This window comes from Scyliorhinus torazame, chromosome 21 (assembly GCF_047496885.1).
Source record: "Scyliorhinus torazame isolate Kashiwa2021f chromosome 21, sScyTor2.1, whole genome shotgun sequence".
NCBI lineage: Eukaryota > Metazoa > Chordata > Chondrichthyes > Carcharhiniformes > Scyliorhinidae > Scyliorhinus > Scyliorhinus torazame.
In genome coordinates, this window is record NC_092727.1 from 981,904 (window position 1) to 1,100,131 (window position 118,228).

The 118,228-nt window shown below is 54.1% G+C and overlaps 2 protein-coding genes across 6 annotated transcripts in view; both read right to left on the minus strand.

Moving 5' to 3' along the window:
• Positions 1–329: 329 nt before the first annotated feature.
• On the minus strand, positions 330–49,914 carry LOC140398086 (myelin protein zero-like protein 3). Of its 2 annotated transcripts, XM_072486301.1 has the most exons (6): positions 49,779–49,908; positions 27,071–27,228; positions 15,249–15,459; positions 13,636–13,789; positions 5,772–5,829; positions 330–549 (listed from the first exon to the last, which is right to left on the minus strand). In XM_072486301.1, exons 1-6 carry the CDS (start codon positions 49,837–49,839, stop codon positions 487–489), a joined length of 705 nt encoding a protein of 234 aa, XP_072342402.1. In that variant the 5' UTR covers positions 49,840–49,908; the 3' UTR covers positions 330–486. The 2 variants fall into 2 exon arrangements, with proteins under 2 accessions (XP_072342402.1, XP_072342404.1); XM_072486303.1 differs by lacking the exon at positions 27,071–27,228 and having other exon boundaries at positions 49,779–49,914.
• Positions 49,915–82,941: 33,027 nt separating this feature from the next.
• Positions 82,942–118,228, minus strand: part of LOC140398087 (myelin protein zero-like protein 2) — a 48,887-nt gene continuing 13,600 nt past the window's right edge. The window contains exons 2-6 of one of the 4 annotated variants that reach the window (XM_072486304.1): positions 112,060–112,226; positions 106,739–106,949; positions 97,385–97,550; positions 87,371–87,527; positions 82,942–83,024 (exon numbers count right to left, since the gene is read on the minus strand). In XM_072486304.1, coding sequence (XP_072342405.1) covers positions 83,013–83,024; positions 87,371–87,527; positions 97,385–97,550; positions 106,739–106,949; positions 112,060–112,226 — 713 coding nt within the window. In that variant the 3' untranslated portion in view covers positions 82,942–83,012. Of the gene's footprint in view, positions 83,025–87,370; positions 87,528–94,669; positions 94,760–97,384; positions 97,551–106,738; positions 106,950–112,059; positions 112,227–118,228 lie in introns of those variants that run through there. The other 3 variants (XM_072486305.1, XM_072486306.1, XM_072486307.1) reach the window with 3 other exon arrangements.

The following is a 118,228-nucleotide window of genomic DNA, read 5'->3' on the forward strand; positions in this document are numbered from 1 at the left end:
AATTGTGAACAATATAAATCCCTGCCCCACCCCTCCATCCCCACCCTCCCACTCCCCCTCCCCACCCTCCCACTCCCCCTCCCCACCCTCCCACTCCCCACCCTCCCACTCCCCACCCTCCCACTCGCCACCCTCCCACTCGCCACCCTCCCACTCGCCACCCTCCCACTCGCCACCCTCCCACTCGCCACCCTCCCACTCGCCACCCTCCCACTCCCCCTCCACACGCTCCCACTCCCCACCCTCCCACTCCCCCTCCCCACCCTCCCACTCCCACTCCCCACCCTCCCACTCCCACTCCCCACCCTCCCACTCCCACTCCCCACCCTCCCACTCCCCATCCCCACAATGTTTGTCAACAGTAGCAGGGATTGAGGTCTTGTCCTTCCACCATCTACACAGATTCAAACACCTCAGTGAGCAGTCCCAGATTCATCTGTCGGGCTGCATTTTGGTCAGGATACAGCGGACAACAAGCACCGCAGACTATGCGATCGATTCAGATGCAGGATAGAACCGGTGGAAATCTTCATCTTCCTCATCAGAATCCTGGAGAGAAGGAAGCAGGATCCATCTTATTACATGAAACAGATCAAACACTCCCAGGACAGGTACAGCACGGGGTTAGATACAGAGTAAAGTTCCCTCTACACTGTCCCCATCAAACATTCCCAGGACAGGTACAGCACGGGGTTAGATACAGAGTAAAGCTCCCTCTACACTGTCCCCATCAAACACTCCCAGGACAGGTACAGCACAGGGTTAGACACAGAGTAAAGCTCCCTCTATACTGTCCCCATCAAACACTCCCAGGACAGGGACAGCACAGGGTTAGATACAGAGTAAAGTTCCCTCTACTCTGTTCCCATCAAACACTCCCAGGACAGGTACAGCACGGGGTTAGATACAGAGTAAAGTTCCCTCTACACTGTCCCCATCAAACACTCCCAGGACAGGGACAGCACAGGGTTAGATACAGAGTAAAGTTCCCTCTACACTGTCCCCATCAAACACTCCCAGGACAGGTACAGCACGGGGTTAGATACAGAGTAAAGTTCCCTCTACACTGTTCCCATCAAACACTCCCAGGACAGGGACAGCACGGGGTTAGATACAGAGTAAAGCTCCCTCTACACTGTCCCCATCAAACACTCCCAGGACAGGTACAGCACGGGGTTAGATACAGAGTAAAGCTCCCCCTACACTGTCCCCATCAAACACTCCCAGGACAGGTACAGCACGGGGTTGGATACAGAGTAAAGCTCCCTCTACACTGTCCCCATCAAACACTCCCAGGACAGGTACAGCACGGGGTTAGATACAGAGTAAGGTTCCCACTACACTGTCCCCATCAAACACACCCAGGACAGGTACAGCACAGGGTTAGATACAGAGTAAAGCTCCCTCTACACTGTCCCCATCAAACACTCCCAGCACAAGTACAGCACAGGGTTAGATACAGAGTAAAGCTCCCCTACACTGTCCCCATCAAACACTCGCAGGACAGGTACAACACGGGCTTAGATACAGAGTAAAGCTCCCTCTACACTCTCCCCATTAACAATCCCAGGACAGGTACAGCACAGGGTTAGATACAGAGTAAAGCTCCCTCTACACTGTCCCCATCAAACACTCCCAGGACAGGTACAGCATAGGGCTAGATACAGAGTAAAGCTCCCTCTACACTGTCCCCATCAAACACTCCCAGGACAGGTACAGCATAGGGCTAGATACAGAGTAAAGCTCCCTCTACACTGTCCCCATCAAACACTCCCAGGACAGGAACAGCACGGGGTTAGATACAGAGTAAAGCTCCCTCTACACTGTCCCCATCAAACACTCCCAGGACAGGTACAGCACAGGGTTAGATACAGAGTAAAGCTCCCTCTACACTGTCCCCATCAAACACTCCCAGGACAGGTACAGCACGGGGTTAGATACAGAGTAAAGCTCCCTCTACACTGTCCCCATCAAACACTCCCAGGACAGGTACAGCACGGGGTTAGATACAGAGTAAAGCTCCCTCTACACTGTCCCCATCAAACACTCCCAGGACAGGTACAGCAGAGGGTTAGATACAGAGTAAAGCTCCCTCTACACTGTCCCCATCAAACACTGCCAGGACAGGTACTGAGTGACATTAGATACATTTTTGTGGAAGAGTTTCCTGTTAAATACAGAGTTCCAAAGACTCAACCTTGTGAGAGAAAAAAAATTCTCCTAATTTCTGTCTTAAATGGACTCCCTCTCCACATCCACCCTCAGGGTCGTAAACGTTTTGCTCAAGTCACCTCTCACTCTTCTAAACTCTGGTGGATACAAACCAGCTTTCTTTATCAGACAACCCGCCCATTCTGGGTATTTGTCTAGTCAACCTTCTCTGAACTGCTTCCAATGCATTTAATCTTTTCTCAAACAAGGAGCCAATTCTGTAAACAATACTCCAGATGTGGTCTCACTAACACCTGTACAACTGAAGCATAACCTCCTTCCTTTTGTAATCAATGCCCTCACAATAAACACTAACATTCTCTGATCTTTCCGAAATACTTGCTGTACCTTTACATCAGCCTTTTGTGATCCATGCACTTGGACTCCCAGATCCCTCTGCAGGGCAGAGCTCTGCAATCTCTCACCATTTAGACAATAAACTTCTGGGCGGCACGATGGCACAGTGGTTAGCACTGCTGCCTCACGGCACCGAGGTCCCAGGTTCGATCCCGGCCCCGGGTCGCTGTCTGTGTGGAGTTTGCACATTCTCCCCGTGTTTGCGTCTCACCCCCACAACCCAAAGATGTGCAGGGTAGGTGGATTGGCCGCGCTAAATTGCCCCTTAATTGAAAAAAAAGAATTGGACACTCTAAATATTTTAAAAAATAGATAATAAACTTATTTTTTATTCTTCCGGCCAAATTGGACAATTTCACATTTTCCCACATTTTACTCCATTTGTCAGATTTTTGCCCCCTCATTTAAACCAATCCATGTCCCTTTGCCGTCTCCTTACGTACTCTTTTTTAAATTCTTTCTGGTATGGGTATCACAGGCTCGGCCAGCATTTGTTGCCCATCCCTAGGGCATGGATACCAGCACTGATCCCGGTGGGACACCATTCTCACTTTCCTGTTAGCTAACCTATCTTCAATCCTTGCCAATATGTTACCTTCTATACCGTGAACTTTACTTTTCTGCAATAAGTTTGATGTGGCAGCTTGTCAAATGCCTTCTGGGAATCGAAGTCCATTGCATCCACTGGTACCCCTTTATCCACAGCACATGTGACTCCTTCAAAGAACTCCAATCAATTGATTCAATGTGATTTCCTTTTCACAAAACCATGCTGATTCTGTCTGATCACACTGAATTTTTCTGTGTCTACAATGTCTTTAATAATTGCTTCTAACAATAGATTTTAATGAAATGGAGAGTGACTGTGATACACAGGGATCTGGCTGTCCTGTGCATGAGTCAGAAAACGTTAGCATACAGATAATTATGAAGGCAAATGGAATGTGAGTGTTTATTGAAAGGAGGATGGGGTATAAAAGTCGGGATGTTTTGCTCCCACTGTGGCGATATTGGTGAGGCCATGGACCATGGTGTACAGCTTTGCTCTCCTTATTGAAGGAAGGATATATTTGCTCTGCCAGCAGTTTGGAGAATGTTCATGAGGCTGATTCCTGGGATGAGGGGGTTGTCTTCTGAGGAAGGGTTGGGCAGATTGGGCCTTTACTTGTGGAGTTTTAAAAAATGAGATGTGATCTTATTGAAGGGGAAATGCTGAGGAAATCAGAAGCACAAAGGGACTTGGGAGTCCTTGTTCACGGTTCTCTTAAGGTTAACGTGCAGGTTCAGTCGGCAGTTAAGAAGGCAAATGCAATGTTAGCATTCATGTTGAGAGGGCTAGAATACAAGACCAGGGATGTACTTCTGAGGCTGCATAAGGCTCTGGTCAGACCCCATTTGGAGTATTGTGAGCAGTTTCGGGCCCCGTATCTAAGGAAGGATGTGCTGGCCTTGGAAAGGGTCCAGAGGAGGTTCACAAGAATGATCCCTGGAATGAAGAGCTTGTCGTATGAGGAACGGGTGAGGACTCTGGGTCTGTACTCGTTGGAATTTAGAAGGATGAGGGGGGATCTTATTGAAACTTACAGGATACTGCGAGGCCTGGATAGAGTGGACGTGGAGAGGATGTTTCCACTTGTAGGAGAAACTAGAAGCAGAGGACACCATCTCAGACTAAAGGGACGATCCTTTAAAACAGAGATGAGGAGGAATTTCTTCAGCCAGAGGGCGGTGAATCTGTGGAACTCTTTGCCGCAGAACGCTGTGGAGGCCAAATCACTGAGTGTCTTTAAGACAGAGATGGATAGGTTCCTGATTAATAAGGGGATCAGGGGTTATGGGGAGAAGGCAGGAGAATGGGGATGAGAAAATATCAGCCATGATTGAATGGCGGAGCAGACTCGATGGGCCGAGTGGCCTAATTCTACTCCTATGTCTTCGGTCTTATGAAACAAGATTCTGAGCGGGGCTTTAAAAGTGTAAATGCTGAGAGGGTGTTTCACCTTGTCGGGGAATTTAGAACTAAGGAGCAAAGTTTAAAAATAAAGGGTATCCTATTTAAGCCAGAGATGAAAAGGAAGTGTTTGGCATTCTGTACCTCAGAGAGCAGTGGAGGCTGGGTTAGGAAGATGTGAACAGGTGCAGGCCATTCAGCCCATCGAGCCTGCTCCGCCATTCAATACGATCATGGCTGATGGGACATTTCAATAGCTTTTACACCCACTCTCCCCAGAACCCTTTGCGTTATTGTCAGACAGATTTTTGATCGACAAGGAAGCTGAGATTTATGAAGTACAGACAGGAAAGTGGAGTTAAGGGGCGGGATTCTCCGACCCCCCGCCGGGTCAGACAATCGCCGGGGGCAGCGTGAATCCCGCCCCTGCCGGCCACCGAATTCTCCGGCACCGGAGATTCGGCGGGGGCAGGAATCGCGCCGCGCCGGTCGGCGGGCCCCCCCCCGCCGATTCTCCGGCCCGCGATGGGCCGAAGTCCCGCTGCTGTAATGCCGGTCCCGCCGGCGTGAATTAAACCACCTCCCTTACCGGCGGGACCAGGCGGCGCGAGCGGGCTCCGGGGTCCTGGGGGGGGTGCCCCCACGGTGGCCTGGCCTGCGATCGGGGCCCACCGATCCGCGGGTGGGCCTGTGCCATGGGGGCACTCTTTTCCCTTCCGCCTCGGCCAAAGTTTTCACCATGGCCGACGGGTAAGAGACACCCCCCCCCCCCCCCCCGCGCATGCACGGGGATGATGGCAGCAGCCGCTGACGCTCCCTTCCGCCGGTCGGCGGAGTCCCTTCGGCCCCGGCTGTCATGGCGCCAATGGCCTTTCCCAATAGCCGACGGGATGGCAACCACTCCGGCGATGGCCTAGCTCCTAAAGGTGAGGGCTTGGCCCCTAAAGGTGCGGAGAAATCGCACTCCATCCCGCCGGGACCCCCTGCCCCGCCGGGTAGGGGAAAATCCCGCCCAAGGCCACAGTCAGATCAGCGATGATCCTATTGAATGGTGTTGCAAGCTCGAGGGCTGAATGCTCACATAGTTTTTATGATCCAGGCTGCTGAGGTTGTGAATGATCTTTCCTGCCCCAAGAGTCAAACTTCTGCTCCATTGCGCCACCCCCCTCACCCCCCCCTCCCACCACACCCCACCACACCCCCCCGGAGGAGGGGTTGTCATCAAGCCAATCCAACGCTGTGAGATTCTCACCTGGAACCATGGAGCACACGGCAGACAAATCCGGTTCCTGGGACCTCCCTCATCAGCCCTGTTCAAGGAAACAGCTCAAGTTATTGTTTGGCGCAGGAGGCAAATGGCGCAATTCAATTCTCCAGACGAACAAATTATTTATTAGAGAATAATTTTGGATCATCCAAAAATCAAACTTGCCAAACACCACCTGGTGTAGCCCAGGATCGTCTAACGCATTCTTTCAGATCAGCAAGTGAGGGGGACGGGGTGATCCGCAGGGTGGGGAACGGGCAGCGGGAGTCAGTGGGGGTGGGGTGGGGGGGGGAGTCAGTGGGGGAGGGGAGAGTCAGTGGGGAGGGGGGAGAGTCAGTGGGGGGGGGAGAGTCAGTGGGGAGGGGGGAGAGTCAGTGGGGGGGGGGAGAGTCAGTGGGGGGGGGGGAGTCAGTGGGGGGGGGGAAGAGTCAGTGGGGGGGGGAATGAGAGTCAGTGGGGGGTGGTGAGAGTCAGTGGGGGGGGTGAGAGTCAGTGGGGGGGTGAGAGTCAGTGGGGGGGGGGTGAGAGTCAGTGGGGGGGAAGAGTCAGTGGGGGGGGAAAGTCAGTGGGGGGGAAAGTCAGTGGGGGGGGGGAGAGTCAGTGGGGGGGGGATGAGAGTCAGTGGGGGGGGAAAGTCAGTGGGGGGGGAGAGTCAGTGGGGGGGGTGAGAGTCAGTGGGGGGGGTGAGAGTCAGTGGGGGGGGGTGAGAGTCAGTGGGGGGGGGTGAGAGTCAGTGGGGGGGGTGAGAGTCAGTGGGGGGGGTGAGAGTCAGTGGGGGGGGGTGAGAGTCAGTGGGGGGGGTGAGAGTCAGTGGGGGGGGTGAGAGTCAGTGGTGGGGGGTGAGAGTCAGTGGGGGGGGGAAGAGTCAGTGGGGGGGGGGCGAGAGTCAGTGGGGAGCCGAGAGTCAGTGGGGGGGGGGGAAGAGTCAGTGGGAGGTGAGAGTCAGTGGGGGGGGTGAGAGGCAGTGGGGGGAAGAGTCAGTGGGGGGCGAGAGTCAGTGGGGGGGGAAGAGTCAGTGGGGGGGAGTCAGTGGGGGGGGTGAGTCAGTGGGGGGGGGTGAGTCAGTGGGGGGGGTGAGTCAGTGTGGGGGTGAGAGGCAGTGGGGGGGGAGGCAGTGGGGGGGGTGGGAGTCAGTGGTGGGGCGAGAGTCAGTGGGGGGGAGAGTCAGTGGGGGGGGGAGAGTCAGTGGGGGGGGGCGAGAGTCAGTGGGGGGAAGAGTCAGTGGGGGGAAGAGTCAGTGGGGGGGAGAGTCAGTGGGGGGGGGAGAGTCAGTGGGGGGGTGAGAGTCAGTGGGGGGGGTGAGAGTCAGTGGGGGGGGGGTGAGAGTCAGTGGGGGGAAGAGTCAGTGGGGGGGGAAAGTCAGTGGGGGGGAAAGTCAGTGGGGGGGGGGAGAGTCAGTGGGGGGGGGATGAGAGTCAGTGGGGGGGGAAAGTCAGTGGGGGGGGAGAGTCAGTGGGGGGGGTGAGAGTCAGTGGGGGGGGTGAGAGTCAGTGGGGGGGGGTGAGAGTCAGTGGGGGGGGGTGAGAGTCAGTGGGGGGGGTGAGAGTCAGTGGGGGGGGGTGAGAGTCAGTGGGGGGGGGTGAGAGTCAGTGGGGGGGGGTGAGAGTCAGTGGGGGGGGTGAGAGTCAGTGGGGGGGGTGAGAGTCAGTGGGGGGGGGTGAGAGTCAGTGGGGGGGGGAAGAGTCAGTGGGGGGGGGGCGAGAGTCAGTGGGGAGCCGAGAGTCAGTGGGGGGGGGGAAGAGTCAGTGGGAGGTGAGAGTCAGTGGGGGGGGTGAGAGGCAGTGGGGGGAAGAGTCAGTGGGGGGCGAGAGTCAGTGGGGGGGGAAGAGTCAGTGGGGGGGAGTCAGTGGGGGGGGTGAGTCAGTGGGGGGGGGTGAGTCAGTGGGGGGGGTGAGTCAGTGTGGGGGTGAGAGGCAGTGGGGGGGGAGGCAGTGGGGGGGGTGGGAGTCAGTGGTGGGGCGAGAGTCAGTGGGGGGGAGAGTCAGTGGGGGGGGAGAGTCAGTGGGGGGGGGCGAGAGTCAGTGGGGGGAAGAGTCAGTGGGGGGAAGAGTCAGTGGGGGGGGAGAGTCAGTGGGGGGGGGAGAGTCAGTGGGGGGGGAAGAGTCAGTGGGGGGGGAAGAGTCAGTGGGGGGGGAGAGTCAGTGGGGGGGGGAGAGTCTGGGGGGGGAAGAGTCAGTGGGGGGGGAAGAGTCAGTGGGGGGAGAGAGTCAGTGGGGGGAGAGAGTCAGTGGGGGGGGGAGAGTCAGTGGGGGGGGAGAGTCAGTGGGGGGGGGAGAGTCAGTGGGGGGGAGAGTCAGTGGGGGGGAGAGTCAGTGGGGGGGAGAGTCAGTGGGGGGGAGAGTCAGTGGGGGGGGAGAGTCAGTGGGGGGGGAGAGTCAGTGGGGGGGGGAGAGTCAGTGGGGGGGAGAGTCAGTGGGGGGGGGGAGAGTCAGTGGGGGGGGGAGAGTCAGTGGGGGGGAGAGTCAGTGGGGGGGAGAGTCAGTGGGGGGGGGAGAGTCAGTGGGGGGGGAGAGTCAGTGGGGGGGGAGAGTCAGTGGGGGGGGGGAGAGTCAGTGGGGGGGAGAGTCAGTGGGGGGGGGGAGAGTCAGTGGGGGGGGAGAGTCAGTGGGGGGGGAGAGTCAGTGGGGGGGGAGACTCAGTGGGGGGGAGAGTCAGTGGGGGGGAGAGTCAGGGGGGGAGAGTCAGTGGGGGGGGAGAGTCAGTGGGGGGGGAGAGTCAGTGGGGGGGGAGAGTCAGTGGGGGGGTGAGAGTCAGTGGGGGGAGAGTCAGTGGGGGGGGAGAGTCAGTGGGGGGAAGAGTTAGTGGGGGGGGAGAGTCAGTGGGGGGGGGAGAGTCAGTGGGGGTGAGAGTCAGTGGGGGGGGTGAGAGTCAGTGGGGGGGAAAGAGTCAGTGGGGGTGAGAGTCAGTGGGGGGGTGAGAGTCAGTGGGGGGGTGAGAGTCAGTGGGGGGGGACAGTCAGTGAGTCAGTGGGGGGGGAAGAGTCAGTGGGGGGGGGGAAAGAGTCAGTGGGGGGGGGAGAGTCAGTGGGGGGGGGAGAGCCAGTGGGGGGGGGGGAGAGCCAGTGGGGGGGGGGAGAGCCAGTGGGGGGGGGGGAGAGCCAGTGGGGGGGGGGGGAGAGCCAGTGGGGGGGGGGAGAGCCAGTGGGGGGGGAAGAGTCAGTGGGGGGGAGAGTCAGTGGGGGGGTGAGAGGCAGTGGGGGGTGAGAGGCAGTGGGAGGGAGGCAGTGGGGGGGTGGGAGTCAGTGGGGGGGCGAGAGTCAGTGGTGGGGCGAGAGTCAGTGGGGGGGGGAAGAGTCAGTGGGGGGAAGAGTCAGTGGGGGGGGGGAGAGTCAGTGGGGGGGAAGAGTCAGTGGGGGGGGAGAGTCAGTGGGGGGAGTCAGTGGGGGGGGAGAGTCAGTGGGGGGGGGCGAGAGGCAGTGGGGGGAAGAGTCAGTGGGGGGGGGCGAGAGGCAGTGGGGGGAAGAGTCAGTGGGTGGGGGGGAGAGTCAGTGGGGGGAGAGTCAGTGGGGGGGGAGAGTCAGTGGGGGGGAGAGTCAGTGGGGGGGGGGAGAGTCAGTGGGGGGGGGGGAGAGTCAGTGGGGGGGGGAGTCAGTGGTGGGGAGAGTCAGTGGGGGGGGAAGAGGCAGTGGGGGGGGAAGAGTCAGTGGGGGGGGAAGAGTCAGTGGGGGGGGAAGAGTCAGTGGGGGGGGAGAGTCAGTGGGGGGGGAGAGTCAGTGGGGGGGGGAGAGTCAGTGGGGGGGGGAGAGAGTCAGTGGGGGGGGGAGAGTCAGTGGGGGGGGGAGAGTCAGTGGGGGGGGAGAGTCAGTGGGGGGGGAGAGTCAGTGGGGGGGGTGAGAGTCAGTGGGGGGAGAGTCAGTGGGGGGGGAGAGTCAGTGGGGGGGAGAGTCAGTGGGGGGGAGAGTCAGTGGGGGGGGAGAGTCAGTGGGGGGGAGAGTCAGTGGGTGGGGAGAGTCAGTGGGGGGGAGAGTCAGTGGGGGGGTGAGAGTCAGTGGGGGGGGGAAGAGTCAGTGGGGGGGAGAGTCAGTGGGGGGTGAGAGTCAGTGGGGGGGGAAGAGTCAGTGGGGGTGAGAGTCAGTGGGGGGGTGAGAGTCAGTGGGGGGGGGTGAGAGTCAGTGGGGGGGGTGAGAGTCAGTGGGGGGGTGAGAGTCAGTGGGGGGGGTGAGAGTCAGTGGGGGGGTGAGAGTCAGTGGGGGGGAGAGTCAGTGAGTCAGTGGGGGGGAAGAGTCAGGGGGGGGATGAGAGTCAGTGGGGGGGGAAGAGTCAGTGGGGGGGTGAGAGTCAGTGGGGGGGTGAGAGTCAGTGGGGGGGGGAGAGTCAGTGAGTCAGTGGGGGGGGAAGAGTCGGGGGGGGATGAGAGTCAGTGGGGGGGGAAGAGTCAGTGGGGGGGAAAAGAGTCAGTGGGGGGGGGGGAGAGTCAGTGGGGGGGGAGAGCCAGTGGGGGGGGGGAGAGCCAGTGGGGGGGGAAAGAGTCAGTGGGGGGGGAAAGAGTCAGTGGGGGGGGGAGTCAATGGGGGGGGAGCCAGTGGGGGGGTGGGAGTCAGTGGGGGGGGGGGTCAGTGGGGGGGGAGTCAGTGGGGGGGGGGGAGTCAGTGGGGGGGTGGGAGTCAGTGGGGGGGGGGGAGTCAGTGGGGGGGGAGTCAGTGGGGGGGGGGAAGTCAGTGGGGGGGAGTCAGTGGGGGGGAGTCAGTGGGGGGGTGGGAGTCAGTGGGGGGGGGGGAGTCAGTGGGGGGGGGGAGTCAGTGGGGGGGGGTCAGTGGGGGGGGGAGGGATACAGAGAATCTTTCACTCAGTTACTTGTGATTTGAAGGCTGGATAGGACGATGGAGGCAAATTCAATAATTACTTTCAAATGTGGTGAAAATGAATCAGTTACAGACCCAGAGAGAGAGTGGGGGCTGGGTTAGGGGCAGGGGGTGGGGCGAGACGGATTAGATTGCTCTGTCAGCAATGGGCTGTTCGGCCTCCTTCTCCGATGAATGGTTCTGTGATTCTACGCGATATTCATTCCTCAATTAGCAATTCTGTAGATTTTGTTTTCCTGCTGTTGTGGGATCTTCCTCTGTTCTCAGTATTCAATGTTGGGCCACTGTAAAGTATTTAATTGGACACTAACAATTGGGGGCCCCCACTGACAGCTGTGACGTCTGCTGGCTGACGGGCACAGCGTTGGAAGAGGGAGGGTTCTGTCCTTTGTCCCAGGCCAGGAAGAAGGCCCTGAATAACCAGAGGCCACAGAGCCGCTCGTCTCCCCACAACACGGTATCTCTCTGCAGCAAACGTGTTAGAAACTGTGCCATGTCAGAGCGGGGCTCCTGGGTTACACCGGGTAGTGTTCAACACAGAACTGCCACCAGAATTGACCATGGGAAATGGGGTGATGAAGTATATCAATGAAGCAAAAAAAAATTAATTTACATGAAGAACATTTGAGATATTTTAAGGGCCAATCCAGAGCTCGGATATTCTATAATCACAACACCCCATTCTCGACTTCACCGAGCTGGAGTCTGGAAGAACTGAACCCACCCCTGGTGAACCAGCCCCTGGTGAACCCACCCTGGTGAACCCGCCCCTGGTGAACCCGCCCCTGGTGAACCCGTCCCTGGTGAGCCCGCCCCTGGTGAGCCCGTCCCTGGTGAGCCCGTCCCTGGTGAACCCGTCCCTGGTGAACCCGTCCCTGGTGAACCCATCCCTGCTGAAACCACCCCTGGTGAACAGGTCCCTGGTGAACGCGTCCCTGGTGAACACGCCCCTGGTGAACACGCCCCTGGTGAACACGCCCCTGGTGAACACGCCCCTGGTGAACACGCCCCTGGTGAACACGTCCCTGGTGAACGCGTCGCTGGTGAACGCGTCCCTGGTGAACGCGCCCCTGGTGAACACGCCCCTGGTGAACACGCCCCTGGTGAACTCGCCCCTGGTGAACTCGCCCCTGGTGAACACGTCCCCGGTGAACCCGTCCCTGGTGAACATGTCCCGGTGAGCCCGCCCCTGGTGAACACGTCCCTGGTGAACCCGCCCCTGGTGAACCCGCCCCTGGTGAACCCGCCCCTGGTGAACCCGTCCCTGGTGAACCCGTCCCTGGTGAGCACGCCCCTGGTGAGCACGCCCCTGGTGAACATGTCCCTGGTGAACCTGCTCCTTGTGAACATGTCCCTGGTGAACATGTCCCTGGTGAACACGTCCCTGGTGAACACGTCCCTGTGAACACGTCCCTGGTGACCACGTCTCTGGTGAACCCGCCCTTGGTGAACTCGTCCCTGGCGAACCCGTCCCTGGTGAACCCGTCCCTGGTGAACCAGATCCTGGTGAACCCGTCCCTGGTGAACACGTCCCTGGTGAACCCGTCCCTGGTGAACCCGTCCCTGGTGAACAAGCCCCTGGTGAGCATGCCCCTGGTGAGCACGCCCCTGGTGAGCACGCCCCTGGTGAACAGGCCCCTGGTGAACACGCCCCTGGTGAACACGTCCCTGGTGAACACACCCCTGGTGAACACGTCCCTGGTGAATACGTCCCTGGTGAACTCGTCCCTGGTGGACCTGATCCTGGTGAACCCATCCCTGGTGAACATGTCCCTGGTGAACACGTCCCTGGTGAACCTGCCCCTGGTGAACCTGCCCCTTGTGAACATGTCCCTGGTGAACACGTCCCTGGTGAACACGTCCCTGGTGAACCTGATCCTGGTGAACCCATCCCTGGTGAACATGTCCCTGGTGAACACGTCCCTGGTGAACCTGCCCCTGGTGAACACGTCCCTGGTGAACACGTCCCTGGTGAACACGTCCCTAGTGAACACGTCCCTAGTGAACACGTCCCTGGTGAACACGTCCCTGGTGAACACGTCCCTGGTGAACACGTCCCTGGTGAACACGTCCCTGGTGAATACGTCCCTGGTGAACTCGTCCCTGGTGGACCTGATCCTGGTGAACCCATCCCTGGTGAACATGTCCCTGGTGAACACGTCCCTGGTGAACCTGCCCCTGGTGAACCTGCCCCTTGTGAACATGTCCCTGGTGAACACGTCCCTGGTGAACACGTCCCTGGTGAACCTGATCCTGGTGAACCCATCCCTGGTGAACATGTCCCTGGTGAACACGTCCCTGGTGAACCTGCCCCTGGTGAACCTGCCCCTTGTGAACACGTCCCTGGTGAACACGTCCCTAGTGAACACGTCCCTGGTGAACACGTCCCTGGTGAACACGTCCCTGGTGAACACGTCCATGGTGTACACCGTCCCTGATGAACACGTCCCTGATGAACACGTCCCTGGTGAACACGTCCCTGGTGAACCTGCCCCTGGTGAACCTGCCCCTGGTGAACACGTCCCTGGTGAACACGTCCCTGGTGAACACGTCCCTGGTGAACACGTCCCTGGTGAACACGTCCCTGGTGAACACGTCCCTGGTGAATACGTCCCTGGTGAACCTGCCCCTGGTGAACCTGCCCCTGATGAACACGTCCCTGGTGAACACGTCCCTGGTGAACACGTCCCTGGTGAACACGTCCCTGGTGTACACCGTCCCTGATGAACACGTCCCTGATGAACACGTCCCTGGTGAATACGTCCCTGGTGAACCTGCCCCTGGTGAACCTGCCCCTGATGAACACGTCCCTGGTGAACCCGTCCCTGATGAACACGTCCCTGGTGAACACGTCCCTGGTGAACACGTCCCTGATGAACACGTCCCTGGTGAACACATCCCTGATGAACACGTCCCTGATGAACACGTCCCTGGTGAACACGTCCCTGGTGAACACGTCCCTGGTGAACCTACCCCTGGTGAACCCGTCCCTGGTGAACACGTCCCTGGTGAACACGTCCCTGGTGAACACGTCCATGGTGAACCTACCCCTCCACTGCCTCTATCGATGTGTTTTTGGAGCTCGATGTGAATACAGCAAATGTTTTTTCCATCCACAGCAGGAGCACAGTGACCACCAGCAGAGACGGAGCAATTACCAGAATCGTCAACACCATAACCACACTCAGGCGGAATGGGAGTTCTGTGAAAAGCGAGAAAAACGAGTGAGAAATTGCATAAAAGTATAGAAACCGCCTGACCAGACTCTGCTGTTATTTAAATTCCACATCAACCTCCTCCAACTCTATTATCCGACTCTAGTCTTTCTGCCAATCTTACTCCCCTCCCTGGTGGTTTCTTTAGTTTTCATCTGAGTGACTTGCCTGAACCACTCAAAGACTCAATGAGAAAAGGAACCTTTCCTTCTTCTCCCGTGGATTTTTTAGTAACTATCTCGTACGGGCAGCACGGTAGCTGCCACTATCACTATCACGAGGGCAGCACGGTAGCATTGTGGATAGCACAATTGCTTCACAGCTCCAGGGTCCCAGGTTCGATTCCGGCTTGGGTCACTGTCTGTGCGGAGTCTGCACATCCTCCCTGTGTGTGCGTGGGTTTCCTCCGGGTGCTCCGGTTTTCTCCCACTGTCCAAAGATGTGCAGGTTAGGTGGATTGGCCGTGATAAATTGCCCTTAGTGTCCAAAATTGCCCTTAGTGTTGGGTGGAGGTTACTGGGTTATGGGGATAGGGTGGTGGTGTGGACCTTGTGTAGGGTGCTCTTTCCAAGAGCTGGTGCAGACTCGATGGGCTGAATGGCCTCCTTCTGCACTGTAAATTCTATGATTGATGTCCCGAGGAGATGGACAGACTGATTCGCTGCCTGGGGGATGCAGGCCAAGACCAGGGCCTCGAGGTTGCACTGCCCGGCCCAGAGTGTTACTGCCTGATTACACTCGATTAACCCTGTCATGTCAAGAAGCTCACGGGTATCAAAACTCGCAGTCTTCATCCCGAAAGAATCAACTCCAGGGACTCAACTGGAGAGAAGTGGAGAAAGGAAGTAAAAGAGCAAAGGGCAGGAATCGAGACAGCTCCACTTTGTGGCTGTGTCTCGGACCCAAAATGTTAACTCGGTTCCTCTCCTGCGAGATGCTGGCTGACCTGCTGAGATTCCCCCAGTCTCCGCTCTTATTCAATTCTATTTATTTATTTATTTTATTTTAATTTTTATTAAAATAATTTTATTCACTCTCTTTTTTAAAAATAAATTTGAGTACCCAATTATTTTTTCCAATTAAGGGGCAATTTAGCGTGGCCAATCCCCCTACCCTGCACATCTTTGTGTTGTGGGGGCGAAACCCACGCAGACACGGGGAGAATGTGCAAACTCCACACAGACAGTGGCCCAGAGCCAGGATTCGAACCCGGGTCCTCAGCGCCGTAGGCAGCTGTGCTAACCACTGTGCTGCCGTGCTGCCCTATCAATTTTAATTATAACCCTAAGCTCATTGAACAGAGAAAGGTTGAAATTCATCCTCAAAATTGGGACATTATGGAGCACGAATGTTCTGACAATCGGACGCACACGCAGTGTATTGAATGACAGCCCAGGTGTGAGGCGCCCAATGGTCTACTCCTGCAGCTCTTTCTTTTGTTCTGACCTCTCTCGGTGACGGTGAGGGCAGTGCTTGGCATTTCACTGCTCACATCTGGCGGGTTGTGCACCGCACAACTAAACGTCCCGTTGTCACTCTGTGTCACATTCTTCAGGATAATGGCCGCATTGCCTTTCTCAAGCTCCCCATTCCACACGACCCGATCCTTGAAGGGGCCACTGAGGGCTGGAAATACCATGGACTGATAGTGAAGAACCTAGATTGGGAAAGAGATGGAGGACAAACTGGTTCAATTCAAAGTTTATTTCATTCCAGCCAGAGGAATGATTTGTACAAAACCCACCCCACACTGGGTGATGCCACACCTTGTTGACTTTCTCCTAGTGGTCCCTATCTGGCACTAACCATGGGTAATACTGTTGGCACTCTCTCTGTTTGTCAGTATTAATGTTGCTCATGATGCACCTTCTGCAGTATCTTTAGAGATTGAGGTTGGAAGCTAAATCAGCTGGGAAATGAACAGAGGTTGCCCACAGCGCCAACTACTGTTTGTTTTTGATTTTTTTCCAATTAAGGGGCAATTTAGCGTGGCCAATCCACCCACCCAGCACATCTTTGGGTTGTGGGGTAAGACCCACACAGACACAGGGAGAATGTGCAAACTCCACACGGACAGTGACCCGGGGTCGGGATCGAACCCGGGACCTCAGCGCCGTGAGGCAGCAGTGCTAACCACTACGTCACCCCTGCATCGTCCCTTAATTGGAAAAAAAGTAATTGGGTACTCTAAATTATTTTTGAAAGAATTGGGACGACACAGAGTTTGTCAAGAAAACGATGGGTGAAATCCCGGACGTGGGCACTCACTGACTGGTCGTGGGGGGTGTACAGGACCTGACGTTAGACAGATACAATCCCAGGACAGGTAACGTGTCAGGCATGGCACAGAATTACTAGCCTTTATGGAGCAGATGCTGGGGGGACCTGTGGAGGTTCCACCACCCGGGCCTAAGGCTTCCTCACAGATACTTTTTTGTCCTAGGGAAGCCGTTGCTTCCAGGAGTAACAAAGATGGAGTATCCGCGATTGTAACCTCCGACCACAGGAGGCACTACATAAATGTGAGGTTGGAGAAGGGACGGATGCAGGCTGGATGCAGCTCCCCTCGCCAATAAGGAATTCAACAATAAAATATCCCAAACCATCAACGATTTGGTAACCTGCAACCAGAATGGGGAAGTCTCACCTTCCACGTTCTGGAGGCACTGAAGGCGGTGATTGGAGGGTGGGGGGGAATCGTGACTTATAGGGCCCTTAGAGACAGGAAGGAGAGGGAAACAGAGCAGCGGCAGATAATAATCATTATTAGTGTCACAAGTAGGCTTACAGTAACACTGCAACATTAACACCGCAATGACGTTACTGTGAAAATCCCCTAGTTGCCACATTCCGGCGCCTGTTCGGGTACACAGAGGGAGAATTTGGAATGTCCAATTCGCCTAACAGCACGTCTTTGGACTGTGGGAGGAAGCCGGAGCACCCGGAGGAAACCCACGCAGACACGGGGAGGACGTGCAGACTCCGCACAGATAGTGACCCAGCAGGGAATCGAACCTGGGACCCTGGCGCTGTGAAGCATCTGTGCTAACCACTGTACATCGACTCCATACTGGAGGTGGATTGACTGTACTCCACGGCCCGAACTGCGGAACTGCCAGCGGAAAAGGAAAAAGCTGCGGATGGAATTTGACCTGCTCTGCACAAAGTGTGCAGTCCAGCAGCTCCAGCAGGCCCAGCAGGCCCACCAGGCCCACCAGCTCCACCAGCTCCACCAGCCCCACCAGCTCCACCAGGCCCATCAGCTCCAGCAGCTCCACCAGGCCCACCAGCCCCACCAGGCCCATCAGCCCCACCAGGCCCATCAGCCCCACCAGGCCCACCAGGCCCACCAGGCCCACCAGGCCCACCAGGCCCATCAGCTCCAGCAGCTCCACCAGGCCCACCAGCCCCACCAGGCCCACCAGGCCCACCAGCCCCATCAGCTCCAGCAGGCCTTTTACAGACATGAAGACAAAGCCAGCCGCATGCTGGCACACCAGCTAAGGTAGAGATAGCTCAGGTCAGGCACAGTAACGGTAGGATGGTAACCGACCCAAACGAGGTCAATAGGCCTTTATGAACTTTTACCAAAGGGTTTTCACTCTGAACCTCCAGAGAGGGTTCCTCGACAGACTGGACACGCTGGCAGTGGGGGAGGACACAAAACAGGCACTGGAAGCACCACGGGGCTGGGTGAAATTGTGGAGTGCATCAACTCCAGGTGCCCCTCCAGGTCACTAACCATCCTGACTTGGAAATATATCACCGTTCCCTCACTGTCGCTGGGGCAAAACCCCGGAGCTCCCTCCCTAACAGCACAGTGGGTGTACCTCCACCTCAATGTGGGTGGCACAGTGGGTAGCACTGTTGCTTCACAGCTCCAGGGTCCCAGGTTCGATTCCCGGCTTGGGTCACTGTCTGTGCGGAGTCTGCACGTCCTCCCCGTGTGTGCGTGGGTTTCCTCCGGGTGCTCCGGTTTCCTCCCACAGTCCAAAGACGTGCTGTTAGGCGAATTGGACATTCCAAATTCTCCCTCTGTGTACCCGAACAGGCGCCGGAATGTGGCGACTAGGGGATTTTCAGTCACTTCTTACTTGTGACAATAATAAAGATTATTATTATTTTTATTAGATGCTCTGTGCAATTATGCTGCATTGATTCCTACAATTGAGATTACATTCTTGCCTGTAAAATAGGATAGGCGCTATGTTAATGGAAGTCTTTCTTACAGTGAAATATCTGCTGTTTAGAGAGGGTGCAGAAGAGATTTACCAGAATGTTGCCTGGTATGGAGGGCATTAGCCAAGAGGAGAGGTTGAATAATCTAGGTTTGTTCTCACTGGAACAACGGAGGTTGAGGGGAGACCTAATAGAGGTCTACAAAATTATGAGGGGCATAGACAGAGTGGATAGTCAGAGGCTTTTCCCCAGGGTAGAGGGGTCAATTACTAGGGGGCATAGGTTTAAGGTGAGAGGGGCAAGGTTTAGAGTAGATGTACGAGGCAAGTTTTTTACGCAGAGGGTAGTGGGTGCCTGGAACTCGCTACCGGAGGAGGTGGTGGAAGCAGGGACGATAGGGACATTTAAGGGGCATCTTGACAAATACAGTACGAAGTCTTACAACACCAGGTTAAAGTCCAACAGGTTTGTTTCGATGTCACTAGCTTTCGGAGCGCTGCTCCTTCCTCAGGTGAATGAAGAGGTATGTTCCAGAAACATATATATAGACAAATTCAAAGATGCCAGACAATGCTTGGAATGCGAGCATTAGCAGGTGATTAAATCTTTACAGATCCAGAGATGGGGTAACCCCAGGTTAAAGAGGTGTGAATTGTGTCAAGCCAGGACAGTTGGTAGGATTTCGCAGGCCAGATGGTGGGGGATGAATGTAATGCGACATGAATCCCCGGTCCCGGTTGAGGCCGCACTCATGTGTGCGGAACTTGGCTATAAGTTTCTGCTCGGCGATTCTGCGTTGTCGCGGGTCCTGAAGGCCGCCTTGGAGAACGCTTACCCGGAGATCAGAGGCTGAATGCCCTTGACTGCTGAAGTGTTCCCCGACTGGAAGGGAACATTCCTGCCTGGTGATTGTTGCGCGATGTCCGTTCATTCGTTGTCGCAGCGTCTGCATGGTCTCGCCAATGTACCACGCTTCGGGACATCCTTTCCTGCAGCGTATGAGGTAGACAACGTTGGCCGAGTCGCACGAGTATGTACCGCGTACCTGGTGGGTGGTGTTCTCACGTGTAATAGTGGTATCCATGTCGATGATCTGGCACGTCTTGCAGAGATTGCCATGACAGGGTTGTGTGGTGTCGTGGTCACTGTTCTGAAGACTGGGTAGTTTGCTGCAAACAATGGTTCGTTTGAGGTTGCGCGGTTGTTTGAAGGCAAGTAGTGGGGGTGTGGGGATGACCTTGGCAAGATGTTCATCGTCATCAATGACGTGTTGAAGGCTGTGAAGAAGATGACGTAGTTTCTCCGCTCCGGGGAAGTACTGGACAACGAAGGGTATTCTGTCGGTTGTGTCCCATGTTTGTCTTCTGAGGAGGTCGGTCCGGTTTTTCGCTGTGGCGCGTTGGAACTGTCGATCGATGAGTCGAGTGCCATATCCCGTTCGTACGAGGGCATCTTTCAACGTCTGTAGATGTCTGTTACGCTCCTCCTCGTCTGAGCAGATCCTGTGTATACGGAGCGCTTGTCCATAGGGGATGGCTTCTTTAATGTGTTTAGGGTGGAAGCTGGAGAAGTGGAGCATCATGAGGTTATCCGTGGGTTTGCGGTAAAGCGAAGTGCTGAGGTGACCGTCCTTGATGGAGACGAGTGTGTCCAAGAATGCAACTGATTTTGGAGAGTAGTCCATGGTGAGTCTGATGGTTGGATGGAACTTATTAATGTCATTGTGTAGTCGTTTCAGTGATTCTTCGCCGTGGGTCCAAAGGAAAAAAATGTCATCGATGTATCTGGTGTATAACGTCGGTTGAAGGTCCTGTGCGGTGAGTAGGTCCTGTTCAAACTTGTGCATGAAGATGTTGGCGTATTGGGGTGCGAATTTGGTCCCCATGGCTGTTCCGTGCGTCTGGATGAAGAACTTGTTGTCGAAGGTGAAGGCGTTGTGATCCAGAATGAAGCGGATGAGTTGCAGAATTGCGTCTGGAGATTGGCAGTTGTCGGTGTTGAGTGCTGAGGCTGTTGCAGCAATGCCGTCGTCATGGGGGATGCTGGTGTAGAGTGCCGAGACGTCCATTGTGACGAGGAATGTTCCTGGTTCAACTGGTCCATGGGTGCTGAGTTTCTGTAGGAAGTCCGTCGTGTCGTGACAGAAGCTGGGTGTACCTTGTACGATGGGTTTCAAGATGCCCTCGATGTAGCCAGAGAGGTTCTCACACAGGGTCCCATTGCCTGAAACGATAGGGCGGCCTGGTGTGTTGGCCTTGTGTATTTTCGGGAGGCAGTAGAGATCTCCAATGCGGGGAGTACGTGGGATGAGAGCACGTAGGGTGCTCTGAAGATCTGGATCCAAGGTCTTGATCAGTCTGTTAAGTTGGCGGATGTGTTCCTTGATCGGATCTGCGGGTAACTGTCTGTAGTGTTCTTGGTTGTTCAGTTGTCGGTATACTTCTTTGCAGTAGTCCGTTCTGTTCAGTACGACAGTGGCCCCCCCTTTGTCTGCTGGTTTGATGACGATGCTGCGGTTGGTCTTGAGAGCGCGGATGGCATTGCGTTGTGCTTGGGTGACGTTCGGGGCTGTCTTGTGAATGCGACTGATGAATCTGGCATTGACGCGACTCCTGACGGCTTGAGCATACATGTCGAGTCTAAGGCAGCGGCCTTCCGGAGGGGTCCAATTCGACTCTCTCCTCTTCGGTTGCCGCACCGCAGATCTCTCGGTCTGCTGTTCCGGTTCATTGATAGTCTGCTTGGGTTCGCTGTTGGCCTCTTGGGGTCTGTGGAAGAATTCCCGGAGCCTCATTCGCCTGATGAATTCCTCCGTGTCTGCCGCGAGACTGATGGGGTCCATTTTGGTGGTGGTGCAGAAATTGAGCCCTCTGCTGAGGAGTTCGATTTTGTCTGGTTGAAGGGTGGAGTCTGACAAGTTGACAATAGATTTCCCTGTATTGTTTTCTACTGTGACACCGGGGGTGGCTTGGTTGCTGCCGGTGGTGATGCCAAGTTTCTCAAGCTTTCTGTTCTTGGTGTGCATATAGGTGGCATAGTATTGTTGTCTCATCTGTTTGGCGGTGTTCCGCAGCTGGTCTGCTGCGTCCTGAGAGCAAGTTGAGAATATGGCCTCTATCTTGGTTTCCAGGTTGCGTCGTCTGCTGTAGAGCTGGCGGACGAGGTGGTTGAGGAGTGTGAGAGAGGTGCGATGGCAGAGTCTCTCAGCGAAGTCTGTGTCGTAGGTCGACTGGAGTGGGTTTGTGATCTGTAGCCCTTTCGGGATCTTGTCTGCTTTCTTGCATCTTTGTAGAAACTTAATGTCAGTGTCTATATGCGCGATCTTCCTGGAGATCCTCTCCACTTTGAGCCGGCACTTTGCGGTGTCTTTTATACTTTTCTTTGTTCTTTGATTAGCCCAAACTGCAACTGTTTTCCGAATCTAGAACAGCTGCAATACCACATGCTGCCACCCAGTGGCGCACCCACCACACTTTGGGAGGAGACAGTCTGAGACAATCTGTCACCATCCACCTCTGTACCTTCAACTACTTCACTCAATAAGAAATCTTTCTGATTGTCTGAAAGATGGAAGTTGGTCAGGAGCCTGAAGAGATCCTCATGGGGGAGGAGGAGTGGAGATGGAGGAGGGAGGGGGAGGGAGATGGGGAGATGGAGGAGGGAGGGAGGGAGGGAGGGAGGGAGGAGTAGAGATGGGGTAGGAGGGAGGGAGGAGTAGAGGTGGGGTAGGAGGTGTCATAATATCCACTCATGTGTATAATGAGATGCAGACAGGCAGTGATTGACACACAGGATAACCAATGAACACACACGACACAGAACAACCAATCACCAGACAGGACACCACCACTATAAAGCACACAGGGCATTAAGACTCTCCCTCTCTCTACAGGACACAGCTGCTGAGATAGTAAGAGTGCACAAGTCAGTGAGCACTATCACCATGAGGTAAAGAGTTAGTCTGGTCAAGCCAGTAGGAGATTATCAGTTAGATTGATAGAGAGTCAACTCACAGCAGACTATGTACAGCAATCAGGAAGTTCAATAAAACAGTGTTGGACCATCTCCTGTGTCAGAAGCCTGTTTCCAGTTTCACTGCATCCAGTTGCAGTCAACGTTGAACCAACTTACTTAACACATCATGGTACCAGAGGGCTATTAATCCTAATGAACCTACCTCGAGTGCATCTGCAACGCCCAGCGAGCAGCCATCCAGCGGCATGGAAAGGATCCAGCCTCCTTCGCAACTCCGGATCTCCGGCAACCTCGGCGCCAACTGGAAAGTCTTCAAACAGAAGTTCCTCCCGTACATCGAGGCCTCCGACCTCGAGGCAGCATCGGATGCCAGGAAGATGGCGCTGCTCCTGTCGACTGTGGGGAATCACACCATCCACATCTATAACTCACTTACGTTTGCCGATGGCGAAGATAAGACGAAGTTCAAGACAGTTCTGCTGAAATTCGACAGCCGCTGCGGCATTGAGGTGAATGAGAGCTTTGAACGGTGCATCTTCCAACAGAGGCTCCAGGGTAAGGATGAACCTTTTCAGTCCTTCTTGACCCATCTCCGCACCCTAGCGCAGTCCTGTAACTATGACTCGACGACTGATTCCATGATCCGGGATCAGACCATTTTCGGGGTCCAGTCCGACTCCCTGCGGGAGCAGCTCCTCAAAATTAAACAGTTGACCCTCTCCGTCACTATCGGAACCTGCGTTGTCCATGAGCCAGAAATCGCTACTCCCGCATCAGGGCGGCAGAAATTACAAAACTGGCCTCCCACGAGGCAGAAAGGGTTCAGACCATAGTGAAAATGCAAGGCCTGAGCATCGAGGAGAGTGGCCGCTTCGCGCGCTTTTCCCGGGTCCCCACGCAAGCGCGCCACGACCAGGCCGAAGACCCTGAGGCGCATGCGCGAACGTCGGCCGACCGCACTGCGCATGCGCGATGGCGCACAGAACGTGCTGACCTCAGCGTCATGACGCGTCTGAATTGTGGCTCCGCCCATTTAAAGCGGCAATGTCCAGCCAAAGGCAGGCGGTGTCTACAGTGTGGAAAGCCTGGCCACTACGCGGCCTTCTGCAGGTCCGCTCCACCGAACAACAGCCAGCGATCCCAACTGCAGCGCAGACGTGTCCGCTGCGTACAACAAGGCTTGCAGGATTCTGATCCAGACAGCCCAATGAACCCCAATGCTGACTGCCTCGAGTCTCCATATCGGGTGGGCATCATCACCACACGCGAGTTGGTCTCTACCGTGCCTGCCAACCGCCTTTCGATCCTCAGTGTGGATCCTGACGACGAGTGGTGCGCCGTCATCACGGTCAACCAGTCTCGCATCCGATTTAAATTGGACACTGGCGCGTCTGCGAACCTCATATCACAGTCGGACCTCGACAGCATCCGACACCAACCCAGCATTCTTCCACCAGCCTGCCAGCTCCTTGACTACAATGGCAATGCCATAGCCGCCAGTGGGTTGTGTCAGCTGGGTGTCTCTCAATACCCCACTGTGTACACAAACTGTACCCCATACCCCACTGTGGACACACTCTGTACCCCAATACCCCACTGTGTACACACACTGTACTCAATACCCCACTGTGGACACACTCTGTACCCCAATACCCCACTGTGTACACACACTGTACTCCATACCCCACTGTGTACACACTCTGTACCCAATACCCCACTGTGTACACACACTGTACTCAATGCCCCACTGTGTACACACACTGTACTCAATAACCCACTGTGTACACACTCTGTACTCAATACCCCACTGTGTACACACACTGTACTCAATACCCCACTGTGTACACACACTGTACTCAATAACCCACTGTGTACACACACTGTACTCAATGCCCCACTGTGTACACACACTGTACTCAATAACCCACTGTGTACACACACTGTACTCAATGCCCCACTGTGTACACACACTGTACTCAATAACCCACTGTGTACACACTCTGTACTCAATACCCCACTGTGTACACACACTGTACTCAATACTCCACTGTGTACACACACTGTACTCAATACCGCACTGTGTACACATTCTGTACTCAATACCCCACTGTGTACACACACTGTACTCAATACCCCCACTGTGTACACACTCTGTACCCCAATAACCCACTGTGTACACACACTGTACTCAATACCCCACTGTGTACACACACTGTACTCAATACCCCACTGTGTACACACACTGTACTCAATAGCCCACTGTGTACACACACTGTACTCAATACCACACTGTGTACACACTCTGTACTCAATACCCCACTGTGAACACACTCTGTACCCCAATACCCCACTGTGTACACACACTGTACTCAATACCCCACTGTGTACACACTCTGTACCCCAATACCCCACTGTGTACACACACTGTACTCAATACCCCACTGTGTACACACTCTGTACCCCAATACCCCACTGTGTACACACTCTGTACCCCAATACCCCACTGTGTACACACACTGTACTCAATACCCCACTGTGTACACAATCTGTACCCCATACCCCACTGTGGACACACTCTGTACCCCAATACCCCACTGTGTACACAGTGTATGGACACACTCCCCCTTTCCCTGTAGCTCCTTCAGTTTCTAAAATGGTGTCAGTCACTGAGACAAGAAATAAAAAAGGAACCTTGCCCGGACAGGAATCAGTGATGCCGGAATGATGAAGTGTAACTCGAGTTAATAGCTTCCAGTAACCCCATGCCGGACTGGCAACAGGCAGTCAGATTAATGGCAGCCTTTATGGGCTGATCCTTCACAAACATAGCACTATCTTTCAGTCAGGAAGGGGCCCAATACACAAACAAAAAGCTATTAAACAAAATACTAGATAGAATCGATGTGCCTTACCTCACTCACAGAATACAAAACCCCTGCATATGACACAGAGACCGAGTGTCACAATGTCACTCACACCAAAGTTACGTTTTACTTTTGATTCATTCCTGGGATCTCTTGTCGCAGGGTCAGCATTTGTAGCCCTTCCCAAAATGCCCTTTAACTGATGGACAACCGAGTTTCGCACTCCCTCAGTACTGACCCTCTGACAGTGCAGCACTCCCTCAGTACTGACCCTCTGACAGTGCGGCACTCCCTCAGTACTGACCCTCTGATAGTGCAGCACTCCCTCAGTACTGACCCTCTGACAGTGCAGCACTCTCTCAGTACTGACCCTCTGACAGTGCGGCACTCCCTCAGTACTGACCCTCTGACAGTGCAGCACTCCCTCAGTACTGACCCTCTGACAGTGCGGCACTCCCTCAGTACTGACCCTCTGACAGTGCAGCACTCCCTCAGTACTTACCCTCTGATAGTGCGGCACTCCCTCAGTATTGACCCTCTGACAGTGCAGCACTCCCTCAGTACTGACCCTCTGACAGTGCAGCACTCCCTCAGTACTGACCCTCTGACAGAGCAGCACTCCCTCAGTACTGACCCTCTGACAGTGCGGCACTCCCTCAGCACTGATCCTCTGACAGTGCAGCACTCCCTCAGTACTGACCCTCTGACACTGCGACACTCCCTCAGTACTGACCCTCTGACAGTGCGACACTCCCTCAGTACTGACCCTCTGACAGTGCAACACTCCCTCAGTACTGACCCTCTGACAGTGCGGCGCTCCCTCAGTACTGACACTCTGACAGTGCAGCACTCCCTCAGTACTGACCCTCTGACAGTGCAGCACTCCCTCAGTACTGACCCTCTGGCAGTGCGGCACTCCCTCAGTACTGACCCTCTGACAGTGCAGCACTCCCTCAGTACTGACCCTCTGACAGTGCTGCACTCCCTCAGTACTGACCCTCTGACAGTGCGACACTCCCTCAGTACTGACCCTCTGACAGTGCAGCACTCCCTCAGTACTGACCCTCTGACAGTGCAGCACTCCCTCAGTACTGACCCTCTGGCAGTGCGGCACTCCCTCAGTACTGACCCTCTGACAGTGCAGCACTCCCTCAGTACTGACCCTCTGGCAGTGCGGCACTCCCTCAGTACTGACCCTCTGACAGTGCAGCACTCCCTCAGTACTGACCCTCTGACAGTGCAGCACTCCCTCAGTACTGACCCTCTGACAGTGCGGCACTCCCTCAGTACTGACCCTATGACAGTGCAGCACTCCCTCAGTACTAACCCTCTGACAGTGCGGAGCCCCCTCAGTCCTGACGCTCTGACAGTGCCGCACTCCCTCAGTACTGACCCTCTGACCGTGCCGCACTCCCTCAGTACTGACCCTCTGACAGTGCAGCACTCCCTCAGTACTGACCCTCTGACAGTGCAACACTCCCTCAGTACTGACCCTCTGACAGTATAGCACTCCCTCAGTACTGACCGTCTGACAGTGCGGCACTCCCTCAGTACTGACCCTCTGACAGTGCAGCACTCCCTCGGTACTGACCCTCTGACAGTGCGGCTCTCCCTCAGTATTGACCCTCTGACAGTGCGGCACTCCCTCAGTGCTGACCCTCTGACAGTGCGGCACTCCCTCCGTACTGACCTTCTAACAGTGCGGCACTCCCTCAGTACTGACCCACTGACAGTGCAGCACTCCCTCAGTACTGACCCTCTGACAGTGCGGAGCCCCCTCAGTCCTGACCCTTTGACAGTGCAGCACTCCCTCAGTACTGACCCTCTGACAGTGCAGCACTCCCTCAGTACTGACCCTCTGACAGTGCAGCACTCCCTCAATACTGACCCTCTAACAGTGCAGCGCTCCCTCAGTACTGACCCTCTAACAATGCAGCACTCCCTCAGTACTGACCCTCTGACAGTGCAGCACTCCCTCAATACTGACCCTCTAACAGTGCAGCGCTCCCTCAGTACTGACCCTCTAACAGTGCAGCACTCCCTCAGTACTGACCCTCTGACAGTGCGGCACTCCCTCAGTACTGACCCTCTGACAGTGATATCAGATTGTTCTGATGATTCTTACATCGAACTTTGAAACAAAAATCACAGAAATTAGACTCCTTAGGCAATTGCAGAGACTAAACATCAACAAGTCTGCACTCACTGCGTCTATCCACAACTACAGGAAAAAAAAATTCTAAAACTCACAGCATGTTTTAATCCTCCGCCTGATGCTCGGTAAGACCAGTCCACAGTCAGGCGCCTGGTGATGGGCAAAGATGACCTGAAGTTACACCTCAGCTCCACATCCTCACCAATGAAACCTTTCACCTTTGGAGGTAGAGATACTTCAAGAGCAGTACTACCTGTTTAGAGAAGAATGCAGGAGGCAACAGGATAAAGTTGCATTTATACTGTGCCTTTTGTTAACAAAATGATATGTATTTTATTCAAACACACAGCTAACTAGTTTATAGGACTCCTCACAAATACTACCCGGTATTGTAATCACATTGGTAACTAATGCTGAGGAAGACCAGTTTCTGGAGTGCGTTAGGGTTCCAGAACCGGATGTTGAGGAACCAACTGGAGGATAGGCTATTCTAGATCTAGTATCATGTCATGAAAAAGGGCCAATTAATAATCTAGTTGTAAAATAGTCTTCAGGGATGAGTGACCACAATATGATAGAACTTTACATGATGTTTGAAAGTGAGGAAGTTCAATCTGAAACCAGGGTTGTTAAAGTTGAATAAAGGAAATTATGAAGATATGAGGAACAATTGGCTGAGGTGAATTGGGAAAATACATTAAAAGGTGTGACTGAAGGGCAGCAGGGTTGCGCAGTGGGTTAGCCCTGCTGCCTCACGGCGCCAAGGTCCCAGGTTCGATCCCGGCTCTCGGTCACTGTCCGTGTGGAGTTTGCACATTCTCCCCGTGTTTGCATGGGTTTCGCCCCCACAACCCAAAGATGTGCAAGTTAGGTGGATTGAACACACTAAATTGCCCCTTAATTGGAAAAAAATTAATTGGGTACACTAAATGTAAATAAATAAATAAATATAAACAAACAGGTGTGACTGTGGATAGGACAATCTTCAAAGTGCAACATTCACATTGTTTCAGGGTGCAAAACCCCCAAAAAAACAGTCAACTGTGGCTGACAAAGGAATTAAAGCCCCCTACTATACTCCCTATGCACGCATGGCAAAATTTGGCTCCAATTCCATCTACAGGTTTGCTGACGACACAACTGTAGTGAGTTGGATCGCGAACAACGATGAGTCAGAGTACAGGCGGGAGATAGAGAACCTAGTGGAGTGATGCAACGACAACAATCTCTCCCTCAATGTCAGCAAAACTAAAGAGCTGGTAATTGACTTCAGGAAGCAAAGTACTGTGCACACCCCTGTCAGCATCAACGGGGCCGAGGTGGAGATGGTTAGCAGTTTCAAATTCCTAGGGGTGCACATCTCCAAAAATTTGTCCTGGTCCACCCACGTTGATGCTACCACCAAGAAAGCACAACAGCGCCTATACTTCCTCAGGAAACTAAGGAAATTCGGCATGTCCACATTAACCAGTACCAACTTTTACAGATGCACCATAGAAAGCATCCTATCGGGCTGCATCACAGCCTGGTATGGCAACTGCTCGGCCCAGGACCGCAAGAAACTTCAGAGAGTCGTGATCACAGCCCAGTCCATCACACAAACCTGCCTCCCATCCATTGACTCCATCTACACCTCCCGCTGCCTGGGGAAAGCGGGCAGCATAATCAAAGATCCCTCCCACCCGGCTTACTCACTCTTCCAACTTCTTCCATCGGGCAGGAGATACAGAAGTCTCAGAACACGCACAAACAGACTCAAAAACAGCTTCTTCCCCGCTGTTGCCAGATTCCTGAATGACCCTCTTATGGACTGAAGTGATCTCTTCACACATCTTCTCTACTGAGTAGTTCTACACCCGATGCCTGTGTTTATGTATTTACATTGTGTATTTTTGTTTGCCCTATTATGTATTTTCTTTTCATGTACGGAACGATCTGTCTGGACTGTACGCAGAACAATACTTTTCCCTGTACCTCGGTACATGTGACGATAAACAAATCCACCCATCCATCCATCAGCTAGCGCAGCCCCTATCGCCACATGTGGTGTGGTCCTGTCGCTGAAAAGGAACCGAGCCAGTATGGTGTTGAGCGAACCAGTGGTCTGTTTCTTCATACGTTGGACCGCCCACTCTGCCAAGCTCTTAGAAAATGGGCAGTAGGGCCCTGTCCGAATGTGCTTCATCCCATTGGGCTAAGCGAATGCCTGGAATTCTCTGCTGGTGAAGGGGGGCCTGTTGTCAGACACGAGAACCTCCAGTATCCCAAGTGCAAAATGATTGAGTTTTTTTGAAAGTGGCGCTGGAAGACATGGATCCATTTAGAGTGGGCGTCAATCAAGATTTAAAATATTGACCCCATAAATGGCCCGGGGAAGTCCGCATGTACCCAGACCCAAGGCCTGCCTGGCCATTGCCACGGGTTTTAGCGAGGCCGCGTGCGGAGGGTGCTTCTGATTTTCCTGACTGACAGTCACTGTTTCAATGTTGGAACCAAGCCCAGGCCACCAGACGTTGCTCTTTGCAAATATCTTCAGCTTGGAGATTCCTGGGTGACCACTCCGGAGCTCAGTAAGAAGTCTCACAACATCCGGTTAAAGTCCAACAGGTTTATTTGAAACTTCAGATAAACAGTTGGACTTTAACCTGATGGTCTGGGACTTCTTACTGTGCCCACCCCAGTCCAGTGCCAGCATCTCCACATCACTCCGGACAGCGAGTGGGACAGGATGACTCCATCTTCCATGTTGAATTCTTGGTGTTTTGAAGGTAAGGGCTTCAGCTCCTCTGTGGGGTGGCCTTGAATTCCATCTCTTAGGATCACGTGGCGAGGTTTCGATGCGCAGAGTCTTTCTGGGTCCATGGCTGAATCTGCCTGGACACAGGCAGGGTGTCCATAAAATTGAAAGTCACGATGGCCTTGTCTATCCTTGGTTGGGGGGAGCTGGTGGGTAACGGTAGGTGACTCAGGACGGCAGCAGTAGCTATGTGCGTTCCCAGCTGGTGCTCATAGGAGTATTTGTTACCCCGCCTTCTCTACCTTGCCCCCTCGTCTGAGGTGTGGTGATTCTCAGGTTAAGTCACCACCAGTCAGCTCTCTCCCCTCAAAGGGGAAAGCAGCCCCTGGGTCATCGGCATTATGGTGACTTTACTTTTATTCGTAACAAGAGTGCCCAGCACCCAATCCAAGGCGATGGGGGTGGCATCGCCTTGTCATCCTTCAAATGGTCCAACAGGAGTCTGGGATTATTGTAACATTTGGGCCATAGACATAGCGTCTCTCTGCATCTGCCTGGGTTCGTAACTGTTATAATCTGCATGAATCCTAATGGCTGGGAAAAAATGGTTATCCCAAGTCTCTTGGGGAGTACGAGCTGCCCCAATTGGGGGGGGGGGGGGGGGGTGATGACGAGTAGTTGCAGCTGTATAAATAGAGCTGGTCAGTGTGGTACCGGCTAGAGGAGGAAGCAGTGGTGAACTACTGCGGCCGTGTCTACTTCCATTTCCAAGAGTTGACCCTGTGTTTAATTTTGATAGGGGCAAATCTGGGGCTGGTGATGCGGTTCAACTGCATTTCTGTTTGTCCGGTTCGAGCTGGTGGGTTTACATGACCCAGGCCTGAGGCAGCTTTGGCTTTTGCCCAGGGTGGTATGCATTCTGACTGTGCTGGCGACCTTGTCTTGGGGAATCCTTCGCCTGCAGGTACAGCAGTCCCATGCCTTCTTCTCAAAGTCCTCTGGGGAAGCGTGTCTCAGTCCTGGAGGTTTGCTGCCTTGGGCCTATTCCCTTGTGTGCCTTGTCTGAGTGGACAGGGCCGGGAGGTGCTGTCTACAGGGAGTCCAGTTTTCTGATACAGGGGACGTCCAACACGGAGCATGCTGCAGTTCATTGAACCTTGGAGTTCTTGGGCCCATTTTCCAGGAACAGGCCCAGTTCTATGGCTCTTTTAAGATCAAGGGTGGTTTGTGCAAGCAGTTTTCTCTGTGTCGTGGCATTGTTGATCCCACAAACCAGCCAGTCCCATGGTATCTCCGGCAGCGATGTTCCATACTCACAGTACCTGAGACTGGTCAGGAACTCCATTGCAGGCTGTCCAGGGAGTCTTCCCATTGTATTAAGGGCAAACTTCATCTTCTCCAACCTGACAAACTCATCAAAGTTCCCCAACCTTGCCATGGCCCCCGGTGGTGCAGCCGACCTCGAATTTCACAGAATCCGTTGCCGGGCAATCAGAGAGGTGAAGACGACAACATTGGCCCCCTTCCCCTCCTGGACCCCTGCCCCCCCCCCACCCCCCATACCTCCGACACCCCAACAATCGCCACCATAGGGTCTGGTGTCATCCTGACTACCACATTCCCGACAAGCTCTCAAACACCCCCATCCAGAAGCAGACCAATTTCACACCCCCCCAAGACATGTGGGCATGGTTGGCCGGCCCCCTCACACACACATCCGCTACTCCTGGGAAGAACCCACTCCTCCGGGCCGGAGTCACCTTGAACTGGACGATGCTCATCCTTGTGCAGGAGGAGGTTGAGTTTATTTGGTGCATTGCTTCACCCCCAACTTCCCATCTCCAACTCCTCCCCCACTTCCACTTGATCCCTTTCACTAATTAACCACCCATTTATATCCCCAATCCTTCCAACCCCCCCACACGTCCGGGAGAAACAACTTCTCCTGCAGCATGTACTCCTGTGCCCTGGGGGAATTAGGGCAGTTCCTTCCCTGCAAAATCCCACACCTGCCAATAACTAAACTCGCTCCTCCTCGGTAACGCAAACGTCTCCCGCAGCTCCTCCAAACCCACCAACGTGCCCTCCGCAAACCTGACCTGCACTGTCCCTTCCTCCGGCCATTTTCTGTACATCCCATCCGCCCACTACCCTGGCACAAAGCTATGGTTCCCCCAGACCGGGGCCAACACCGAGACATGCCCCATCCGCCCCCTCAGCTGATTCCAGATTTTGATTGATGATTGCACCCACCAGGCGACTAACTTACTTCCCCGGGGAGATGGGGCCGTCACCAGCACCCTCAGGCTCATCCCCTGACATGAGTCCTCCCCCAACCGGATCCAATCCAACCCCCCTCCACCCTCACCCACCACCCCCGCCTCCCACCCTGCATCGTTTTCGGCATTTGCTGCAAATTTGGGAGCGCCCGCCGTCAGTCCCGCCTCCGCCTATGCAGCACAGCCCGACTAACCCTCGGCGTCTGCCCACCCAAACAAACTCCGATATCAGTTTGTCCACTCTCCAGAAAAAGGCCTTCAGGAGGAAGATTGGGAGGGGCTGAAAAACAAAAGGAATCTTGGCAGTACATTAACTTTTGCCACCTGCACCCGCCCTGCCAGAGTCAAGTCCTTCCATGTTTATTGACAGGATCACCTCTGGCATCCGCCCCTCTGAAGAGGTCATCACCACATTTAATACCCCCTGATAACTGGAGAGTCACCTCTCCTTCACAAACCCCATTGGATCCTCGGCAACCATCTCCGGCACACACCCCTCTAACTGACTTGCCAACAGCTTGGCCAAGTCTTTTGCGTCCGTATTCAGCAACGAGATGGGTCTATAACTTGATAGAGCTTTTCAAAGAGGTCACAAAGATGATTGATGCAGGTAGGGCAGTGGATGTTGTCTATATGGACTTCAGTAAGGCCTTTGACAAGGTCCCTCATGGTAGACTGGTACAAAAGGTGAAGTCACACGGGATCAGGGGTGAGCTGGCAAGGTGGATACAGAACTGGCTAGGCCATAGAAGGCAGAGGGTAGCAATGGAGGGATGCTTTTCTAATTGGAGGGCTGTGACCAGTGGTGTTCCACAGGGATCAGTGCTGGGACCTTTGCTGTTTGTAGTATACATAAATGATTTGGAGGAAAATGCAATTGGTCTGATTAGTAAATTTGCAGACGACACAAAGGTTGGTGGAATTGCGGATAGCGATGAGGACTGTCTGAGGATACAGCAGGATTTAGATTGTCTGGAGACTTGGGCGGAGAGATGGCAGATGGAGTTTAATCCGGACAAATGTGAGGTAATGCATTTTGGAAGGTCTAATGCAGGTAGGGAATATACAGTGAATGGTAGAACCCTCAAGAGTTTTGAAAGTTAGAGAGATCTAGGTGTACAGGTCCACAGGTCACTGAAAGGGGCAATACAGGTGGAGAAGGTAGTCAAGAAGGCAGACGGCATGCTTGCCTTCATTGGCCGGGGCATTGAGTATAAGAATTGACAAGTCATGTTGCAGCTGTATAGAATCTTAGTTCGGCCACATTTGGAGTATAGTGTTCAATTCTGGTCGCCACACTACCAGAAGGATGTGGAGGCTTTAGAGAGGGTGCAGAAGAGATTTACCAGAATGTTGCCTGGTATGGAGGGCATTAGCTATGAGGAGCGGTTGAATAAACTCGGTTTGTTCTCACTGGAACGACGGAGGTTGAGGGGAGACCTGATAGAGGTCTACAAAGTTATGAGGGGCATAGACAGAGTGGATAGTCAGAGGCTTTTCCCCAGGGTAGAGGGGTCAATTACTAGGGGGCATAGGTTTAAGGTGCGAGGGGCAAGGTTTAGAGGAGATGTACGAGGCAAGTTTTTTACACAGAGGGTAGTGGGTGCCTGGAACTCGCTACCGGAGGAGGTGGTGGAAGCAGGGACGATAGTGACATTTAAGGGGCATCTTGACAAATATATGAATAGAATGGGAATAGAAGGATACGGACCCAGGAAGTGTAGAAGATTGTAGTTTAGTCGGGCAGTATGGTCGGCACGGGCTTGGAGGGCCGAAGGGCCTGTTCCTGTGCTGTACTTTTCTTTGTTCTTTGTTCTTTATAGAACCCACACTTCATCGTGTCTTTCCCTTTCTGTGGATCAGCGAGATGGATGGCTGAGCCAGAGTAACCAGTAACTACCCCCCTCCACCGCTTTATTCAACATACTCAGAAGATGGGGAGCCACAAACTGCTTATAAAACTACACCGTGTTCCGCTGGCCCCGGATCCTTTCCCGACTCCATCATGCCAATGCACTCCATTACCTCATGTGACCTCACTGGCTCCTCCGATACCCTGCCGCTTCCCCTCCTCCAACTCCGGGAACTCCAACCCATTCAGGAACTGACCCATACCGGCCTCCTCCCCTCCCGGCTCGGCCCATCGATAGAATCAGACAATAATACAGCACCGAACAGGCCCTTCGGCCCATCGATAGAATCACACAATAATACAGCACCGAACAGGCCCTTCGGCCCATCGATAGAATCACACAATAATACAGCACCGAACTGGCCCTTCGGCCCATCGATAGAATCACACAATAATACAGCACCGAACAGGCCCTTCGGCCCATCGATAGAATCAGACAATAATACAGCACCGAACAGGCCCTTCGGCCCATCGATAGAATCACACAATTAGACAGCACCGAACAGGCCCTTCGGCCCATCGATAGAATCACACAATTAGACAGCACCGAGCAGGCCCTTCGGCCCATCCAGTCTGCACCTACGCATGAAAGGCACGTGACCTGCCCTCCCTAATCCCATTTGCCAGCACTTGGCCCACAGCCTTGGAGGCCTCAAACACCGCATTAATTCCCGCTGGTTCCATCATCCCACCCCCCCCCCCCCCCGCCACCCCTCACCTGGGCAATTTCCCTTGACTCTGCCTCTCGCTGCAACTGATGGGCCAGCAGACAACTCGCCTACACCCCATACTCGTATTGCACCCCTCGTGCCTGCCGTGACTGCCCCATCGCCTTTCCAGTCATCAGCCCATCAAACTGCCCCTGCAACTTCTTTCTTTTTACCAGTAACTCCCTGATTGGGGCCCCAGAATACCTCCTGTCCACCTTACTATTTCATCCAGCAAACTTCGCCTCTCCTACCTCTCAGTCCTATCTCTGTGGGCCTGAAACAAAATGGCTTCCCCCCCAAACCACTGCCTTCGGAGCCCAAACTGCGCTAACATTCACTAGCATTGCCTGCTACCATGGCGACTGCCACCTGCAAAGGGCCTCACATCCCCTTTCCTGCTCATCCACCTCCCCCCCCCCTCTGACCACCACCTCCCCTCCTCTCCCCCTGTGTCCCGAACCCATAACATAGAGCTGCCCCATACTGTACACTCTCCCTAACCCCACGCTCCCGCGCAAACACGAGCCTAACCATTAGACCATAAGACATCGGAGCAGAATTAGGCCACTCGGCCCATCGAGTCTGCTCCGCCATTCAATCATGGCTGATATTTTTCTCATCCCCATTCTCCTGCCTTCTCCCCATAACCCCTGATCTTCTTATTAATCAAGAACCTGTCTATCTCTGTCTTAAAGACACTCAATGATTTGGCCTCCACAGCCTTCTGCGGCAAAGAGTTCCACAGATTCACCACCCTCTGGCTGAAGAAATTCCTCCTCATCTCTGTTTTAAAGGATCATCCCTTTAGTCTGAGATGGTGTCCTCTGCTTCTAGTTTCTCCTACAAGTGGAAACATCCTCTCCACATCCACTCTATCCAGGCCTCGCAGTATCCTGTAAGTTTCAATAAGATCCCCCCTCATCCTTCTAAACTCCAATGAGTACAGACCCAGAGTCCTCAACCGTTCCTCATACGACAAGCTCTTCATTCCAGGGATCATTCTTGTGAACCTCCTCTGGACCCTTTCCAAGGCCAGCACATCCTTCCTTAAATACGGGGCCCAAAACCGCTCACAATACTCCAAATGGGGTCTGACCAGAGCCTTATACAGTCTCAAAAGTACATCCCTGGTCTTGTATTCTAGCCCCCTCGACATGAATGCTAACATTGCATTTGCCTTCTTAACTGCCGACTGAACCTGCACGTTAACCTCAAGAGAATCGTGAACAAGGACTCCCAAGTCCCTTTGTGCTCCTGATTTCCTAAGCATTTCCCCATTTAGAAAATAGTCTGTGCCTAAATTCCTCCTTCCAAAGTGCATAACCTCACACTTTTCCACATTGTATTCCATCTGCCACTTCATTGCCCACTCTCCTAGCCTGTCCAAGTCCTTCTGCAGCTCTCTTGCTTCCTCAATACTACCTGTCCCTCTCCACATCTTTGTATCATCTGCAACTTAGCAACAGAGCCTTCAGTTCCTTCTTCCAGATCATTGATATATATTGTAAAAAGTTGTGATCCCAGCACCGACCCCTGAGGCACACCACTTGTCACCGGCTACCATCCTGAAAAAGACCCCTTTATCCCCACTCTCTGCCTTCTGCCAGTCAGCCAATCCTCTATCCATGCCAGGATCTTACCCTGAACACGATGGGCTCTTAACTTATTTAACAGTCTCCTATGCGGCACCTTGTCAAAGGCCTTCTGGAAATCTAAATAAATCATGTCTACTGGTTCTCCTTTGTCTAACTTCCTTGTTGCTTTCTCAAAGAACTCTGACAGATTTGTCAGACATGACCTCCCTTTGACGAAGCCATGCTGACTCAGTCCTATTTTACCATGCACTTCTAAGTACTCCGCAATCTCATCTTTAATAATGGACTCCAAAATCTTACTAATGACCGAAGTCAGACTAACCGGCTGATAATTTCCCATCTTCTGCCTCCCTCCCTTGTTAAACAGCGGTGTTACATTAGCTACTTTCCAGTCCTCTGGGACCCTTCCTGCCTCCAGTGATTCCTGAAAGATCATCACCAATGCCTCCACAATCTCCTCAGCTATCTCTTTTAGACCCTGGGGTGTAGTCCATCTGGTCTAGGTGATCTATCCACCTTCAGACCTTTCAGTTTCCCCAGAATCTTCTCCTTAGTGATGGCGACTCCACTCACCTCTGCCTCCTGAAGGGGCGGCAGGTGGCGCAGTGGATAGCACTGGGACTGCGGCGCTGAGGATTCGGGTTCGAATCCTGTCCTGGGTTACTGTCCGTGTGGAGTTTGCACATTCTCCCCGTGTCTGCGTGGGTTTTACCCCCACAACCCAAAGATGTGCTGGGTAGGTGGATTGGCCATGCTAAATTGCCCCTTAATTGGGAAAAAAAATAATTGGGTACTCTAAATTTATTTTAAAAAACCTCTGTCCCCTGATTCTCCTGGAGCTCTGGCATCCCACTGGTGTCTTCCACTGTGAAGACTGATTCAGTTCCTCTACCATTTCTTTGTTTCCTATTATCACTTCTCCAGCCTCATTTTTCAATTGTCCAATCTCTATTTTTGCCTCTCTCTTACCTTTTATATATTGAAAAAAACTCTTGCTATCTTCCTTCATAGTACTAGCTAATTTACCCTCATATTTCATCTTTGCCCCCTTATTGCTTTTTTGGTGTCTTAAGCTCGCTTTTAAAGGCTTCCCAATCCTCTGGCTTCCCACTAATACTCGCCACTTTGTATGCTTTTTCTTTACCTTTTATGCTGTCCTTGACATCCCTGGTCAGCCTTGGATGCCTTGTCCTCCCCTCAGCATGTTTCCTCCTCCTTGGGACGAATTTCTGTTGTGCTCCCCAATAACCCCCTTTTGTGAGGGCCCCGAAGAATCCAGCACGAGTTTTAAGGATACAAAATAATAAAGTTTATTTACTATAACAATATATAAATAACAGTAGCAGTAACTTCCCTTGCTACCTTCTCCTTCCTCCTGGTTCCTGGACTGGCCAGCTTATTTATAGTAGGAGTTTCTCCGCCCCCCTCATTGGGGAAGTTCATACTCCCATAGGATTGTGGGGTAGTCATTAGTCCCCAGCCAATCGTCAGTAGGCAGGTTATAACATCCCTCCCCCCCAAAGTCCAAGGAATCCACCGTAGGCCCTGGCGAAGGAAGGCGTCGAACTCGTTTGGCCGCAGGCCGGACACCATTTGCACGCGGCGCTGGATCAGGCGGCGTATAACGAGACGGAGACCGGCGCTTCCGTGATGAACGGCACGGTTGTACATCCACGGCCTGTGGACCCGAGGATTCCCCCTCTGATTCATCCTGTGTCTCCATCTCGGAGTCAGAGTCTGCTGCCTCCGTCATGTCAGCGTCTCTGTCCCCATTCGGTCCCGTCATGACCTGCGCAGGCTTGAGTGAGGCACCAGTGGAAGATTTGGAGGACTACCTTCCTTTGTCTCTGGTCTCTGCGGCTGTTGAACTGAGCTCCGGGGGCGGGGAATCTTTTGCGGGGATGATCTTCTGGCCCGGACGTGGTCTACATGTTTTCGCTGGAGACGACCCTGGGCTTGCACCTGGTAAGATATCGGGCCCGTTTGGCGAAAGATTACCCCAGGAACCCATTGGGCACCACCAGCAAAATTCCGCACGAATACTGGGTCACCGGGCGCAAACTGCCGAATCGGACGATGCTGAGACAATCCCGGTCCCTGCCGTTCTTGTGTGCGGCGTACTTTTGCGCCAATGTCCGGGAAGACCATACTAAGGCGGGTGCGAAGTCTCCGGCCCATTAGGAGTTCTGCGGGAGCTACCCCAGTCACTGTATGGGGGGTGGTCCTGTACGTAAACAAAAACCGAGCCAGTCTCGTGTCCATTGATCCGGAAGACTGCTTCTTTAGGCCTCTTTTGAATGTTTGCACTGCACGCTCTGCCAACCCATTTGAAGCCGGGTGGTAAGGGGCAGTGCGGATATGGCGGATGCCGTTCATCTTTGTAAACCTAACAAACTCCTCACTCGTGAATGGAGTGCCATTCTCCGTGACCAGCACCTCGGGGAGGCCATGTGTGCTAAATGATAAACGCATTTTTTCAATTGTTGCGCCGGACGTTGTCCCCTGCATCTTATGCACCTCCAGCCATTTGGACTGGGCGTCGATTAGTAGAACGAACATGGATCCCTGAAAAGGGCCTGCGAAATCTGCATGTAAGCGTGCCCAAGGCCGCCCTGGTCATTCCCAGTGATATAGGGGCGCGGCCGGCGGAAGCTTCTGATGCTCCTGGCAAATGGAGCAGTTTTGGGCCACCTTCTCAATGTCGGTGTCGAGGCCCGGGCCACCAGACATAACTCCGGGCCAACATTTTCATCTTGGTCACGCCCGGATGCCCATTGTGCAAGTCTGATAATATCAGCTCCTGGCCTTTTTCCGGGACAACCACACGCGTCCCCCACAAGAGGATGCCGTCTTCCACGCTGAACTCTGACAGCTTGGAGGAAAATGCCCGTAACTCGCCTGGGAGCTGTCTATGCTGTCCACCATACAGGACTATGTGCCGAACCTTTGACAGGACTGGCTCCGTCTGGGTCCACTCACGGATCTGTGATGCCGTGACAGGCAAGGTGTCCATAAAATTTAGGGTTGCGACCACCTCACCGGTCGTGGGGGTCGACATGGGGCCGGTCGATAAAGGCAATCGGCTCAGTGCGTCGGCATTTGCTATCTGCGTACCTGGTTTGTGCTCCAGAGAATACTCATATGCAGCAAGCAACAAAGCCCAGCGCTGGATCCGTGCAGAAGCAATGGGCGGTATCGGCTTATCCTCTCTGAAGAGTCCCAGCAGGGGCTTATGATCAGTCACGATAGTGAAATGGCGGCCGTACACATACTGGTGGAAGCGTTTCACCGCGAAAACCACTGCCAGGCCCTCCTTCTCAATCTGCGTGTACTTCTTCTCCGCTGCAGTCAATGTGCGGGAGGCGAAAGCTATCGGTCGCTCGGCCCCGTTCTCCATCTTGTGGGACAGGACGGCCCCAATACCATACGGGGATGCATCACATGTGACGAGCAAAGGCTTTCCCGGATCATAGTGGGTTAGTAACCCAGACGACGACAATTGTTGCTTTACCCGCCGGAAAGCGGTTTCTTGCGGCTGACCCCAAACGCAGGTGTGATTTTTCTTTAGCAGAAGGTGTAAGGGGGCCAGCGTAGTTGCCAGATTGGGGAGGAACTTCCCGTAATAGTTTACGAGACCGAGAAAAGAACGAAGATGCGAAGTGTCAGTCGGGGTGGGGGCATGTTGAATCGCACGCACCTTCTCTGCGACGGGGTGCAGACCCTCGCGGTCCACCCGATAACCTAGGTAGACTACTTCTTTTGCCTGGAATACGCACTTTGTGTGACGTAAACGGACTCCAGCCTCCGAAAGGCGTTTAAGGACAGCCTCCAGATTTTCCAAATGCTCTTGCTCCGACGTCCCTGTAATCAACACGTCATCTAGGTAGACAGCCACACGTGGTAAACCTCTCAAAATGCCCTCCATAACACGTTGAAAAATTGCGCAGGCAGAGGATACTCCAAAGGGCAACCGTGTATATTCATACAGGCCCCGGTGTGTGTTAATTGTTACATATGGTCGGGAGGCAGGGTCCAGCTCCAACTGCAGGTAGGCGTGACTCATATCTAATTTTGTGAATGAGAGTCTGCCTGCAAGTTTCGCGTAGAGATCCTCTATGCGAGGCATTGGGTATCGGTCGAGTCGGGAAACTGTATTCACTGTAAGTTTATAGTCGCCACACAAGCGAACTGTGGCATCTGGCTTCATTACTGGCACAATTGGTGCTGCCCAGTCAGCAAAACGGACGGGCCTGATAATACCCAAACTCTCCAAACGAGTGAGCTCCCCTTCTACCTTCTCGAGCAAAGCGTAAGGCACTGGGCGCGCCCGGAAATAGCGCGGTGTGGCTCCTGGTTCAACTTGGATACGGGCTACGGCCCCTTTTATTTTCCCCAGACCAGGCTGGAATACCTCTGGGTATCGTCCTAGCACCTCAGTCAACCCTCCAGAAACTGTTTGGAGAATGTGCTGCCATTGCAACCGCAAATGGCGCAACCAGTCCCGACCCAACAGGCTGGGCCCATGGCCACACACTACGATAAGTGGGAAACGCCCCTCCTGGCGTCCATAGACAACAGGGGTCATTGTAGTTCCTGCAATGTCCAGTGGTTCCCCCATGTAGGTGGCCAACCTGGCCTGTGTATCGGTTAATGTAAGGGTCTGTATACCCTGCTTGATGCGGTCGATTGTCCTCTGGGCGATCACGGAGACCGCTGCGCCAGTATCCAACTCCATCTCCAGCGGGTGGCCATTGACCCGTACTGTCACCTTAATGGGGGCCACACGGGGAGCTGCCACACAATGCAGCTGCAGGCAGTCGTCCTCCGTCTCCACGTCCTCAGGAGTGGTCGCCACAGGTTCATCCACATGGAAGGTACGGCCTCTGGGCTGGTCCCAGTTACGGCCCCTGGGCTGGTCCCAGTTTCGGTCGGAACGACGGCGCCTCTGGCGTCCCCAGGACCGCCGTCCGCGATGGGGTCGGCGCCTACAAGTCTGACACGGACATGGCTCCTCATCCATTGGCTCTGGAGAAGGCTCCCTTCGGGGAGGAATGTCCGATGGCCACTGGCGTCGGTCTGGTCGTTGCCTCGCCCAAGGTACCGCAGGAGTGCGGGGGGACGTTTTTGGGCGGAAAGGGTTTCGCCCCAAGGCATGCACTTCCATTCCCTGTAGCTCCTGTACTCCTCGCTCTGCGCTCTCTCGGGACAAGACTATTTGTATTGCCTGTTGAAAAGTCAATGTTGGCTCCGCTAACAACTTTCTCTGGGTGGCCGCATTGTTAATACCGCAAACCAAACGGTCGCGTAACATTTCTGACAAGGTCTCACCATAGTCACAGTATTCCGCAATCCCGCGTAGCCTGGATAAAAAATCGGCAAGGGATTCTCCAGGGGTCCTCTCAGCGGTATTAAACCGGTAACGCTGGACTATCGTGGACGGGGTTGGGTTAAAGTGTTGCCCCACTATATTCACAAGTTCGTCAAACGTTTTGGTGTCCGGCGCAGCTGGGTACGTAAGGCTCCTAATCACCCCAAACGTACGCGGCCCGCAGGCGGTGAGCAATATGACCACCTGGCGCTCGTTTTCAGTGATATTGTTTGCCCGGAAATAGTAACGCATCCGTTGCGTGTACTGGTTCCAGCTTTCAAGCGCAGCATCAAAAACATCCAAACGTCCGTACAGAGGCATGGTATAATAGAAAACAACTTCCAACCTGTATCCAACAAAAATCCAGGGAGGTGGCTTCAGCAGTGTAGACAGCTATTCACTTTTACCTTCGTCGCCGGTTTTGTAAGGGCCACGAAGAATCCAGCACGAGTTTAAGGATACAAAATAATAACGTTTATTTACTATAACAATATATACATAACAGTAGCAGTAACTTCCCTTGCTACCTTCTCCTTCCTCCTGGTTCCTGAACTGGCCAGCTTATTTATAGTAGGAGTTTCTCCGCCCCCCTCATTGGGGAAGTTCATACTCCCATAGGATTGTGGGATAGTCATTTGTCCCCAGCCAATCGTCAGTAGGCAGGTTATAACACCCCCCAAAACTCTTGCCATTGCTGTTCCACTGTCTTCCCTGCTAGGCTCCTTTTCCAATCAACTCTGGTCAGCTCCTCCCTCATTTCTTAATAATAATAATAAACTTTATTGTCACAAGTGGGCTTACATTAACACTGCAATGAAGTTACTGTGAAAAGCCCCTAGTCGCCATACTCCGGCGCCTGTTCGGGTTCACGGAGGGAGAATTCAGAATGTCCAATTCACCTAACAGCATGTTTTTCGGGACTTGTGGGAGGAAACCGGAGCACCCGGAGGAACACCACACAGACACGGGGAGAACGTGCAGACTCTATATGGAGAGTGATCCAGGGACAGGATTCAAACCACAGCGCGTATGCTGCAGTGCTAACCACTGTGCCACGTGCCACCCGCTACAAAATGTCTTTGTCGTTACCCTTGTTTAATTGTAAAACCGTTACATCTGATTGCAGCTTCTCCCTCTCAAACTGCAGGGTAAATTCTATCATATTGTGGTCACTGCTTCCGAAGGTTTCCTTCACCTTAAGTTCCCTAATCAAGTCTGCCTCAGTACACATCACCAAATCCAGAATTGCCTGTTCCCCAGTAGGCTCTGTCACAAGCTGCTCCAAAAAACCATCTCGTAGACATTCCACAAATTAATTTCCTTCGGTTCCACTACCAACCTAATTTTGCCAGTTCACCTGCATGTTGAAGTCCACATTAACCATTAACTGTACAAAGGGTACAAAACAACAGAAAAGTTAAACAGTTCACAGCTGGCACCGAGGTGCCAACAGGCACAGTGACATTTGCCAGTTACAACCAGGTGCAGCAAACATAACAATCAAATATCCTCAAATGAACGAGAGAACAATAATAATAATCGCTTATTGTCACAAGTAGGCTTCAATAAAGTTACTGTGAAAAGCCCCTAGTCGCCACATTCCGTCACCTGTTCGGGGAGGCCGGTACGGGAATTGAAACCGCGCTGCTGGCCTTGTTCTGCATTACAAACCAGCTGTTTAGCCCAGTGTGCTAAACCAGCCCCTAAGTGAAAATATTTACAACTGGTGCCAAGACCACAATTCAGCCCCTCCCCAACCCTTGACAAAGTCATTCGCCTCCTCCGGTGTCCCAAAATAATATTCCTGGTCCTCAAACGTTACCCAAAGTTTGGCCGGGTACAGACCCCAAAGCGGATCTTGCGCAATACAGCGCCGGCTGGGCCCGCCCGTCTCTTGGTCAGGTCAGCACCAATGTCCTGGTAAATCCAGACTCGATTTCCTTCTCAGCTGCACTCCCGACTCGCCCTGGCGAATCTTTTCCTCCTCCTGAAACATGTGCGTCCCACGATCACCGGCCGCAGCCGCTCCTCCGCTCTCAGCTTCTGCCTCAAGGACCTGTGGGCCCGGCCCATCTCCAGAGCCTTTTCTAGAAACTTCTCCTCTACCAACTTCACGAATAGCCTTGCGACAGCTGTGGCGCTCGTTCCTTCAACTCCCTCCGGCAAGCCCACAATACGCAACTTTTCCTGCCGCAATCCCTTGCGCACAGCATCCTGAAAACATCCCCCAGGATCGCCATCTCCGCGTCCAGCGATACAATTCGCTCGCTCTGGTCGGACACCACCTTCCCAACCTCTTGGATCATCACCCCTTGAGCCTCCAAGCCCTTCTCCACCTGATCCAATGTCCTGCGAAGAGGTGCCTCTCAATCGCCTTCGACCAGTCACCCTGCATCTCCTTACGTTGCTGCCAAAATTCCTTCTTGATGAAACTCAGCAACTGTTCCATTGGCAGCTTCGCCATCGAAGACGACCCTTCCCCCTCCGTCATTTTCTCAGCTTGAGTCCCCTCCAACTCTTGGACCAAGGCTCTCACCATCTTTAACTGGGTCTGATATTGGATTGGATTTGTTTATTGTCACGTGTACTGAGGTACAGTGAAAAGTATTTTTCTGCGAGCAGCTCAACAGATCATTAAGTACATGGGAAGAAAAGAAAATACATAATAGGGGAACACAATATATACACTGTAACTACATCCCACAGACCGGGAGAGAATGAATCACCTTCCTCACAACTTTCCACCAAATCTCCGATAATTGGGTAGAAAGATCCAAACCCAACACCTCCAGGCAGGAGCCACCTTGTGTGCGTCCGATCACACCACGGCCGCCACTAGAAGTCACTCGCTGGAGAATCACGGATAGTTGTGGTGCTTTGTCGCTACGTCCACCAGCTCAGTAAAGGTTTTGGGTCCAGGGCCCCTGGGGAAACTAGGCTCTGAATGGTGCCAAAGTCTGAGCTCCACAGGCAGTCAAGAGGATTACCTTCTGTCGCTGCCGTTTCCCCCTCGATGGCCATAAGACCATAAGACAGAGGAGCACAAGTAAGGCCATTCGGCCCATCGTGTCCACTCCACCATTCAATCATGGCTGATTTCAACTCCATTTACCCGCTCTCTCTCCATAGCCCTTAATTCCTCGAGAAATCAAGAATTTATCAACTTCTGTCTTAAAGACACTCAATGTCCCGGCCTCCACCACCCTCTGTGGCAATGAATTCCACAGACCCACCACTCTCTGGCTGAAGATATTTCTCCTCATCTCTGTTCTAAAGTGACTCCCTTTTATTCTAAGGCTGTGCCCCCGGGTCCTAGTCTCCCCTGCTAATGGAAACAACTTCCCTACGTCCACCCTATCTAAGCCATTCATTATCTTGTAAGTTTCGATTAGATCTCCCCTCAACCTCCTAAACTCCAATGAATATAATCCCAGGATCCTCAGACGTTCATCGTATGTTAGGCCTACCATTCCTGGGATCATCCGTGTGAATCTCCGCTGGACCCGCTCCAGTGCCAGTATGTCCTTCCTGAGGTGTGGGGCCCAAAATTGCTCACAGTATTCTAAATGGGGCCTAACTAATGCTTTATAAAGCTTCAGAAGTACATCCCTGCTTTTATATTCCAAGCCTCTTGAGATAAATGACAACATTGCATTTGCTTTCTTAATTACGGATTCAACCTGCAAGTTTACCTTTAGAGAATCCTGGACTAGGACTCCCAAGCCCCTTTGCACTTCAGCATTATGAATTTTGTCACCGTTTAGAAAATAGTCCATGCCTCTATTATTTTTTCCAAAGTGCAAGACCTCGCACTTGCCCACGTTGAATTCCATCAGCCATTTCTTGGACCACTCTCCTAAACTGTCTAATTCTTTCTGCAGCCTCCCCACCTCCTCCATACCACCTGCCCCTCCACCTATCTTTGTATCAACGGCAAACTTAGCCAGAATGGCCCCAGTGTCGTCATCTAGATCGTTAATATATAAAGAGAACAGCTGTGGCCCAACACTGAACCCTGCGGGACACCACTCGTCTCCGGTTGCCATTCCGAAAAAGAACCTTTTATCCCAACTCTCTGCCTTCTGCCTGACAGCCAATCGTCAATCCATGTTAGTACCTTGCCTCGAATACCATGGGCCCTTATTTTACTCAGCAGTCTCCCGTAAGGCACCTTATCAAAGGCCTTTTGGAAGTCAAGATAGATAACATCCATTGGCTCTCCTTGGTCTAACCTATTTGCTATCTCTTCAAAGAACTCTAACAGGTTTGTCAGGCACGACCTCCCCTTACTAAATCCATGCTGACTTGTCCTAATCCGACTCTGTACTTCCAAGAATTTAGAAATCTCATCCTTAACAATGGATTCTAGAATCTTGCCAACAACCGAGGTTAGGCTAATTGGCCTATAATTTTCCATCTTTTTCCTTGTTCCCTTCTTCAACAGGGGGGCTACAACAGCGATTTTCCAATCCTCTGGGACTTTCCCTGACTCCAGTGACTTTTGAAAGATCATAACTAACGCCTCCACTATTTCTTCAGCTATCTCCTTTAGAACCCTAGGATGTAGCCCATCTGGGCCCGGAGATTTATCAATTTTTAGACCTCTTAGTTTCTCTAGCACTTTCTCCTTTGTGATGGCTACCATATTCAACTCTGCCCCCTGACTCTCCTGTATTGTTGGGATATTACTCATGTCTTCTACTGTGAAGACTGACGCAAAGTACTTATTTAGTTCCTCAGCTATTTCCTTGTCTCCCATCACTAGATTACCAGCGTCATTTTGGAGCGGCCCAATGTCTACTTTTGCCTCCCGTTTGTTTTTAATGTATTTAAAGAAACTTTTACTATCATTCCTAATGTTACTGGCTAGCCTACCTTCATAATTGATCCTCTCTTTCCTTATTTCTCTCTTTGTTATCCTCTGTTTGTTTTTGTAGCCTTCCCAATCTTCTGACTTCCCACTACTCTTTGCCACATTATAGGCTTTCTCTTTTGCTTTGATGCATTCCCTAACTTCCTTTGTCAGCCATGGCTGCCTAATTCCCCCCCTCTGATAACCTTTCTTTTCTTTGGGATGAACCTCTGTACTGTGTCCTCAATTACTCCCAGAAACTCCTGCCATTGCTGCTCTACTGTCTTTCCCACTAGGCTCTGCTCCCAGTCAATTTCCGTCAGTTCCTCCCTCATGCCCCTGTAGTTACCTTTATTTAACTGTAACACCTTTACATCTGATTCTACCTTCTTTCTTTCAAATTGGAGATTGAATTCTACCATATTATGATCACTGCCTCCTAAGTGTTCCCTTACTTTAAGATCTTTAATCAAGTCTGGCTTACATAACACTAAGTCCAGAATGGCCTGTCCCCTCGTGGGCTCCATCACAAGCTGTTCCAAAAAGCCCTCCTGTAAACATTCAATGAATTCCCTTTCCTTAGGTCCACTGGCAGCATTATTTACCCAGTCCACCTGCATATTGAAGTCCCCCATGATCACTGTGACCTTGCCTTTCTGACATGCACTTTCTATTTTGTGATGCATTTTGTGCCCCTGGTCCTGACCACTGTTAGGAGGCCTGTACATAACTCCCATTATGGTTTTTTTGCCTTTGTGGTTCCTCGACTCTACCCACACAGACTCCACATCATCTGACTGTAGAAGCCAAGTATTTCAAATACAACTAGTATAGGTAAAAGATAGCTGTTTAAGCATAAATGTTGAGCCCCAGTTTTAAATACCCATTTATACAGCATAATTCACTTTTACTGAGGTCCGTTGTTCTGGCAAATGCATATTTTCAAAGACAGTGTGACATTAAAACAGCACAGTTGCAAGATAATTTGACACTGTTTTGTGCTAATTGTCAAGGTCAAGGGATTGAATACACAGCAACATGAAGGCACCATTGTTCACAATGCAGATAACAGCTGGGTCAGAAAAGCTGATGTTGCACATTGAAGATGGACGGCTTGCCATCAAATCAAATGTGTTTGAGTCTAACCCAAACCAATTAGGATTATATTGGGGAGTAATTAGACGACTTAAGACAGATATGAAAGTGTATAACTGAAAAGTTTCTCCCGGCCATTTTAGGTTAGGTTTAGTTTTTAGTGTGTTGTCTGTGGTGTATTGTCTTTGGGGGTGTGTTGTGCTGTGTTGTCTTTCTGTTAGTTTAGTGTTTTTTGCCTTTGATTCTAGTCTCCATTTTAGTTTATGTCTTTTGGGGGTTCTGTCAGTCTAACAGTCTGTGTCAGTGATGTTAGTCCACTTTTGACTTTGAGTTTGAGTTTAGCTGAAGATTAGCTTTCTCTCTCTCTTCATGTTTCATTGCCAGACTTTGACCTTTAAAAAGTTACTTTCGAGCTGTCTGCCTAAGCAAAGAAAGATAATGTCTGTAATTCTCTGAAAGCTTCGAATTGTCTACGAATTGCCTTTTAAATGACTTTCAAATTGTAATCAAGCGACTACAAATAAAACAATTCTTTTTGGCACCTGAGGAGTTTATACTGCAAATTTCTGCTGAGTTCCAGTATTCGCAAAGTGCTACTGATAACCGAATAGCAGAGATGATATAAATTCCTTCAACTTTACACAGTCGAATAATACAAGGAATCGAACAACTTAACACAGTCTACAAATAGTACAAATCTTACAACTTGTCGTATTGCGCCAGGACTTGATTCATCAACTAAGCTTCCCCCAAACTTGGCGTAGTTTCACTACCCTATGTCGTTTAGTGCTATTGATTTAATTTCATTCCTAATTAACAAGGCAACCCCGCCCCCTCTGCCCACCTCTCTGTCTTTTCGATAGGTTGTGAATCCCTGGATGTTTAAATGCCAGTCCTGAACCCCCTGCAACCACGTCTCTGTGATGCCTACCACATCATACCTGCCAGTCACAATCTGGGCCACAAGCTCACCTACCTTGTTCCGTACACTGCGCGCATTTAAATATAGCACCTTTAATTCTCTATTGACTGTCCCTTTTTGTTTTCTTAGTGTGGTGGACCTTGGTTTACTGAGCCTTTCCATACACTGTCATATTTTGTGGGATGGGGACTATCGTAACCTCTCCTGAGTTCTGTCTTTTCGTGCTTTTTTGTATTCCTAAGCAGCTACGCTTCCCACTGATTACTTCACCTCTTGGTTCCCTGACTTTCGCACAAAAGAAATGGTGCATTCTTTCGGCACACTGGGGTTAATCCCCCACACCCACAGCAACCTGAGTTTCCCAAATAACAGTATTTTCTGGGTTGCCTTTGTACACTTCTTACCAGAGGTGTTTTCCTTGTCAGCAGGGCTGCCCAGACCACCAGTCTTTCTCCTCGTCGCCAGGAGGCACGAAGATAAAGGTTAATCCAAATTTTATTTTAACTTAAAAGCAAAGCCACAGCTGTGGCCGATATAGGAGTGTTCCAGCCGGCAAGGGTCTGACAGGAACTCCCAGTCCGCGTCTGGGAAGGTACGTAACAGGCTCAGTAATTAGCCCTCGCGGGACAGGCCTCAGCCCATTACTATGGAAACTCAATGAGCCCCACCAAGAGCTCAATGAGTGGGTCCTCATTGTCAGAGAAACCGACAAAATACTGAAAGGAATCGACAGGATAGATGCAGGTTGTCCCTGGTTGAAGAGTTCGAACCAGGCGGCACAACTTCAAATTAAGGAGAATGCTGCTTCGGATGGAGACCAGGAGAAATTTCTTCACAGAGGGATGCGAATGTCTGGAATTCTCCATCCCAGAGGCGGAGGAAGCTCACTCACTGAGTATGGTTAGAGCAGAGACTGACAGATTACTGATCGACAATAATGTAGTTACGGGATGGTACTGAATGGTGGGGTAGGCTGGTGGGCTGAATGGCCTAGTCCTGTTCCTGTGGTTAATATTCTAGAGAGGATTGAGGGTGAAATAAAGATGTAAATGTGACCCCCCCCCCCTCATTGTGTAGCAGTCAGGGGGCTGACTCGTGGCCAGAACATTCCCATTTGTTTGTGGGATCTGACTGTGCACAAACTGACCGCAGGGACGTCAGATTTGCTGCATTGGCTGCAAATGTTCCCGCGAACATGAAGGGCGCCACACAAATGCAGTTCTCTCCCCCTGAGGCCGGAAACGGGATTCCCCAGCCGGGGCCAGTTGTTGTTGTCGGCGGTGCCGGAAATGAAAAAGAAACCGGGAGCGGGAACACCGGGAGCGGGACTCACCTGGAACCAGCAGGAGGTGGAGGACCGGCAACAGCACCGGGACCGGGAGCCTCCCGCCCATTGCCCGACCAACGCACCGACCAGGAAACAGCAGCGACTCAGAGGGAGGAGCCTCATCTGGGAGGAGGGGGAGGGGAGACTCACCTGGGGAGGGAGAGGGGAGACTCATCTGAGGGGGAGGGGGGAGACTCACCTGAGGGGGGGAAAACTCACCTGAGGGGGAGGAGGGGGAGGGATACTCACCTGGGGAGGGGGAGGGGAGGGGGAGGGGAGACTCACCTGGGGAGGGGGAGGGGGAGGGGAGACTCACCTGGTGGAGGGGGAGGGGAGACTCACCTGGTGGAGGGGGAGGGGAGACTCACCTGGAGAGGGGGAGGGAGACTCACCTGGGGAGGGGGAGAAGGACTCACCTGGGGAGGGGAGACTCACCTGGGGAGGGGGAGGGGAGACTCACCTGGGGAGGGGGAGGGGAGACTCACCTGGTGGAGGGGGAGGGGAGACTCACCTGGGAGGAGGGTGTGGGGAGGCTCACCTGAGGGGGAGGGGGGAGACTCACCTGAGGGGGGGAAACTCACCTGAGGGGGGGGGAACTCACCTGAGGGGGAGGAGGGGGAGGGAGACTCACCGGGGGAGGGGGAGGGGAGACTCATCTGGGGAGTGGGAGGGGAGACTCATCTGGGGAGTGGGAGGGGAGACTCATCTGGGGAGGGGGAGGGAGACTCACCTGGAGAGGGGTGGGAGACTCACCTGGGGAGGGGGAGAAGGACTCACCTGGGGAGGGAGGGGGAGGGGAGACTCACCTGGGGAGGGGGAGGGGAGGGGAGACTCACCTGGGAGGAGGGGGAGGGGAGACTCATCTGGGAGGAGGGGAGGGGAGACTCACCTGGGAGGAGGGGGAGGGGAGACTCACCTTGTAGGGAGGGGAGACTCTCCTGGGGGGAGGGAAGACTTTCCTGGGGGGGAGGGGAGAGTCAACTGGACGGAGGGTGATGGGAGACTCACCTGGGGGAGGGGAGACTCACCTGGTAGGGAGAGGAGACTCTCCTGGGGGGGGGGAAGACTCACCTGGGGGGAGGGGAGAGTCAACTGGGGGGAGGGTGAGGGGTGACTCACCTGGGGGAGGGGTGACTCACCTGGGGGAGGGGTGACTCACCTGGGGGAGGGGAGAATCACCTGGGGGGAGGGGAGACTCACCTGGGGGGAGGGGAGACTCACCTGGGGGAGAGGAGACAACTGGGGGAGGGGAGACTCAACTCGGGGGGAGGGGAGACTCAACTGAGGGGGTAGGGGGAGACTCACCTCTGGCGTGGGGGAGACTCACCTGGGGGTGGGGGAGGGGAGACTCACCTGGAGGTAGGGGGAAACACCTGCGGGAGGGGGAGACTCACTTGTGGGAGGGGGAGGGAAGACTCACTGTGGGAGGGGGAGGAGAGACTCACTTGGGGAGGGGAGACTCACCTGGGGAGGGGGGAGGACAGACTCACCTGGGAGGAGGGTGTGGGGAGACTCACCTGAGGGGGTAGAGGGGGAGGGAGACTCACCTGGGAGGAGGGTGTGGGGAGACACACCTGAGGGGGAGGGAGACTCATCTGAGGGGGGATGAGACTCACCTGGGGGGGAGGAGACTCACCTAGGGGGCGATGACACTCACCTGGGGGGGAGGAGACTCACCTGGGGGGAGGAGACTCACCTGGGGGAGGAGGAAACTCACCTGGGAGGGAGGGGAGACTCACCTGGTAGGGAGGGAAGACTCACCTGAGGGGTAGGGGAGGCACACCTGGGAGAGTAGGAGGAGACTCATCTGGGGGGAGTGGGATGGGAGACGCACCTGTGGGGGAGGGGAGAGTCAACTGGGGGAGGGGGATGGGAGACTCACCTGGGGGAGGGGAGCCTCACCTGGGGGGGAGGGGATCTTCACCTGAAGGGGGAGGGGAGACTCACCTGAGGGGGTAACGGGAAACTCACCTGAGGGGGTAAGGGGAGACTCACCTGGGAGGAGGGGGAGGGGAGGCTCACCTGGGGAGTGGGAGGGGAGACTCACCTGGGGAGGGGGAGGGGAGACTCACCTGTGGAGGCGGAGGGAGACTCACCTGGAGAGGGGGAGGGAGACTCACCTGGGGAGGGGGAGAAGGACTCACCTGGGGAGGGGGAGGGAGGGGAGGGGAGACTCACCTGGAGAGGGGGAGGGGAGACTCACCTGGAGGAGGGGGAGGGGAGACTCACCTGGGAGGAGGGTGTGGGGAGGCTCACCTGAGGGGGAGGGGGGAGACTCACCTGAGGGGGGGAAACTCACCTGAGGGGGGAGACTCGCCTGAGGGGGAGGAGGAGGAGGGAGACTCACCTGGGGAGGGGGAGGGGAAACTCATCTGGGGAGGGGAGGGGCGACTCACCTGGGGAGGGGGAGGGAGACTCACCTCGAGAGGGGGAGGGAGACTCACCTGGGGAGGGGGAGAAGGACTCACCTGGGGAGGGAGGGGGAGGGGAGACTCACCTGGAGAGGGGGAGGGAAGGGGAGACTCACCTGGGAGGAGGGGGAGGGGAGACTCACCTGGGAGGAGGGGAGGGGAGACTCACCTGGGAGGAGTGGAAGGGGAGACTGACCTTGTAGGGAGGGGAGACTCTCCTGGGGGGGAGGGAAGACTCACCTGGGGGGGAGGGGAGAGTCAGCTGGGGGAGGGTAATGGAAGACTCACCTGGGGGAGGGGAGACTCACCTGGTAGGGAGGGGAGACTCTCCTGGGGGAGGGGGGAAGACTCACCTGGGGGAGAGGGGAGAGTCAACTGGGGGGAGGGTGAGGGGAGACTCAGCTGTGGGGGAGGAGACTCAGCTGGAGGGGAGAAGACTGACCTGGGGGTAGGAGACTCATCTGGGGTGGAGGAGACTCGCCTAGGGGGAGGAGGAGACTCACCTGGGGGGAGGAGACTCATCTGGGGTGGAGGAGACTCACCTAGGGGGAGGAGACTCACCTGGGGGGAGGAGACTCATCTGGGGTGGAGGAGACTCACCTAGGGGGAGGAGGAGACTCACCTGGGGGGAGGGGAGACTCACCTTGTAGGGAGGGGAGACTCTCCTGGGGGGGGGAGGGAAGACTCACCTGGGGGGGGAGGGGAGACTCAACTGGGGGGAGGGTGATGGGAGACTCACCTGGTAGGCCGGGGAGACTCACCTGGTAGGGAGGGGAGACTCTCCTGGTAGGGAGGGGAGACTCTCCTGGGGGGGGGGGGGAAAGACTCACCTGGGGTGGGAGGGGAGAGTCAACTGGGGGGAGGGGGAGGGGAGACTCACCTGGGGAGGGGTGACTCACCTGGGGGAGGGGAGACTCACCTGGGTGGAGGGGAGACTCACCTGGGGGAGGGGAAGAGGGGAGACTCACCTGGGGGGAGAGGAGACAACTGGGGGAGGGGAGACTCAACTCGGGGTAGGGGAGACTCACCTGTGGCGTGGGGAGACTCATCTGAGGGTGGGGGAGGGGAGACTCACCTGGGGGTAGGGGGAAACTCACCTGCGGGAGGGGGAGACTCACCTGGGGAGGGGGCGGGGAGACTCACTTGTGGGAGGGGGAGGGAAGACTCACTGTGGGAGGGGGAAGGGGAGACTCACTTGGGGAGGGGAGTCTCACCTGGGGGAGGGGGAGGGGAGACTCACTTGGGGAGGGGAGACTCACCTGGGGGAGGAGGGAGGACAGACTCACCTGGGAGGAGGGTGTGGGGAGACTCACCTGAAGGGGAGGAGGGGGAGGGAGACTCACCTGGGAGGAGGGTGTGGGGAGACACACCTGAGGGGGAGGGAGACTCATCTGAGGGGGGGAGGAGACTCACCTGGGGGGGGAGGAGACTCACCTAGGGGGCGATGAGACTCACCTGGGGGGGAGGAGACTCACCTGGGGGGAGGAGACTCACCTGGGGAGGAGGAAACTCACCTGGGGGGGAGGGGAGACTCACCTGGTAGGGAGGGAAGACTCACCTGAGGGGTAGGGGAGGCACACCTGGGAGAGTAGGAGGAGACTCATCTGGGGGGAGTGGGATGGGAGACTCACCTGGGGGGGAGGGGAGAGTCAACTGGGGGAGGGGGATGGGAGACTCACCTGGGGAGGGGAACCTCACCTGGGGGGGAGGGGAGACTCTCCTGGGGGAGTGGGAAGGCTCACCTGGGGGGGCGGGGAGAGTCAACTGGGGGGAGGGGAGGGGTGACTCACCTGGGGAGGGGTGACTCATCTGGGGGAGGGGAGACTCACCTGGGGGAGGGGAGACTCACCTGGGGGGAGAGGAGACTCAACTGGGGGGAGAGGAGACTCAACTGGGGGGAGAGGAGACTCAACTGGGGGGAGGGGAGACTCAACTCTGGGGGAGGGGAGACTCAACTCTGGGGGAGGGGAGACTCAACTGAGGGGGTAGGGGGAGACTCACCTGTGGCATGGGGGAGACTCACCTGGGGGTGGGGGAGGGGAGACTCACCTGGGGGTAGGGGGAAACTTACTTGTGGGAGGGGGAGGGGAGACTCACTTGTGGGAGGGGGAGGGAAGACTCACTTGTGGGAGGGGGAGGGGAGACTCACTGTGGGAGGGGGAGGGGAGACTCACCAGGGGGAGGGGAGACTCACTTGGGGAGGGGAGACTCACCTGGGGAGGGGAGACTCACCTGGGGAGGGTGGAGGACAGACTCACCTGGGAGGAGGGTGTGGGGAGACTTACCTGAGGGGGAGGAGGGGGAGGGTGACTCACCTGGGAGGAGGGTGTCGGGAGACACACCTGAGGGGGAGGGAGACTCATCTGAGGGGGGAGGAGATCACCTGGGGGGGGGGGAATCACCTAGGGGAGGGGGAAACTCACCTAGGGGAGGGGGAAACTCACCTGGGGGGAGGGGAGACTCCCCTGGTAGGGAGGGTAGACTCACCTGAGGGGTAAGGGAGGCACACCTGGGAGAGTAGGAGGAAACTCATCTGGGGGGAGTGGGATGGGAGACTCACCTCGGGGGAGGGGAGAGTCAACTGGGGGAGGGGGATGGGAGACTCACCTGGGGGAAGGGAACCTCACCTGGGGGGGAGGTGAGCCTCACCTGAGGGTGGAGGGGAGACTCACCTGAGGGGGTAGGGGGAAACTCACCTGAGGGGGTAAGGGGAGACTCACCTGGGAGGAGGGGGAGGGGAGGCTCACCTGGGAGGAGGGTCTGGGGAGACTCCTCACCTGTGGGGGGAGGAGACTCAGCTGGGGGGGAGGAGACTCAGCTGGGGGGGAGAAGACTCACCTGGGGGGGAGGAGACTCACCTGGGGGGGAGGAGACTCACCTGGGGTGGAGGTGACTCACCTGGGGTGGAGGTGACTCACCTGGGGGGAGGAGGCTCACCTAGGGGGAGGAGGAGACTCACCTGGGGGGGAGGGGAGACTCACCTTGTAGGGAGGGGAGACTCTCCTGGGGGGGAGGGAAGACTCACCTGGGGGGGAGGGGAGACTCAACTGGGGGAGGGTGATGGGAGACTCACCTGGTAGGGAGGGGAGACTCACCTGGTAGGGACGGGAGACTCTCCTGGGGGGGGGGGGAAAGACTCACCTGGGGGGAGGGGAGAGTCAACTGGGGGGAGGGGGAGGGGAGACTCACCTGGGGGAGGGGAGTCTCACCTGGGGGGAGGGGCGACTCACCTGGGGGAGGGGAGACACAACTCGGGGGGAGGGGAGACTCAACTGAGGGGGTAGGGGGAGACTCACCTGTGGCGTGGGGTGACTCACCTGGGGGTAGGGGGAAACTCACCTGCGGGAGGGGGAGACCCAGGTTCGATTCCGGCTTGGGTCACTGTCTGTGCGGAGTCTACACGTCCTCCCCGTGTGTGCGTGGGTTTCCTCCGGGTGCTCCGGTTTCCTCCCACAGTTCAAAGATGTGCAGGGTAGGTGGATTGGCCATGATAAATTGCCCTTAGTGTCCAAAATTGCCCTTGGTGTTGGGTGGAGGTGTTGAGTTTGGGTAGGGTGCTCTTTCCAAGAGCCGGTGCAGACTCGGGGCCGAATGGCCTCCTTCTGCACTGTAAATTCAATGATAATCAATGATTAATCTAGGACAAAGGTTCGGCACAACATTGTGGGCCGAAGGGCCTATTCTGTGCTGTATTTTCTATGTTCTATGTTAACCCAAAGATGTGCAGGGTGGGTGGATTGGCCGCGCTAAATTCCCCTTAATTGGAAAAATGAATTGGGTACTCTAAATTTATTTTTAAAAACGTTGTTGTTTTTATATATTAAAGATTAACTTTCACAATGCGTTTCGACTACCTTTTTGTGGTCAAGTTAACACAGTGAAGGGCAGCACGGTGGTGCAGTGGTTAGCATTGTTGCCTCACTGCGCTGAGGACCCGGGTTCGAGCCCGGCCCTGGGTCACTGTCCATGTGGAGTTTACACATTCTCCCCCTGTCAGTGTGGGTCTCACCCCCACAACCCAAAGTTGTGCAGATTAGGTGGATTGGCCACGCTAAATTGCCCCTTAATTGGAAAAAATGAATTGGGCACTCTAAATTTAACTTTAAAAAAACAGGTCTGGTTACGGTGATAGGGTGGAGGTGTGGGCTTAAGTAGGGTGTTCTTTCCAAGGGCCAGGCCAGACTCGATGTGCTGAATGGCCTCCTTCTGCACTGTAAATTCTATGATCATCATCCAACTCAGTAACATAATCCCGCTTTCCCCCATATCCTTTGATCTCCTTCGCCCTAAGTGCTATATCTAACTGATTCTTGAAACCATACAATGTTTTGGACTCGATTACTTCCTGTAGTGACAAATTCCACAGACTCATCGCTCTCTGGGTGAAGAGATTTCTCTTCTCTGTGCTAAATGGTCTACTCTGTATCCTCCGACTGTGACCCCTGGTTCTGGACACCCCCACCATCGGGAACATACTTCCTGCATCAACCCTGTCCAGTCCTGTTAGACCTTTATAGGTTTCTATGAGATTCCCCCTCATTTTCTGAACTCCAGTGAATACAATCCTAACCGATTCAATCTTCCTCATATGACAGTCCCGCCATCCCAGGAATCAGTCTGGTAAACCTTCGCTGCATTCCCTCTACAGCTAGAGGAGACCTCAGATAAGGAGACCAAAATTGCACACAATATTCCAGATGTGGCCTCACCAAGGCCCTGTGTAATTGCCGCAAGACATCCCTGCTCCTGTACTCGAATCCTCTCGCTACGAAGGGCAGCATACCATTTGCCTTCATTATCGCCTGATGTACCTGCATGCTTACCTTCAGAGACTGGTGTATGAGGACACCCAGGTCCCACTCTCCTCTGGCCATTTAGATAATAGTCTGCCTGGTTTTTGCTACCAAAGTGGATAATAATAATAATCTTCATTATTGTCACAAAGAAAAGTACAGCACAGGAACAGGCCTTTCGGCCCTCCAAGCACCTGCCGACCATGCTGCCCGTCTAAGCTAAAATCTTCTACACTTCCTGGGTCCGTATCCCTCTCTTCCCATCCTATTCATGTATTTGCCAAGATGCCCCTTAAATGTCACTATCGTCCCTGCTTCCACCACCTACTCCGTCAGCGAGTTCCAGGCACCCACTACCCTCTGTGTAAAAACACTTGCCTCGTACATCTCCTCTAAACCTTGCCCCTCGCACCTTAAACCTATGCCCCCTAGTAATTGACCCCCCTACCCTCGGACCCTCTGACTATCCACCCCGTCTATGCCCCTCATAATTTTGTATACCTCTATCAGGTCGCCCCTCAACCTCTGTCGTTCCAGTGAGAACAAACCGAGTTTATTCAACCTCTCCTCATAGCTGATGCCCTCCATACCAGGCAACATTCTGGTAAATCTCTTCTGCACCCTCTCTAAAGCCTCCACATCCTTCTGGTAGTGTGGCGACCAGAATTGAACATTATACTCCAAGTGTGGCCGAACTAAGGTTCTATACAGCTGCAACATGACTTGCCAATTCTTATACTCAATGCCCCGGCCAATGAGGGCAAGCATGCCGTATGCCTTCTCGACCAACTTCTCCACCTGTGTTGCCCCTTTCAGTGACCTGTGGACCTGTACACCTAAATCTCTCTGACTGTCAATACTCTTGAGGGTTCTCCCATTCACTGTCTATTCCCTACCTGTATTAGACCTTCCAAAATGCATTACCTCACATTTGTCCGGATTAAACTCCATCTGCCATCTCTCCGCTCAAGTCTCCAAACGATCTAAATCCTGCTGTATCCTCAGACAGTCCTCATCGCTATCTGCAATTCCACCAACCTTTGTGTCGTCCGCAAACTTACTAATCAGACCAGTTACATTTTCCTCCAGATCATTTATATATACCACAAACAGCAAAGGTCCCAGCACTGATCCCTGCGGAACACCACTAGTCACAGCCCTCCAATTAGAAAAGCAAAGTAGGCTTATATTTTCTTTCTTTTTTAAAATAAATTTAGAGTACCCAAATCATTTTTTCCAATTAAGGGGCAATTTAGTGTGGCCAATCCACCTAGCTTGCAGATTTTTGGGTTGTGGAGGCAAAACCCACGCAAACACTGGGAGAATGTGAAGTAGGCTTAAATTAACACTGCAATGAGGTTACTGTGAAAATCCCCTAGTCGCCACATTGTGGCGCCTGTTCAGGTACACAGAGGGAAAATTCAGAATGTCCAATTCACCTAACAGCACGTCTTTCGGGACTTGTGGGGGGAAACCGGGGCACCCAGAGGAAACCCACGCAGACACAGGGAGAATGTGCAGACTCCGGATGGACAGTGACCCAATCTGGGCACTGTGAAACAGCAGTGCTAACCACTGTGCTACCGGATAACCTCGCATTTATCCAAATTATACTGCATTTGGCATTTGCCCACTCACTCAACCTGTCCAAATCACACTGAAGCATCTCTGCATCCTCCTCACAGCTCACCCTCCACACTCAGCTTTGTGGCATCTATAAATTTGGAAATATTACATTTTGTTTCCTGATCAAAATCATTAATATACATTGTGAGTAGCTGGGGTCCCTGCATCACTCCCTGCTGTAACCCACTAGTCACTGCCTGCCAATTGGAAAAACATCTGTTAATTCCTACTCTTTGATTCCTGTCTGCCAACTAGTTTTCTATCCATCTCAATACACTCCCCCTATCCCCATGCGCTTTAATTTTACACACTAATTTCTTACGTGGAACTTTGTCAAAAGCCTCCTGAAAGTCCAAATGCACCACATCCACTGGCTCCCCCTCATCAACTCGGTACTAGTTACATCCTCGAAGAATTCCAATAGATTTCTCCAGCATGATTTCCCTTCATAAACCCATGCTGACTCTGTCCGATCCCACCACTGCTTTCTCAGGGCTCTGCTATAAAACCTTTGATAATGGATCTACATTTTTCCCCATTACTGACATTAGGCTTACTGGTCTATAAATCCCGGTTTTCTCTCTACCACCCTTTTTAAATAGTGGGGTTACATTAGCCACCCTCCAATCGGGGGCATCCCCCAGGGCTGCGGCGACTACGAGGACGGCTACCATTGCTGGTTGTATTCCAATATGAATTGTCTGCAGGGGGTGGAAGATTGACATGTTAGCTTGGTCCGTACCCTCGTGCTCAACTAGGTCCAATGGGCTAAATGGTGGTCCGGTTGACATTGTGGGTTCTGCTCCCGCATGCCCCCCATCCCTGGCCCCCTCCATGCCCGTCACCATGGGGACTCAGGCCCTGGCACCCGTCCATGCTGCTAGTGATACCATTGGTGGGCACTGCCATTGCCAGCGGTACGCTCTGCAGTGCCCGCCCGGTGCCCGCGTAAGGGCTACAGTGGGTGTTGCCCTGGGTGGGCGGCCTGATTCCCCGTCGGCAGGTGGTGGCCAGTTTGGTGGCGGGGGGTATGGCGGAGGGCGGGGTGTGGGGGTGGGGAGGCACCCATATGACCGATGTCATTCCGCAGAACCAGGGGCCAAGGTGGATGGTCAAGGTGAGTGGTCAGTGGGGTGTGCCGCCTTGCTGGCCGCAGTAATGGCGGTTTGTACCTGGGCACAGCCCCAGTTCGGGGGGTGGGGGGGGGGTTGCATGGGCTACAGGTCCTGTTCCCCCAACCCCCCCCACCAGCCCTTGCAAGCCCCCTTTCCCCCACCCCAACCAGCCTAGCCAGTGTCCGGCCCGGCAGCGCTTGGTCGCGCCGCTCTGAGCCCTACCCACTCTCCGGTAATAATAGAGAACCCAATTATTGTTTTTCTAATTCAGCTGCACCTACCCTGCACATCTTTGGGTTGTGTTGTGGGGGGGGGGGTGAGACCCACGCAGACACGGGCAGAATGTGCAAACTCCACACCGACAGTGACCTGGGGCCGGGATTGAACCTGGGTCCTCAGCGCTGTGAGGCAGCAGTGCTAACCACTGTGTCACCGTGCCGCCCTGTTTCACGATTTTTAAAAGCAGCAGTGAACCGCACAATCGTGAATTCGGCCCATTAGAGGCGGAGGCCCCGGAGAAAATCGTGTCAGGCCCACTAATGATATGTAAATGGTTTTTACTGTACTTGCGTTACGGTACGCATGGACACCGCTGTCGAGGCGACGGAGAATTGAAATTCGGCGTCAAATCGGTGCCACCGTATTTTTGGCATCAGAACTGATTCTCCAATCAATCGTGTTTCCCGATTTCGGCCTCAGCCAACAGAGAATCTCGCTCTTGACTGGCTAATGTCCTTTAGGGAAGGGAATTTGCTGTCCTTCCCCAGTCTGGCCTACATGTGACTCCAGACCCACAGAAATATGGTTGACTCTGAACTGCCCTCAGTTCAAGGACATCAGGCAGAGGTAACGGATGCTGTCCTTGTCAGTCACACCCATCAGACAATAAAGACCAAAGAGCAGAAAATCCCCACTTGGTGAGTAGCCAATCCCCAGGCTCATTGGGAATATAATCGTTATTACCAACCCAATATGTGAAATTCTGGGCTAATATTTGAAAACGTTTGAATAATTTCAGGACACCAGTCAGAGATTGACCATTGAACTAACGACCCAGTATTGTGTTCAGAGTGCTTCCTGACCATTGAACCCATGCTGTGTTCAGAGTACATTTTTTAAATTATTAATTTATGTGATATGGGCGTTGCTGGCTGGGCCAGCATTTACTGACCCACTCCTCATTGCCCTTGAGCTGAATCACTTGCTAGGCCATCTCCAAGGGCTGGTTTAGCACAGGGCTAAAAAGCTGGCTTTGAAAGCAGGCCAGCAGCACAGTTCAATTCCCGTACCAGCCTCCCCGAACAGGCGCCGGAATGTGGCGACTAGGGGCTTTTCACAGTAACTTCATTTGAAGCCTGCTCGTGACAATAAGCAATTTTTATTTCATTTCATTTTTCAGTTAAGAGTCAACCACTGTGGATCTGGAGTCACATGTAGGCCAGACCAGGTAAAAACGGCAGATTTCCTTCCCGAAAGGACATTAGTGAACCAGATGGGTTTTTATTGACAATGATTTATGATTGTCATGATATGCAGACACACACATAATGATATACAGACAAGCAGCTAATGGACACAGAGAACAGGACATGACCAATAAGCAGGCAGGACACTCAGGGGTGGGATCTGACTATAAAAGACACGAGGCACTCACACTCCACCTCTTTCCACTGATGAACATCTAGAGAGTCAGCCAAGGGTGTTGTTACAATCTCACACCTCCACCACGTGGCTAAGAGCTAGTCTGGTTCAGTCAGACAGAGTAACCACACTTAAGTTGGCAGAGAGTCAAACTCACAGAGAATTGTGCTAACTGTGCTATTAGTTCAATAAACCTGATTGAGCTAACTTCAAGGTCTGGAGTATCTTTCTGATCTAAGCTGCATCCAGTTGCAGCCAGTGTTAGACCAGTGTACCTAACACGACAATGATTATCACTAGACTTTTAATTTGAGATTTTAAAAAGAAATCTACTATGTGCTTTGGTGGGATTTGAACGTAGCTCCCCAGACGATTATCCTAGCTCTCTGGATTATCCCCAGACGATTATCCTAGCTCTCTGGATTATCCCCAGACGATTATCCTAGCTCTCTGGATTATCCCCAGAGGATTATCCTAGCTCTCTGGATTATCCCCAGACGATTATCCTAGCTCTCTGGATTATCCCCAGAGGATTATCCTAGCTCTCTGGGTTATCCCCAGAAGATTATCCTAGCTCTCTGGATTATCCCCAGAGGATTATCCTAGCTCTCTGGATTATCCCCAGAGGATTATCCTAGCTCTCTGGATTATCCCCAGAGGATTAATCTAGCTCTCTGGATTATCTCCAGAGGATTATCCTGGCTCTCTGGATTATCCCCAGAGGATTATCCTTGCTCTCTGGATTATCCCCAGAGGATTAACCTAGCTCTCTGGATTATCCCAGAGGACTATCCTGGCTCTCTGGATTATCCCCAGAGGATTATCCTAGCTCTCTGGATTATCCCCAGAGGATTATCCTAGCTCTCTGGATTATCCCCAGAGGATTATCCTCGCTCTCTGGATTATCCCCAGAGGATTATCCTCGCTCTCTGGATTACTAGTCCAGTGACAATCCCACTGCACCGCCACCTGTTCAATCCTGGCTGAGGAATCAAGCCACCTGGTCAGGTCTTGGAGTTGAAGTAGTGAAAGGCAGGACGCTGATCCTCCCTCTAACAGCACCTGAGATATTGGGGAAACAATAGGCAGGATTTGGTTATGATGGGCACTTTATAGAAAGAATACAGGCCACTCAGCCCATCATTCCTGTTCTACCATACAAGGAAACAATGGATGATCTGTATCTTAATTCCATATACAAATTCCTTTTTTACTCTTGGTTGGCAAGGGTACAGTTATTCAACCCACGATTTAAAGGGTGACACAGTGATTAGCACTGTTACCTCACAGCACCAGGGACCTGAGTTCGAATCCAGCCTCGTGTTACTGTCTGTGCGGAGTCTGCACGTTCTCCCCGTGTGTGCGTGGGTTTCCTCCGGGTGCTCCGGTTTCCTCCCACAGTCCAAAGATGTGCAGATTATGTTAATTTGCCATGTTAAATTGGGGTTACTGGGTTACAGGGATAGGGTGGGGGCGTGGGCCTATGTAGGGTGCTCTTTCCAATGGTTGGTGCAGACTCGATGGGCCGAATGGCCTCCTTTTGCACTGTAGAGATTCTATGATAATATTAATTGAGATAGCTTTTTTTGTTTTTTTATGGGAGTTCCAAACATCTACTGTCCTTTGCATCAAGCCATGTTTCCTAACTGCTAAATTGTTTAACTCTGATTTAAAGGGTATGTTCTACACTCCCGCATCTGCAGCAAAGGGTTTCCTCTACCACTGAATGTCTTTTAAAATCTTCAGCAAATGTATGTGAGATAGTAAATTAGGGATTGGGTAAGCATTTGGAAATGAAGAGAGGATATAGGGAGATGGATAGAGGGAAATGAGAAGAGGAGTTGAAAATCTAGTACTGCCAGAAACACAGTGGGCCGAATGGTCTCTTTTGAGACTGTCCTTTGCATAACATGAAGCATTAAAACAACCTGGGTCAGTCAAACAGAAGATTTTCCACATGGGTTGTTTGTTTAAATCTATCAATAAATAACTGGAGCCTCACCTTCTCTCCAGGCTTAAAACACAGTTTGCATTTGGGAGTTTAACCTCGATGTGCCCTGTGTAACCGGAGCCCACATGAAACAGGGCAGTGCCCACAACTCACTAATCAACAGATGTGCAGCCAGATAGAGACGGGGAAAATGATCAGTGCTCGAGTGCATTCCAGCAATCAGCGAGGATCAGGGCATTTCCTGTCATTACTGAGCTGCGCAACAAAATTCTTAACAGAACAAAACAGAAAGAAAACATCAGTCAGAGTGAAAAGTAGATTAAAGGCAAAGAACCAAATATTAGCCAATTGGACAGGTTTGAATGCTTTGTATCTGGAACAACAAAGATCAGGAAGTGAGTTACAGACCAGAATCTAATCGAAGGGTTGGGTGTGTTTATATATAGAATAACAGATATTAGGAAATGAGTTCCAGGCTGGTTTGGAAGGCGGCAGATGGAATGCATTCTGCTAATTATACCAGGAATGACTCGGTTCAGTGCTGTTTCCGTAGCCACTCCTTCAACTTCTCCAATCCGATTTTGAATGTTGACACAGTTTGTGTTTGTAGCGCAGCCTTGCAATCTGTGAGTGTGTGTGTGGGTATTCCTGATACCTGTTGGTATTTGATCATTTGGCCGTAGTTTGTGTCAGGATAGGAGTATATATAAATTCGGTAGCTGCGTGTTTGGTTTGATCTAATGCCTCCAGAGACTATGCTGTATAATCACCTCCCTTTTCCCAGGTACCCACCTCGCCCTGGGCTGGATGAGTGAATGCAAAATTTCTCCCTTCCTGAAGTACCCTCAGGAAAATCAACTCTATCATTTTTGTTATTGACACGAGTATACTGTTACAAATCAACTTTTAAAACTATCTTCTGTGTCCCACGTTACTGCTAATAAATAACATTGAATTAGTTGAAGTTTTGTCAAGGTTAACAATGTATTGGAGAGGTTAAGCTATGTGGTAGTCACCACTGTTTGGAATATGGACGTATATGAGAAGTAATACGGTAAGGCTCCTGTACTACAGGTACGGGGGTAGATCCCTGCCTGCTGGCTCCGCCCAGTAGGCAGAGTATAAATGTGTGTGCTCACCGCGCTGCAGCCAATCCAGCAGCAGCTGTAGGAGGCAACACATTTCTGCTTAATAAAGCCTCGATTATTCTCTACTCTCGTCTTGTAATTGATAGTGCATCAATTTATTAAGCAGAGATTTTACAGCGATGGACTACGCATCAAGCCAGATCGCCTGCAGCTGCACCCTCAAGCAGCCAACGCCACGTCGGCCTTCGACCACTGGCTAGCTTGCTTTGAAGCCTACATCGGAGCAGCCACAGAATCACCCTCAGAGGCACAGAAACTCCAGATCCTGTACACACGGTTGAGCTCCGATATTTTTCCCCTTATCCGGGACGCGCCCAACTGCACTGAGGCCATGGCGCTTCTGAAAGAGAACTACACCTGGCCGATCAACAAACTCTATGCCCGGCACCTCCTGTCCACACGGCAACAACTCCCCGGTGAGTCATTGGGAGATTTCTGGCGTGCCCTGCAGTTCGACCTCGCAGCGATCAGGAAACTCGCGACCTCACTAACAGTAGCCTCCTGTAATGTACAAGCGTCCGCCCCCGACCGCACGGCGCCCCCTCCTGGGCACCATGAACCCCACCAGCGACCACCCCAGCCAACCCCAAGCCTGTGCCGCGTGGCAGCCAACCAACCCCGGGGGGGGGGGGGGGCGCAAGCGCTATTTCTGCGGGCAAACCAAGCACCCCCGGCAGTGCTGCCCGGTGCGGAGCGCAATCTGCAAGGCCTGCGGGATGAAAGGAAATTTCGCTGCGGTGTGCCAGGCCCAGTCGATCGCCGCTGTAACCAGCCCCATTGTTCCTGCACCCCCCACGTGCGACCCGTGGGCGCCATTTTCGTCCCTGCAACCAACGTGCGGCCCGTGGGTGCCGCCAACATCCCCCCATCAGACCTTGTGCGGCCCGTGGGTGACGGCATCTTTAATGTCACCCGCCACGTGCGCCCCGTGGGTGCCGCCATCTTTGGCGCCATTTTGGATGGCGCCTCAGGACCCCTGTTCGTCGGGCACCTCATCGGGCCGATCATCGCCCGCAACCGCTGCCGACCAGCCCGGAGCCCACCAACACCAGCCGCAGCTCGCCTCCATCACGCTCCACCAGTCCCGGCCACACAACCACGCAACCGTGACAACGACGGTGAAGGTCAATGGCCACAAAACACCTTGCCTTCTCGATTCCGGGAGCACGGAGAGCTTCATCCACCCCGATACAGTATGGCGCTGCTCCCTCGCGATACACCCCGTTACCCAACGCATCTCCCTGGCCTCCGGATCCCACTCAGTGGAGATCCGGGGATACTGCACCGCCACCCTCACCGTCCAGGTCGTAGAGTTCAGCGACTTCCGGCTCTACGTCCTCCCCAACCTCTGCGCTGCCTTGCTACTCGGCCTGGACTTCCAGTGCAACCTCCAGAGCCTAACCCTGAAATTCGGCGGGCCCCTACCGCCCCTTACTGTGTGCGGCCTCACAACCCTTAAGGTCGACCCACCTTCCCTGTTTGCAAACCTCACCCCGGATTTCAAACCCGTCGCCACCAGGAGCAGACGGTACAGTGCCCAGGCCAGGACCTTCATCAGGTCGGAGGTCCAGCGGCTATTGCGGGAAGGCAACATCGAGGCCAGCAACAGCCCCTGGAGAGCCCAAGTGGTAGTTGTTAAGATTGGGGAGAAACACAGGATGGTCATTGACTACAGTCAGACCATCAATCGGTACACGCAGCTCGACGCGTACCCCCTCCCACGCATATCTGATATGGTCAATCAGATTGCACAGTATCGAGTCTTCTCTACAGGGGACCTGAAATCTGTCTACCACCAGCTCCCCATCCGCAAGGCGGACCGACCATACACTGCGTTCGAAGCAGACGACCGCCTTTACCACTTCCTTAGGGTTCCCTTCAGCATCACTAATGGGGTCTCGGTCTTCCAATGGGAGATGGACCGAATGGTTGACCGGTACGGGCTGCGGGCCACTTTCCCGTACCTGGATAACGTCACCATCTGCGGCCACGACCAGCAGGACCACGACGCTAACCTTTTCAAATTTCTCCACACCGCCAAACTCCTGAAACTAACGTGTAACAAGGAGAAGTGCGTGTTCAGCACCAATCGCTTAGCCATCCTTGGCTATGTGGTGCAAAATGGAGTTCTAGGGCCCGACCCCGACCGCATGCGCCCCCTCATGGAACTCCCACTGCCCCAAGGCCTTCAAACGATGCCTGGGGTTCTTCTCATACTATGCCCAGTGTGTCCCTAACTATGCGGACAAGGCCCGCTCACTCCTGACGGCCGAGGCTCACCAGGCCTTCAACTGTATCAAGGCCGACATCGCCAAGGCCGCGATGCACGCGGTCGACGAGACCCTCCCCTGTCAAGTCGAGAGCGATGCATCAAACGTTGCTCTGGCCGCCACCCTCAACCAGGCAGGCAGGCCCGTGGCAGTCTGTTCCCGCACCCTCCATGCCTCCGAAATTCGGCACTCCTCCGTCGAAACGGAGGCCCAAGCAATCGTTGAAGCTGTGCGACATTGGAGGCATTACGTGGCCGGCAGGAGATTCACTCTCCTCACTGACCAACGGTTGGTAGCCTTCATGTTCAATAACACACAGCGGGGCAAGATCAAAAATGATAAAGTCTTGAGATGGAGGATCGAGCTCTCCACCTACAATTACGAGATTTTGTATCGCCCCGGTAAGCTCAACGAGCCCCCCGATGCCCTATCCCGAGGTACATGTGCCAGCGCACAATTGGACCGACTCCGGTCCCTACACGATGGTATCTGTCACCCAGGGGGTCACCCGGTCCTTTCACTTCATAAAGGCCCGCAACCTCCCCTACTCCATTGCGGACATCAGGGTGGTCACCAAAGACTGCCAGGTCTGTGCGGAGTGTAAACCACACTTCTATCGGCCAAACCGTGCGTGCGTGGTGAAGGTCGCCCGCCCCTTTGAACGCCTCAGCATGGACTTCAAAGGGCCCCTCCCCTCCTCCAACCGAAACACCTACTTCCTTAACGTGGTCGACGAATACTCCAGATTCCCCTTCGCCGTCCCATGTCCCGATATGACGTCTGCCACAATCATCAAGTCCCTCAATAGCATCTTCACTCTGTTCGGTTTCCCCGCTTACGTCCACACTGACCGGGGATCCTCCTTTATGAGTGATGAGCTCCGTCAATTCCTGCTCAGCAAGGGCATTGTCTCAAGCAGGACGACCAGCTACAACCCCCGGGGAAACGGGCAGGTGGAGAGGGAGAACGGGACGGACTGGAAGACTGTCCTGCTGGCCCTACTGTCGAAAAATCTCCCGGTCTCCCGCTGGCAGGAGGTCCTCCCCGACGCCCTCCACTCCACCCGATCGCTACTCTGCACTGCGACTAATGCAACCCCCCACGAACGTCTCCTTGCCTTCCCCAGGAGGTCCACCTCCGGGGTCTCGCTCCCAACGTGGCTGGCAGCTCCAGGACCCGTTCTCCTCCGCAAGCACGTGCGGCTCCACAAGGCGGGAGGGTACAGCTGCTACATGCAAACCTGCAGTACGCCTACGTGACGATCCCCGACGGCCGCCAAGACACAGTCTCCCTCAGGGACCTGGCACCAGCTGGGTCCCCCCCCCCCCCCCCAACTGCCCTGGCGCCACCCATCCTCCCCCAGGGCACCTCACCATAGCCCCCGCTCCAGGACGATCCGTCCTCCCATTGGTTCCACCCGGGGATGAAGATGCGTACTCCATGCTCCCAGAGTCACCGGCGACCGAGCCACCGCCTGCATCGCCACCGGGACTGCAGCGCTCGCAACCGAGGATCAAGGCACCCGACCGGCTGAAGTTGTGAACTTTTCCCGAACTGTTCACTTTAAAAATGCTCACATACATGTAAATAGATTTTCCACCCCCCCCGCTGGACCCTTTTTTAACAGGGGGTGAATGTGGTAGTCACCACTGTTTGTATATATGACATATATGAGATACGGTAAGGCCCCTGTACTACAAGTATGGGGGTAGATCCCTGCCTGCTGGCTCCGCCCAGTAGGTGGAGTATAAATGTGTGTGCTCTCCGAACTGCAGCCATTTCGGCAGCAGCTGTAGGAGGTCACACATCTCTGTGTAATAAAGCCTCGATTACTCTCTACTCTCGTCTCGCCGTGATTGATAGTGTATCAAGCTGCAGCAGTGTAAATGCTGCTGGGGGGTCAATCTCTCAATGCATTGGCAATGGATTGATGGTCACAGTCACAGATACCCAACTGTAAGTACTCCCCCGACACACCGATTGAAACAAGTTAAAGTGACTGGAAGGCTGGAAACTCTGACTGTGACAGACTTGCTGACACACACACATCTCTTGCTCATTGCTGTAACCCGGTGATTAATATGCTGAAGTCAATGACTTGTTAAAACTCTGAAATCTGAGCTCATCTTATGATCCGGTCGAACAGGAAGAGCAGCATTTACTGGGGGAGAGGTTTGTTGTCAGGGCAACATTTGCAAAGTACAATAATTGCAATGCCATGTAGAATGGGCAGGCTCGGATCATCAGTAACAACACCTCACAGTGATGCACAGATCAAAACCCAAAACCTTACTGACCCAGCTGATCAACAATCCTGGGATAATGGGAATGAATCCCTTCCCTTTCCCTGAACTTTTCTTCATGTAACCTAAAATGCTTTGGCGGTCTCTCTCTCTCTCTCTCCCCCCCCCCCCCCCCCCTCCCCCCCCCGCCCCCCTCTCTCTCCCTCTCACATCTGATGATTATGATCACAATTGTTTTCACAATAACTTCATTGCAGTGTTAATGTAAGCCTACTTGAGACAATAAAGATTATTATAATTGAGTGGGTGTAGATTCTGTCAGATTGTTAACTCTCTCCCTCTCACTCCCCCTCCCCTTCTCTCCACCCCCCCCCCCCCCCCACACCCGTCTTTCTCTCCCTCCCTCTTTCCCTCCTCTCTCTACCGTTCTCTCCCTCTTAAATCTGATGAATATGATCACAATTGAGTGGGTGTTGATACTGTCAGATTGTTAACTAATTCTGGCTCGTTACTCATCACTTGTTTTGCCTGCTCCCTTGTTGGTTCCAAAAGAAACTGTGCAATCGAACCAAATTGGAACACAATCCCGCGACGAGTACGTTTCACCGGGTACATCCCGTGCTCGCAGTGCAGACCACGCTATGAATTGGGACCCTGTTCTAATCTGGTTCCTGCCAAGGCCGCACTTAGTCCCGTTTTCGGGACTGGGGAGCTCCGCTCGCCACAACCCCGGAGGGCAGGAGGAGATTGGGACGGCATTTAAAAACGGCGTCCCGATCCCCTTGGGTCTGGGGTCAGGGGGCAGGGGTTTGGGGTCTGGGACCTCGGGTCTGGGATCTCGGGTCTGGGGTCTGGGGTCTGGGATCTCGGGTATGGGGTCTGGGATCTCGGGTCTGGGGTCTGGGATCTCGGGTCTGGGGTCTGGGATCTCGGGTCTGGGGTCTGGGATCTCGGGTCTGGGGTCTGGGGTCTGGGGTCTGGGACCTCGGGTCTGGGGTCAGGGATCTCGGGTCTGAGGTCTGGGGTCTGGGGTCTGGGGTCTGGGATCTCGGGTCTGGGGTCTGGGATCTCGGGTCTGGGGTCTGGGATCTCGGGTCTGGGGTCTGGGGTCTGGGGTCTGGGACCTCGGGTCTGGGGTCAGGGATCTCGGGTCTGAGGTCTGGGGTCTGGGGTCTGGGGTCTGGGACCTCAGGTCTGGGGTCAGGGATCTCGGGTCTGAGGTCTGGGGTCTGGGGTCTGGGACCTCGGGTCTGGGGTCAGGGATCTCGGGTCTGGGGTCTGGGATCTGGGATCTCGGGTATGGGGTCTGGGATCTCGGGTCTGGGGTCTGGGATCTCGGGTCTGGGGTCTGGGATCTCGGGTCTGGGATCTCGGGTCTGGGGTCTGGGGTCTGGGATCTCGGGTATGGGGTCTGGGGTCTGGGACCTCGGGTCTGGGGTCAGGGATCTCGGGTCTGAGGTCTGGGGTCTGGGGTCTGGGGTCTGGGATCTCGGGTCTGGGGTCTGGGATCTCGGGTCTGGGGTCTGGGATCTCGGGTCTGGGGTCTGGGGTCTGGGGTCTGGGACCTCGGGTCTGGGGTCAGGGATCTCGGGTCTGAGGTCTGGGGTCTGGGGTCTGGGGTCTGGGACCTCAGGTCTGGGGTCAGGGATCTCGGGTCTGAGGTCTGGGGTCTGGGGTCTGGGACCTCGGGTCTGGGGTCAGGGATCTCGGGTCTGAGGTCTGGGGTCTGGGGTCAGGGGTCTGGGGTCTGGGGTCTTGGGTCTGGGGTCTGGGATCTCGGGTCTGGGGTCTGGGGTCTGGGGTCTGGGACCTCGGGTCTGGGGTCAGGGATCTCGGGTCTGAGGTCTGGGGTCTGGGGTCTGGGGTCTGGGACCTCGGGTCTGGGGTCAGGGATCTCGGGTCTGAGGTCTGGGGTCAGGGGTCTGTGGGCTCCTGCTGTGGCCGGGATGAGTGTGCAGAGTGAGATTTTCCAGCACAACTGGCTCTCTGGATGGCTCTGAGAAAAGGCGGGACAGGGAAGGGTGGAGGAGGCTTGGCAGATTTGAGGGTCCCGGGGTGGAAGCCCCCCACTGATTGTCTGTCTCTCTCCTTCTCCTATTCCTTACAGATAGAACAATGTGGATGGTGTTGTTGACTCTGCAGCGGCAGCCTTTGCGGTCAGTGTTGGTGATGGAAGATGCAGCAGCAGCATCGGCCTAGGCTCCAGGCTGCACCCCATGGGTAGGGGGCCACCGCACACTCTGCAGACCCAGCCACCCATCACAGGCCGGAGAGAGACCCAGAGGGGGAGGACAGCGAGGGTCCAGGGTGTAAAGGCATCGTTGGTCATATTAGGAGATGACGGGCAGCATGGTTGCGCAGTGGTTAGCACTGCTGCCTCACGGCTCCGAGGTCCCAGGTTCGATCCCGGCTCTGGGTCACGGTCCGTGTGGAGTTTGCACATTCTCCCCGTGTTTGTGTGGGTGTCGCCCCCACAACCCAAAGATGCGCAGGGCAGGTGGATTGGCCACGCTAAATTGCCCCTTAACTGGAAAAATGAATTGGGTACTCTAAATTTTAATAAGATACTAGGAGATGACAGTCAGCGTGTTCAGCAGGTGACTCCGTCTCAAGAGGGAGATGGTGCAGCACCTGTGGCACGTCCTCGCGGACCTGGCACCTGATAGAGGAGGACACCCACTCCCGGCAGCTGTGAAGATCACCGCAGCCTTGGATGTCTATGCTACCAGTTCACTCCAGAGACTTGTGCGGCATTTCACAAGCTACAGCGGACAAGTGCATCTGTGAAGCCATGGGTGCCCTGTATACCCGGGCAGCTGTTATTTAAGCTTTGAGCTGGATGAGGCCCAGTGAGATGCCCATGGAGCAGGATTCTCAGCATTCACCAGGGTGCCCCAGGTCCAGGGGGTAATAGATGGCACACATGTCACCCTGTGCACACTGAGGCATTACCAGGAAGGGGTTCCACTCCCTGAATGTTCAATTCATGTGTGACCACCGCCTCCGGATCACACACGTGTGTGCACGCTTCCCAGGGAATGTGCGTGACAGCTACATCCTGGGACACTCGGCGATCTCTGGTGTCTTCGAGGACTACCCCAGGATGAGGAGTTGGTCTTGGGGGATAAGGAGTACCCGCTGCGGTTCAGACTAATGACGCCAGTATCGAGGCCGGAGACCGAGACAGAGACCCGATATATCGAGGCCCATGTTACCACCAGGGCTGTCATTGACCATCGGACTGCTCAAAATGTGGTTCCGATGCCTCAGTCGCTCTGATGGCGCTCGACAATACACCCCCCCCGGAGGGTCTCCCGCTTCGTGGTGGTCTGGCTGTGCCCTCCACAACCTGGCAGCACAGCGGGGCGACGTGCTGGAGGAGGAGGAGGCGGGTCAAGCAGCCATGTCTGAGGGGGGACCGGGCCAGGAGGGGCTGGCGGGCGAGCCCAGGGTGGACCCGTGGGTCAATATACAAGGCGGGAGAGTGATGATCACTCGCTGTGAGCTGAGCTCTGCTGCTCCTCAGTCTGTGCCAATGTCTGACTCCTGCCTCTCTGCTGACAGTGCTCACACCCATCATCTCCCTGTGGTCTGCACCGGGGGCTCTTGCCGGGGGGCAGGGAGGGGGTGTGGGTTGGGGGCAGAGGGCAATGGGGGGCGTCCTGCTGTGAAGAATGACGTGACAGAGGCTTCACGTGGGTCAGGTGTTTTCATTGTGAACATTCAAAACCCTCATTGCCCCTCGCTACAACCTCTCCCACCCTCAGTGCCCCGAGCTACACCCCCTCCCACTCCCCTCCCACCCTCAGTGCCCCGAGCTACACCCCCTCCCACTCCCCTCCCACCCTCAGTGCCCCGAGCTACACCCCCTCCCACTCCCCTCCCACCCTCATTGCCCCTCGCTACAACCTCTCCCACCCTCAGTGCCCCGAGCTACACCCCCTCCCACTCCCCTCCCACCCTCAGTGCCCCGAGCTACACCCCCTCCCACTCCCCTCCCACCCTTAGTGCCACTCAGCCATCCTCAATCTTCTTCAGCTTCCGTGCTCTGCCGCTACGTCTCGGTGTGTCCCAGGATGCACTCTGCTGCCTCTCTCGCCCTGTGACCTTTGATTCCCCTGGCGGGCGATCTCTGGAGGGCCTGGAGCCGGTGGGCCCGCGGTGGGAGGCCCCGGGTTGGCCTCCAGCGCTTCCTCGTCCCGGGCGGTGCCCGTGGGGGTCCCCCATGGGATGGAGAGGCATTTGGTGTGAGCTGCTGAGGTGTCTGCATCAACCGGCCCTGCCGGCCCTGGAGCCTCCCCATTGTCTGCACCATGGTGTTGAGGCCCTCAGTCATGGTCCTCAGTGACTGGGCCATGCTCCGGAGTACCTCGGTAATGTCCACCTGCGTCTGGGACAGCCCCGCCAGTGACTGGGACATGCTGCCGAGACCCTCAGCCATGGTCATCACTGACTGAGCGATGCCTTGGACACCACCACGCAGGACGCTGGCCTCGATCTGAAGGCTCTCCACTGCAGCTCCAGTGTTGGCCTCAGTGCCACGCATTGCCGGCGCCATCTCCTGGGCCTATAGCTTTTGGGACTCCTCCAATCGGCTATGCACTCGTCGGAGTGTCATTAACATCCCCTCCTGAACATCACGGTCGTGGCCTAGTGACTGTATCAACTCCGGGAGAACCTTGTCCAGAGGCTGGGCATCAGGCTGGGATCCAGCTGTGTCCTGGGATCCAGCTGTGTCCTGGGATCCAGCTGTGTCCTGGGATCCAGCTGTGTCCTGGGATCCAGCTGTGTCCTGGGATCCAGCTGTGTCCTGGGATCCAGCAGACCTCCATCTGCTCTCCCCCCGGACGTTCAGCAACTGTGTGGTGCTCACCAGATTGGGCCCCAGAAGCCTCTCCATCAGGGTCACCCACCGAGGTGTGTGTCTCTACACTGGTGGGGGGTGACAGCTGTGACACCTCGATGGTGGCACATCCGAGGTGGTCTCCTGGGTGTCGGGGGGAAACGACTCCGGGTGGCCCGACCTCATCAGATGGAGATCTTGCGAGAGAATGGACATGTGGCCATTGAGGGGGAAGGATCACTTTGTCTGACATGAACAACTCACTTGAGGCAGGTCATCTGGGTGAAGGGTCAGTGGATCCTCACCTCTGCGGCCCGTTCCTCATGGGGGGGGGGGGGGGTGAGGACTCTGATGTCTGGCACCCCTCTGGGCCCTTTCCTGCCTGTTATAGGCTGTGCCTCCTGCTGGGACGGAGAGAGGGCGTTGTGAACCTGTGGACTGTGTGGGGACCGCTCCGGGACATGGAGGGGCTGTGCTGCTGGGTGCCAAGGTGTGCTGGGGCAAGAGGGTTTCTCGCCATTTAGCAGTGGTGCAGGCGAATCAGTTGGTGGGACAGCCAGTTGCACCGTGAGACTCATGGGGGATTATTCCCAGCACTAAGTGCCATTAAATTCAGGCCGTTGAGAAACAGCCGGAAGTCACGGCCGATACGGCACTTTGAACTTTTCCCGTTAAACTGTGCCCAGTGTCCTCGAGAACTATCCTGATGTATGGTGGAAATGTACTGTTAATATTGCTACACCAGTGTGAAAATAAATTCCCACATCAGGACCACTTGGTTCTGTGATTGGAGTTTTCGTTACATTTAGAAATTCCGCTCAGTCACTGCTGTCATGAGAATGCTGCTCGTGTTACTGCAGTGATGTCAGAGTGTGGGTGGAGCTGAGCTCTGGCTCTGCTTTTTAGTTTCACTTTGAGAAAAGCTTGGGTGTCTTTTTGGTTTCGTTTTCAGCGTTGGAGCTGAAGCCAGACAAAGCAGCTGTACTGCTGTTCTCTCTGCCATGAAAAGACTGTCTCTTGATCATTTGGTGAATTCAGAATTATAAATGTTTTCAGTAGTGAATGTAAACCTGATGTGCTTCTGTTAAAGGTTATCATAGAATTTACAATGCAGAAGGAGGCCATTCGGCCCATCGAGTCTGCACCGGCTCTTGGAAAGAGCACCCTACCCAAGGTCAACACCGCCACCCTATCCCCATAACCCAGTAACCCCACCCAACACTAAGGGCAATTTTGGACACTAAGGGCAATTTATCATGGCCAATCCACCTAACCTGCACATCTTTGGACTGTGGGAGGAAACCGGAGCACCCGGAGGAAACCCACGCACACACGGGGAGGATGTGCAGACTCCGCACAGACAGTGACCCAAGCTGGAATCGAACCTGGGACCCTGGAGCTGTTATGTTTTTTGCAAGTCTTCTGGATGTTAAAAGGACAGCGGAGGCATTACTTAGTGTTGTAGTCTTTGGGGGTTGTATTTGAACTGATGGTTGCTAAGATGTTCACTATGTTTTAAAAAGGTTAACTTGAGTTCATAGAATAAACATTGTTTTGCTTAAAAAATACTTTTCCATTTCTGCTGTACCACACCAGTAGAGTGGGCCGTGTGCTCCCCATACCATACAATCTAGTAAAAGTTGTGGATCAGGGGAACTCCATGATACACTTTGGGGTTCTCTAATCCCTGGCCCATAACACTGCATCAGGAGATTTGTCTGTAGACGTCTCGCTTTGCTGTTGCTTAACTCTTTCTTCACAGAATGTTCCAGATTGCCAAATGAAACCCTCCCTCCACTCTTCTAATTTTCTCTTTATCAACACTTACTGGCCCTCGATTTCCAAATTTCCCATCCTCTCTAAAGGTCCCAGGAGAAACCAGTCAAACTTGTCAAATGACTGGTACCTGTTCCAAACTGATACCACTTTATTCAGGAGCAGTTTGGAGCAATCCTCAATCCTCATCTTCTTAAAACAATATGTAGACAGTCCAACTAGGGAAGGGGCGGTACTGGACCTGGTATTGGGGAATGAGCCCGGCCAGGTGGTAGATGTTTCAGTAGGGGAGCATTTCGGTAACAGTGACCACAATTCAGTAAGTTTTAAAGTACTGGTGGACAAGGATAAGAGTGGTCCGAGGATGAATGTGCTAAATTGGGGGAAGGATAATTATAACAATATTAGGCGGGAACTGAAGAACATAGATTGGGGGCGGATGTTTGAGGGCAAATCAACATCTGACATGTGGGAGGCTTTCAAGTGGCAGTTGAAAGGAATTCAGGACTGGCATGTTCCTGTGAGGAAGAAGGATAAATACGGCAATTTTCGGGAACCTTGGATGGCGAGTGATATTGTAGGCCTCGTCAAAAAGAAAAAGGAGGCATTTGTCAGGGCTAAAAGGCTGGGAACAGACGAAGCCTGCGTGGAATATAAGGAAAGTTGGAAGGAACTTAAGCAAGGAGTCAGGAGGGCTAGAAGGGGTCACGAAAAGTCATTGGCAAATAGGGTTAAGGAAAATCCCAAGGCTTTTTACACGTACATAAAAAGCAAGAGGGTAGCCAGGGAAAGGGTTGGCCCACTGAAGGATAGGCAAGGGAATCTATGTGTGGAGCCAGAGGAAATGGGCGAGGTACTAAATGAATACTTTGCATCAGTATTCACCAAAGAGAAGAAATTGGTAGATGTTGAGTCTGGAGAAGGGTGTGTAGATAGCCTGGGTCACATTGAGATCCAAAAAGACGAGGTGTTGGGTGTCTTAAAAAATATTAAGGTAGATAAGTCCCCAGGGCCTGATGGGATCTACTCCAGAATACTGAAGGAGGCCGGAGAGGAAATTGCTGAGGCCTTGACAGAAATCTTTGGATCCTCGCTGTGTTCAGGGGATGTCCCGGAGGACTGGAGAATAGCCAATGTTGTTCCTCTGTTTAAGAAGGGTAGCAAGGATAATCCCGGGAACTACAGGCCGGTGAGCCTTACTTCAGTGGTAGGGAAATTACTGGAGAGAATTCTTCGAGACAGGATCTACTCCCATTTGGAAGCAAATGGACGTATTAGTGAGAGGCAGCACGGTTTTGTAAAGGGAAGGTCGTGTCTCACTAACTTGATAGAGTTTTTCGAGGAGGTCACTAAGATGATTGATGCAGGTAGGGCAGTGGATGTTGTCTATATGGACTTCAGTAAGGCCTTTGACAAGGTCCCTCATGGTAGACTAGTACAAAAGGTGAAGTCACACGGGATCAGGGGTGAGCTGGCAAGGTGGATACAGAACTGGCTAGGCCATAGAAGGCAGAGAGTAGCAATGGAAGGATGCTGTTCTAATTGGAGGGCTGTGACCAGTGGTGTTCCACAGGGATCAGTGCTGGGACCTTTGCTCTTTGTAGTATATATAAATGATTTGGAGGAAAATGTAACTGGTCTGATTAGTAAGTTTGCAGACGACACAAAGGTTGGTGGAATTGCGGATAGCGATGAGGACTGTCAGAGGATACAGCAGGATTTAGATTGTTTGGAGACTTGGGCGGAGAGATGGCAGATGGAGTTTAATCCGGACAAATGTGAGGTAATGCATTTTGCAAGGTCTAATTCAGGTAGGGAATATACAGTGAATGGTAGAACCCTCAAGAGTATTGAAAGTCAAAGAGATCTAGGAGTACAGGTCCACAGGTCATTGAAAGGGGCAACACAGGTGGAGAAGGTAGTCAAGAAGAAATACAGCATGCTTGCCTTCATTGGCCGGGGCATTGAGTATAAGAATTGGCAAGTCATGTTGCAGCTATATAGAACCTTAGTTAGGCCACACTTGGAGTATAGTGTTCAATTCTGGTCGCCACACTACCAGAAGGATGTGGAGGCTTTAGAGAGGGTGCAGAAGAGATTTACCAGAATGTTGCCTGGTTATGGAGGGCATTAGCTATGAGGAGCGGTTGAATAAACTCGGTTTGTTCTCACTAGAACGAAGGAGGTTGACGGGAGACCTGATAGAGGTATACAAAATTATGAGGGGCATAGACAGAGTGGATAGTCAGAGGCTTTTCCCCAGGGTAGAGGGGTCAATTACTAGGGGGCATAGGTTTAAGGTGAGAGGGGCAAGGTTTAGAGTAGATGTACGAGGCAAGTTTTTTACGCAGAGGGTAGTGGGTGCCTGGAACTCGCTACCGGAGGAGGTGGTGGAAGCAGGGACGATAGGGACATTTAAGGGGCATCTTGACAAATACATGAATAGGATGGGAATAGAGGGATACGGACCCAGGAAGTGTAGAAGATTGTAGTTTAGTCGGGCAGTATGGTCGGCACGGGCTTGGAGGGCCGAAGGGCCTGTTCCTGTGCTGTACATTTCTTTGTTCTTTGTTTGTTCTCATCCTCAGTCCTCATTTCTCAAGTTTTAATGGTTATTCCTTCTGCTGAGTTTGGAATATTTCGATTGTGGTCATGCCAACTTATAACCAGTCTCTGTAATGGCCACAGCGTCCATAACCTGCTTCCCCCTGCCCCCCCCACTCTGCCTCCTCTCCCCTCTCTCCACCCCCTCCCCACTCTCTCCCCCACCCCTCCCCTCCCCTCTCTCACCTACTCCTCCTGTCCACTCTCTCCCTCTCCCTCCCCCTGCTTCCCCTCCCCCCCTGCCCTCCCCTCCCCCTGCCTCCCCTCTCCCCCCTCCCCTGCTCTCCCCACCCCCTGCCCTCCCCTCTCCCCTGACCTTCCTCTCCCCCTCGCCCCCCTCCCCTCTCCCCTGCCCTCCCCACCCCCTGCCCTCCCTCTCCCCCCTGCCCCCCTCCCCTCTCCCCTGCCCTTCCTCTCAAATGTTCAGGACAGGAGGAGATTCGACGTGAATTCCTGATGGAAACAAACGCAGGATTGGGTTCAATTGTAATTTACTGTCCAAATTTTTATTGTAAATATGACAATGTGCATTTTAAATGCTGCAAATTCATAGTTTTGAAACAATAAAAAATACAAACATTTTACACATATCTGAAAGCAATTTAAAATCTCTGGATTATTTTAACAGCTGAATATTTACAGAACTCCAACAGACACTTTTTGATGCTCCACCTACCGGTTCAAACCCCCCCCCTCCCCATGACCCCTCACCCCCCTCCCCATGACCGCTCACCCCCCTCCCCATGACCATTGACCCCTCACCCCCCTCCCCATGACCATTGACCCCTCACCCCCCTCCCCATGACCATTGACCTTAGACCCCTCCTCATTAACACTGTGAGCCAACGACGTTGGAATCTGAGCATCTTTTAGAAAATGTTCCTAAAGAAAAGTTCAACATCCCATTAGCAATAACCAACCAGTGGGCGGCACGGTAGCGCAGCGGTTAGCACTGCTGCCTCACAGCTCCAAGGTCCCAGGTTCGATTCCGGCTCTGGGTCACTGTCCGTGTGGAGTTTGCACATTCTCCCCGTGTCTGCGTGGGTTTCACCCCCAGAACCCATGGTGTGATGATCAGGGGAATAGATCGAGTAGACAGTCAGAGACTTTTTCCCCAGGTGGAACAAACCATTACAAGGGGACATAAATTTAAGGTGAAAGGTGGAAGATATAGGAGGGACATCAGAGGTAGGTTCTTTACCCAGAGAGTAGTGGGGGCATGGAATGCACTGCCTGTGGAAGTAGTTGAGTCGGAAACATTAGGGACCTTCAAGCAGCTATTGGATAGGTACATGGATTACGGTAAAATGATATAGTGTAGATTTATTTGTTCTTAAGGGCAGCACGGTAGCATTGTGGATAGCACAATTGCTTCACAGCTCCAGGGTCCCAGGTTCGATTCCGGCTTGGGTCACTGTCCGTGTGGAGTTTGCACATTCTCCCCGTGTTTGCGTGGGTTTCGCCCCCACAACCCAAAGATGTGCAGGTTAGGTGGATTGGCCACGCTAAATTGCCCCTTAATTGGAAAAAATAGAATATTCTAAATGTTTTGAAAAAGTAATAATGAACCAGACCCAGATTAATGATTCATCAGTGTGGCCCCGATCAGGATCCAGTGCAGTGTGGCACTGTGGCTCGATCAGGATCCAGTGCAGTGTGGCACTGTGGCTCGATCAGGATCCAGTGCAGTGTGGCACTGTGGCCCCGATCAGGATCCAGTGCAGTGTGGCACGATCAGGATCCAGTGCAGTGTGGCACTGTGGCTCGATCAGGATCCAGTGCAGTGTGGCACTGTGGCTCGATCAGGATCCAGTGCAGTGTGGCACTGTGGCTCGATCAGGATCCAGTGCAGTGTGGCACTGTGGCCCCGATCAGGATCCAGTGCAGTGTGGCTCGATCAGGATCCAGTGCAGTGTGGCACTGTGGCTCGATCAGGATCCAGTGCAGTGTGGCACTGTGGCTCGATCAGGATCCAGTGCAGTGTGGCACTGTGGCTCGATCAGGATCCAGTGCAGTGTGGCACTGTGGCTCGATCAGGATCCAGTGCAGTGTGGCACTGTGGCTCGATCAGGATCCAGTGCAGTGTGGCACTGTGGCCCCGATCAGGATCCAGTGCAGTGTGGCTCGATCAGGATCCAGTGCAGTGTGGCACTGTGGCTCGATCAGGATCCAGTGCAGTGTGGCACTGTGGCTCGATCAGGATCCAGTGCAGTGTGGCACTGTGGCTCGATCAGGATCCAGTGCAGTGTGGCACTGTGGCTCGATCAGGATCCAGTGCAGTGTGGCACTGTGGCTCGATCAGGATCCAGTGCAGTGTGGCACTGTGGCTCGATCAGGATCCAGTGCAGTGTGGCACTGTGGCTCGATCAGGATCCAGTGCAGTGTGGCACTGTGGCTCGATCAGGATCCAGTGCAGTGTGGCACTGTGGCTCAATCAGGATCCAGTGCAGTGTGGCACTTGGTCCCAATCTGGATCCAGTGCAGTGTGGCACCAAGTTTCAGTTTTGACCCAGTAGATTTTGGGATCTATAAGGATTGGGTTGAGGACGCAGTGGGGAATCTACAGGAGGATGAAGAGCCAAGGAGCTTCCATCAGAACAAACGCACACCTCGGTTAATGACTGCCTGCCAGAGAGGGTGAATCAGAGAAAATAAACTGACGGAAGAAAATAAAACAGACGGGGCAAATGAAGAAAGTGAAACTTTGCTCTGAGGATCTTTCACATTGCGGCAACAGATCTCCCAATCCAGGACTTTATTAATAACTCTTACAGATTTTGAGCTTTGTCAGTTAGGCCAACATTGCCCTTCCCTAACTGCCCGTTGAGAAGGTGAAGGTGGGAAGTTGTCTTTGTCCAGTTCCTCCTTCAGTGCTTTAATATAACTGAGAGCTTTGTTCGCCATTTAAGGGGGAAGTTGTGAGTGAACCAGGTTGGGAACTGGAGTCTCCCACCCTCCAGCCTGGGTTACCCTGGGGTTACTCTGAGCTACTTTGGGTTACTCTGGGGTTACTCGGGGTTACTCTGGGGTTACTCTGAGCTACTCTGGGTTACTCTGGGGTTACTCGGGGTTACTCGGGGTTACTCGGGGTTACTCTGGGGTTACTCTGGGGTTACTCTGAGCTACTCTGGGTTACTCTGGGGTTACTCGGGGTTACTCTGAGCTACTCTGGGTTACTCTGGGGTTACTCGGGGTTACTCTGAGCTACTCTGGGTTAACTCTGGGGTTACTCTGAGCTACTCTGGGTTAACTCTGGGGTTACTCTGAGCTACTCTGGGTTAACTCTGGGGTTACTCTGAGCTACTCTGGGTTAACTCTGGGGTTACTCTGAGCTACTCTGGGTTAACTCTGGGGTTACTCTGAGCTACTCTGGGTTAACTCTGGGGTTACTCTGAGCTACTCTGGGTTAACTCTGGGGTTACTCTGAGCTACTCTGGGTTAACTCTGGGGTTACTCTGAGCTACTCTGGGGTTACTCTGGGGTCACTCTGGGGTTACTCTGAGCTACTCTGGGTTACTCGGATTGTTTTGCAGGCACTTTTACTGAAACTGGGGTGAGATTCTCTGACCCCCCGCCGGGTCGGAGAATCGCCGGGGGCTGGCGTGAATCCCGCCCCCGCCAGTTGCCGAAGTCTCCGGCACCGGAGATTTGGCGGGGGCGGGAATCGCGCTGCGCCGGTTGGCTGCCCCCACCCCGATTCTCCTGCCCGGATGGGCCGAAGTCCCGCTGCTAGGATGCCTGTCCCGCCGGCGTGGATTAAACCACCTCTCTTACCAGCGGGACAAGGCGGCACGGGCGGCCTCCAGGGTCCTGGGGGGGGCGCGGGGCGATCTGGCCCCCGGGGGGGTGCCCCCACGGTGGCCTGGCCCGCGATCGGGGCCCACCGATCCGCGGGCGGGCCTGTGCCGTGGGGGCACTCTTTTCCTTCCGCCTTCGCCATGGTTTCCACCATGGCAGAGGCGGAAGAGACTCCCTGCACTGCACATGCGCTGGGTGCCGTGAGCGGCCGCTAACGCTCCCGCGCATGCGCCGCCCGGCAATGTCATTTCCGCACCAGCTGGCGGGGCGGAAATCAGTCCGGCGCGGGCCTAGCCCCTCAACGTTAGGGCTCGGCCCCCCAACATGCGGAGGATTCCGCACCTTTGGGGCGGCGCGATGCCCAACTGATTTGCACCGTTTTTGGCACCGGTCGGCGGACATCGCGCCGATACCGGAGAATTTCGCCCCAGCTTTTTATTTCCACATTTATTAAACTGAATTCAGGGCAGCACGGTGGCGCAGTGGTTAGCACTGCAGCCTCACGGCGCCGAGGTCCCAGGTTCGATGCCGGCTCTGTCTGTGTGGAGTTTGCACATTCTCCCTGTGTTTGCGTGTGTTTCGCCCCCCCACAACCCAAAAGATGTGCAGTGTAGGTGGATTGACCATGGTAAATTGTCCCTTAATTGGAAAAATGAATTGGGTACTCTAAATTTATTTTTTATAAACGGAATTCAAATTCTTAAACGGTCTTGTGGAATTTAACCTCGGGTTCTGGAATAATAAACCATTATTCTAATAACTGCCCTCCCTTACCATTCCCCATGCATTTATTTATCTGCGAGGTCCCATGCTGTGACTACCTTGATCCTGACCTGCTGTAGATCGATGTTCAACTACAGGAGCCATCAGCACAGTGTCCAGTTAGTATAATAACCTGAGCATCATCCGTAAAAAAGCAAAGCACAGACGGAAAATAGGATTCTGAAATGTTCTTTCCCTCGACAAAAGATAATTTTTATTTTAAAATCTTGATCGTTCTCGTGTTAAAACCAAACTTTGCTCAGAAAGTGACCTGGAAAAGAGAAAAATAAATTTCACAACACACAATCTCACAGAATTGCAGCAAAATTAAAAACTTCAGCTCACAGACCCATCCAACCCAAAGCCAAACATTATTTTCTCAAGGCAGCAGATACCTGGGAACCCCACCACCTGGGGGTTCCCTCCATCTCACTCACCACCCGGACTTGGAAATATATCGGCTGTTTCTTCACGGTCGTTGGGTCAACATCCTGGAACTCCCTCCATAACAGCACTGTGGGTGTACTTACACCACAGGGACTGCAGCGGTTTAACAGGGCAGCTCATCACCACCTTTCTCAAGGGCAAGGGGAAGGCAATAAATATCGGCCTCGTCAGTGATGCCCACACGACAGGAATGTATGATCTTCATCTCCACACCCGACACACGACCCTTAACCCTGCACCAAAATTAGACCCTTCACCAAACCTACCCTCCAGAGTGAAGCACGGTTTGAGTGCTCCCTCCCTCCCTCACTGCCCCTCCCTCCCTCACTGCCCCTCCCTCCCTCATTGCCCCTCCCTCCCTCCTGCCCCTCCCTCCCTCCCTCACTGCCCCTCCCTCCCTCCCTCACTGCCCCTCCCTCCCTCCCTCACTGCCCCTCCCTCCCTCCCTCCCTGCCCCTCCCTCCCTGCCCCTCCCTCCCTCCCTCTCCCACACTCACATCTAGTTTCTGGGCCTTATTTCTACATCCTGGTTTCTGAGAGTATGTTTTGTTTGGAGTTTGCTCGGCTGCCGCTGTGCTGGTAGCAACAGCTCTTTCTAAAGCCAGAAACTGAGTGATTGATATCCAGATGTTACCTGTTAATGCGTCGAAGAAAGTTGTGCATTGTTGTTCTGGGGAACCGGATATTCTCCTACCGGGCTGCTTAGAGTCAGTGGGCTGGTCAGTATTTAAAAACTCTGCGACCAGCCTGAACGGGTACGTCACGACAGTAACTAACTTCATTAGTAAGTGTGTAGAAGGCTGTGTGTCAAAGAAGCGAATCCGCGTGTTTCCCAACCGGAAACCCGGATGAACAGGGATATCCACTGCTCGCTGAAGTCTCGGTCTGAGGTGTTCAAGTCAGGCGACCCTGACCTCTACGAGAAAGGCAGATATGATCTAAAGAAATCCATCAAAGATGCCAAAAGACAGTACCGGACCAAGCTCGAGTCCCAGGCTCGCCGCACGGACCCCCGCCGTCTGTGGCAAGGTCTGCAAGACATGACGGGCTACAAGATGAAGGCATGTAAAATCGTCGGCTCTAACGCACCCCTCCCTGATGAGCTCAATACATTCGATGCCCGCTTTGAGCTAGAGGTCAGCGAGAGTGAGCCGTCCACCCCAGAAGCCTCGGATGAACTTGTATCTGAGATCACCACTGCAGACGTCAGTGCAGCCTTCTCGAAGGTCAACCCTCGGAAAGCCACTGGCCCGGATGGGGTACCCGGATGGGCACTCAGGTCTTGCGCGGATCAGCTGGCGGGGGTATTCGCCGACATCGTCAACCTCTCTTTACAACAATCTGAGGTTCCTATCTGCTTCAAGAAGATGACCATCATCCCTGTACCAAAAAAATGCCAAGCTGCGTGCCTTAATGACTATCGTCCAGTGGCTCTGACATCCATCATCATGAAGTGCTTCGAAAGGTTAGTCATGGCACGAATCAACTCCAGCCTCCCGGATTGCCTTGATCCACTACAGTTGGCCTACCGCTGCAACAGGTCCACAGCAGACGCCATCTCCATGGCCCTGCACTCTACCCTGGAACACCTAGATAACAAAGACACCTATGTCAGACTCCTATTTATCGACTACAGCTCAGTCTTCAACACCATCATTCCTACAAAACTCATCTCCAAACTCAGTGGCCTTGGCCTCGGCTCCTCCCCCTGCGACTGGATCCTGAACTTTCCAACCCACAGACCACAATCAGTAAAGATAGGCAACAACACCTCCTCCACGATCATCCTCAACACCGGTGCCCCACAAGGCTGTGTCCTCAGCCCCCTACTATACTCCTTATACACCTATGACTGTGTGGCCAAATTCCCCTCCAACTCGATTTTCAAATTTGCTGATGACACCACCGTAGTGGGTCGGATTTCAAACAACAATGAGATAGAGAATCTGGTGAACTGGTGCGACGACAATAATCTCTCCCTCAATGTCAATAAAACAAAGGAGATTATCATCGACTTCAGGAAGCGTAGTGGAGAACATGCCCCTGTCTACATCAATGGGAACGAAGTAGAAAGGGTCGAGAGCTTCAAGTTTTTAGGTGTACAGATCACCAACAGCCTGTCCTGGTCCCCCCATGCCGACACTATAGTTAAGAAAGCCCACCAACGACTCTACTTTCTCAGAAGACTAAGGAAATTTGGCATGTCAGCTACGTCCCTCACCAACTCTTACAGATGCACCATAGAAAGCATTCTTTCTGGTTGTATCACAGCTTGGTATGGAGCCTACTCCGCCCAAGACCGCAGGAAACTACAAAAGGTCGTGAATGTAGCCCAGTCCATCACGCAAACCAGCCTCCCATCCATCGACTCGGTCTACAATTCCCGCTGCCTCAGAAAGCAACCAGCATAATTAAGGACCCCACGCACCCCGGACATACTCTCTTCCACCTCCTTCCGTCAGGAAAAAGATACAATAGTTTGAGGTCACGTACCAACCGGCTCAAGAACAGCTTCTTCCCTACTGCCATCAGACTTTTGAATGGACCTACCTTGTATTAAGTTGATCTTTTCTCTACACATTGCTATAACTGTAACATTATATTCTGTAGTCTCTCCTTCATTCCCTATGTACGGTATGCATTGTTTGTACAGCAGGCAAGAAACAACACTTTTCACTGTATACTGATACATGTGACAATAATAAATCAAATCAGTTAATGCAACACAAACTGAAGATACATTTAATCCATTGGACTTTGACCCCCCTCACTTACTGACAACAGAGGGTAATGAGTTAGAGTTCACAATCGCTAAACAACCAGCTCATATTATCCAGTCTCCTCAATTTCCACTAGGTTTTCATTCCCTTGAGTTGAGAAAATTAAAGAGTGACCTAAACTAGCTGTTAAAATGATAAAAGGACTCAGTATACAGGACAAAGTGTACAGAGATCAGTTACCTCTCTGCTCTCCCACACACAATTGGTGGCCCCATAATGATTATCTTCCCACCCTCATCACATCACCACCCCTTACCTTCCTCCCCTACAATTTCAACCCCTACCCCCCTCATCCCCATGATCATCTGCTCTGCAATCCCCTCCCCACGACTCCCCGTGATTCCCCGTATCAATGAATACTCACTTCTCCAGCACTGACTGTCGCTCGGTCCTGAGATTGACCCCTTCACTTGTGATTTCCCCCCCTCCCCACAATTGCCCCCCCCCCCTGTGATCATTTCCCTTCCCCGTACGATTTGCCCCCCACTTCCTGTTGCTCCAAAGATTAATCTGCCAGACGCGGCACAGTGGTTAGCACTGCTGCCTCACGGCGCCGAGGTCCCGGGTTCAATCTCGGCCCTGGGTCACTGTCCGATTGGAGTTTGCACATTCTCCCCGTGCCTGCGTGGGTTTCGCCCCCACAACCCAAAGATGTGCAGGCTAGGTGGATTGGCCACGCTGAATTGCCCCTTAACTGAAAAGAAAAGTATTGGGTACTTTAAATGTATTTAAACATTCATTTAAAAAAAAGATTGAACTCCCCTGTGATGTCGCCAGGTCAGGCTCAGATTCCTGTCCAGACTGCAGAATTGTGATTTGGCGTGACCTGCCATGTTTTTGGCATCGGAACCGATTCTCTGCCCAATCGACTTTCCCGATTTCGGCATCATCCAACGCAGAATCCTGCCCAATATACCCGAAATTCCTGCATTCATCATAAGAGAGAATCTAACCATCGCCCCTTGATGGTGTTGCCATCGCTGAATCCCCCACAATCAACATCCACTCCAGGACATCACTGCAGGAGTTCCTCAGGGTAGTGTCCTAGACCCAACCATCTTCAGCTGCTTCATCAATGACCTTGGGCTGACAAGTGGCAAGTTACATTCGTGCCACACAAGTGCCAGGCAATGACCATCTCCTACAAGAGAGGATCTAACCACAGCCCCTTGCATTCAATGGCATTTACATCACTGAATCCCCCACAATCAACATCTTGGGGGTTACCATTGATCAGAAACTGAACTGGACCCAGCCACATTAATACTGTGGCTACCAGGGCAGGTCAAAGGCTAGAAATCCTGCGATGAGTAACTCACCTCCTGACCCAAAGCCTGTCCACCATCTACAAGGCACAAGTCAGGAGTGTGATGGAATACTCCCCACTTGCCTGGATGAGCGCAGCTCCAACAACACTCAAGAAGTTCAACACCATCCAGGACAAAGCAGCCGCTCGATTGCTCCTCCTTCCACAAACATTCACTCCCTCCACCCCGTTACAGAGTAGCAGCCGTGTATACCATCTGCTGGTTCTGCTGTGTCGATATCTGTATTTCACCAACATTTACAGATTTGATTAACAACATGATAATGACCAGATTGTTTGATTTTCGAATGTTGATTGAAGGATAACTATTGGCCAGGACATGTGGATAATCCCCTGCTCATCGTCAAAATAACACCATGGTATCTTTTACACCCACCTCAGTAAGCAGATCATTTGTTTGGTCTTGTGCTAAAATGGAAAATTTATAGTTTGCTGAGCTGAACAGAAACTTGTTGAGAAATATTTTAGAGTCTTCTTTGCAGCGAGGGAGGAATATAATGAGACATCACTTCCTGTGATGATGCACACAGTATTGCATTAGCATATCATATAGTTAGAATTAACCCTATATATACTGTATCTACCCCCACCACCTTGTCTCTGATTCTCCTGTTTCTTGGGACACTGCTGATTCACAGCGCCCCCCACCCCCCTCTCCCCGCACCCCCCTCCCCTCCCCTCTCCTCTCCTCCCCCCACTCCCTCAGAGAAGATTGGCACTGTGGGTCCTGCCGGTGATCTCTCAGACTCTGCTGGGCACATTGATCATTTGTCTGCTTTACATCTCTGATTTTATTCAGTCATTTGTTGGATCCGGTCATATTCCCGGAACATTCTCTGTCTTTGCATCAAACCGTAGCATCCTCAGTCAGGATGATTTGCTCGTGAAGGCATTTTTGCTAATTCCTTGGAACTTCGTCAAAAAATGAGAAAATGCTGCTCCACAGGGATCAGTACTGGGACCTCTGCTCTTTGTAATAGATATAAATGACTTGGAAGAAAACGTGGCTGTTCTGGTTAGCAAGTTTGCGGATGATACTAAGATTGCAGGAGTTGTGGATAGTGATGAAGATTGTCAGAGAATACAGCAGGATAGAGATAGGCTGCACAATTGGGCACAGAAATGACAGATGGAATTTAACCCGGACAAATGCGAGGTGATGCATTTTGGGAGATCCAATTCAGATGGGAACTATAAAATAAATGGCAGAACCATCAGGAGCAGAGAGACACAGAGATCTGGGCATGCAGGTCCACAGATCCTTAAAAGTGGCAGCACAGGTGGAAATAGTCAGCCATGATCATTATGAATGGCGGATTGGGTTTGAAGGGCCAAATTTACTCCTCCTGCTCCTATTTTTCGATGTTTCTATATTTCCCTCCCCAACAGCACTGTAGGTGTCCCCACACCACATGAACTGCAGCGGTTCAAGAAGGCAGCTCACAATAAAAGACCCTCTGACAGTGCGGCACTCCCTCAGTACTGACCCTCTGACAGTGCGGCACTCCCTCAGTACTGACCCTCTGACAGTGCAGCACTCCCTCAGTACTGACCCTCTGACAGTGCAGCACTCCCTCAGTACTGACCCTCTGACAGGGCAGCACTCCCTCAGTACTGACCCTCTGACAGTGCAGCACTCCCTCAGTACTGACCCTCTGACAGGGCAGCACTCCCTCAGTACTGACCCTCTGACAGTGCAGCACTCCCTCAGTACTGACCCTCTGACAGTGCGGCACTCCCTCAGTACTGACCCTCTGACAGTGCGGCACTCCCTCAGTACTGACCCTCTGACAGTGCAGCACTCCCTCAGTACTGACCCTCTGACAGTTCGGCACTCCCTCAGTACTGACCCTCTGACAGTGCAGCACTCCCTCAGTACTGACCCTCTGACAGTGCAGCACAACCTCAGTACTGACCCTCTGACAGTGCAGCGCTCCCTCAGTACTGACCCACTGACAGTGCAGCGCTCCCGGAGTACTGACCCTCTGATAGTGCGGCACCTCCTCAGTACCGCCGCTCTAACAGTGCGGCACTCCCCGAGTACTAACCCTCTGACAAGTGCAGCACTCTCTCAGTACTGCCGCTCAGACAATGCTGCACTCCCTCAGTACTGACCCTCTGACAGTGCGGCACTCCCTCAGTACTGACCCTCTGACAGTGCGGCACTCCCTCAGTACTGACCCTCTGACAGTGCGGCACTCCCTCAGCACTGACCCTCTGACAGTGCAGCATTCCCTCAGCACTGACCCTCTGACAGTGCGGCACTCCCTCAGTACTGCCCCTCTGAAAGTGCGGCACTCCCTCAGTACTGACCCTCTGACAGTACGGCACTCACTCAGTACTAACCCTCTGACAGTACGGTACTCCCTCAGTACTGACCCTCTGACAGTGCGGCACTCCCTCAGTACTGCCCCTCTGACAGTGCGGCACTCCCTCAGTACTGACCCTCTGACAGTGTGGCACTGCCTCAGTACTGCCACCCTAACAGTGCGGCACTCCCTCAGTACTGACCCTCTGACAGTGCAGCACGACCTCAGTCCTGACCCTCTGACAGTGCAGCACACCCTCAGTACTGACCCTCTGACAGTGCAGCACTCCCTCAGTACTGACCCTCTGACAGTGCGGCACTCCCTCAGTACTGACCCTCTGACAGTGCAGCAGTCCCCCAGTACTGACACTCTGACAGTTCGGCACTCACTCAGTACTAACCCTCTGACAGTACGGTACTCCCTCAGTACTGACCCTCTGACAGTGCGGCACTCCCTCAGTACTGCCCCTCTGACAGTGCGGCACTCCCTCAGTACTGACCCTCTGACAGTGTGGCACTGCCTCAGTACTGCCACCCTAACAGTGCGGCACTCCCTCAGTACTGACCCTCTGACAGTGCAGCACGACCTCAGTCCTGACCCTCTGACAGTGCAGCACACCCTCAGTACTGACCCTCTGACAGTGCAGCACTCCCTCAGTACTGACCCTCTGACAGTGCGGCACTCCCTCAGTACTGACCCTCTGACAGTGCAGCAGTCCCCCAGTACTGACACTCTGACAGTTCGGCACTCCCTCAGTACTGACCCTCTGACAGTGCAGCGCTCCCTCAGTACTGACCCTCTGACAGTGCGGCGCTCCCTCAGTACTGACCCTCTGACAGTGCAGCACGACCTCAGTACTGACCCTCTGACAGTGCAGCACGACCTCAGTACTGACCCTCTGACAGTGCAGCGCTCCCTCAGTACTGACCCACTGACAGTGCAGCACTCCCGCAGTACTGACCCTCTGACAGTGCAGCACTCCCTCAGTACTGACCCTCTGACAGTGCAGCACAACCTCAGTACTGACCCTCTGACAGTGCAGCGCTCCCTCAGTACTGACCCACTGACAGTGCAGCGCTCCCGGAGTACTGACCCTCTGATAGTGCGGCACCTCCTCAGTACCGCCGCTCTAACAGTGCGGCACTCCCCGAGTACTAACCCTCTGACAAGTGCAGCACTCTCTCAGTACTGCCGCTCAGACAATGCTGCACTCCCTCAGTACTGACCCTCTGACAGTGCGGCACTCCCTCAGTACTGACCCTCTGACAGTGCGGCACTCCCTCAGTACTGACCCTCTGACAGTGCGGCACTCCCTCAGTACTGACCCTCTGACAGTGCAGCATTCTCTCAGCACTGACCCTCTGACAGTGCAGCATTCCCTCAGCACTGACCCTCTGACAGTGCGGCACTCCCTCAGTACTGCCCCTCTGAAAGTGCGGCACTCCCTCAGTACTGACCCTCTGACAGTACGGCACTCACTCAGTACTAACCCTCTGACAGTACGGTACTCCCTCAGTACTGACCCTCTGACAGTGCGGCACTCCCTCAGTACTGCCCCTCTGACAGTGCGGCACTCCCTCAGTACTGACCCTCTGACAGTGTGGCACTGCCTCAGTACTGCCACCCTAACAGTGCGGCACTCCCTCAGTACTGACCCTCTGACAGTGCAGCACGACCTCAGTACTGACCCTCTGACAGTGCAGCGCTCCCTCAGTACTGACCCACTGACAGTGCAGCGCTCCCGGAGTACTGACCCTCTGATAGTGCAGCGCTCCCTCAGTATTGACCCTCTGACAGTGCGGCACCCCCTCAGTACCGCCGTTCTAACAGTGCGGCACTCCCCGAGTACTAACCCTCTGACAAGTGCAGCACTCTCTCAGTACTGCCGCTCAGACAATGCTGCACTCCCTCAGTACTGACCCTCTGACAGTGCGGCACTCCCTCAGTACTGACCCTCTGACAGTGCGGCACTCCCTCAGTACTGACCCCCTGACAGTGCGGCACTCCCTCAGTACTGACCCTCTGACAGTGCAGCATTCCCTCAGCACTGACCCTCTGACAGTGCAGCATTCCCTCAGCACTGACCCTCTGACAGTGCGGCACTCCCTCAGTACTGCCCCTCTGAAAGTGCGGCACTCCCTCAGTACTGACCCTCTGACAGTACGGCACTCACTCAGTACTAACCCTCTGACAGTACGGTACTCCCTCAGTACTGACCCTCTGACAGTGCGGCACTCCCTCAGTACTGCCCCTCTGACAGTGCGGCACTCCCTCAGTACTGACCCTCTGACAGTGTGGCACTGCCTCAGTACTGCCACCCTAACAGTGCGGCACTCCCTCAGTACTGACCCTCTGACAGTGCAGCACGACCTCAGTACTGACCCTCTGACAGTGCAGCGCTCCCTCAGTACTGACCCACTGACAGTGCAGCGCTCCCGGAGTACTGACCCTCTGATAGTGCAGCGCTCCCTCAGTATTGACCCTCTGACAGTGCGGCACCCCCTCAGTACCGCCGTTCTAACAGTGCGGCACTCCCCGAGTACTAACCCTCTGACAAGTGCAGCACTCTCTCAGTACTGCCGCTCAGACAATGCTGCACTCCCTCAGTACTGCCGCTCAGACAATGCTGCACTCCCTCAGTACTGACCCTCTGACAGTGCGGCACTCCCTCAGTACAGACCCTCTGACAGTGCGGCACTCCCTCAGTACTGACCCTCTGACAGTGCAGCATTCCCTCAGCACTGACCCTCTGACAGTGCAGCATTCCCTCAGCACTGACCCTCTGACAGTGCGGCACTCCCTCAGTACTGCCCCTCTGACAGTGCGGCACTCCCTCAGTACTGACCCTCTGACAGTACGGCACTCACTCAGTACTAACCCTCTGACAGTACGGTACTCCCTCAGTACTGACCCTCTGACAGTGCGGCACTCCCTCAGTACTGACCCTCTGACAGAGCGGCACTCCCTCAGTGCTGCCCCTCTGACAGTGCGGCACTCCCTCAGTACTGCCCCCCTAACAGTGCGGCACTCCCTCAGTACTGCCCCTCTGACAGTGTGGCACTCCCTCAGTACTGCCCCTCTGACAGTGTGGCACTCCCTCAGTACTGCCCCTCTGACAGTGTGGCACTCCCTCAGTACTGATCCTCTGACAGTGCAGCACTCCCTCAGTACTGCCCCTCTGACAGTGCGGCACTCCCTCAGCACTGACCCTCTGACAGTGCGGCACTCCCTCAGTACTGACCCTCTGACAGTGCAGCACTCCCTCAGTACTGATCCTCTGACAGTGCAGCACTCCCTCAGTACTGCCCCTCTGACAGTGCGGCACTCCCTCAGTACTGACCCTCTGACAGTGCGGCACTCCCTCAGTACTGGCCCTCTGACAATGCGGTACTCCCTCTGTACTGACTCACTGACAGTGCAGCGCTCTCTCAGTACTGACCCTCTGACAGTGCAGCACTCCCTCAGTACTGACCCTCTGACAGTGTGGCACTCCCTCAGTACTGCCCCCCTAACAGTGCGGCACTCCCTCAGTACTGCCCCTCTGACAGTGCAACACTCCCTCAGTAGTGACCCTCTGACAGTGCAGCACTCCCTCATTACGGACCCTCTGACAGTGCGGCACTCCCTCAGCACTGACCCTCTGACAGTGCGGCACTCCCTCAGTGCTGACACTCAGACCGTGCAGCACTCCCTCAGTACTGACCCTCTGACAGTGCAGCACTCCCTCAGTACTGACCCTCTGACAGTGCAGCACTCCCTCAGCACTGACCCTCTGACAGTGCGGCACTCCCTCAGTACTGACCCTCTGACAGTGCGGCACTCCCTCAGTACTGGCCCTCTGACAATGCGGTACTCCCTCTGTACTGACTCACTGACAGTGCAGCGCTCTCTCAGTACTGACCCTCTGACAGTGCAGCACTCCCTCAGTACTGACCCTCTGACAGTGTGGCACTCCCTCAGTACTGCCCCCCTAACAGTGCGGCACTCCCTCAGTACTGCCCCTCTGACAGTGCAACACTCCCTCAGTAGTGACCCTCTGACAGTGCAGCACTCCCTCATTACGGACCCTCTGACAGTGCGGCACTCCCTCAGCACTGACCCTCTGACAGTGCGGCACTCCCTCAGTGCTGACACTCAGACCGTGCAGCACTCCCTCAGTACTGCCCCTCTGACAATGGAGCACTCCCTCAGTACTGGCCCTCTGACAATGCGGTACTCCCTCTGTACTGACCCTCTGACAGTGCAGCGCTCCCTCAGTACTGACCCTCTGACAGTGCGGCACTCCCTCAGTACTGACCCTCTGACAGTGCGGCACCCCCTCAGTACTGCCGCTCTAACAGTGCGGCACCCCCTCAGTACTGACCCTCTGACAGTGCAGCACGACCTCAGTACTGACCCGCTGACAGTGCAGCACTCCCTCAGTACTGACCCTCTGACAGTGCAGCACGACCTCAGTACTGACCCTCTGACAGTGCAGCACGACCTCAGTACTGACCCTCTGACAGTGCGGCACTCCCTGAGTACTGCCCCTCTGACAGTGCGGCACTCCCTCAGTACTGACCCTCTGACAGTGTGGCACTCCCTCAGTACTGCCCCCCTAACAGTGCGGCACTCCCTCAGTACTGCCCCTCTGACAGTGCAGCACTCCCTCAGTAGTGACCCTCTGACAGTGCAGCACTCCCTCAGTACGGACCCTCTGACAGTGCGGCACTCCCTCAGTACTGACCCTCTGACAGTGCAGCACTCCCTCAGCACTGACCCTCTGACAGTGCAGCGCTCCCTCAGTACTGACCCTCTGACAGTGCAGCACTCCCTCAGTACGGACCCTCTGACAGTGCGGCACTCCCTCAGTACTGACCCTCTGACAGTGCAGCACTCCCTCAGTACTGACCCTCTGACAGTGGGGCACTCCCTCAGTACTGACCCTCTGACAGTGTAGTGGGGGTTGAACTGACAGCTTCTAATTGTAGTGAGGTTGCTACCCCTGAGCCGTATCTGCAGCTGAGATTGTGTCACGGTGACAGGGATGTCATTTGAAAGCTGAATCAGGTACCTTTCTGCTTCACTGTGTCAGGAGACTCCAGCTGATTCTGCCGCTTCTGTCAAATTTACTGCTTCAGAATTTAATTTCTCCAATTCGGTGCTGTAAAAATAAAGACAGACATAGAGGTGAGAGAAGCTGAAAACCAGACAGTCACTGTGTCCCAGCCCAGCCTTGGCCCTCCCTAATTTGGGGTTTCAGGGGTCGGCTTTGGTGGCTCGGTATTTTATGGGCTCAGGAAGCCGGAGATGATGAGTTAAGTCTGGAGATGGTGATTATCTCTGGGCAGGAGGTTTAAATTCCTGCCTGTGGAACTACGAGAAGCTTCACACCAGGAAGATCCCTTTGAGCTGCTGTTCTGCAGATTTTCCAATTTGAATTTTGGGCATCAGGAAGTTTGGAAAGAGCCTATCCCTCACGTGTGCGTTCATCCGAAACCTGGATTTTAAACATGTCGGTGTCAGCAACTGGAGATATTCTTGTTGAGAGCAGAGTGGGAGAACAGAGAGAGAGAAAGAGAGAGGGGGAGGGAGTTAGAATCCTCGAATGCCCGCAGTGCAGAAGGACATTCGGCCCCCCGAGTCTGCACTGACCCTCCGAAAGAAAACCCTACCTACCCCCACTGCCCCGCCCTATCCCTGTAACCCCACCGAACCTTTGGACATTAGGGGACAATTTAAATTTAGCATGGCCAATTTACCTAACCTGCACATCTTTGATGGCGAGAGGGAGCGCGGGAGGGTGGGGGTGAGGGGGGCCGGGGGCGGAGGGCAAGGTAGGGACGGTGAGAGGGGGAGTGCGGGAGGGTGGGGGTGAGGGGGGCGGGGGGTGGAGGGCGAGGTAGGGATGGCGAGAGGGGCAATGACAGGTAATATCTGTGCTCTCATTTCTAAACATCATGTTGTGAGCTTCATGGGGTTCGATCCCGGCCGTGGGTCACTGTCCTTGTAGAGTTTGTACATTCTCCATGTCTGCGTGGGTCTGACCCCTACAACCCAAAAAGATGTGCAGGGTAGGTCAATTGACCACGCTAAATTGCCCCTTAATGGGAGACAGGGGGCGAAATTCTCTGGAAACGGCGCAATGTCCACCGACTGGCGCCCAAAACGGCGCAAATTAATCGGGCATCGCGCCTCCCCAAAGGTGCGGAATGCTCCGCGTCTTTGGGGGCCGAGCCCCAACATTGAGGGGCTAGGTTGGCGCCGGACGAATTTCCGCCCCGCCAGTTGGCGGAAAAGGCCTTTGGTGCCCTGCCAGCTGGCACGGAAATAACATCTCCGGGCGGCGCATGCGCGGGAGCGTTAGCGGCCGCTGACAGTTTCCCGCGCATGTGCAGTGGAGGGAGCCTCTTCCGCCTCCGCCATGGTGGAGACCGTGGCGAATGCGGAAGGGAAAGAGTGCCCCCACGGCACAGGCCCCCCCGCGGATCGGTGGGACCTGATCGCGGGCCAGGCCACCGTGGGGGCACGTCCCGGGGTCAGAACACCCCGCTCCCCCCCCAGGACCCCGGAGCCCGCCTGCGCCGCCTTGTCCCGCCGGTAAGGTAGGTGGTTTAATCCACGCCGGCGGGACAGGCATTCTAGCAGCGGGACTTTGGCCCATCCGGGCTGGAGAATCGCGGGGGGGGGGGGGGCGCCAACCGGCGCGGCGCGATTCCCGCCCCCGCTGAATATCCGGTGGTGGAGAATTCGGCAACCAGCGGGGGCGGGATTCACACCAGCCCCCGGCGATTCTCTGACCCGGCCGGGGTGGGTGGGGGGGGGGGGTCGGAGAATCTCGCCCAGTGTAACTTAATGAAGTGAATTCAGGAGAATATAGATGGGATGGTCACATGGGCAGGTAAGTGGCAGATAGAATTTAACCTTGAAAAGTGTGAGGTGAGACACTTTGGAAGGAGTAATTTAACAAGGAAGTATTCAATGAAAGGTCTGACACTGGGAAGTTCCGGGGAACAAAGGGACCTTGGCGTGTTTGTCCACAGATCTCTGAAGGCAGAAGGGCAGGTTCATAGGGTGGTGAAAAAGGCATATGGGACACTCGCTTTTATCAATCGAGGCACAGATTACAAAAGTAGGGAGGTCATGTTGGAGTTGTATAGAACTTTGGTGAGGTCACAGCTGGAGCACTGTGTGCAGTTCTGGTCACCACATTATAGGAAGGATGTGATTGCACTGGAGGGGGTGCAGAGGAGATTCACCAGGATGTTGCCTGGGGTGGAACATTTCAGTTATGAAGCGAGGTTGGATAGGCTTGGGTTGTTTTTGCTGGAGCAGAGAAGACTGAGGGGCGACCTGATCGAGGTGGACAAGATAATGAGGGGCATGGACAGGGTGGATAGGGAGCAGCTGTTCCCCTGAGTTGAAGGGTCAGTTATGAGGGGACACAAGTTCAAGGTGAGGGGTGGGAGGTTCAGGGGGGTTTGAGGAAAACATTTTTACCCAGAGGGTGGTGAGGGTCTGGAACGCACTGCCGGGGAGGGTGGTGAGGGTCTGGAACGCACTGCCGGGGAGGGTGGTAGAGGCGGGATGCCTCACATCCTGAGCACTTGGCACGTCATAGCATTCCAGGCTAGGGGCCAAGTGCTGGCAAAATGGGGTTCGGTCGGCAGGTCAGGTGTCTTTTATACATTGGGGCAGACTTGATGGGCCGAAGGGCCTCTTCTGCACTGTGTGATTCTGCGACTCTCCACCCTTCAGAGCCACTCAAAGAGCCGGAGCTGCAGCTTACCCATTCCTGGTTTCATATTCAGTTTCCATGTCATGCTCTTCCTCATCCTCGTGGATTCTCCTCTTCCGGAGAAGCTGAACAATGACCACAATGACAACAATCAGGACCACGAGAGCAGTGGCTCCTCCAATCACAATGCCCAGGATCAACATCTCCGAGTATGTGACTGCAGACAGGAGATAGCGGGGGAGCAGTTAGAGCGACGAGCAGCGCAACAACCCTCTGACCAATAACACATGTGCCCACCGCACAGAAGGATCCCACTTTCTACTTCTGATCAGAGAGTAAGAAAGAGGCCAGGACACTGGGCTGAGATAGTTTTGAAAATGACATCCCCCTTTTAATTTATTCTTGAACATCCCAATAATTAATTGGCCGGCTTCGCACCAAGTGTTGCCAGGCTAAACAAAAGCGTCTGGGGAATATTCTTCAGCGTTTACCTCTGAAAAACGTTAGCAAATATTCACGGTCTTTGCCTCGAGTCTACGTTCTGATCAGAGGGCAGCACACTCGCTCCCCACCCTCACTCCCAAATCTGTGGATCTGGGTTCAGATTCCACACCAGATATTTTAGGGGTCAACAGTGTCAGAAAGTCAGCACTGTCGAGGGGGGAAAGGGGAGAGTGGCTGCACTGTCTGAGGGTCAGTACTGAGGGAGTGCCGCACTGTCAGAGGGTCAGTACTGAGGGAGTACCACACTGTCAGAGGGTCAGTACTGAGGGAGTGCCGCTCTGTCAGAGGGTCAGTACTGAGGGAGTGTTGCACTGTCAGAGGGTCAGTACTGAGGGAGTGCCGCTCTGTCAGAGGGTCAGTACTGAGGGAGTGTTGCACTGTCAGAGGGTCAGTACTGAGGGAGTGCTGCACTGTCAGAGGGTCAGTACTGAGGGAGTGCCGCACTGTCAGAGGGTCAGTACTGAGAGAGTGCTGCACTGTCAGAGGGTCAGTACTGAGGGAGTGCTGCACTGTCAGCGGGTCAGTACTGAGGGAGTGCCGCACTGTCAGAGGGTCAGTACTGAGGGAGTGCTGCACTGTCAGAGGGTCAGTACTGAGGGAGTGCCGCACTGTCTGAGGGTCAGTACTGAGGGAGTGCCGCACTGTCAGAGGGTCAGTACTGAGGGAGTGCCGCACTGTCAGAGGGTCAGTACTGAGGGAGTGCCGCACTGTCAGAGGGTCAGTACTGAGGGAGTGCTGCACTGTCAGAGGGTCAGTACTGAGGGAGTGCCGCACTGTCTGAGGGTCAGTACTGAGGGAGTGCTGCACTGTCAGAGGGTCAGTACTGAGGGAGTGCTGCACTGTCAGAGGGTCAGTACTGAGGAGGTGCTGCACTGTCTGAGGGTCAGTACTGAGGGAGTGCCGCACTGTCAGCGGGTCAGTACTGAGGGAGTGCCGCACTGTCAGAGGGTCAGTACTGAGGGAGTGCCGCACTGTCAGAGGGTCAGTACTGAGGGAGTGCTGCACTGTCAGAGGGTCAGTACTGAGGGAGTGCCGCACTGTCTGAGGGTCAGTACTGAGGGAGTGCTGCACTGTCAGAGGGTCAGTACTGAGGGAGTGCTGCACTGTCAGAGGGTCAGTACTGAGGAGGTGCTGCACTGTCTGAGGGTCAGTACTGAGGGAATGCTGCACTGTCAGAGGGTCAGTACTGAGGGAGTGCCGCACTGTCAGAGGGTCAGTACTGAGGGAGTGCTGCACTGTCAGAGGGTCAGTACTGAGGGAATGCTGCACTGTCAGAGGGTCAGTACTGAGGGAGTGCCGCACTGTCAGAGGGTCAGTACTGAGGGAGTGCCGCACTGTCAGAGGGTCAGTACTGAGGGAGTGCTGCACTGTCAGAGGGTCAGTACTGAGGGAGTGCCGCACTGTCAGAGGGTCAGTACTGAGGGAGTGCCGCACTGTCAGAGGGTCAGTACTGAGGGAGTGCCGCACTGTCAGAGGGTCAGTGCTGAGGGAGTGCCGCACTGTCAGAGGGTCAGTACTGAGGGAGAGCTGCACTGTCAGAGGGTCTGCAGTGAGGGAGTGCTGCACTGTCAGAGGGTCAGTACTGAGGGAGTGCCGCACTGTCAGAGGGTCAGTACTGAGGGAGTGCCGCACTGTCAGAGGGTCAGCAGTGAGGGAGTGCTGCACTGTCAGAGGGTCAGTACTGAGGGAGTGCCGCACTGTCAGAGGGTCAGTACTGAGGGAGTGCCGCACTGTCAGAGGGTCAGTACTGAGGGAGTGCCGCACTGTCAGAGGGTCAGTACTGAGGGACTGCCGCACTGTCAGAGGGTCAGTACTGAGGGACTGCCGCACTGTCAGAGGGTCAGTACTGAGGGTGTGCTGCACTGTCAGAGGGTCAGTACTGAGGGAGTACGGCACTGACAGAGGGTCAGTACTGAGGGAAAGCTGCACTGTCAGAGGGTCAGTACTGAGGGAGTGCTGCACTGTCAGAGGGTCAGTACTGAGGGAGTGCCGCACTGTCAGAGGGTCAGTACTGAGGGAGTGCCGCACTGTCAGAGGGTCAGTACTGAGGGAGTACGGCACTGACAGGGTCAGTACTGAGGGAAAGCTGCACTGTCAGAGGGTCAGTACTGAGGGAGTGCTGCACTGTCAGAGGGTCAGTACTGAGGGAGAGCTGCACTGTCAGAGGGTCAGTACTGAGGGAGTGCTGCACTGTCAGAGGGTCAGTACTGAGGGAGAGCTGCACTGTCAAGAGGGTCAGTACTGAGGGACTGCTGCACTGTCAGAGGGTCAGTGCTGAGAGAGTGCTGCACTGTCAGAGGGTTTAGCTCACTGGGCTAAATCGCTGGCTTTTAAAGCAGACCAAGGCAGGCCAGCAGCACGGTTCAATTCCCGTACCAGCCTCCCCGAACAGGTGCCGGAATGTGGCGACTAGGGGCTTTTCACAGTAACTTCATTGAAGCCTACTCGTGACAATAAGTGATTTTCATTTCATTTCAGTAATGAGGGGGTGCCGCACTGTCAGAGGGTCAGTACTGAGGGTGTGCTGCACTGTCAGAGGGTCAGTACTGAGGGAGTGCTGCACTGTCAGAGGGTCAGTACTGAGGGAGTGCTGCACTGTCAGAGGGTCAGTACTGAGGGAGTGCTGCACTGTCAGAGGGTCAGTACTGAGGGAGTGCGGCACTGTCAGAGGGTCAGTACTGAGGGTGTGCTGCACTGTCAGAGGGTCAGTACTGAGGGAGTGCTGCACTGTCAGAGGGTCAGCACTGAGGGAGTGCTGCACTGTCAGAGGGTCAGTACTGAGGGAGTGCTGCACTGTCAGAGGGTCAGTACTGAGGGAGTGCTGCACTGTCAGAGGGTCAGTACTGAGGGAGTGCCGCACTGTCAGGGGGTCAGTACTGAGGGAGTGCCGCACTGTCAGAGGGTCAGTGCTGAGGGAGTGCTGCACTGTCAGAGGATCAGTACTGAGGGAGAGCTGCACTGTCAGAGGGTCAGCAGTGAGGGAGTGCTGCACTGTCAGAGGGTCAGTACTGAGGGAGTGCCGCACTGTCAGAGGGTCAGTACTGAGGGAGTGCCGCACTGTCAGAGGGTCAGCAGTGAGGGAGTGCTGCACTGTCAGAGGGTCAGTACTGAGGGAGTGCCGCACTGTCAGAGGGTCAGTACTGAGGGAGTGCCGCACTGTCAGAGGGTCAGTACTGAGGGAGTGCCGCACTGTCAGAGGGTCAGTACTGAGGGACTGCCGCACTGTCAGAGGGTCAGTACTGAGGGTGTGCTGCACTGTCAGAGGGTCAGTACTGAGGGAGTACGGCACTGACAGAGGGTCAGTACTGAGGGAAAGCTGCACTGTCAGAGGGTCAGTACTGAGGGAGTGCTGCACTGTCAGAGGGTCAGTACTGAGGGAGTGCCGCACTGTCAGAGGGTCAGTACTGAGGGAGTGCCGCACTGTCAGAGGGTCAGTACTGAGGGAGTACGGCACTGACAGGGTCAGTACTGAGGGAAAGCTGCACTGTCAGAGGGTCAGTACTGAGGGAGTGCTGCACTGTCAGAGGGTCAGTACTGAGGGAGAGCTGCACTGTCAGAGGGTCAGTACTGAGGGAGTGCTGCACTGTCAGAGGGTCAGTACTGAGGGAGAGCTGCACTGTCAAGAGGGTCAGTACTGAGGGACTGCTGCACTGTCAGAGGGTCAGTGCTGAGAGAGTGCTGCACTGTCAGAGGGTTTAGCTCACTGGGCTAAATCGCTGGCTTTTAAAGCAGACCAAGGCAGGCCAGCAGCACGGTTCAATTCCCGTACCAGCCTCCCCGAACAGGTGCCGGAATGTGGCGACTAGGGGCTTTTCACAGTAACTTCATTGAAGCCTACTCGTGACAATAAGTGATTTTCATTTCATTTCAGTAATGAGGGGGTGCCGCACTGTCAGAGGGTCAGTACTGAGGGTGTGCTGCACTGTCAGAGGGTCAGTACTGAGGGAGTGCTGCACTGTCAGAGGGTCAGTACTGAGGGAGTGCTGCACTGTCAGAGGGTCAGTACTGAGGGAGTGCTGCACTGTCAGAGGGTCAGTACTGAGGGAGTGCCGCACTGTCAGAGGGTCAGTGCTGAGGGAGTGCTGCACTGTCAGAGGATCAGTACTGAGGGAGAGCTGCACTGTCAGAGGGTCAGCAGTGAGGGAGTGCTGCACTGTCAGAGGGTCAGTACTGAGGGAGTGCCGCACTGTCAGAGGGTCAGTACTGAGGGAGTGCTGCACTGTCAGAGGGTCAGTACTGAGGGAATGCCGCACTGTCAGAGGGTCAGTACTGAGGGAGTGCCGCACTGTCAGAGGGTCAGTACTGAGGGAGTGCCGCACTGTCAGAGGGTCAGTACTGAGGGAGTGCCGCACTGTCAGAGGGTCAGTACTGAGGGAGTGCCGCACTGTCAGAGGGTCAGTACTGAGCGAGTGCCGCACTGTCAGAGGGTCAGTACTGAGGGAGAGCTGCACTGTCAGAGGGTCAGCAGTGAGGGAGTGCTGCACTGTCAGAGGGTCAGTACTGAGGGAGTGCCGCACTATCAGAGGGTCAGTACTGAGGGAGTGCCGCACTGTCAGAGGGTCAGCAGTGAGGGAGTGCTGCACTGTCAGAGGGTCAGTACTGAGGGAGTGCCGCACTGTCAGAGGGTCAGTACTGAGGGAGTGCCGCACTGTCAGAGGGTCAGTACTGAGGGAGTGCCGCACTGTCAGAGGGTCAGTACTGAGGGACTGCCGCACTGTCAGAGGGTCAGTACTGAGGGTGTGCTGCACGGTCAGAGGGTCAGTACTGAGGGAGTACGGCACTGACAGAGGGTCAGTACTGAGGGAAAGCTGCACTGTCAGAGGGTCAGTACTGAGGGAGTGCCGCATTGTCAGAGGGTCAGTACTGAGGGAGTGCCGCACTGTCAGAGGGTCAGAACTGAGGGAGTACGGCACTGACAGGGTCAGTACTGAGGGAAAGCTGCACTGTCAGAGGGTCAGTACTGAGGGAGTGCTGCACTGTCAGAGGGTCAGTACTGAGGGAGAGCTGCACTGTCAGAGGGTCAGTACTGAGGGAGTGCTGCACTGTCAGAGGGTCAGTACTGAGGGAGTGCTGCACTGTCAGAGGGTCAGTGCTGAGGAGGTGCTGCACTGTCAGAGGGTCAGTACTGAGGGAGTGCTGCACTGTCAGAGGGTCAGTACTGAGGGAGTGCCGCACTGTCAGAGGGTCAGTACTGAGGGAGTGCCGCACTGTCAGAGGGTCAGTACTGAGGGAGTGCTGCACTGTCAGAGGGTCAGTACTGAGGGAGTGCTGCACTGTCAGAGGGTCAGTACTGAGGGAGTACTGCACTGACAGAGGGTCAGTACTGAGGGAGAGCTGCACTGTCAGAGGGTCATTACTGAGGGAGTGCCACACTGTCAGAGGGTCAGTACTGAGGGAGTGCCGCACTGTCAGAGGGTTAGTACTGAGGGAGTGCCACACTGTCAGAGGGTCAGTACTGAGGGAGCGCCGCACTGTCAGAGGGTCAGTACTGAGGGAGTGCCGCACTGTCAGAGGGTCAGTACTGAGGGAGTGCCGCACTGTCAGAGGGTCAGTACTGAGGGAGTGCCGCACTGTCAGAGGGTCAGTACTGAGGGAGCGCCGCACTGTCAGAGGGTCAGTACTGAGGGAGTGCCGCACTGTCAGAGGGTCAGTACTGAGGGAGTGCCGCACTGTCAGAGGGTCAGTACTGAGGGTGTGCTGCACTGTCAGAGGGTCAGTATTGAGGGAGTGCCACACTGTCAGAGGGTCAGTACTGAGGGAGTGCTGCACTGTCAGAGGGTCAGTACTGAGGGAGTGCCGCACTGTCAGAGGGTCAGTACTGAGGGAGTGCTGCACTGTCAGAGGGTCAGTACTGAGGGAGTGCTGCACTGTCAGAGGGTCAGTGCTGAGAGAGTGCTGCACTGTCAGAGGGTTTAGCTCACTGGGCTAAATCGCTGGCTTTTAAAGCAGACCAAGGCAGGCCAGCAGCACGGTTCAATTCCCGTACCAGCCTCCCCGAACAGGTGCCGGAATGTGGCGACTAGGGGCTTTTCACAGTAACTTCATTGAAGCCTACTCGTGACAATAAGTGATTTTCATTTCATTTCAGTAATGAGGGGGTGCCGCACTGTCAGAGGGTCAGTACTGAGGGAGTGCCGCACTGTCAGACGGTCAGTACTGAGGGTGTGCTGCACTGTCAGAGGGTCAGTACTGAGGGAGTGCTGCACTGTCAGAGGGTCAGTACTGAGGGAGTGCCGCACTGTCAGAGGGTCAGTGCTGAGGAGTGCTGCACTGTCAGAGGGTCAGCACTGAGGGAGTGTTGCACTGTCAGAGGGTCAGTACTGAGGGAGTGCCGCACTGTCAGAGGGTCAGTACTGAGGGAGTGCCGCACTGTCAGGGGGTCAGTACTGAGGGAGTGTCGCACTGTCAGAGGGTCAGCACTGAGGGAGTGCCGCACTGTCAGAGGGTCAGTACTGAGGGAGTGCTGCACTGTCAGAGGGTCAGTACTGAGGGAGTGCCGCACTGTCAGAGGGTCAGCACTGAGGGAGTGCCGCACTGTCAGAGGGTCAGCACTGAGGGAGTGCCGCACTGTCAGAGGGTCAGTACTGAGAGAGTGCTGCACTGTCAGAGGGTCAGTACTGTGGGAGTGCTGCACTGTCAGAGGGTCAGTACTGAGGGAGTGCCGCACTGTCAGAGGGTCAGTACTGAGGGAGTGCTGCACTGTCAGAGGGTCAGTACTGAGGGAGTGCTGCACTGTCAGAGGGTCAGTACTGAGGGAGTGCCGCACTGTCAGAGGGTCAGCACTGAGGGAGTGCCGCACTGTCAGAGGGTCAGCACTGAGGGAGTGCCGCACTGTCAGAGGGTCAGCACTGAGGGAGTGCCGCACTGTCAGAGGGTCAGTACTGAGAGAGTGCTGCACTGTCAGAGGGTCAGTACTGTGGGAGTGCTGCACTGTCAGAGGGTCAGTACTGAGGGAGTGCCGCACTGTCAGAGGGTCAGTACTGAGGGAGTGCTGCACTGTCAGAGGGTCAGTACTGAGGGAGTGCTGCACTGTCAGAGGGTCAGTACTGAGGGAGTGCCGCACTGTCAGAGGGTCAGTACTGAGGGAGCGCTGCACTGTCAGAGGGTCAGTACTGAGGGAGTGCCGCACTGTCAGAGGGTCAGTACTGAGGGAGTGCCGCACTGTCAGAGGGTCAGTACTGAGGGAGTGCCGCACTGTCAGAGGGTCAGTACTGAGGGAGTGCTGCACTGTCTGAGGGTCAGTACTGAGGGAGTGCTGCACTGTCAGAGGGTCAGTACTGAGGGAGTGCCGCACTGTCAGGGTGTCAGTACTGAGGGAGTGCTGCATTGTCAGAGAGTCAGTACTGAGGGAGCGCTGCACTGTCAGAGAGTCAGTATTGAGGGAGTGCTGCACTGTCAGAGGGTCAGTACTGAGGGAGCGCTGCACTGTCAGAGGGTCAGTACTGAGGGAGTGCCGCACTGTCAGAGGGTCAGTACTGAGGGAGTGCCGCACTGTCAGAGGGTCAGTACTGAGGGAGTGCTGCACTCTCAGAGGGTCCATACTGAGGGAGTGCCGCACTGTCAGAGGGTCAGTACTGAGGGAGTGCTGCACTGTCTGAGGGTCAGTACTGAGGGAGTGCCGCAGTGTCAGTGGGTCAGTGCTGAGGGAGTGCTGCACTGTCAGAGGGTCAGTACTGAGGGAGTGCCGCAGTGTCAGAGGGTCAGTACTGAGGGAGTGCCGCAGTGTCAGTGGGTCAGTGCTGAGTGAGTGCTGCACTGTCAGAGGGTCAGTACTGAGGGAGTGCCGCACTGTCAGAGGGTCAGTAGTGAGGGAGTGCCGCACTGTCAGAGGGTCAGTAGTGAGGGAGTGCCGCACTGTCAGAGGGTCAGTACTGAGGGAGTGCCGCAGTGTCAGAGTGTCAGTACTGAGGGAGTGCCGCAGTGTCAGAGGGTCAGTACTGAGGGAGTGCCGCACTGTCAGAGGGTCAGTAGTGAGGGAGTGCCGCACTGTCAGAGGGTCAATACTGAGGGAGTGCCGCACTGTCAGAGGGTCAGTACTGAGGGAGTGCTGCACTGTCAGAGGGTCAGTGCTGAGGGAGTGCCGCACTGTCAGAGGGTCAGTACTGAGGGAGTGCCGCACTGTCAGAGGGTCAGTAGTGAGGGAGTGCCGCACTGTCAGAGGGTCAGTACTGAGGGAGTGCTGCACTGTCAGAGGGTCAGTGCTGAGGGAGTGCTGCACTGTCAGAGGGTCAGTGCTGAGGGAGTGCCGCACTGTCAGAGGGTCAGTGCTGAGGGAGTGCCGCACTGTCAGAGGGTCAGTACTGAGGGAGTGCTGCACTGTCAGAGGGTCAGTGCTGAGGGAGTGCTGCACTGTCAGAGGGTCAGTACTGAGGGAGTGCTGCACTGTCAGAGGGTCAGTGCTGAGGGAGTGCCGCACTGTCAGAGGGTCAGTACTGAGGGAGTGCCGCACTGTCAGAGGGTCAGTAGTGAGGGAGTGCTGCACTGACATTTTGATGAACTGTTAAATTGAAACTCTGTCTGGTTGGGTGGTCATTATTTCAAAGGGCTGGGAATGTTTTGCTGACGGGTGTTTATCTGCAATGACCTTCAGTAAAACAGGGCTAGTGTCGTTTCCACCTCTGAAGCTACAGGATCTTGCTATGCGCCAATATTAAGATTTGTTACTGACACTGCAACACTAATCAGCGGTGGAAATCACTTGGGGAGTTTGGGAGATGGTGAAAGGGGTTTCTGGAAACAGTTGACTGTTTTTTTGCTATAAATGCTGTAGCAGGGGTCCTGCTGAATAAATCCAACTCCTCTCTCAATACCAAGGACTACCCCCGCACGCCCCCTCCACCCCAATTCCTATCTCTAAACCCAACCCTGGCCACCCCAATCTCACCATCAGTCAGCACAAACCTTTATGGACGACACTCAGCTTAATTTCTCCAGATGCACCATCCACATCGGGCGGATTCTTCACTGTACAGACGAAGGTTCCATTGTCTGTGAATTGTAATTCAGTGATAGTGATAGAAGCATCCTGTCTCCAAATGTCTCCAGACCAGCCAACCCGACCTTTAAATCGGCCTTTCGAAGCTGGGAAGGGCTCCTCGTGATAATAAAAAACCTGTGTAGAAGGAAAATGGTTTTAAATGGCCGATTTCGGACAGATTCCTCTTCATCACAGTACAGCAGGAACATTACTCTGTATCTAACCCCGTGCTGTACCTGTCCTGGGAGTGTTTGATGGGCACAGTGTAGAGGGAGCTTTACTCTGTATCTAACCCCGTGCTGTACCTGTCCTGGGAGTGTTTGATGGGCACAGTGTAGAGGGAGCTTTACTCTGTATCTAACCCCGTACTGTACCAGTCCTGGGAGTGTGTGATGGGGACAGTGTAGAGGGAGCTTTACTCTGTATCTAACCCTGTGCTGTACCTGTCCTGGGTGTGTTTGATGGGGACAGTGTAGAGGGAGCTTTACTCTGTATCTAACCCCGTGCTGTACCTGTCCTGGGAGTGTTTGATGGGGACAGTGTAGAGGGAGCTTTACTCTGTATCTAACCCCGTGCTGTACCTGTCCTGGGAGTGTTTGATGGGGACAATGTAGAGGGAGCTTTACTCTGTATCTAACCCCGTACTGGACCAGTCCTGGGAGTGTTTGATGGAGACAGTGTAGAGGGAGGTTTACTCTGTATCTATCCCCGTGCTGTACCTGTCCTGGGAGTATTTGATGGGGACAGTGTAGAGGGAGCTTTACTCTGTATCTAACCCCGTACTGTACCAGTCCTGGGAGTGTGTGATGGGGACAGTGTAGAGGGAGCTTTACTCTGTATCTAACCCCGTGCTGTACCTGTCCTGGGAGTGTTTGATGGGGACAGTGTAGAGGGAGCTTTACTCTGTATCTAACCCCGTGCTGTACCTGTCCTGGGAGTGTTTGATGGGGACAGTGTAGAGGGAGCTTTACTCTGTATCTAACCCCGTGCTGTACCTGTCCTGGGAGTGTTTGATGGGGACAATGTAGAGGGAGCTTTACTCTGTATCTAACCCCGTACTGGACCAGTCCTGGGAGTGTTTGATGGAGACAGTGTAGAGGGAGGTTTACTCTGTATCTATCCCCGTGCTGTACCTGTCCTGGGAGTATTTGATGGGGACAGTGTAGAGGGAGCTTTACTCTGTATCTAACCCCGTACTGTACCAGTCCTGGGAGTGTGTGATGGGGACAGTGTAGAGGGAGCTTTACTCTGTATCTAACCCCGTGCTGTACCTGTCCTGGGAGTGTTTGATGGGGACAGTGTAGAGGGAGCTTTACTCTGTATCTAACCCCGTGCTGTACCTGTCCTGGGAGTGTTTGATGGGGACAGTGTAGAGGGAGCTTTACTCTGTATCTAACCCCGTGCTGTACCTGTCCTGGGAGTGTTTGATGGGGACAGTGTAGAGGGAGCTTTATTCTGTATCTAACCCCGTGCTGTCCCTGTCCTGGGAGTGTTTGATGGGGACAGTGTAGAGGGAGCTTTACTCTGTATCTAACCTCGTGCTGTACCTGTCCTGGGAGTGTTTGATGGGGACAGTGTAGAGGAGCTTTACTCTGTATCTAACCTCGTGCTGTACCTGTCCTGGGCGTGTTTGATGGGGACAGTGTAGAGGGAGCTTTACTCTGTATCTAACCCCGTGCTGTACCTGTCCTGGGAGTGTTTGATGGGGATAGTATAGAGGGAGCTTTACTCTGTATCTAACCCCGTGCTGTACCTGTCCTGGGAGTGTTTGATGGGGACAGTGTAGAGGGAGCTTTACTCTGTATCTAACCCCGTGCTGTACCTGTCCTGGGAGTGTTTGATGGGGACAGTGTAGAGGGAGCTTTACTCTGTATCCAGCCCCGCGCTGTACCTGTCCTGGTAGTGTTTGATGGGGACAGTGTAGAGGGAGCTTTACTCTGTATCTAACCCTGTGCTATACCTGGCCTGGGAGTGTTTGATGGGGACAGTGTAGAGGGAGCTTTACTCTATCTAACCCCGTGCTGTACCTGTCCTGGGAGTGTTTGATGGGGACAGTGTAGAGGGAGCTTTACTCTGTATCTAACCCCGTGCTGTGCCTGTCCTGGGAGTGTTTGATGGGGACAGTGTAGAGTGAGCTTTACTCTGTATCTAACCCCGTGCTGTACCTGTCCTGGGAGTGTTTGATGGGGACAGTGTAGAGGGAGCTTTACTCTGTATCTAACCCCGTGCTGTACCTGTCCTGGGAGTGTTTGATGGGGATAGTATAGAGGGAGCTTTACTCTGTATCTAACCTGTCCCTGGCACGGTGGCACAGTGGTTAGCAGTGCTGCCTCACGCGTCAAGGACTCGAGTTTGAGAGGGAGCGGAGAGCTTGTCTGAGCTCTGGGCACTCAGGGCTGCTGTCACAGGAAATCAAACCCAGAGCCCAGAGATACAAACGCTTTTCCCTCTTCCATCCTTTATGTTTTATTTGTTGCTCCTTTTGTCATCCAACTTAGATTAACAGCACAGTATGAGGCCATTCATGCCTGTTTGGAAGGAATAACAGGAAGACAGAGTACTGGGCTAATGGTAAGATTCTTGGCAGTGTAGGTGAGCAGAGATCTCGGTGTCCATGTACATAGATCCCTGAAAGTTGCCACCCAGGTTGAGAGGGTTGTTAAGAAGGCGTACGGTGTGTTAGCTTTTATTGGTAGAGGGATTGAGTTTCGGAGCCATGAGGTCATGTTGCAGCTGTACAAAACTCTGGTGCGGCCGCATTTGGAGTATTGCGTGCAATTCTGGTCGCCGCGTTATAGGAAGGATGTGGAAACATTGGAAAGGGTGCAGAGGAGATTTACTAGAATGTTGCCTGGTATGGAGGGAAGATCTTATGAGGAAAGGCTGAGGGACTTGAGGCTGTTTTCGTTAGAGAGAAGAAGGTTAAGAGGTGACTTAATTGAGGCATACAAGTAGATCAGAGGATTGGATAGGGTGGACAGTGAGAGCCTTTTTCCTCGGATGGTGATGTCTAGCACGAGGGGACATAGCTTTAAATTGAGGGGAGATAGATATAAGACAGATTTCAGAGGTAGGTTCTTTACTCAGAGAGCAGTAAGGGCGTGGAATACCCTGCCTGCAACAGTAGTGGACTCGCCAACACTAAGGACATTCAAATGGTCATTGGATAGACATATGGACGATAAGGGAATAGTGTAGATGGGCTTTAGAGTGGTTTCACAGGTCGGCGCAACATCGAGGGCCGAAGGGCCTGTACTGCGCTGTAATGTTCTATGTTCTATGTCCCAGCTCTGGGAGAGTTCTGTCCCACCATCCCTGTTCTTTTCCCAGAGCCCAGCTATTTTTTATTTTTCAAATACTTTGCCAATTATGTTTTGAATTAGCTTCCATTTGCCTTTCAGACAATGTGAAAACTGTGTCCCATCCACAAAAACAGGAATTCTCCAAGCCGACTATCATACTGCTGTCAACCATCAGCAATGGTGCAGGGCTGAACTCTCCGTTTTGCCGGCAGCTGGCAGCCGGGGACTTCCCGACAGTGTGGGGTTGCCCCAGGAAACCCCATTGTCCAGCCGGCAAGTCGGAGAATCCCGCCGGAATGTTCCGCACCATTCACGACTCCTCAGAAACTGAAGCAGTCCGTGTCCAAATGCAGCCAGGCCTGGACAATATCCAGGTTTGGGCTGGCAAGGGGCAAGTTACATTCGTGCCACACAAGTGCCAGGCAATGACCATCTCCTAATAGAGAGGATCTAACCATCGCCCCTTGACATTCAATGGCATTACCATCGCTGAATCCCCCACAATCCACATCCTGGGGGTTGCCACTGACCAGAGAAGAACAATGGTAACAGTGAGAACAATCCTAGTCTCGGACTCCAAACTGAAATTCCTCAACCCTGGAATCATTCTGGTAAATCTCCCACCCCCGGTGTGAAAACAATGACTATTTCTGGGGACAGAGTTCTGCGGACACAGGACAGCCTCTCGGGCTCCACTCCGTGTACAAGGTGAATTATTGCACATCATCCAGTTATTGAACCCATTGTCTGGGACTCACACCATCAGCTGATTCCTGACATCATCACGTTATTGGAAAGTATCAGGATCTGGGACTCCACCCCCCCCCCTCCCAATCGCACCCCTCCTCCACCACCACCACCACCCCCCCACCCCATCGCCCCCCCAGCACCCCATCGCAGCACCCCCCCCCTCACCACCCCATCGCACCCCTCCCCCCAGCACCTCATCACCCCCCCCCACTGCCCCCCCACACCACGCCCCCATCACCCCATCGCCCCCCCACCGGCCCCCCATCACCCCATCGCCCGCCCTATCACCCCACCATCCCCCATCACCCCCCCTGCCCCCCATCACCCCCCCACCGCCCCCCATCACCCCATTGCCCCCCATCACCCCCCCATCACCACCCCCCCTCCATCACCCCATCGCCCCCCACCACCCCCCCATCACCCACCACCACCCCCCCATCGCCCCCCCACCACCACCCCATTGCCCCCCCACCACCCCATCGCCCCCCCCCACCGCCCCCCGCCCCCCACCGCCCCATTGCCACCCCCCGCAATCGCCACCCCATCGCCTCCCCACCACCCCACCGCCCCCCATCACCCCATCGCAGCACCCCCGCACCCCCTCATCACACATCCCACCCAAGACCACACTCAGTCGGCCAGAGTCTGGGCCTCGGTTGCCTCCTCCGCGGACTGGCAGGTATTGAGGAAAGACTTCAGTGACGGCAGATTGAGGTCAGTGGGTGGCTGAGACTTATTATTTTCACAGGCCTGAAACCCTGGAGTCTTCAGACCGGCACAAAAACAAGCTGCATTTCTATAGCACCTTTCTCACCACCGCAGGTTGTGTCCAAGAACTTTATAGCAAATAAATACTTTCTCAAGGATTGATGTGATGCAGATGCTGAAATCTATTTGACTGATGTTTGATTCCTGCTCAACCAGGAAATTTCAACTCAAGATTCATCCAGTAATGAGGCAGCAGCGTTCCTGCTGACCCCATCATTGCAGTCCCAGGAAACTGTAACAGCCGCTGCAGCGAGTGAGTCAGCAATGGAGGGCTCTGTGAGGTACCCTGGAATTGAAGGTGGGGATATATGTGGGTCTAAGAATCATTAATTGTCTTTGGTTTAACTAATGCCGAGTCTGGCTGATTCCGAAAACTTGTATGTATCCAATATCAGAGGAGCAGGAAATCCCTGCGGGATACTTACAGACTCTTCATTCCCAGTTTCAAGGGGTCGAAACTGCCAGGCGACAGTGGTTCGTCTGCTGATTGGAGAAGTGGACTTAAAGGTGCATTTGAAGCGTTGCTCGGTGCCATTCCGAGCCTCGACATTGCCTCCAGTGTAAATAGTAACAGCTGCAACATCACTGATACCTGCACAGAAAACATATCATTATTTCCCATCACAACATCAATGGCCGGGGTGGTGCTGGTGTCGTGGTTTTGTTACTGGACTAGTCCAGATACCCAGGGCAACGCTCTGCGATCCTGGGTTCAAATCACACCAGGGTAGATGATGAAATTTGATTCAATTAAATAACAATGATCATGAAATTATTGTTGTAAAGACCCACCTGGGTCACTAATGTCTTTAGGGGAGGAAATCTGCCGCTCTTACCTGGTCTGGCCTACATGTGACTCCAGACCCACAGCAATGTGGTTGACTCTGAAATGGTCAAAACAAGCTGCTCTGACCGGCAATATCCACGTCCCATCAATCAAAAAATATGTTCAGGAATGACTTCCGGGTGCGGCTATGCAGAGCTTAGGTCGCATATCCGGCAGCTCCCCGCTTGGAACGGACATTTGGGCTCTTTTTACAGGGCCCCCACGGCATTTGTTTGACATTTCCCGGTGTGGCAAGAAGACTGCAGCATTCCCCTGACGGTGTCCCCCCAGGAATGTTGTGTCTTTTGGCTGCCAGGACCCGGCAGAAACAGTAAAAGATTTGGCTTTGGCTGCAGGTTTAGACAAAAGCCTCTCCAGCATGCAGGCGGGGGAAGGGCAAGGGAATGGCAGGGGAATGGCAGGGGGAAGGGGCAAGCTTAAAGCTGCAATCTGACTTGACTCTATCAAAGGTGAATTCTAGCAGCAGAGGGAACAACTGTGAAAAGATCTACCAAGGCCATTGAAGAAGCAGGGACGAGGCTTCCGGTGGCGGCCATGGAGGAGTAGGTCACGCATTCGGCAGCTCCCGTCTGGAACGGACCTCCCAGGACCCTTTTTCAGGAGTTTTCCATAGACCTTTTTAAAACGGGACCAGAAGTTTAACGGCCAAAGGAGCGGCACTGGAGCAACGGGAGAAGCAAGGGAAAGAAAACAAAATGGTGGCGGCCAGGGACAAAGGGGGAGCTGCAGGAGTTCATCAAGCGCTGCTTCGAGGAGCAGCGCGAGGAGATGCGCAAGGAGATGTTGGCGCCTATGCTTTCGGCAATTGAAGGACTCGGGATCACCCAGAAGGCCCACGAAGCTAAGATCCAGGAGGTACAGAAAAGAGTCAGTCAGAACGAGGACGAGCTCGTGGGCCTGGCGGTGAGAGTGGAGCAGAACGAGGCGCTACACAAGAGGGGTGGGCGGGAAGACTCGAAGACCTGGAGAACAGGTCGAGGAGAAAGAATCTGCGAATCCTAGGTCTCCCTGAGGGAGTGGAGGGGGCTGATGCCGGGGCATACGCGAGCACGATGCTCGAGGGCGATGATGGGCACGAAGGCCCCTTCGAGGCCGCTGGAGTTGGACGGGGCACATCGGGTGCTGGCGAAGAAGCCCCAGGCAAATGAGCCGCCAAGGACGATGGTGGTGAGGTTCCACCGGTTCACGGACAGAGAGTGGGTCCTGAGATGGGCCAAGAAGGAGCGGAGCAGTAAGTGGGACAATGCAGAGATCCGAATATACCCGGGACTGGAGCACGGAGGTTGCAAAGTGGAGAGCGGGTTTCAACCGGGCCAAAAGCGGTGTTTGTACCGGAAAGAAGTGAAATTCGGAATGCTGCAGCCAGCGCGGACTGTGGCTCACATACAAGGGCCAACACTATTACTTCGAAAACGCCTGAAGAGGCGTGGACCTTTGTACAAGCCGAAAAATTGGACTCTAACTGAGGGTTTGTGAGGGTAGGGGGGATGTTTGAGGTTTAATGTGTGATGGTTGTTGTATATAGGGGGTCAATCACTCGCAGGAAATGTTATATGGGCTGGGGGAGAGAGACAAGGCCGCGACAGGAGCTGCAGCAGAGGGGGCGGAGCGGGCTTTGGAAAGCGCGGGGTGTTTTCCCACGCGCGGGAAGAAAGGCGGGAAGGGGAACGAAGGAATGCATATGGATTGGGAGACTCCACGCGGAGAGGTCAATGGGACAGCGGGGGAAGCCGGGGTCAGCAGGCGTCAGCTGACTTACGGGAGTGACATGGGGGGAGCAAAAAAAGCTAGACAGGGGTCTGGGGGGGGGAAGGGACGGGGGAAAAAGGGTTGCTGCTGCACTGGCCGAAAGGGAAATGGGACACAGAAGAGGTGGTCGGGACGGGGATCCCCCCTCTGGGGGACTGGAGGGTGAGGGAGGCGTGGACACGGGACTGGCCCAGAAAAGGAGATGGCTCGTCGGCGGGGCGTGGGGGGGCGAGAGCCCCCTCCAATCCGGCTGATAACGTGGAATGTGAGGGGCCTGAATGGGCCAGTGAAGAGGGCTCGAGTGTTTCGCGCACTTAAAGGGACTGAAGGCGGACGTGGCCCATGCTCCAAGAGACACACCTGAAGGTGGCGGACCAGGGTCAGGCTAAGAAAGGGATGGGTAGGACAGGTATTCCACTCGGGACTGGACGCGAAGAATAGAGGGGTGGCAATATTGGTGGGAAAAGCGGGGTGTCATTTGAGGCCAAGACTATTGTAGCGGGACAATGTAGGGGGTTTATGGATCAGATGGGGGGAGTGGACCCATGGCGGTTTTGCAAGGCCGCAGGCCAGGGAATTTTCTTTCTTCTCCCCTGTACACAAAGCCTACTCCCGGATAGATTTCTTTGTTCTGGGTAGGGCGCTCATCCCGAGGGTGGAGGGGGACGGAGTATTCGGCTATAGCCGTTTCGGACCATGCCCCACATTGGGTGGAACTGGAGCTGGGAGAGGAGAGGGACCAACGCCCGTTGTGGCAGCTGGATGTGGGGACTGCTGGCGGGACGAGGTGGTGTGTGGGAAGGTGAGGGGGTGTATCGAAAGGTACTTGGAGGCCAACGATAACGGGGAGGTGCGGGTGGGGGTGGTATGGGAGGCGTTGAAGGCGGTGATCAGGGGAGAGCTAATCTCCATTAGGGCTCATAGGGAGAAGACAGAGGGTATGGAAAGGGAGAGGTTAGTGGGGGAGATTTTGAGAGTGGACAGGAGATACGCAGAGGCCCCGGAGGAAAGATTACTTGGGGAAAGACGACGGCTCCAGACGGGGTTTGACCTATTGACCACAGGGAAGGGCGGAGGCACAGTGGAGGAAAGCGCAGGGGGCGACCTACGAGTATGGGGAAAAGGCTAGTCGGATGGCTGGCACAGCAGCTCCGTAAGAGGATGGCAGCGAGGGAAATAGGGGGAGTCAAAGACGGAAGGGGAGCCACGGTTCGGAGTGCAACGAAAATACACGAGGTATTCAAGGCCTTTTATGAAGAGCTGTACAGATCCCAGCCCCAGCGGGGGAAGAGGGGATGAGACGATTCCTAGATCAGCTGAGATTCCCGAGGGCGGAGGAGCAAGAGGTGGCTGGTTTGGGTTGGAAGAGCTGAGCAAGGGTTTGGGGAGCATGCAGGTGGGGAAGGCCCCGGGACCGGACGGATTCCCGGTGGAGTTCTACAGGAAGTACGCAGACCTGTTGGCCCCGCTACTGGTGAGGACCTTTAATGAGGCAAGAGAGGAGGGGACCCCTGCCCCCGACAATGTCGGAAGCAACAATTTCTTTGATCCTAAAGCGGGACAAGGACCCACTGCAATGTGGATCGTACAGGCCGATCTCGCTCCTCAATGTGGATGCAAAGTTGCTGGCAAAAAGTGCTGGCCACGAGGATCGAGGACTGTGTCCCAGGGGTAATCCACGAGGACCAGACGGGATTTGTAAAGGGCAGGCAACTAAACACCAATGTGCGGCGGCTCTTAAACGTGATAATGATGTCATCGGAGGAGGGAGAGGCGGAGATAGTGGCAGCTATGGATGCGGAGAAGGCCTTTGACCGAGTAGAGTGGGAGTACCTCTGGGAGATGCTGCGCAGGTTTGGGTTCGGGGTAGGGTTCATCATTTTGGGTTAAGCTCCTTTACAGAGGCCCGATGGCAAGTGTAGTGACGAACCGGCGGAGGTCGGAGTACTTTTCGACTGTACCGAGGGGACGAGGCAGGGGTGCCCCCTGTCCCCCCTGTTGTTCGCATTGGCGATCGAACCATTGGCCATGTCATTGAGGGAGGTCTAATAAATGGAAGGGGGTGGTCCGAGGGGGAGAAGAGCATCGGGTGTCGCTATATGCGGATGACCTGTTGCTGTACGTGGCGGATCCAATGGAGGGGATGGTGGAGGTCATGCAAACTCTAAGGTAGTTTGGGGAGTTTTCGGGCTATAAGCTCAATGTAGGGAAGAGTGAGCTCTTTGTATTACAGGCGGGGGACCAAGAAATAGGAATAGGGGACCTACCGCTGAGGAGGGCGGAGGGGAGCTTTCGGTATCTGGGGATCCAGGTAGCCAGGAGTTGGGGGACCCTACATAAACTGAATCTGACGAGGTTGGTGGAGCAAATGGAGGAGGATTTCAAAAGATGGGACATGTTTACCGCTCTCGCTGGCGGGTAGAGTGCAGTCGGTCAAAATGGTGGTCCTTCCGAGGCTTCTGTTTGTGTTTCAGTGCCTTTCCTATCGTGATCACTAAGGCCTTTTTTAAGAGAGTAGGCAGGAGTATTATGGGGTTTGTGTGGGTGAATAAGACCCCGAGAGTAAGGAGAGGGTTCCTGGAACGCAGTAGGGACCGAGGAGGGTTAGCGCTGCCAAACCTGGGGAGCTACTACTGGGCAGCAAATGTGGCAATGATCCGCAAGTGGGTTATGGAGGGAGAGGGGGCGGGCATGGAAGAGGATGGAGATGGCGTCCTGTAAAGGAACGAGCCTGGGGGCGTTGGTGACGGCACCGCTGCCGCTTTCGCCGACAAAGTATACCACGAGCCCGGTGGTGGGCCACAACGCTAAGGATCTGGGGCCAGTGGCGACGGCACCGGGGTGCAATGGGAGCATCGGTGTGGTCCCCAATCAGGGGTAACCACCGGTTTGTCCCCGCGGAAGATGGACGGGGGGGTTCCAGAGCTGGCATCGGGCGGGGATTGGAAGAATGGGGGACCTGTTCATCGACGGGACGTTTGCGAGCCTAGGGGCACTGGAGGAGAAGTTCGAGTTACCCCCAGGAAATGCCTTTAGATATATGCAGGTGAGGGCTTTTGTAAGGCGACAGGTGAGGGAATTCCCGTTGCTCCCGGCACAAGAAGTTCAAGATAGGGTGATCTCGGGGTGTATGGGTCGGGGAGGGCAAGGTGTCGGAAATACACCAGGAGTTGAAAGAAGAGGGGGAAGCGCTGGTAGAAGAGTTGAAGGGTAAATGGGAGGAGCTGGGGGAGGAGATCGAGGAAGGTCTGTGGGCTGATGCCCCTGGGGAGGGTTAATTCCCTCCTCCTCGTGTGCCAGACTCAGCCTGATACAATTTAAGGTGGTCCACAGAGCGCACTTGACGGGGGCGAGGTTGAGTAGGTTCTTTGGGGTAGAGGACAGATGTGGAAGGTGCTCAGGGAGCCCGGCGAACCATGTCCATATGTTTTGGTCATACGTCCTGGGAGGGGGGAAGAGGGGGGACTGCCTGGGGACGGTGGATGAGCAAGAGATAACATGAAGGGTTGGGGAAACTGGCACGTACGGGTGAGGGCCAGTGTACAAAAGCTGTGTAAATATATCATTTTGCCATGTATATATCTTGCTCTGCGCGATTTCCCGTTTTTCTTTGTTACGGGGGGGGGGGGGGGGGGGGGGGGGTTATTGTTTGTGAGGGAGAAAAATTGTGTTAAAAAACTTTAATCAATATATTTTTTTAAAAAAAATATGTTCAAAGTGCAGCTGAAAACACCCAATCGCTGAATAAATAGTCCAATCATAGTGAGTGATCCTCACCTTCAATACACAGTCAGTCTGTACACATCATGCCTCAATTCTACTTCCTTGATATTTCTTATTCTCTATTACATAATAATTATCTGTATTAGTGTCACAAGTAGGTTTTACATTAACATTGCAATGAAGTTACTGTGAAAATCCCCTCGTCGCCACATTCCGACGCCTGTTTCGGGTACACGGAGGGAGAATTCAGAATATCCAATTCACCTAACAGCACG

Bases quoted from the DNA above. Each gene is read 5' to 3' on its own strand.
- LOC140398086 (XM_072486301.1), bottom strand. From the start codon at position 49,839: ATGGGCGGGAGGCTCCCGGTCCCGGTGCTGTTGCCGGTCCTCCACCTC. The intron at 5,830-13,635 runs GTAGGTTCACCA...TTCCTTGAACAG, and splicing joins TCGATAGAGGCAGTGGAGGG to GGCTGATGAGGGAGGTCCCA. The intron at 550-5,771 runs GTGAGAATCTCA...CCTTCTCTCCAG, and splicing joins CGTGTGCTCCATGGTTCCAG to GATTCTGATGAGGAAGATGA.